Here is a 144,179-nt window from a genome sequence, read left to right on the forward strand (position 1 = left end):
CCTACTGGAGTGTCGGGAAGCCGAACCCGAAAGAAAAAAACATTTTCTCTTAGCATACAGGCACCACATCCCCCTTCATCCTGTTATGTTACTTGGTCCAGAACCACTCTTTGACACCAACGCCGTCTTAGGTTTTTTGAAAGATGCTGTGTTGCATGTTATTAGCCCCACACGTTCGTAGCGCTTCCTCTCTTCTGAGGATGTCGCTGCGATAATTATTTTGAATAAGCACATGCCTCTAGGCCCTTGTGGTTCAAGGGCTCTGGCGAGGCTGTAGTGCTGTAAGCAATTTAACGTCTCGCATATTTTAAACAATGCATCATTCTTTTACGATGGATTTTAATCTTCACAGTCTTCGTCATTAATCATCGCCATAATTTTATAGCACGTAGATTTTACGCGCTTTACAGCGACTATTTTTAGGCCACTTTACAGCCAAGTCACATCTTCCATAATACATCGTTAACACTACCATTTGTCATGGCGCTCTTTGGCCATACCTGGCCCTTGCGCCATAAAACACTACACATCATCATAAGTACATATTTGACCCGCACAAAAGAGAACTACCCGAAATACCATGTTGTACATAGTGAGAACGCTGCAAAACAGGCCAGACTCATTTCACCATTCATAGTTTCAAAATCTTGGACTGAAGCCTTAGAGTCAGGTTATAAGGTGACGAAAATGGCAAGCGGAGATCTTCTTCAGATCCCACAGAAAAATCAATACGAAAAGCTAGGCAGTCTGGTGACCTTTGGTAGCGACCAGTTTCTGTTACACCACACCGATCAGTGAACAGCTCACGCGGAGTCGTGTCAGAGGCAGACCTTCAGGATCTGACAGAAGCTGAACTCCTGGAAGGGTGGAAAATTCAAAATGTGACCGATGTAAAGCGTATTATCATTAGACGGGACAATGAGGAAATTCCAACCAAGCATCTTAACATTTGCATCCAGCGTACTACCAGAAACCATCGAAACAGGATGTATCAGGTTAACGGTGCGACCATATATCCCCAACCCGAGACGATGTTTCAAATGTCAGAGGTTTGGCCATGGCTCGCAGAGCTGCCGCGGTCAAATAACTTGTGCAAAGTGTGGAGTCCAGGGCCACCCTTCCGACAATTGCAGTGGCACACCTCACTGTGTGAACTGCAGTGGAGGCCATCCGGCCTACTCACGCTCCTGTCCGAACTGGAAAAAAGAAAAAGGACATAATTACCCTCAAATTCAAAGAAAATATTTCGTTTAAGGAAGCCCGTAAGACGTGCTCACCTTTCCACAGCACACCTTATGCTGATGCGGCGCGTCGGGGGGCAGCGTCGCAGCGGCCAATGCCAAGTACCCAGCCCGCGTGCAGCGAGCAGGTACCTTTGGCTCCTGCCCCCAGGGTGGAAGTAGGTAAGCCTACTCCATCCAACCAGCAACCAGGCCAGGCTACCCTTGGGTTGCCGGCCCCACAAGAGTTATCTGCGGCATCCTGCGCTACACGCAGCGATCCCGCAGGACCGACAGCGGCCACGAAGGTAGGCGCAGCCGAGGCTGCCTCAACCTCCCCGGCCCCTTCCAGTGCTGGCAACAGCCGGCGCAGCCAAATCCCTCAGGGAGCCCCATCGACCTCCGGGCTGGTGGGTGCAGGGGTCCTGCCCTCCGAGGCGGGACTCTCTCGGGAAACTTCCCGCTCGCAAGAGCACGTGTCCGGCGCCTCACAAGAGGCATTGAACACAACACCTATCCCCACGGCGCACCAAGCGCCTAAGGAGCGGCGAGGCTCCCTCGAACGCTCCAAAAAAGGCAAAACCCCGGTTACAGGGCCTCCCAAGAGCTCTGTAATCTAATTCAACATTTCTGTTTCCGCGTACACAGCACCCATTTACATTAAATATGGATACACAAATCATACAATGGAATGTCAGAGGTCTTCTGAGAAACCTTGATGATGTACAAGAACTGATCCACCAACACAATCCAAATGTGCTGTGTTTATAGGAAACACACCTAAAATCAAAACGCACAAACTTTCTCCGACAGTATATAACCTTCCGTAAAGATCGCGATGATGGTGTCGCATCATAGGGTGGTGTTGCCATTGTCATCCATAAAAGCATTGCGTGTCAACATTTATAGCTACAAACGCCTCTTGAAGCAGTGGCGGTTCGAGCTGTTCTAAACAAACTCATCACTATTAGCTCTCTTTACATACCCCCGCATTACAAATTAACCAAACATGAATTCCAATCCTTTATAGATCAATTGCCAGAACCTTATGTTGTTCCCCGCAGGGGCGTCTGCGCAAGCAGGCGTTTGGTGTGTTGCGACACCACGTACCCGAGCACACGAGGGTCGGACCCTCCCGCGTGTAGCCGTGCGCGGCTTAGCCGTGTCTGGGGAAAGGGGGATCCTCGGGGTTGAGCTGATGCTGGGTGTTTGAACCTTTAAGGCCCCCCTGTGGCGGCAACACACCTCTTTGGCCTCCGCTTCACGTAGACGGCACCCCTGGACTGACCCTCCCGAGGGGAAATAGGCAGTCGCCTTTTCCTGTCTTCTTCCTCCACACGCTTTTTCTTTACCCTCTTCTTCACACCTGTCCTGTCTTCTTGTATCTTCTATTCACTTCATTTTTTCGTAGGTGGCAAGGGTTAACCTTGTGGGGCTAACCTACCTTGGTTACGTCGTATTAGGTTATAGTCTCGATGTACAGCTGGCGTGTGCAGGACTTGTTCGCATGTTCCTGTCGCGTCCCCTCGTTGGGCTCCATGGTGGGCGGCTGGCACCGTGGCTGAACAATACAATTTTTTCCTATGGCTCCTCCTTTCCCCCAAAATGATCGCCCCTCTTACAAAAGAGGGCGGACCGAAGCAACTGAATTTTTCCAGAAAAGAAAAGTAGCCTTCCCAAAATACCATGTAATACACAGTGAAGTAAAAGAAAAGCCAGCAAGAATCGTGTCCCCATTCACAGTATCAAAGTCCTTGACAGAAGCCCTCGGCTCTGGCTACAAGCTGTCAAAAATGTCTAGTGGCGATTTGCTGCTCGAACTTCGAGACAACGTGCAATACACCAAACTGTCAAACCTTGCGTCTATTGGGGACATCCCTGTCTCCGTTACATCCCACCGATCCCTCAACACTGTCCGCAGTGTAATATCAGAAATCGACTTCGTACAGTTAACAGAAGAAGAAATGCTTGAAGGACTCACCGACCAAGATGTCATAGACGTTCACCGGATCAAAATCCGGAAGGACAACAAAGAAATCGACACGAAACACCTGATCCTCACCTTCAACAGCAACACACTCCCTGAACAAATAGAAGTCGGCTACTTGAAAATAGATGTAAGGCCGTACATTCCCAACCCCCGCAGATGCTTCAATTGTCAGAGGTTCGGCCATGGCCCGCAGAGTTGCCGGGGCCGCAAAATTTGCGCAAAATGTGCTTCGAAAGAATATGCTACTGAAAACTGTAACGGTGCAGCGCGCTGCATAAACTGCGAAGGAGAACATGCCGCGTACTGCAGGGCGTGTCCGTCCTGGAAATAAGAAAAAGAAATCATCACGCTGAAAACCAAAGAAAATACTTCATTCAAAGAAGCGAGAAGGCGAATCGCGCTAACAAACACATTCTTCTTCAATGGAAGAAGTAACTTCACCGGTGTGGTGCGACGGGGCGTAGCGCCACACCAACCTTCGGCGGCTGCTGAGGCAACGGTTTACCGGGCCTTCAGCACAGCCACCCACGCGCCAGGCAGAGGCAGCGCAAGCTGCCCTGCCACCTACTAATCCGGGCCCGCCGGCCCTAAAGTCGGCCGCCCAAGAGGTTTCTCTCCAACGGGAGAGGCCTGAAACACACACACCCGCGGTGTCGCGGAGCTCCAGCGTCTTAGGAGAGGCCATGGAGACAACTTCCAGTCCGCCCCCGCAACCGCGGGTCAAAACTCACTTGAAAGAAAGAAAAAAGAAAGAACCCCAATAACGGGTCCTCAAACACGAGGAACCTTATCATTTATAGCCACACCCCTACAATATAGTTAAACATGGCGTTCCTGATACATTGGAATTGTCGTGGACTTATCAAAAACAATAGCGACATAAAAGATATCCTAAACACTTTTTCTCCTGTGGCTTTATGTTTACAAGAGACGAACTTAGGACCACAACATAAGAACATTTTAAACAACTACAAAGTATTTCGTTGTGACAGAGAGCAAGCGAGTAGGCTCTCTGGAGGTGCCGCGATTATAGTCCAAAATGGTGCTGCTACTCACGAAATCAGGCTTCAAACGAAATATGAAGCTGCAGCAGTGACCGTCCTTGATTTTAAAACAATTACCATATGTACTCTGTATCTGGAACCACATATAAATGTTACACTTCATGATTTAGAAGCACTTTTTAAACAACTACCAGAGCCATATTTAGTAGTGTTGCATATGGGTCGCAAGCCCCAAGGGTAGCGTTGGCCTGGGGCACAACTGGAAGCATCCGAAGGTTCTGGCAAAGCATGAGTCGAATGCTAACAGAACAACGTGTTTATTCTAGCATCGCAAAAGAGCGGTCGGTCATGTCGACCGAAGTGGAGAGACAGGAGAGCACGTTACTCGACAGAAGAAATCGGAGCCTCTCTCTTGACGTCCGGGGGCAGCTGCTTTTATACTCTCGCAGTCGAGGGCAAGAAGGAACGCCTCGTCAGAGGCGCACGTGACGGCGGGGCACGGACACGCTGAGATACACGTTGAGGCGAGTGTAATGACGCATCCGCCGGGCCGGCGCCGGTCAGACCTCCTCGCTTCACACTTGGGGAGCTCCTCTCCCCGGCTGCCGCGCTTTGACAAGCGTGGGCACCAACGTGCACACACACGCACACACGAATACACGTGGCATTGAAACATGCCTGCACGCGCTTGGCGGGGAGGCGTTGCGGAAGCGCTGAACGGGCCAAAATGTCCGCCGCTTTGAATGAAGCCCCGGCGTCCGTTGCATCCGCGCCGGCTATACCGTGCATCGTAGGCGAAACGTAACAGACCTCCCCGCCGGGGGAAGGAAATCCCGATGGTCAGGGGACGGCATCCGCTGTCCGGAGGGATGTCGCTCGATGATGCTCATAACCGAAGTCGGTCGTCCCTCGGCGTTTCTTGAGCGCAGCGCACAGAGAAGGCCTCGTTCTCACGTTCAGGTTCACACAGGACACTGCAAAGTGACTTCGGGAGAGTTGCCATTTTTCTCTCGTTCCCAGCAAGCGTTAGAATTACGTCGAAACTCAACCGCTCAGTCAGCAAGCACGAAACAACCCTCACTAAGCCATGCCAGGCTCTTTCCCCTTTTATACTACTGCCTAGTTCCTTACAGTATTCTAGCAGCACCCAGAACACGTCCACAAATTGGAAAATTGCACTGGAAAGCACGTCATCACTTTGAAACACTAAACAAAAGCAATATGTTAAAAATCCTGCCTCAGGAAGAAAAACATCAGTAACAAACAACTGTGAGGCTGATTCCTACATTAGGGGCTTCGACTTAAGCCATCGGCGTTACCGTTGAGACTCCCCTTTTTGTAACGCACCTCAAAGGAATATTGTTGCAAAGCGAGGCTCCAGCGCAGGAGGCGGCCATTTTTGGGAGAGATGGTCTGCAGCCATTGGAGAGGGCAGTGATCCGTCTCAATAATAAACCTCGAGCCGGCTAGGTAGCATGACAATTTCTGAACGGCCCACACGAGACACGCGCATTCTTTCTCGGTGGCGCTCTACGCCTGCTCACGACTGGTCAGCTTACGACTAGCATACAGGACGGGGTGTTCCACTTCTCCATTTTCCCGTTCGCACAGTACAACGCCCATGCCTCGCTCACTAGCATCGCACTGAACAACGAACCTTTTTGTGTAGTCTGGCGATCGTAGCACAGGCTGGCTTGTTAGGGCGCTCTTTAGGGCGCTAAAAGCTCTTTCCTTTGTCTCGTCCCAGACGACTGTTTGGGGCTCTGTTTTTCTTAGAGCACCCCGCAGGGGCGTCTGCGTAAGCAGGCGTTTGGTATGTTGCGACACCACGTACTCGAGCACACGAGGGTTGGACCCTCCCGCGTGTAGCCGTGCGCGGCTTAGCCGTGTCTGGGGAAAGGGGGATCCTGGAGGTTGAGCCGATGCTGGGTGTTTGGACCTTCAAGGCCCCCCGGCGGAGGCAACACACCTCTTCGGCCTCGGCTTCACATAGACGGCACCTCCAGACTGACCCACCTGGAGGAAATCGGCAGTCGCCATTTCCTGTCCTCCTCTCCAATCTTCGTCTTTCTCTCCCACATTTACATCTTTCCTGTCTTCTCTTCACTTCTTTTACTACCGTATTTCCTGGCAGCAAGGGTTAACCGTGTGTATCTACCCAACCTTGGGTACATATATTAGGTTATAGCGGCGTTGTATAGCTGACGTATACAGGTATATTCCTAACCTCGTAGCGTCCCCTTGTTGGGCTCGGTGGTGGGTGGCTACCATCGCCGCTGAATATTCTAAGAATGACATGGCAAATGCATTCCCCCCCTTCCAAGTCCTCCTAACAAAAGAGGGCGCAGCGAAGCAATTTTTGATTTCACTTTCAAACCCAGCGTAGAAACATTCCCACGTTACCATGTGATCCACAGTGAAGGACCCCTGCCAATGAGAAAAATATCCCCTTTCCTAGCAGCAAAATGCATAGCAGAAAAAATTGGAAAGCAATACAAGGTCTCAAAGATGTCAAGTGGCGACCTCCTCCTTGAACTCAAAACCAAAGACCAAGTAGAAAAGCTCGCTGATCTCGCCAGTGTCGGTGACATCAAAGTCACAATCTCAGCACACCGTTCGCTTAACACAAGCAGGGGCGTAATATCAGAAGAATATTTCTTAAACCTGAGCGATGAAGAACTCCTGGAAGGTTTCCAAGAACAGAATGTAATAAAGGTTCAAAGAATAACTCTCCGAAGAAATAACGAACAAATACCGACCAAACACGTTATACTTACCTTTGGTACCAGTATTGTTCCTACTACACTTGAAGCAGGCTATCTGAAGATCAACGTAAGACCATATATCCCAAACCCGAGGCTGTGTTTCAAGTGCCAGAGGTTCGGACATGCATCGCAATCATGCAGAGGTAAATCAACATGTGCAAAGTGTAGCGCCAATGACCATCAGTCGGAGAACTGCAATGCTGCTCCGCACTGCACAAACTGCAAAGGAGATCATCCAGCATATTCACGATCTTGTCCTTGCTGGAAGAAAGAAAAAGAGATAATTGCACTTACGGTGAAAGAAAACATTTCCTTCCATGAACCAAGAAAGAAACTAGCACACTTACCTCAAACAACCTACGCCAGTGCGGTGCGACAGGGTTCAGCACCACAGTGGTCTCGGGAGTCTATAGGGACCGCAGACAGTGGCCCAGTAGTAACTCCATCCGTCCCCTTGGTGGCAGCAGCCAGTGCTGCTCCATCATCATCATCACAGACCGGCCTGCAGACCCAGGTTCCACAGGGCCCCAGGCTAAATCGAACACCCAGGCCTGAGACGCGCGTCTCAGCGCCTGGTTCTCGATCATCCAGCGCCTCGGAGAAGGCTATGGAGGTCGACAAAAAAACTCCGGCGTCTTCGACGCCAAAAGATCAGCGCTCTTTGGAGCGCACTAAGAAAGACAAGATCACAATAACTACGCGAACAAAGGGACCGATAACCTGAACGGTTACCGTTATTCCAATAGTACATTTCCGATAATAAATGTCACCTACAGTTGCTTAGTACACATATATAAATTAACATTCTCACTTGTGCCACTATGGCTTTTATCATACATTGGCATTGTAGAGGACTTATTCACAATTTGGGTGACATTAAAGACATAACAAATAAGTTTTCGCCAGTCGCATTTTGCTTACAAGAAACAAACTTAGGCCCTAAACACAATCAATTCCTTAGAGGCTTCACCGTTGTTCGAAGGGACCGCGAATGTTCCAGCCGTTTGTCGGGAGGAGTGGCTATAGTCGTACAGGGTGGCACTCCCACCCGAAATGTCCAATTAAATACATATTTAGAGGCCGTAGCTGTCACCATTCTATCCTACAAAACCATCACCATTTGCTCACTATATATTCCACCCCACACACATTTTACTATTAAAGACTTAGAAAAAATAACAGATCAGTTGCCGGAGCCATTTGTCCTGGTAGGAGATTTTAATGCTCATGGTACTCTTTGGGGCAGCGTCAAGACTGACCAAAGAGGACAACTCGTTGAAGATTTTATTCTATCAAATGATATCTGTCTTTTAAACTCAGGTGCGCCAACTTGTTTCTCACCGACTTCCCGCACATTTAGTTGTTTAGATTTAGCTTTTTGTTCACCCTCTCTTTTTACTGATTTTAAATGGGAAGCCCTCGACACGTCATATGGCAGCGACCACTTACCCGCACTCATCAAACTCCTACCATCACCACAAACTTTAGTAACTAGACCACGCCGATGGAAATTACAGCTCGCTGACTGGCAGGCTTTTATGGAGAACGCGAAACTGGAAAATGTCTTTTCGCCAGAGCTTAGTATTGATGAACTTAATAAAAAAATCACTGAAGTCATAATCACAGCGGCAGAAAAGGCGATACCCCTGTCATCGGGTATAGTGCACAAAAAGCTAAAGCCCTGGTGGACGAAGGAGTGTACCGACGCTAAAAAAGAACAAAATAAGGCCTGGGGAATCCTACGGAGATACCCCACCTATAGCAACCTGTTAAACTTCAAGCGAGCCAAAGCCAAAGCACGATTCATTCGAAGAAATGCTGAAAAATCTTCATGGCAAAAATACATCTCTTCAATTAATAGTACGGTAACATCGAAACGAATGTGGGACCAGGTGAGGAAATTTAGAGGACAGTATTCATCTTACACAATACCGTTACTTACAAGTCCAGGCACACAAACAACAATACAAGAACAGGCAGATATACTTGGAGAACATTTCCGCGATGTATCCAGTTCAGGGAATTATACAAAGGAGTTTTTACAATACAAACAGTCTGCTGAAAAACAGAAGCTGCCCCACTACTGGCGCATCAAACGAACCGTACAATTCCCCCCTCACACAACAAGAAATAAACAGAGTTCTTTCAGCAGGGAAACACAGCGCCAGGTCACGACCATATTCACTACGCCATGCTGGCTCATTTATCTCAAGCATCTGTAAACGCTCTCCTTAAATTTTTTAACTTAATCCGGGAATCTGGCATAATGCCGGAAGAATGGAAAAAGGCAATAGTAGTTCCATTTCTAAAAGCCGATAAACCGCCCACATCCGCAAGTAACTAGAGACCTATTGCCCTCACAAGCTGTTTGGCAAAATCATATGAAAGCATCATCAATATAAGGCTGTCATTTATTTTAGAATCAAGAAACCTTATTGACCCCCATCAGTGTGGATATAAAAAGGGTTGTTCAACCACTGACCATTTTGTCCGTCTAGAACATGAAATTCGATGTGCATTTCTACACAAACAGCACTGTCTTGCAATTTTCTTCGATCTAGAAAAAGCCTATGATATCACATGGAGATATGGAATTTTAAGAGACCTCGCTGACCTCGGCATACGGGGTAAAATGCTGAACTGCCTAGCTGATTTCATGTCTAATAGAACATTTCAGGTACGTCTGGGCTCCGTACTATCACATACATTCAAACAGGAAAATGGTGTTCCACAAGGCTGTGTTCTCAGCACGACACTCTTTATAGTAAAAATGAATTCAGTTAATAAGATTATACCGTCGTCTCTTATGCACTCCGTTTACGTAGACGATCTCCAAGTGGCTTGCCGCGCTTCAAATTTGCCAACCTGTGAAAGGCAGCTTCAAATGACAATAAATAAACTAACACAATGGGCTAACAAAAATGGTTTCCGCTTCTCCACACAGAAAACGGTTACTGTTTTGTTCTCTCAGAAACGAGGGCTACACAGCGATCCAGTCCTAAAATTGAACGACACCATACTGCCGGTGAAACAAGACCATAAGTTTTTAGGAGTAACCTTTGACACCAAACTTAATTTCCTAACTCACATACCCCGCAGGGGCGTCTGCATCAGCAGGCGTTTGGTGTGTTGCGACACCACGGACCTGAGCACACGAGGGTTGGACCCTCCCGCGTGTAGCCGTGCGCGGCTTAGCCGTGTCCGGGGAAAAGGGGATCCTGGGGGTTGAGCCAATGCCGGGTGTTTGGACCTTTACGGCCCCTCGGCGGCGGCAACACACCCCTTTGGCCTCGGCTTCACGTAGACGGCACCCCCGGACTGACCCACCCGGGGGAAATCGGTAGTTGCCTTTTCGTGTCTCTCTCTCCCTACAACCTTCGTCTTTTCCTTACTTTCCACCTTTCCTGTCTCCTTCTCACTTCTTTATTACTTCCGACCTTTCTGGCAGCAAGGGTTAACCTTGTGTGAGTAGCCAACCTTGGTTATATCATATTGGGTTATAGCGGCAACGTACAGCTGGCGTTTGCAGGCCCTGTTGTTCAGGCCCTGCAGCGTCCCCTTGTTGGACTCCATGGTGGGTGGCTAGCGTTGCTGCCGAAAACTACACTTCCACACATGGCTGTTTCCTTCCCTCCACTACCTGATCGCCCTCAGAAAAGAGGGCGCACCGATGAAGTCTTCCAGTTTTTTGGCCGCCAAAAAGAATCATTCCCACGTTTCCATGTGATTCATTCTGCAAACCCAGATAAACAAGTACGAACGATCTCACCCTTCCTTGTTTCCAAGTCATTGACTGAAGTCTTTGGTCTTGGTTATAAGGCGTCGAGGATGGCAAGTGGTGATCTCCTCTTGGAGCTCCGCGACCAAAAACAATATGAAAACTTGTCAAAACTAGTGTCATTTGGGGAAACCCAGATAATTATTACCCCGCACCGCACGATGAACACCACCCGTGGTGTTGTCTCTGACGATGACTTGATGGAGCTCACCGAGGCTGAACTCTTGGAGGGCTTCAGTGACCAGAATGTTATCAATGTTAAGCGAATTAAGATGAGGCGAGATGGAAAAGAGATCAAAACGAAACACCTGATACTCACCTTCGGCTCAAGTGTCCTTCCCGAGTCCATCGAGGCCGGTTATATCAAACTTCGTGTTAGGCCATACATTCCCAATCCTCTCAGATGCTTTAAGTGCCAACGTTTCGGCCACAGTTCACAGAACTGTCGAGGCCGGCTGACTTGTGCCAAGTGCAGTGACAACGAACATTCCTCTGAAACGTGTCGGAACACTCCACATTGTGTTAATTGTGATGGCGAGCATGCCGCATACTCGCGGTCATGCCCGTCCTGGAAGAAAGAAAAAGAAATAGTCACAATCAAGGTCAAAGAAAACATATCTTTCAAGGAGGCACGTAGGCGGGTGTCATACCTGTCTAAGAGTAGCTTTGCCGATGTGGCGCGTAAGGGGGCAGCGTCACAACGGCCTCCGGCGGCTGTCCGACCCACAGGCAGTGAGTCGGCAGTTACGCCATCTGCCCCCGCGGCGGTTGCAGCTAGCGCTGCTCCGTCTACCCAGAATGAGGGACCATCGACCCCGAAGGTGGACGCAGCCGAGGCTGCCCCAGCCTCCGAGGCCCCTTCCAGCGCTGGCAACGGCCAGCGCAGCGAAATCCCTCTGGGAGCCCCATCGACCTCCGGGCTGGTGGGCGCAGGGGTCTTGCCCTCCAAGGCGGGACTCCCTCTGAAAACCTCTCGCTCGCAAGAGCGCTTGTCCGGCGCCTCACACGAGGCAATGGACACTACACCTGTCCCCAAGGCGCACCAAACGCCTAAGGAGCGTCGAGAATCGCTCGAACGCTTCAAAAAGAACAAAACACCTATTACAGGGCCTCGAAAGGGCTCTGTAATATAAGGCATCCACTCCGTTTCCGTAAACACAGCACCAATTTACCTTAAACATGGATACACAAATCATTCAATGGAACATCGGAGGTCTCCTTAGAAACCTTGATGATTTGCAAGAACTCATCCACAAACATAATCCAAAAGTGCTGTGTTTACAGGAAACACACTTAAAATCTAAACACACAAACTTTCTCCGTACGTATGTTACGTTTCGCAAAGATCGCGATGATGCCGTCGTATCATCGGGCGGTGTTGCGATTCTTACTCATAGAAGTATTGCGTGTCAACCTCTACAGCTACAAACGCCCCTTGAAGCAGTGGCGGTTCGAGTTGTCCTACTAAACAAACTCATCACCATTTGCTCCCTTTACATACCCCCGCATTACCAACTGAACAAACATGAATTTCACTCCTTGATCGATCAATTGCCAGAACCTTATGCTCTTCTTGGCGATTTCAATGCGCACAGCTCCCTGTGGGGCGACTCCCGTATAGATGCGCGAGGTCGCCTTGTTGAACAGTTCCTTTTTTCTTCTGGAGCGTGCCTTATCAATAAGAAAGAACCCACATATTACTCTCTTGCAAACCGATCCTTTTCGTCAATAGACCTTAGTATAGTCTCCCCGTCTGTACTGCCTGAACTTGAATGGGAAGTTACCGACAACCCTTACGGTAGCGACCACTTCCCTATACTGCTAAGATCATACAAAGAAAACGAATATCCACCATACGCTCCTAGGTGGAAGATTGAGACAGCTGATTGGGAGAAATTTCGATCTCTAACTAGTATCTCATGGGCTGACCTGTCTTCGTTAGGAATTGACGCTGCAGTCGAGTTTTTTACAGCATTCATAATAGATGCCGCGTCAAAATGCATATCCGAAGTAAAAGGCTTGGCCTGCAAACGACGTGTCCCATGGTGGAACGACGATTGTAGGATCGCTCGTAATAAACAGAACAGGGCGTGGGGGTTGCTACGCGCTTCTCCCACTGCAGAGAATCTAGTCAACTTTAAAAAAGTAAAATCCGAAGGCAGGCGAACCCGCCGACAGGCCAGACGAGAAAGTTGGCAGAAGTTCCTATCGAGTATTAACTCGTTCAGAGATGAGGCGAAAGCCTGGAACAGGGTCAATAGGTTAAGAGGGCGACAAGCACATGCACTTCCTTTGGTAAACACAGAAGGCGATACCCTACAAGATCAGGCGGACTCACTTGGGGAGCACTTTGAGAGCGTGTCAAGTGCCAACCATTACTCGCAATCCTTTCTCAAATATAAACAAATAGAAGAATGTAAGCCACTCATGAGAAAATGTCAACAGAATGAACCATACAACTGTCCTTTTAGCATTGCCGAGTTGAGAGCTGCCTTGAGCGCATGCAAGAGCTCTGCTCCGGGATCTGACAGAATCATGTATGAAATGATCAAAAACCTACATAAAGACACCCAAGTTACACTAGTCACACTTTTCAACACGATTTGGGCTGCGGGATACTTCCCGACTACATGGAAAGAAGCCATTGTGATCCCGGTTTTGAAACAAGGCAAAGATCCTTCCTCAGTGGCAAGTTACCGCCCGATAGCCCTGACAAGTTGCCTTTGTAAGGTATTTGAAAAAATGATCAATCGCCGTCTCGTGCATCTCCTAGAGTCCAGTAAAATGCTTGACCCATTTCAATGTGGTTTTCGGGAAGGGCGATCTACAACCGACCATCTTGTGCGCATCGAAGCGAGCATTCGCGATGCCTTCGTGCACAAGCAATCCTTCTTATCTGTATTTCTGGATATGGAAAAAGCGTACGACACAACCTGGCGGTACGGAATCCTGCGCGATCTTTCCGCGCTAGGTATCCGCGGCAATATGCTAAATACTATAGAGAGCTACCTAGAGAACCGTACATTTCGAGTGAAAATAGGTCCTGCACTGTCGCGTACATTTAAACAGGAAACTGGGGTACCCCAGGGTGGCGTACTCAGCTGCATGCTCTTTGTCGTAAAGATGAACACGCTTCGTGCATCTTTACCACCAGCTATTTTCTATTCCGTGTACGTAGACGATATACAAATAGGTTTTAAATCCTGCAACCTCACAGTCTGCGAGAGACAGGTACAGCATGGTTTGAACAAGGTGTCACAGTGGGCAGAGAAAAATGGATTTAAAATCAATCCTCACAAGAGTTCTTGTGTTCTGTATACAAGAAAGAGAGGCCTGGTTCCGGATCCTTGCTTAGAACTGTGTGGACAACAGATACCTGTAAACAAAGAACACAAATTTCTAGGTGTTATACTTGACAATAGACTCACTTTCATCCCACACATAAAATATCTTAAAGAAAAATGTCTGAAAACAATGAACCTCTTGAAACTTCTATCGCAAACTACGTGGGGTAGTGACAGGACGTGCCTAATGAATCTCTATAAGAGCCTGATTCGGTCACGATTAGATTATGGTGCCGTGATCTACCATTCTGCCGCCCCGAGCGCGCTAAAGATGCTAGATCCGGTCCACCATCTAGGAATCCGCTTAGCCACGGGCGCTTTCAGAACGAGTCCCATACAAAGTTTATATGCAGAATCGAATGAGTGGTCACTTCATATCCAGAGAACATACATCAGCCAAACATATTTTTTGAAAGTCCACTCTAATCCTCAACATCCGTGTTATAATACCGTTAACGAGATGACATACGCTACACTCTTTCGCAATCGTCCCTCCGTAAGACAGCCTTTCTCGCTGCGTGTGAGGGAGCTTAGTGAAGAAATGCAAGTTCCACTCCTCGAGCTTCGCCTAATGCATCCAGCCAAGCTGCTACCTCCTTGGGAGTGGCAGCTGATACAATGCGACACATCTTTCGTTCAAGTTACAAAGCACGCTTCAGACATTGAAATCCAAATGCATCTCCGGGAACTCCAACACAAACACTCCTGCACGGAGTTCTACACAGACGCATCGAAGTCACACGACGGGGTGACCTACGCAGCCGTCGGGCCATCCTTCTCGGAAACCGATGTTCTGCATGCGGAAAATAGTATCTTTACGGCTGAGGCCTACGCACTATTGTCGGCTGTGAAGCATATCAGGAAATCAAAACTCCAGAAAGCAGTCATATATACGGATTCCCTTAGTGTTGTGAAGGCCTTGCTGTCACTCTCTAACCACAAAAATCCGGTAATTAATGAGCTCTATTCCGTTTTGTGTAAAGCGTATATAGGTAACCAGCATGTCATCATATGCTGGGTGCCAGGTCATAGGGGCATCGAAGGTAACGTGCTGGCGGACCAGATGGCCACGTCAGTTGCATCATTTTCTGCTAATCCCACCGCTGCAGTTCCTGTCACAGACCTGAAGCCCTTCTTGCGGAGGAAACTACGGAACCAGTGGCAACGCCTATGGGACGCGGAAACAAATAATAAGCTCCACGTGATAAAGCCACAGTTAGGATTCTGGCCTTCCGTAACAAAATCACGCCGGACAGATGTCCTATTCTGTCGTCTACGAATAGGACACACATTTGGCACACATAAATTTTTACTCACCGGAAACGAGCCTCCAACCTGTGGTAGATGCGGGGAGAGGCTGACCGTCCTCCACGTCCTTCTGGAGTGTCGGGCAGCCGAATATGAAAGAAAGAAACATTTTCCCTTAGCATACCGCCAGCACATCCCCCTTCATCCAGTAATGTTACTCGGCCCAGAACCGCTGTTTCACTCCAGCGCAGTCCTGGGCTTCCTGAAAGATGTTGTCTTGCATGTTCTTAGCCCTACATGTTCGTAGCGGGTCCTCTCTTCAGAGGATACCGCTGTGATAGCTCTTTCGTATAGCACGCGCCTCTAGGCCCTTGTGTTTCAAGGGCTCTGGCGAGGCAGCAGTGCTCCAAGTAATTTTACTATCTCATACATCTTCTATTCTGCATCATTCTTTTACGATGGATTTTAGTGTTCATAGTACTCGTCATTAGTCATCGCCATAATTTTATAGCATGTAGATTTTGCGCACTTTACAGCGACAATTTTTAGGCCAGTTTACAGCCAAGTCACATCTCCATAATACATCGTCAACATCACCACTTGTCATGGCGCTCTTTGGCCAAACCTGGCCCTTGCGCCATTAAACACCACATATCATCATCATCATCATAACTCACATAAAAGCGCTAAATATCCTTAAAATTTTGTCTCATAAGCACTGGGGTTCCGACCGAACGTGCCTTTTACGTGTTTACCGGTCTCTTGTGCGTAGCCTTTTAGACTACGGCTCCGTGGTTTACGGCTCAGCCAGACAGTCCTACATCCAACGACTTGATCCGGTACATAACCTTGGACTGCGACTGGCAAGTGGTGCGTACCGAACTTCACATATTCCAAGTTTATACGTCGACTGTAATGAACCTTCCTTACAGCAGCGCAGAGCTTTCCTCACTTTTTCCTACGTACTCAGAATTCAGTCATCACCCCAACACATATGCTACAACATCCTCACACAATGCAACACACGCTTACACTACACAAATAAACCGAAGACGATTAGGCCACTTGTCCTGCGGTATGAGCAATACTGTCGGGATTATGGCATTCCCCACGGAGTCCTCCAGGTTGCCAAGAAACCACAACGGTTGGCCCCGTGGTACGATTTCACACACTTATGTGATTGGACGTTAACACATTTAAAGAAAAAAGACATCCCACACGAACACATTAAACAAGAATTCCGTGCACTTCAGGACAAATATCAAAATAACATCCAATATTACACTGATGGCTCTAAAACAAAAGATCACGTGGGTGTGGGGGCCGTAGCGGAAAATTGGGAAACAAGTGTTCGATTGCCACAACACGCTTCTGTTTTCACGGCTGAAGTTTACGCCATCTGGGTTGTTGTGAAAAAGATTGTCACTGATAAACACAAAAATGCAGTCATATACACAGATTCTTTAAGCACACTAAAGGCTCTACATCCCAAATCTGAGTGTGAACCCCTGATAAGAGACATTTTAAATATGTTGGCGCTTAACAAATACGGGAGGTCAATTCGTTTCTGCTGGGTTCCAAGTCATGTTGGGATACCGGGTAACGAAGCAGCTGACAGATGTGCATCGATGGCAGCGTACAAAGAGATAACAAACACAATACTTCCATACAAAGATAGCATCCGTGCGATTAGAAAAGCCTTAACGGCAAAATGGCAACGCGAATGGGACCGTTGTGGCGACAACAAGCTACATCTCACTAAACCCATACTTGGCGAGTGGAAGTCATGCTGTCATCAGGAGCGGTTCATCGAAGTAGTTTTATGCCGACTACGCATTGGGCACACACACCTCACACACAATTACTTACTTACAAAAGAAGACACACCAACATGCGAGAAATGTCAAGAACCACTAACAGTTATGCACATATTACTGACATGTACGCATATTGAAACACACAGACGAGCACTTTTGCGCAAGCTATATCAACTACACATACCTTTGCACCCTGCTCTAATTTTAGGTGATAATCCACTAGTACCATTATGTGACATCCGTAAATTTCTAGATGACACTGGCTTTTTACATAAAATATAGATTAACAAAGTCTTTTCCTTTAAAAACTGGATTTTAAAACACCTCGTGTTTGGCGCAGCATAGCCTCAGCCGCTTTTGCGCCATTAAACCCCATTTAACTAACTAACTAACCGATGCACTACATCCGGAAACAAGCATCTTTACGGCCGAGGCCTACGCATTACTCTCTGCCGTGAAGCACATAAGATCAAAACTTTCAAAAGCAGCGATCTATACAGACTCTCTAAGCGTCGTGAAGGCCTTAATGTCACCCTACAAACATAAAAATCCCGTATTCAATGAACTGTATTCGGTATTATGTAAAGCGTACTCATCTAACCAGAATATCATAATATGCTGGGTCCCTGGCCATAGGGGAATCGAAGGTAACGTTCTCGCGGACGAGATGGCCACGTCCATCACATCGCAAGCTGTTAACCCTACCGCTGATGTGCCTGTCACAGACCTGAGGCCTTTCTTACGAAATAAACTGCGAAATCACTGGCAGTGCACGTGGGACGCGCAAACAAATAACAAACTGCATGTCATAAAGCCCCAGTTAGGTTTTTGGCCCTCCCCAACAAAATGTCGGCGAACAGATGTCCTATTCTGTCGCCTCAGAATAGGACACACATTTGGGACCCATCATTTTCTACTTACTGGAAGCGAACCTCCAACCTGCGGTAGATGCGGGGAGAGGCTGACCGTCCTCCACGTCCTCCTGGAGTGTCGGGCAGCCGAATCTGAGAGAAAGAAGCATTTTCCCCTAGCATACCGGCAGCAGATCTCCCTTCATCCCGCAATGTTACTCGGCCCAGAACCTTTATTTGACGCAAACGCAGTCCTAAGTTTTCTGAAAGATGTCTTCCATGTTGTTAGCCCCACATGTTCGTAGCGGGTCCTCTCTTCAGAGGATGCCGCTGTGATAGCTCTTTCCTATAGCACATGCCTCTAGGCCCTTGTGTTTCAAGGGCTCTGGCGAGGGAGCAGTGCTCCAAGTAATTTTACTATCTTATATATTTTCTATTTTGCTTCATTCTCCTACGATGGATTTTAATGTTCATAGTATTCGTCATTAATCATCGCCATAATTTTATATCACGTAGATTTTATGCACTTTACACCAACTATTTTTAGGCCACCTTACAGCCAAGTCACATCTCCATAATACATCGTCAACATCACCACTTGTCATGGCGCTCTTTGGCCACACCTGGCCCTTGCGCCATTACACACCACATATCATCATCATCATCATCATCATCATTGTGTAGTTTACCGATGTGTAACAAGTAACACTGATAGCCACCTACTACAAACTGACCTGGACGCAATAAGTGCATGGTGTTCTAATTGGTTAATGCCATTAAATATTTCCAAAACTAAACTCATGTCTTTCACCAATAGGCCACGAATTCTAACCACCCTTGATAACAACCCTGTGGAACTCGCAACTACTTACAAGTACCTTGGCATCAATCTTCAGTCAAACTTATCATGGAATAATCATATTAATTTTACCCTTGCCTCTTCGAATCGTACTCTCGGACTTATTAAACATAACTTAAAAGAAGCCCCAATGCATGTTAAAAAACTAGCATACACAACATTAATCCGTCCTAAACTAGAATACGCGTCTGCCATCTGGGATCCCGAAAAAACTTATATCATCAGTAACATCGAAGCCTTGCAGAACCGTGCTGCGCGATTTATATTTTCAGATTATTCACCTTACACCAGCGTCACCTCGTTAAAGAATAAAGCTGACTTGGACAACTTAGCACTTCGCCGTAAAATTTCTCGCCTAACACTTTTCCATAAGCTTTATCACCATACATCACTTCACGATGATTTCTTTGAGTCACCAACAGTTTTTTTTCCACGCCGTGACCATCCATACAAAGTCAAACGCATTAACTGCCAGTCATCCCATTATGCATATTCGTTCTTACCACGCACAATAACTGAATGGAACGCCTTACCATCAGTCATTGCCACGGAACCAGACTTGACTAAGTTTCAACATTTAATTCACTCATGACTTGTCGACTAATCGTATTATTATTCTTTTTTGGGACTTTTACAGTGTTTTCGATGTTTCTTGGTATTTTTCATTGCAGTTGCCTTATGTTCTAATATGTACTAATGTTTTCTCTGTAATAATTGCGACCTAATGATCTTGTATATTACCTATGTTTCACTGTATTATTACTTCTGTTACACTCTCTTGTTTTTAGTATGTACTAACTATGGACCAGTGCTTGTGATTGCCCCCCCCCATGTAATACCCTCGTAATAAAGGCCTTTGGGGGTATTTTGAATAAATAAATAAACAAGTTTTATATGCAAACTTTTTGAAAAAATGATAAACCGTCGACTTTTACACTTCCTTGCATTAAATAAATTTCTTGATCCGCATCAGCGTGGTTTTAGAGTAGGACGATCTACAACCGACCATCTAGTGCGGATGGAAGCAAACATTCGCGACGCCTTCGTGCATAAACAGTCCTTATCCGTGTTTCTCGACATGGAAAAGGCGTACGATACAACTTGGCGCTATGGCATCCTGCGTGACCTATTTACGCTGGGGATCCGCGGCACTATGTTAAACATTATAGAAAGCTACCTGCAAAACCGTACTTTCCGAGTAAAAATAGGTAATGCGCTGTCACGTGTATTCATACAGGAAACTGGGGTACCCCAGGGAGGCGTACTGAGCTGCACGCTCTTTGTAGTTAAAATGAACACGCTTCGTAAAACATTACCCCCATCTATTTTTTATTCCGTCTACGTAGACGACATACAAGTAGGTTTCAAATCCTGCAACCTAACAGTCTGTGAGAGGCAGGTACAACAGTGCTTAAACAAAGTCTCCTAGTGGGCAGACGAAAACGGGTTCAAAGTGAACCCCAACAAAAGTTCTTGCGTTCTTTTCACCAGGAAAGAAGGGCTTGCCGCAGATTCCACTGTTGAAATATATGGGCAACGAATACCCGTAAACAAGGAACACAAATTCCTAGGTGTTATACTTGACTCCAGGCTTACATTCATCCCACACATAATATATATTAAAGCAAAATGTCTTAAAACAATGAAGTTACTTAATGTCCTATCCCACACAACATGGGGTAGCGACAGAAAGCGTTTATTGAATCTTTATAGGAGCCTAGTTCGATCACGACTGGACTATGGTGCCGTGATTTATCACTCCGCCGCACCGAACGCGCTAAAGATGTTAGACCCCGTTCATCATCTGGGTATCCGCCTCGCCACTGGCGCATTTAGAACAAGCCCCGTCGAAAGTTTATATGCAGAGTCAGATGAGTGGTCACTCCATTTTCAGAGAACATACATCAGCTTCACCTACTTTCTTAAAGTGCGCTCTAACAAGGAACATCCGTGTTTCAGGACAGTAAACGACTTAACGTGCGAAACACTTTTCCGTAACAGACCCTCCATGAGACTTCCTTTGTCACTGCGTGTAAGAGAACTTAGTGAAGAAATGGATGTCCCAATACTCGAACATCGCCTAATGGCTCCTGCTAATCTATTACCGCCCTGGGAGTGGCAGCCCCGCAGGGGCGTCTGCGCAAGCAGGCGTTTGGTGTGTTGCGACACCACGTACCCGAACACACGAGGGTTGGACCCTCCCGCGTGTAGCCGTGCGCGGCTTAGCCGTGTCTGGGGAAAAGGGGATCCTGGGGGTTGAGCCGATGCTGGGTGTTTGGACCTTTAAGGCCCCCCGGCTGAGGCAACACACCCCTTTGTCCTCTGCTTCACATAGACGGCACCACCGGACTGACCCACCCGGGGGAAATCGGCAGTCGCCTTTTCCTGTCTCTTCCTCTCGAATCTTCGTCTTTATCTCTTACTTTTTGACCTTTCCTGTCCTCTCCTCTCTTCCATTTACTTCATTCTCCTCGGCGGCAAGGGTTAACCCTGTGTGGGATAGCCAACCTTGGTTATAACAGATTTGGTTATAGTAGTGTCGTACAGCTGGCGCGTGCAGGCCGTCTTTTCACGGTCCTGCAGCGTCCCCTTGTTGGGCTCCATGGTGGGTGGCTGGCGGCGCAGCCGAATTTTTACACATATCTATGGCAAGTTCTTTTCCAACCCTTCCTGATCGCCCTCATAAACGAGGGCGCACCGAAGAAGTTTTCAAGTTTTTTGGCCGAAATAATGACAATTTTCCAAGATTTCATTTAGTCCATTCAGAGAAAAAAGAAAAGGCAGCGAGAATGATCTCACCTTTTCTTGTTGCGAAGACACTTAGTGAAGCTTTTGGCCCAGGCTATAAGGTTTCTAAGTTGGCAAGTGGCGACCTCCTCTTAGAACTGCGTGATAAGACACAGTACGAGAAACTCTCTAATCTAGTATCCTTTGGGAATCTTCCAGTGACGGTCACACCGCACCGCACTATGAACACCAGCCGCGGAGTCGTTTCCGATGCCGATCTCATGGAACTGACTGAAGCCGAACTACTGGAGGGCTGGAGCGATCAAAATGTGACCAATGTCAAGAAAATAAAAATCATGCGCGATGGCAAGGGGATGGCAAGTATGCTACCTGAGACCATTGAGGCTGGCTACATAAAGATCCGAGTCAGACCGTACATCTCCAATCCTCTCCGATGCTTTAAGTGTCAAAGATTTGGCCACAGTTCGCAGAACTGCCGAGGCCGCCAGACTTGCGCAAAATGTAGTGCCCAAGAACACCCATCTGACAATTGCGAAAATGCTCCACAATGCGTGAACTGTGATGGGGAACACGCCGCGTACTCGCGGTCCTGTCCATCATGGAAAAAAGAAATAGTAACAATCAAAGTCAAAGAAAATATATCGTTCAAAGAGGCACGCAGGCGGGTAGCATACCTGCCAAAGAAAAGCTTTGCCGAAGTGGCGCGTCAGGGGGCAGCGTCACAACGGCCTCCGGCGGCTGTCCGACCCACACGCAGTGAGTCGGCAGTTACGCCATCAGCCCCCACGGTGGTTGCAGCTAGCGCTGCTCCGCCAACTGAGCAGAAGGGACCATCGACCCCGAAGGTGGGCGCAGCCGAGGCTGCCCCAACCTCCCCGGCCCCTTCCAGCGCTGGCAACAGCCGGCGCAGCCAAATCCCTCAGGGAGCCCCATCGACCTCCGGGCTGGTGGGCGCAGGGGTCTTGCCCTCCAAGGCGAGACTTTCCTGGGAACCTTCTCGCTCGCAAGAGCACGTGTCCGGCGCCTCACAAGAGGCAATGGACACAACACCTATCCTCAAGGCGCACCAAGCGCCTAAGGAGCGGCGAGGTTCCCTCGAACGCTTCAAAAAGAGTAAAACCCCGGTTACAGGGCCTCGAAAGAGCTCTGGAACCTAAGCTCTGAAATCTCTGTAATTAATACTTCTGTTTTCGTATACACAGCACTTATTTACTACCAATATGGATACACCAATAATTCAATGGAACGTCAGAGGACTTCTCAGGAACCTTGATGACGTGCAAGAGCTTATCCAAAAACACAATCCAAAAGTGCTGTGTCTACAGGAAACACACTTAAAACCACAACACACAAACTTTCTCCGACCGTATGTCACGTTTCGCAAAGATCGCGATGCTGCTGTCGTATCATCAGGCGGTGTTGCCATTTTGGTTCATAAAAGTATCTCCTGTCAGCGTTTACAGCTACAAACGCCCCTTGAAGCAGTGGCGGTTCGAGTTGTTCTTTTAAGCAAACTCGTCACCATTTGCTCGCTTTATGTACCCCCACACTTCAAATTAAACAAACATGAATTTCAGTCATTTATAGACGAATTGCCAGAACCTTATCTTGTCCTTGGCGATTTCAATGCGCACAGTTCCCTGTGGGGCGACTCTCGTACAGACGCACGAGGTCGTCTTGTTGAACAGTTCCTTTTTTCTTCAGGTGCGTGCTTGCTGAATAAGAAGGAACCCACGTATTACTCCCTAGCAAACAGAACCTTTTCCTCTATTGACCTGAGCATAGTTTCCTCGTCCATTCTGCCTGAACTCGAATGGGAAGTTATGAACAATCCTTACGGAAGCGACCACTTCCCCATACTATTAAGAACACTTAAAGAAAACGAATATCCGCCACAGGCTCCCAGGTGGAAGATTGACACAGCAGACGGGGAGAGGTTCCGAAACTTAACTAGTATATCATGGGATGACATGTCTTCTCTAGAAATCGATGCTGCTGTGGAGTACTTCACAGCCTTCGTAATAGATGCCGCATCTAAATGCATACGTGAATTAAGCGGCTCGGCATGCAAACGGCATGTCCCGTGGTGGAACAATGAATGCAGAATCGCACGTAGGAATCAGAACAAAGCGTGGGGGTTGCTACGCGCTTCGCCCACTGCAGAAAATCTTGTCAACTTTAAAAAAGTAAAATCCCAAGGTAGGAGAACCCGCCGACAGGCCAGAAGAGAAAGCTGGCAAAAGTATCTATCGAGTATTAACTCGTTTAGGGATGAGGCCAAAGCCTGCAACAGAGTAAATAGGATTAGAGGGCGGCAAACACATTCACTCCCCCTGGTAAACACACAGGGCGATACACTGCAAGACCAGGCAGACTCACTTGGGGAATACTTTGAGAGCGTGTCAAGTCCAACAAATTATACAAAGTCCTTTCTCAAATACAAAGAAACAGAAGAACGTAAGCCATTAACAAGAAAAGGTCGAGAGAATGAGCCTTACAACCGTCCTTTTTGTATTGCTGAATTGAGAGCTGCCTTGAGCGTATGCAACAGCTCCGCACCAGGATCTGATAGAATCATGTATGAAATGCTCAAAAACTTACACAATGACACGCAGGTTACACTACTCACACTTTTCAACACCATTTGGGATGCAGGGTACCTTCCAACCGCATGGAAGGAAGCCATTGTGGTCCCTGTTTTGAAACAAGGCAAGGACCTTTCCTCAGTGGCAAGTTACCGCCCGATAGCCCTCACAAGTTGCATTTGTAAGGTGTTTGAAAAAAATGATTAAGCGGCGACTCATCCATTTCCTTGAACTGAGCAAAATCCTTGATCCCTATCAGTGCGGCTTCCGAGAAGGGCGCTCCACAACTGACCATCTTGTACGTGTAGAAGCCAATATCCGGGACGCATTTGTACACAAACAATTCTTCTTATCCATATTCCTCGATATGGAGAAGGCGTACGATATGACGTGGCGTTACGGAATCTTAAGAGATTTGTCAGAAATGGGCATCCATGGTAATATGCTAAACCTAATAGAAAGCTATCTGTCCAGTCGTACCTTCCGGGTAAAAGTAGGAAATGTACTTTCGCGTCCTTTTACGCAAGAAACGGGTGTACCGCAAGGAGGCGTGCTCAGCTGCACACTCTTCATCGTGAAGATGAACACGCTTCGCGTTTCATTACCACCGGCAATCTTTTATTCTGTCTACGTGGACGACATACAAATAGCTTTCAAATCCTGTAACCTCGCAGTGTGCGAGAGACAGGTACAGCACGGCCTGAACAAAGTCTCAATGTGGGCAGAGAAGAATGGATTTAAGATCAATCCTAACAAAAGCTCTTGTGTTCTTTTTACAAGAAAGAGAGGCCTGGTTCCGGATCCTTCCTTAGAACTGTGTGGACAACGAATACCTATCAGCAAACAGCACAAATTCCTAGGTATCATACTTGACTACAGACTCACTTTCATTCCACACATTAAATATCTGAAAGAAAAATGTCTAAAAACAATGAACTTAATGAAACTTCTATCCCAGACTACATGGGGTAGTGATAGGAAGTGTTTAATGAACCTATACAAGAGCCTAATTCGGTCTCGATTGGATTATGGTGTTGTAGTATATAACTCTGCCGCCCCGAGCGCACTAAAGATCCTAGATCCTGTCCACCATCTAGGAATCCGACTGGCCACTGGCGCTTTCAGAACGAGTCCCATACAAAGTCTATATGTAGAATCAAATGAATGGTCTCTCCACCTACAGAGATCATACATTAGCTTTACATATTTCCTTAAAGTACGCTCTAATCCTGAACATCCATGTTTTGATACCGTTACTGATATGACGTGCGCTACACTTTTCAGCAATCGTCCCTCCATAAGACAGCCTTTCTCGCTGCGTGTGAAGGAGCTTAGCGATGAAATGCATGTCCCACTCCTCGAGCATCGCTTAATGCACCTAACCAGGCTCTTACCTCCTTGGGAGTGGCAGGTGATACAATGTGACATATCCTTTATAAAAGTTACAAAGCACGCTCCTGAGGCCGAAATCCGAATGCATTTCCTAGAACTCCAGCACAAGCACTCCTGCGCAGAGTTCTACACAGACGCTTCAAAGTCAAATGCCGGGGTATCCTATGCAGCCGTCGGCCCATCGTTTTCGGAATCCGATGTACTGCATCCGGAAACAAGTATTTTTACGACCGAGGCCTACGCATTACTCTCTGCTGTAAAGCACATAAGAAAATCGAAACTTCCAAAAGCAGCGATCTATACAGACTCTCTCAGCGTCGTGAAGGCCTTAATGTCACTCAGCAAACATAAAAATCCCGTATTTAATGAACTATATTCGGTCTTGTGCAAAGCGTACTCATCTAACCAGAATATCATAATATGCTGGGTCCCTGGCCATAAGGGAATCGAAGGAAACGTTCTGGCGGACGAGATGGCCACGTCAATCACATTGCAAGCTGTTAACCCTACCACTGCGGTTCCTGTCACGGATCTGAGGCCTTTCTTGCGAAGGAGGCTGCGAGATCACTGGCAACACATGTGGGATGCGGAAACGGATAATAAGCTCCACCTGATAAAGCCACAGTTAGGATTCTGGCCCTCTACTACAAAATCGCGCCGAACAGATGTCCTATTCTGTCGTCTCAGAATAGGACACACGTTTGGCACCCATAATTTTCTGCTCACCGGAAGCGAGCCTCCAATCTGTGGTAGATGCGGGGAGAGGCTGACCGTACTCCACGTCCTCCTGGAGTGTCGGGAAGCCGAATCTGAGAGAAAGAGATATTTTTCCTTAGCATACCGCCGACACATTCCTCTTCATCCTCTAATGTTTCTCGGTCCAGAACCGCTTTTTAATACAAACGGTGTCCTAGGTTTCCTCAGAGATGTCGTCTTACATGTTATTAGTCCCACGAATTCGTAGCGCCTCCTCTCTCGAGAGGATGCCACTGCGATAATTGTTTTGCGTAGCACATGCCTCCAGGCCCTTGTGCTTCAAGGGCTCTAAGGAGGCAGTAGTGCTCTGGCATTTCTTATAATCGTGATATATTTTACCTATCGTATCATTCTTTTTATATGCATCTAAATTTTCATAGTACAAGTCATACATCATCACCATAATTTTATCATACAGATTTTACGCACTTTAGAGCGTATATTTTAAGGCCTCTTTACAGCCACCTCACACCAATTCCATAGTAATCATAAGTACACTGCAGACTCATTAGCACAGACATGGCGCTCTTTGGCCATACCTGTCCCTTGCGCCACAAAACGCCATACATCATCATCATCATCCTGGGAGTGGCAGGTGATAGAATGTGACACATCCTTTGTAGAGGTCTCGAAGCACGCTCCTGAGCTTGAAATTGCTATGCATTTCCGAGAGCTACAATCGAAGTACTCCTGCTACGAATTTTACACAGACGCGTCCAAATCCCATGCTGGCATATCCTACGCTGCTGTTGATCACTCTCTTTCTGAATCTGACGTGTTGAACCCCCTAACAAGTATCTTCACTGCAGAAGCCTATGCAGTACTGTCTGCAGTAAAACATATAAAGACACTGAAACTTGACAGAGCAATAATATTTACAGACTCCTTAAGTCTTGTAAAAGCACTAATTTCTTTACAAAAGCATACAAATCCTGTCTTCAATGAACTCTACACACACTTTCATTTCATTTCATTTATTATACCCTCAAGACCACAAGGTATTACAGAGGGGAGTGGGGTAAAAAAAAAAGTTACATAACAAAGAAAGCAAAGAAGGCAGCAAGTGATGTAGTCATACACATGTGAAGCCCGAAGCGATGGTGTTGATTATGGCCGTACGAAATTGTGCTTGGTCTTCAATTGCAATCAACTCGGCGGCAAGGTGGTTCCATTCTTGACACGTCCTAGGAAGAACAGACTCGTGACAAGCTCTCGTGTGACACTGCAAAACTCCAACTTTGTGATGATGACCAATGCGAGGAGAAATGTAGGTTGGGGATGAAAGAAGATTATCGCGCAGATATGAAATATGGAAGTATATTTTATGAAACAAAGCCAGGTGAGAGCATTTGCGACGAGCAGAAAGTGGTGGAAGTTGGAGGATGTTTTTCATAGAAGTTATGCTAGCCATGCGGTTATAGTTGCTTAGGATGAAACGCGAGGCATTATTTTGAACACGTTCGAGAGAATGGATTAGTGTCTCAGCATATGGGTCCCAAATTGACGAAGCGTATTCCATTTTACTCCTAATTAGCGTCTTGTATAAAATTAACTTTAATGATGGCGGAGCGGAAGAGAAGTTTCGGCGGATATAACCTAACATGCGATTACTTTTATTGATAACGCTGTCGATGTGTAAAGACCAGGAAAGGGTAGAGGTTAAATGGACACCTAGGTATTTGTAGGATATAACTGCTTCCATGGCAGTATTACTAAGGTAATAGGTCGGAAGAGGAAGTTCACGGCGGGTTACACGCATGGTTTTGCACTTAGATGGGTTTAGTTTCATTAACCACAAGTCGCACCAGTTACAGACAGCGTTAATGTCGTTTTGCAGAATGTTAGCATCATCGGCGTCAGAAGTTTCACGAAGAATAACGCAATCGTCGGCAAAGAGATAAATGTTAGAAGAAATTTCATTGGGTAAGTCGTTAATATAAATCAAAAAAAGGAGAGGGCCTAACACTGAACCTTGAGGAACGCCAGATTCAACAGGGCTAGATGTAGAGAAGTGGTTATTAAATGCAACGAACTGGGATCGATTAAGAAGAATGTGCTCTAGCCATGCAAACAGATAAGAGTCAAGATTTAGTTTACTAAGCTTAAAAATGAGTAGTTTGTGATATACCTTGTCGAAAGCCTTTTCAAAGTCGAAAAAAACACAGTCTGCGCATGAACCTTTATCAAGAATAAGATGAAGATCGTGAGTGAACGAAAGCAGTTGTGTTTCACAGGACAAATGTTTGCGGAAACCGTGCTGTGCACGAGTGAAGAATGAGTTATCATCCAAGTGCTTAACTAAATGAGAAAACAAGATATGTTCGAGTACTTTACAAGGAATGCTAGTGAGGGAAATGGGGCGGTAGTTATGAGGTGAGCATTTGTTGCCGGACTTGTGAAGTGGAACCACCTTCCCAATTTTCCAGTCTGCAGGGAGCTGATGGGTGTCCAAAGATTGCTAGAATATTTTTGAAAGTAATAAAGATGAGTAAACAGAAGTGTTTTTCAAAAACTTTGCGGTAACCAGGTCTGGACTAGGGCTTGACATCTCTAGATTTTTAATTACATTTTCTACACCAAGTGACTCGATCCTAATAAAATCCATGGCCGGGTAACTGCAGCTATTTAGGGTGGGAAACACAGGATCAGGACATACAACGAAATTACTGCAGAATACGGAGTTTAGGGTTCGGGGACATTCAGCGTCGGGTATTTTTGATCCACTAGAATCAGCTAAGGTTATTGTATCATCTTTGGAAGGGTTTATGATGCGCCAAAACTTTTTCGGGTCTTCTGTAAGCATTGTAGGCAAAGTGTATTCTTGAAACATACGTTTAGCGAGTTTTTTAGCTGCTATGTAAGCTTCGTTGGCGTCCTTGTAAGCGTCCCACTTAGATACCACGCGACATTTTTTTGCAATGCGGTACAAGCGCTTTTTACGATTGCAAAGCCTCTTTAGGTGAGAATTAAACCAAGGCGCCTTAGAGTTCGACGATATAATACGCGACGGAATAAACTTATCAGTTAGTTCATGTACTTTGTTCCTGAATATGATCCAGTTATGGTCTACCGTGCGATCTTCGAAGTTACTTAAAATGAGGTCGAGGAAGTTTGATAATTCCAAGTTTATATCGTTAAAGTTTGCCTTGTCGTAGTCATATATTAACTTTTTTTTAACAGCCGGCTTTGACAGAGGAGACGTAACGTTAAATGAAAGAATTAGATGGTCGCTTACACCAGGTATACATGAAACATTCGTAATAAGGTCAGGATGAGAGCATAATATCAAGTCTAAGATATTGGCAGTACCCTTTGAAGTTCTTGTTGGTTCAGAGACTAGTTGAGTTAAAGAAAATAAAGAACAAAGATCAAGAAATTCATTACACTTTGAAGAATATGGATAACAAGCAGGTGGATCAGCATTCCAATTTATATTCGGGAAGTTAAAGTCCCCCATTAATATAACAGGTGCTTTTGCATGCAGCACAAAAAGTGTGTAGTGCGTCATGAAGTTCGGCAGTGAAAGAAGACGGGTAAGAGTAGATGTTACTTATGTAACATCTACTCATCAGACAGACATGTAGTAATATGCTGGGTTCCTGGCCATAGAAGAATCCAGGGAAATGTGCTTGCTGACGAGATGGCCAAATCAATGGCATCGCAGGGTGCTCGTTCTGCTGCAGTCCCTGCCACAGACATGAAGCCTTTCCTCAGAAACAAACTGCGAAGCCACTGGCAACGCTTGTGGGATGCAGAAACGAGTAATAAGCTTCACGTAATTAAGCCTAAGTTAGGTTTCTGGCACCCAACAACGAAAGCACGAAGAACAGACGTCCTGTTCACTAGACTAAGAACAGGGCACACGTTCGGCACTCATAACTTTCTGCTGACTGGTAACGAGCATCCAACCTGTGATAGATGCGGCGACAGGCTTTCTGTCCTCCACGTCTTCCTGGAGTGCCGGGAAGCCGAAAGAGACAGGCGGAAACAGTTTCCTTTTGCATACAGCCATCACGTCCCTCTGCATCCGGCCATGTTTCTTGGCGTAGAACCGCTTTTTGAGACCAAAGCAGTCCTCGCTTTCTTGAAAGATGTTGTACTACATGTTACAAGCCCATTCATTTCTTAGTGCATCCTTTTTCCAGAGGATATCGCTAGGATAGATTCTCTGTATGGCACATGCCTCTAGGCCCTTGCGTTTCAAGGGCCCCGGTGAAGCAGTAGTGCTCTAGACAATGTTATACATCTAGACAATCACACATTCTATATATTGCATCATTCTTTCTCAATACATTTTAATGTTCATAGTACACGCCAATAGTCATTCCCATAATTTTATTACTCGTACATTTTATGGAATTTGCATCAACTCTTTTAGGCCCCTTTACAGCCACGGCGCATTAAGATCATAGAACCCATCAGGCACTGCGAACTTATTAATCATTAGCATGGCGCTCTTTGGCCACATCTGGCCCTTGCGCCATTAAACATCATATATTCAATTTAACCTTCCTGCTGACTCCAATATCCTCATAGGGACGACAGTTCGTCTAGTTGGCAGGCACGCTTTTTCTAGAGCCGTCTTTGCACGTCTTCGTGTCCGCGGTAGCAAGCTGGCATTCAATTCTCAGAAAAACATAAAGCACTCGAAAACACGAGACACAAAGAGGGTGAGGAATTACCTAGAACCCTTGTGCTGTATGTCAAATTTCTTTGTGTCTCGTTGTTCCTAAAGCTCGAGGTTTTTAACAAAATTGTAATTCACGCGGGTATGGCGAACGGAGTATTTCCGCGATCCCGAGTTAGATCCAACCTTGCCGAAATTGTTTCTCTTTTATTAAACTACGGAGTCGGGAAGAGGTGCCACACTAAGCATTGGCTTGCAGGAGTATAGCTTGCAGCTGGCTGGAGTCGTTGCTTCGAAACGAAAAGACGATCACGCAGACAAGATGACGCCCTTGCTCACAAATGTTTATTAATAATTAGAGGATGGTCCGCATGTGGAGAAAATCGGATAGCGAGAGAAAGAAAAAAAATTGAGGACACCTAAGCACTTTTCATGAGTTGTAAATGCGAAAGTATTAATGTCCAATTGAACGCCATTGAGCAGTCCTTCGGGTTTTGCGCTACGAGTAATGTGCCATAGTGGCATGTGCTTCCCGGGCCTGCAAGCAGCAGCAGCTTGCGGGGCCAATGCTGTGTGCTGCCGACATCCAGTGGGACGAGAGAATCTCCCCTCACGGAACACCTTGCGCGCTAGCGTTTCAGCAAGCGTTCCCTCTCGCCCACTCTTCTCCGTCGGGTAGGGTGTTGGAACGAAATGTTTTTCATTCTGGTTGTAGTTGCGTTTCACTGAAAAAAAACGTTCCCTTCCAGTTCTGCTGCGTAACGGAAAAAATGATCCGTAACGGTTCATAACGGTTTTTGTCTGCATGCTAAAATTTTCGTTGTAGAGCAACGATAAAAACATAACATTTATTGCTCTAAGTGATTGACATGATATTCTGAGGTCACGCTCAGTGCCTTGAATTTGAGCATGATCTCAGAATTCATGATTCATAGTCAATTGCGCATTGAGCATGATCTCAGATGTGAAATGCGAAAGCACCCGTGTACTTAGATTTAGGCACACGTTAAAGAAGAATCCCGGGTGGTCCAAATTGTTCCGGATCCCTTACGACGGCGTGCCTCATCATCAGATCGGGGTTTTAGTACGTAAAACCCCATAATTTAATTTTCAGTTATGATCTCAGAAGCAGTACGTCAACGAGTGTACTCGCCGGAATGGGAGAAATAAAATAAAAGAAAATAATCAATAACATTTCGATTACGTTTTCGTTCAGGTGAGAAATATCGTTTCTTTTTTCGTTTTTGTTTTCTTTCCGACACACTGCCGTCGAAGCGCGCTCGAGACGCAACTTCGCAGCCTATGGGAATTGAGGTGCCGCTTCAATGCTCCAGAGGATAGACGGCAGCTTTCTTGCTCAATGAGCCATTTCACGCTTTCGCAGAAAAATGACAATAACCGGAGGGAGGCATCTATCCGTATTTATTAGAGTGTAGTTCCTTCAATTATGCACTGTAAGTAAATTTCTCAAGGTTACATCATTTTTATGCCGAAGTGCTGCATACTTCACTGGAAGAAAGCCGAGGTAGTAGTACGATGCTTAGCACATTTGCTATTGAGTCGTCATATACAGAATAAATAAATTTTGGTTTATTGTGCAGTCGTTCATATCGCGTTTTTTCTTTAAAATATTTGAATTATTGACACAAACCACATGATGAACCCAACTGGAGGCATTAAGAGGAAGAAAAAGGTATTTAATCCCTCGTGCTGTGGGACTCGGTTTAGCAAAGGTTTCATATGTGAATTGCGAAGAGAGCCGCTTTTTTTAGCGACCATTTGCCATTTGTCACACTGCGCTTGGAAGAAGTATTCAACGTATTAAACTGGGAAGGTTTAGGAGTAATGATCGACGGCGAATACCTCAGCAACCTACGGTTTGCCAATGACATTGTACTATTAAGCAACACTTCAGACGAGTTACAACAAATGATTGAGGACCTCAACAGGGAACAGTAAGAGTGGGGTTGAAGATTAATATGCAGAATACAAAGATAATGATGGATAACGGGGCAAGAGAGCAAGAGTTCAGGATCGCAAGTCAGCATCTAGAGTCTGTGAAGGAGTACGTTTACCTAGGTCAACTAATCAGAGGGAACCCTGACCATGTGGAGGAAATTCACAGAATAATAAAAATTGGTTGGATCGCATACGGCAGACATCGTGAGCTCCTGACTACAAGCTTACCGTTATCATTGAAAAGTAAGGTATACAATCAGTAGATTTTATCATTGCTGACATATGGGGCAGAGACCTGGAGACTGACTAAGAAGCTTGAGAACAAGTTAAGGACCGCGCAAGGAGCGATGGAACGAAGAAGGCTAGGCATAACTTTATGAGGCAGAAAGAGAGCGGTTTGGATCAGAGAGAAAACGGGTATGGACGATATTCTAATTGGCATGAAGAGAAAAAAATGGCGCTGAGCAGGTCATGTAATGCGCAGATTACACAACCGTTAGACCATTAAGGTGACAGAATGGGTACCAAGAGAAGGGAAGCGCAGTAGAGAACGGCAGAAGACTAGGTGGTGCGACAAAATTTTGAAATTTGCTGGTGATAGTTGGAATCGGTTGACGCAGAACAGGGGTACCTGGAGATCGCAGGGAGAGGCCTTCGTCCTGCAGTGGACATAAAATAGGATGATGCTGATGATGATGATGGTGAAGATGATGCCATTATAGAGGAGACTACAAAGCTGGACGTTTTTATTGGGAGCTGAAGTCACATTAGACAAGTAGAGGGACCATTTGGCCCAGGCTCAATGTCTGTTTTTCTTCTCGTCACTACTACACAAAAATGGTGAAAACAAATGACGTACAAAAATGTGTACACTGTCACTACAGCTTGGATGCTATAGGTGATTTGAACATAGGAAGGCAGTATCTTCGTATTCGTTCAATGTAGTAAAGCCCCTACTCCGAGATGGTCATATAGAAGACGTTGCATCCAACCGGTTGCCCACCATTCTGCAGAGTCAGCAGGACGGGAAGGACACTGTTCTGAAAAATGAACAGGCACAGCCACGTTTTGTCAGGTCATCTGGATGCCGCACCGTAGATTGCTGTAAACGTTTAATGTGCCTGGGTTTGCTTTGAAAACGAGGACCCCCTTGAATAAGGTCCACAGATAAACATACGGGATTGCTCCCGTGTGTTTATCTGCATGCCTTAGTCTGGTCCTTGTCTTCAAAACGCGCGGCCCCAGTGCAATATGCATTTCCAACTAGCCAAGAAGCATCACTCTTAAAATGAAAGATTAGTGCGCAACTGGACAACCACGAAGTCATTACAAGGTAGAGTTAGAAATCGCCATACCAGCAGCACTCACTTTTGAAGACATGCGAGGGGTTGTAAACAAATATGCCTGGTTTTCAAGCAACCACGAGTTTCCCTAAGGAAAAAGGTGAAGCTCAAATTAAATTATGTGGTGTAACGTCAGCTATTTGCGGATGAGGGACGTCGTTAGAGATTTATTTCGATAACCTGGTTATCGCTATATCCAAAGCAAGGCACGCGGTTACTATGTTGCATCCCACCCAAACCTCACCCTTCCAGCTCCAAAAGGCAATATTTTGTACGCATACATTTTTCTAAGGGGTTTGCCACAAAGTATTAATAATGCAAGCTTCTCGTGTAGCATATCTAGGGCAAGATATCTAAAGTTTATAGTAACAGATGAACACGAGCAAAATGGCGAAAAGCTAACTTTGAGAGTTTAAGTATATTCTAAAAAGGAACCATACGAACAGCGGACGAAGGCAGGTAGGAAAGAATAATAGTCATTATAAAGACGGCGCTCTGGATGAGGGTAGCCTGCCTGCGTCCCTTGAGAGTTGACCACTGTCCTCCAGAGTGCCACCTTCAAACTGACTCGTCCTCCTTTTCATCCTCTCTTCGTCCACTTTTTCCGTTTCGTCCTTTATAGTTCGGTCACGCTGCGGACCTGCGAAAGATACAGTTCAATTTAAAATGTCCTTCCGAAGCAACGCAGTGTAGCCGGTGGGTAATGGCAAAACAAGAACGTTTATTTGTGAGAGTTACATACCTATGTAGTTCACTGAAATGATCACATGACCGGTCATGATGCGAGGCAATGCGGCACGTGTTATCAGTACCGCGCGGTCCATAGGTCATTGTCGCGTGCTCGATTAACACTGCACGTCTCTTTAAGGCACTGCAGAATTGTTCTGTTTGCCCGCCTGTCCAAAGCTTTCCCAGGAACGCGATCTCTTACGTGCGAGGTATTTTTTTTTACTTAATCGTTTATTAGTTATAAAGGGACGTTCAAACTTCTGTTGCAACTGCGGGTATGGTAATGAGAAAATAAAGCGCGACCGCTTTTTGAACAACACAGTATTTGAAACATGAAAGAAAATAATTATTTATCAACACAGCTTCCAGGGGTGTGCAAGATTCGCTGATCCGAAACCCTTGCGATGCTGTAAGCCCCCCCCCCCCCCCCCCCTTATTTTTTTACGTGGAACGAATGAACCTTTTTTAAACTAAAATTTTCCTAGTTTGCTAGGCAGCTTTGTTTTTTTATAAGACCTTTCTTGGTAGTGCTCCGCAACTTTTGATATTGAGGCCTTCTTTAGCTTAAGCGGACGCCAGGACGCCAGGCACCCAAGACAATGAAGGGCATGGGCATGCAGGACTTATTCACACGATGAATTGTCATATTTAGCTGCACAAAACCATTTCCCACACCCCCAGCTGAATTAACAGAATACTGGTTGTGGTCTGTGCAAAGGCTATGCGACGGCAAAAAAAGTATATGAACAGGATAACTGACAATGAACACGAAGATGCACTAAATGCATTCGAGAGGGCGACCATGGTCTGCGAGATCACGCTGCTTGTACCACGCAGGAACATACAAGGCGCTGGAAGGTAGCGATAGGCGGCTCACGCAAGAGGCGAAAAAGATGGATAAAATAATGATAATGTATATCATATCGACAGAAATCACCAGGCTCATTCACAGCTGAAATGTCCATGCTTTGTTTGCTTTCTTTTTCTCCGTCGAGAATTGCGAGTGCACTGTCTTTCCAACCATCACGGCTGAAAGGATTCCTTTCGCGCAGTACTATAGGCCTCAATGCCCTGCAGCATCGAACAAGACAGCACTATCTGGTGTCTCCTTCGTCGCGACAATGACGTGATAGCTTTGCTACGCACGCATGATGTGAAGCTTACGTGTTTTCTGAAAATAAATTTGTGCTTCTAGCTTCACAAGTGGTTCATTGTGCGCAGGAGTTGGTAGAGACAGATCAAGGCCGGTATAATGTCAGACTTCCTTTCGCTCGATCCTCTTCATTTCTTATCGATCGTTCAACCGTTGTTACAACGTATACTTACAATGTAAGCTCTCAACAAATGGTTTAGGACCTTGGCCGACAAAGTATATAGGTTGAAGACTGATATGGCAGAAGACCAATGTAATGTTCAATAGCCTGGCAAGAGAATGACTATTTATGATTAGCATTCATACTCTAGAATCCATGCATGATTAAGTTTATCTGAGCCAGTTACTCACAGGGGACCCTGATCATGGTAAGAAAATAACAGATGAATAAAAACGGGTTGGATCGCATGCGGCAGACAGTAACAATTAATTACCGGAAGCTTACCGCTATCCTCGAAAAAAGTGCAATCATTCCATTACACCCATGCTAAAGTAGGGAGCAGAACTCTGAGGTTAACCAAGAAGCTTGAGGAGACATTAAGGAACCCAGAGCGAGCAATATAACCAAGAACATTAGGTGTAACATTAAGAGAGGGCAACATATTGGTGTGTGTTAGAGAGCAAGCGGGGCCATCCGATATTCTATAGTTGACATTAAGGGGATGAAATAGACTTGGACGCATCATGTAATGCGTTGGGCCGATAACCAGTGATCGATTCGAGCTACAGAATGGGTACAAGGGAAGGGAATCCCAGTCGAACATGGCAGAAAACTAGGTGGTGTGATGACGCGACGAAATTTGTAGGCATAAGATGTATTAAGCCAACCTAAGGTAGGGGTAATTGGACATCGTTGGGAGAGTCCTGAGTGCTCTCGGGAACATAACTACGCTGATCATGCTGATGACAATGTATGCAAATACGTGGATATCTGAGCGTACAAACACCATCACCACTCAAGAAGACCGGTGATTGGCGCCACTGCGGTTAAATATTACCGTGCTCGGAATGCCGCCACCGTTCCTATTCGCCACCCGCTGCCCGATATTCGAAATTTTACTTTAAATCTGCGAAAAACAACTGTGTTTTTAGAAATCAATCTGGATAAGGCACATGAAACAAGCCGGTCTAACATGCTAGCCAGCGGACTGTGTAGGGAGGGCGATATAGAGCTAAACAAAAATTAAATTATGCTTTACGTGCCAAAACCACTTTCTGATTATGAGGCACGCCGTAGTGGAGGACTCCGGAAATTTTGACCCCCTGGGGTTCTTTAACGTAGACCTAAATCTAAGTACACGGGCGTTTTCGCATTTCGCCTCCATCGAAATGCGGCCGCCGTGGCCGGGATTCGATCCCGCGACCTCGTGCTTAGCAGCCCAACACCATAGCCACTGAGCAAGCACGGCGGGTTGAGACAGAGTTAGTAAGGCGAATAAGTTGCGCTAGTTTGTTTCTGCTGAACTGCATGTTTACAATCGCAAAAACTGACACAGGTTAAAGGCGTGGGGACAAACGCTAGCCTTTTTATCTAATAAGTTCTCAAGTAAAGGAACATCGTATAAGATAGATAGGTTTGCACACTATTGTGACTCATGCTTTAAATTCTTTTTCTTCTTGCAACAAAATACACTGACTTCTAAATTTCTGGACAAGTTTCCAGCCAAACAGACCATGAAATGCTTTATATGCCGTATTTTTACTTGGAATGCAATACTGAATTATTGACGTCCCAACGTGGGAGTAGCCCGCTCTATAGGGCCTTGCGCCCCGTAGCTCGCAGGACCTTTCATTAAACTTATTCCATCCATCCAATATGAGTGAAAATTGAATGCTTGTCCAATTTATACACCATTTTTGCGTAATGTTATCCTTTTATTTGTTCTCACAGTAAAGTGCGTCAAGTTCGGCTGGTTAGTAAAGTTGCATTAGGAACTACTCAAGAAAGACTAAGACTAAGAAAAGAACTGCACTCACAGGCGCTGACTTCAAAGTTTATTGAGAAGCATACATAGATTATATATTTGCCTTATCCCAGCGCACAAAGACAAAAGCACACAAAAGAAGAAAACGACTAAAAGATGTCGCAGTTCCGCCCGAAAGGTGAAGCTGCGATGACGATAGGAAATGAGTGGACAGCTATACGAAGTAAGGATAGTAGTTTTATTAGGTACATAAACCTGTAAACATAGGCATACTATCTAAATTAACAAGCATGGTGTCATGCCCGCACAAGGAAATATGAACACGAATCCCTCGATGACCGCGGAAACTCGCTGTCAAAACGTTGGAGTGAGGAAACGCGGCAGCAGCAGCGAGCGCACTGGCCTTTGGGTTGCGTTTCGCATCAACGCGTACTAAGCAGTAAAAATAGCGTGCGGCGGACTGCGTCCCCGTCGCAGATGGCTTTCAAGTAGAGGGGCCCGGGCGCACGCGACCGCTCGCGCAGCCCGGAGTAGAACGCTTCCCCCCTACCTCGCCGACTACCTGTCCGCCACTCAGTGGAGCCCTCGACGACCATACCGTCATCGTCACCAGGCCGCTACCTGTCGCCGCATCGCCGACCATACACTGGCCCAGCCAGGGGTCGGTCTCCAAGCCCATATCCGGAAAACTAAAAGCAGCAACCAAAGGAAATTGGGTTGTATTCGTCGAACTGATCCTCCTCCGCCGACGAAGACGCCGAAATACTATCTCGCCGCCATCCCGAGGAAGCCTAGAAGCAAAGAATACGCCGACAAAAGAAGACCCCACAACGCGACGTCCTAGCCACAGGCCAACACGACGCAGTCGTGATCCAACGCTAAGACCTAACTACAACACTAGGCATAGAATCACCGACATCAACATGCTTCTCGACGGCCACGCAGTCACCGCCTTAGTGGACACAGGAGACGACTACTCCGTCATGAGTGTACCCATCGCCGCCCAGCTGAAGAAAATTAAGGCTGCATGGGAAGGCCCTCAAATTCTAAATTCGGAGCGCTGGAAGACACCAATATCACCGACCGGAATGTGCACGGGAAGTATTACCGTTCATGACCGGACCTACCCTATACCACTTTCGCTATCCTCCAACAGTGCTCGCGAGACGTCATTACAGACTTTTAGCATAGGGGCCTGAAGCGTTTGGGACCCCAAAGAAATAGCGTCGACGCCACTGCACATGCGCGAGACACAAATTGCGTTTGGGTTTTGCGTCGGGCACGCTATTTCACATGTAGCGGCAACCCCAAAAGCTGCTCCAAAAGATTTGCGTCGAGAAACATGGTGGAACCAATCGAAGCGACGGCTCTAACCTAGCACCAAACTCGGTTCGATCGTGGTAACGCGTAAAGTTCGCAAGCTAGGAGAAGTGATTGAGGTTATCGCTTTCTCTGAACTAGCGTGTCTTATGAAAATTGATTTAATAGACGCCGCTGGTTCCGAATTCGATGGTAGATTCCATGGCTCGTAGGCGTAACACGGCTTAGCTTGGCTGGTGACGGCATGTAAAGTTAGTTAATCAAAACTAAGCGCAAATAATTGCTTGCTGCTAATAGAATAACCTCTAAATTGCGAAAACACTTAAGTCAAAAGTACTCTTCTTAAGATGACATCTAACGCTTTATGTAATATTTTTAATAGCTTTTCTTTGACGCCGTAATGGCGCTGTCAGCGCAAGACCCTATCCGCAAACGTAAAGTCCTATTCTAAAGCTCTTTACTCCTGTGTGCCTCAACACTAGCACCCGCAAAGCTCTTTGGGACCCCACACTATAGGGGCCCCTATTCTAAAGCTCTCTATTATCGGCATGGACTTCCTGGACGAATACGACGGAATCGTCGACCTGAGGTCGAAGACGTAACGCTGTGCGTAGATCAAGCGATACCGCCGGAGAGCTGTCGTAGTCACTAGACCTTGAGTGTCCTCGAAGATCAAGTGAACAGCCCGCCTTACTCCAGCATTGTCATTTCCGTCGGCACCGGAAGACCGCCAGACGGAGAAGGTATCATCGAGGGCGACTTATGTCTACTGCTGGACTGCGAAATTTGCGTTGCAAGAGGGTTCGCGAGACTGCACGGAGGAAAAGCAAAAGTGATGCTGACCAATTTCAGCCAGTAATTCAAACACGTCAACAAGGGCACGACGATAGCATATCTCGAGGAAATTATGGACACCAGCAATGCGTATGTGCTCTCGGATTCTGCCATATCTACCTCAACGACCGCATTTTTCGAACCAGACTTCCACATAAATCCAAGTGTCCTCATAAGCAAGCAGCAACAGCTCGAGAGTCTTCTCCGACGATATAAAGACTGCTTTTCGACGTCATCGATGATTCGGCAAACACCAGTTGCAAAGGATCGCATAATAACAGGAGAACCCGCTCAACCACTGCGCCAGAGCCCTCGCGAGCGTCGACGCGAGAACGAGAAGCTATAAGGCAACACGTCGACGAAATACTGCGCGACGACATCATCCAGCGGCCGAAAAGCGCATGGGCGTCTCCTGTGGTCTTAGTGAAAAAGGATAGGACTCGGCGCTTCTGCGTCGATTATTGCTGCTTGAAGAAAATATCGAAGAAGGGCATATGCCCCCTCGGACACATTAGACTGACTCTGCAATGCTAAGCACTTTTCGTCAATGGATCTCAGGACTGGTTACTGGCAAATTGAAGTTGAAGAAAGTGATCGAGAGAACGCCGCTTTTATCACGCCAGAGACGGCCTTTTCTCTGCACCTGCAACTTTCCAGCGCGTGATGGACACACTATTGGTAGGACTGAGGCGGCAGACTTGGCTTGTCTACTTGGATGACGTTGTAGTCTTTGCCACGAGCTTTGACAATCACCTAAGATGATGTGTGGTGTTTTGTGGCGCAAGGGCCAGGTTTGGCCAAAGAGCGCCATGACAAGTGGTAATGTTGATGTATTATGGATGGCGTGCACAATGAATTCCTTATGGTAGATGTCACATGGCTGTAAAAGGGCCTAAAATCGGTAGCTGTAAGAGGAGTAGAATATATAGTTGCTAAAATAATGACGGTGACTAGGCAGCGATGTGGGTTATGGCAATGGGCTGTCGTAAAAACACTGTGCAATAAAACAACACTGACACCAGAGTTTTAAGAGAGCCCTTGAATGCAGGGCTGTTAGTCACGTGCTAAAAATTGCCTGGCCAAATGATTTTCAAGATGTCGGTTTCGTCTAAAAAATCTAAGACTGTTTGCAGTTTGAAAAATGGTTCGTCACTAAGCAAAATGCAGGATGGAGAGGTATATTTTCGCGATATGCAGAAGGGAAATACTTTTTCCTCTCCGTTTCTATTGCAGGGCACTGGATAAGAGGCATGGATGACTGTGAGGCCATCGCCGCACCTACTACAAGTAGGAGGATCCCCGCCAGTCAATAGGTAGGAGTGAGTACTGTAAGTGTGTCCTATTCTTAATCGGCAAAGAAGTACTTCTTTGTACCGTGCTGTTTTCTCACTTATCCAACTCCGCAATCTTGGTTTTATAATATGTAACTTATTCAATGTTTGTGTATCCCACTCTGATTGCCAATGTTTCCTCAATTTACGGCGTAAAAAGGGCTTTAGGTCTGTGGCAGGAATGGGGATATTTCCATCTGTGTCGCTAAAACTCACTGACGTAGCGTTTTCGTCAGCAGCTACGTTGCCTTTTATACCTTTATGGCCAGGTACCCAGCATATAATAATCGCTTGGTTGCAGATATATGCGGAGCACAACAAACTATACAGCGCATTCAAAACGGGATTCTTATGTTTTCGTAAGCTAATCAGGGCTCTCACGACACTTAGTGAGTCTGTAAAGACAACAGCCTTAGCGACATTTCTGCGCCTTATGTGTTTAACAGCCGAAAGTATACCGTATGCTTCTGCCGTAAAGATACTGGTGTGTGGGTTTAGTGGTCCTGATGTTGAAAATGAGGGTCCGAGAGCTGCGTAAGCAACACCAGCAGGAGACTTCGAAGCATCTGTGTAATATTCGTCACAGGAATACTTCTCTTTAAGTTCAAGAAAATGTGATTGTATGTGAGCCTCAGGTGCTTGTTTTGATATTTCTAAGAAGGAGATGTCACATTGGATAGTTTGCCACTCCCAAGGCGGTGGAAGCCGAGAGGGGGCCATTAAGACATTCTCTAAAAGAGAGACTCCTGTTTTTTCTGAGAGTGCTTCCAACCGGAGGGACAGAGGAGGCCGGACACCTGGGCGGTTACGGAATAGCCTGGCCGTGGAGGAGTCGTGAATAATTGAATGACATGGATGAGCCACAGCTGATTTTACCTTCAAGGCATACGAAAGACACAAATATGTCCTTTGGTAGTACAGCGACCATTCATTAGATTCGACGTAAAGGCTTTGCACAGGACTAGTTCTAAAGGCGCCTGTTGCAAGGCGGATGCCTAAGTGGTGGACAGGATCTAGCATTTTTAGAGTACTAGGTCCAGCAGAATTATAGACTATGGCCCCATAGTCAAGGCGTGTTAATATTAGGCTTTTGTACAACTTTATTAGGCATCTCCTGTCGCTTCCCCAAGCTGTGCGTGACAACAGCTTCAGAAGATTCATAGTCTTGAGGCACTTTGCCTTGAGATACTTCAGGTGTGGCACAAAGGTTAGCTTACTGTCTAGAAGGATCCCTAAGAATTTGTGTTCACAGCTCACAGATAACCGTTCTCCATTGAGATTGATTACTGGTTCCGCCAGTATACCTCTTTTATTAGAGAACAGGACGCACGTACTTTTTCTCGGATTTAGCCTAAAACCATTTTCGTCCGCCCACTTAGACAATTTATTTATGCAAAGCTGTACATGTCGCTCACAGATACTTAGATTACATGATTTAAAACCTATCTGGATGTCATCTACATATACAGAATAAAACATACTACGTGGTATGGCAGTCTGGATCGAGTTCATTTTGACTATAAAAAGAGTGCAGCTGAGCACACCTCCTTGTGGAACACCAGCCTCCTGCGTAAATGGACGGGACAGAACGTTACCAAGTCTTACACGGAACGTGCGATTGGAGAGGTAACTCTGAATGGTGTATAGCAAGTTGCCTCGAACTCCCATTTCAGACAGATCGCGGAGGATTCCAAAGCGCCAGGTTGTGTCGTATGCCTTCTCCATATCTAAAAATACAGACAGGAAAAACTGCTTGTGGACAAAGGCATCGCGGATATTTGTCTCGATGCGGACAAGGTGATCTGTTGTGGATCTACCATCTCTAAAACCGCACTGTAAGGGATCGAGTATCTTGCTGCTTTCAAGAAAATGGATGAGGCGACGGTTAATCATTTTCTCAAATAATTTGCATATACAACTTGTCAGAGCTATGGGCCTATAATTGTTGGGTGAGGAAGGGTCCTTGCCCTCTTTGAGAATAGGGATTACGATTGCTTCTTTCCAAATAGAAGGAAGGTAGCCTGCAGAGAACATGGAATTAAAGAGTGACAGTAGTGTTTTTTGTGTTTCGGGGTGTAAGTGTCTGATCATCTCATACATTATCCTGTCACTTCCTGGAGCGGACTTGTTGCAACAGTTCAGTGAGGCCTGGAACTCAGCCATTCCAAATGGACGGTTGTATGCTTCGTTGGATGTGCTTTTCCGATCCAAATTCATCTGCTCTGCTAGTCGCTGGTATTTTAGGAATGTATCTGTGTAATGTGATGTACTGGAAATGTGCTCGAAATGTGCTCCTAGACAATCTGCCTGATCCTCCAGGGTGTCTCCTTGTGTATTTAATAAAGGTAGGGGATGAGTTTCGCGGCCTTTTATTTTCTTAACCCTGTTCCAGGCTTTTCGTTCGTCTGTATATGAATTGATGCTGCTTATGTAGCTTTTTTAACTTTCGCGTTTAGCGCGGCGGCGCGTTCTTCTCCCTTGCGACTTGATCGCCTTGAAATTAATGAGTTTCTCTGCGGTTGGTGAGTTACGGAGGAGATTCCAAGCCTTCTTTTGCTTTTTCCTGGCTTCTCTACACTCCTCATTCCACCATAGAATACGTCGTCTTGAGGGCGACCCTTTTGTTTGGGGGATACATACTGATGCAGCATCAATAATGAACGCTGTTATGTATGCTACTGCGTCGTCTAGGCTAAGTTCACAGATATCATTCCAGGGCAGCTGCGTTAGTTCGTGAAACTTCGTCCAGTTGGCTGAATCAACTTTCCATCGAGGAACATGTGCAGGATACTCACTTTGTTTTTTAAGGTTTAGGACAATGGGGAAGTGATCACTGCCATAAGGGTTATTAATGACATCCCACTGGAGATATGGCACAATTGTACTAGACGCTATGCTTAGGTCTATCGAAGAAAATGTTTTATGTGTAGAGCTGTAAAACGTTGGCTTTTTCTTATTAAGCAAGCAGGAACTCGAAGTGAATAGGATGTTTTCTATAAGCCGTCCTCTCGCATCACAGCGTGAGTCACCCCACAGTGTGCTATGCGCATTTAGATCACCGACGACTATGTAAGGGTGACGCAGCTCATCAATAAAGCTTTGAAATGTTGTGCTAGAGAGTTGATAATTTGGGGGGATGTATACGGACGTGATAGTAACTAGTTTATTGAATAGTACTGCTTGGATAGCAACTGCCTCAAGGGGAGTTCGGAGTTGCAGTTGCCGACAAGCAACGCCTCTGTCTACTATTATTGCTACGCCGCCGGACGATGCAACAGCATCATCTCGGTCCTTCCTGAAAATAGCATATTGCCTAAGAAAGTTTGTTTGCGTAGATTTAAGATGTGTCTCCTGAACACACAGCACCTTTGGATTGTACTTGTGTAAGAGTTCTTTGATATCATCGAGGTTGTGGATCAGACCTCTCACGTTCCAGTGTAATATTTGTGTATCCATATTGTTTGTGTTTATGTGCTGTGTGTCAAGAGATATGAATTAGGTTGGCTCAAGGGTCCTTTCCAGGCCCCTTGATGCGGGGTATTTCTTTTTTCTTGGCGCGCTCCAGGGAGCAACGCCGTTCCTTCGGCGTCTGAGACGCCGGAGAAGTTTTTGTTACATCCATCGCCTCGTCAGAGGCGCTGGATGACGCCCGCTCAGCGGGCACGCGCGGGGGTTTTTCGGGCCTGTCTGCACGAGCAGTGGCCCTGGGACCAGCAGGCTCGGAGGTCTGCTGGCCGTTCGTGGTAGGGGGCGGAAGAGCCGTGGCTGCTCCCGCCAGGGGGGCTGATGGCGTAACCGCCGTCACACTCCGTGTGACTTGCGCGGCCGCCTGAAAATGTAGCGCTGCCCCCCGGCGCGCCACATCGGTGTAGGAAGGACTGGACTGATTTTGGAGTGAAAAACGCTTACGTGCCTCTGGAAAAGATAGGTTTAGTTTGACTTTCAGTTCTATTATTTGTTTCTCCTTTTTCCACGAGGGGCACGATCGCGAGTAGGCGGGGTGATCTCCTTCACAGTTGGCACAGTGGTTTGGTGAAGTACAGATGTCAGAAGCGTGTTCAGAAGAACTACACTTAGCACAAGTAGCACGTCCTCTGCAGGTTTGCGACCCATGCCCAAAACGCTGACACTTAAAGCATCGACGCGGATTTGGGATGTACGGTCTAACACGAAGCTTGCAGTAGCCGGTTTCTATTGATTCAGGGAGAATGCTGGTTCCAAATGTTATGATTATATGCCTAGTTGGTATTTCTTTGTCATCTCGTCTTATTTTAATGCTTTGCACTTTGACAACGTTCTGTTCTTGCCATCCTTCTAGTAGTTCGCTTTCACTCAGTTCGAGAAGGTCATCTTCTGAGACGACCCCGCGCACTGTGTTCATGGATCTGTGTGGGCCCACTGAGACTGGAATTTCTCCAAATGCAACAAGTTTCGAGAGTTTGTCATATTGCGCTTTGTCGCGAAGTTCGAGAAGAAGATCACCACTTCCCATCTTAGCCGAAGAGGTGTGTTGCCTCCGCCGGGGGGCCTTAAAGGTCCAAACACCCAGCATCGGCTCAACCCCCAGGATCCCCTTTTCCCCAGACACGGCTAAGCCGGGCACGGCTACACGCGGGAGGGTCCAACCCTCGTGTGCTCGGGTACGTGGTGTCGCAACGCACGACAATCACCTAAGGCGGCTTCAGACAGTACTAGAGGCGATCAAATCCCCTGGACTCACCCTGAAGCCGGAAAAGTGCCGTTTCGCTTTCGAAAAGCTTCCGTTTCTATGCCACGTCATCAGCAAGTCTGGAGTCAGTCACGGCCCACAGAAGGCAGCTGCCATCGCTAGGTTCCCGAGACCTGTCGAGAAGAAGGCAGTGCGCAGATTCCTTGCCCTGTGTGCCTATTGCATGTGCTCTGAAAGACTTTTCAAGCATTTCGGAACCATTAACCCATCTCGTGAAATCGGTTGTCGGCTTTAAATGAGAAAAATGGCAGGACGAAGCGTTTCAGCAGCTGAAGCGACGGCTGCAGTCACCGCCGGTGTTTTCACATTTCGAGGAAGACACCAAAACGGAAATCCACACCGACGCAAATAGCGTAGGCCTCGGTGCCGTGCTAGTTCAAAGGAAGGGCGGAGTTGAAAGCGCTATAGCTTAGGCTAGCCCGTCCCTGTCAAGAGCGGAAGCAAATTATTCCACTACGGAGAGAGTGCCTTGCGATCATTTGGGCTACGATGAAATTTCGACCTTACATATAAAGCAGGATCTTGAAATTGGTAGGCGATCACCACGCCCTGTGTTGGCTGGCACACTTCCCAGGAAGCAAAAGTCGGCTACAAGCGTTCCACACTCGGATTGGCCCAGCATGGCCCAGCTAGTGCTAAGCTCCAAATTAGACGTCTTCTGTGCAGATTATTTAAAATGTCTTCATGATTTCTGCTATAAGATCTGGTGGATACGTAAACGCTCTAGTAGGTTTTTAAAGTCGATCTCCAAGTCCTACAATCCAAATTTGCGCGCATGTTTTTGTTTACCACCGGCTTGCAACGATTCGTTCGACAACACCATCAGTGGAATGATTAAATCGCTATGTTATCGTCATATAACAGTCCTCCGCAAAACAAAATGGTCAACCAGTGTACTGCAAGGTTTGCGCACGACACTATTTCTCAAAGACCACTGCCAGCGTGCGTATCAATATCTGCCACATGAAATCTACCGCGCCATCTGTACCTAAAGGCGGGGCCAAGTTTTGTGTGGACTTGATCACAATACAACAAAAAATTTCAATAAAAATGTCTGAAGTTATTACTTATCCAGTAAATGTTTTAATAAAGCTATCTGAATATTGTTTCATCAGCTAATGTAACATGGCGTGGCAAAACAGTAGGTGCGCTACTGTGGCTTGGCCGCTTCCCAACGCTGGCACCCCCGTGCATTGCGTCCGCTTGACTACCGTGCTTTTTGACGTGTTCAGCGGGTTTTTTCCGTGCACGCATCGCCTGTTCTTTGTTTCGCTGGGTTGAAGGCGCGGCTTCATTCGGGTAAGTTATCAAACCTTTGAACTATTTTGAAAGCTCTGTTGCACGATTTTAGCACCATGATGAACTTGGTTAATTGTATCACATCATTTAGCGCATGTCTGTTATTGTTTCGAATTTGCTTGCTTGCATGTACATTCTCGCGGACACAACTTAATGATTTCGTCTAGCTCAGATTACATTTTGGTTGGGGTAAGATCACTCAATGTCATTAGTATCGATTCTCCGTGCTAAAATTGTTTAATCGGGAACCGGTTTTCGCTAAGACCCCGCGTAGTTTCCTCATATTTGAAGATTGCCTACATATTAAGATGGTGCTATAATTATATAAGCGTGAGCTATATCGTTTATTAACATAAATTACTTAGTTGACAGTGTGAAAACGGCATCGTGATGCGAGTAATATGCCTGCGTCCCTCCGAGTAATTGCATCGATACCTAAGCGAGTCTGTTCACGGTGTCCGCTGCGTTCATTTTGTGAAGAAGAAAAAGCAACATGGCACAACATACCAAAATGGGGCTTCGTGCGAACGCCGTTGTTGCCCGCTGCATAAAACACGCTTTGGTGCTTTTTTTGAAGCACCCCATAGCCTTGCAACCGCAAAGGTATGACACCCTGCCCAATACAAGCGCTCCTCCGGGTCACTGGTGCCCGGTGCAGTGAAAAAAGCGGTTCAGCGAAGAATACGAACCACAGTGGCACAGTCTCGAGCCAGGTTGCATCTCAGATGGGGAATGATGACAATTTTTCTCAAGAGTATGGATCACCAGGATTGAAAAAGCGTAATTATGCATACTGAAGGCGTGTCATGCGGCATGTTAGCTACCGTCCAAGGTGTCAAAATGCTTATGACTTGTGTCTTTTTCAAGTGCCTTCAAACATTTGCTTACTAATGAAAAAAATGGGAACACTATATATGAGACATCAAATTGAAAGGCTCCTAGCAGCTTTCAGTGTTCACAACGAAACTTGCACAATGGCAATGGCCGATTATAACATGCCCTTAGAGAACTAGGAAAATGTGATATTGGAATTCAGGTTGAGCTCCGATGCCGCTTTTCGATGTCACCTTGTAAAGAAAAGTTTTACGAATTTACAACATGACCACATTTTTTATAACTTGCCAAGTGTAACTACGAAGTTACACCTGGTACATGTTATAAAAATGTATTGTCACGTGGTAGTGACCGTAAGGAACACAGTAGCAATACTGTTAAAGACGGAACTTTTATTGGTCGAACCCGTGCCCACAAGAGCAGGCTACACTCACAGAACGGCGACAGCGGCGAACAAAGTCGGCCATCATCGAAATCTGATCAGCGGGTCAAGCGCGTCGGCTCGTATACATCAGTCGTCGAATGTTCCAGGGTAATCGCTGGGGCCCGCGTGCCTTCCACAAAGTTCCACACCATTTGCGTCGCGCATACATGCAATCAGATTACACAAGGTTCGGCGGCAACAGACAGCGGTTAGAAGCATCGATAACATTCTAGAAACTTCCGATACATGTAGGCGCATCCTGCGCTGAGCGATAAAACGAGCTTACGTGTCAATTTTCGCCCTCTCAAAAGGCATCGTCCCGATGCTACAAACAGAAGTGCAACACAAAAGGACACTCATTAAACAAAGTAGCAAAACAAAAAAGAAAAATTCCAAGGTGACACAGTCCAAAAGAAGTCCAAAGTTCAGCTATGCGAAGTCGGCAAAGTTCATTAGCGCTGGTGGAACGGCTTAAGCCGCACAACATGAACTACTTCAAGTCGTCAGTGATGCCGCTGTGATAGCGAAATGCCGTCTGGCACGACCTCATAGTCGAGTGCGCCAATGCGTCGGATGATCTTGTATGGTCCGAAATAGCTGCGTAAAAGCTTCTCGCTAAGTCCTCGTCGACGTATAGGGGACCAAACCCAAACACGGTCGCCGGGCTGGTACTCGAGGTAGCGTCGTCGAAGGTCGTAGTGTCGGCTGTCGGTCCTCTGCTGGTTCTTGATCCGTAGGCGGGTGAGCTGTCCAGCTTCTTCGGCGCGCTGGAGACAGGTAGCGACGTCAAGACTTTCCTCGTCAGTGACGTGCGGCAGCATGGCGTCGAGCGTCATCGTCGGGTTCCTGCCGTAAACCAGCTTAAACGGCGTGATCTGTGTTGTTCCTTGCACCGCCGTGTTGTAAGCGAATGTTACGTACGGCAGAACCGCATCCCACGTCTTGTGCTCGACTTCGACGTACATTGCTAGCATGACGGCGAGGGTCTTATTCAGGTTCTCCGTCAGACCATTCGTCTGCGGGTGGTAGGCAGTTGTCCTCCTATGGCTTGTCTGTCTGTACTGCAGAATGCTTTGGGTTAGCTCTGCTGTAAAGGCCGTTCCTCTGTCGGTGATGAGGACTTCTGGGGCACCATGTCGCAGCAGGATGTTATCAACAAAAAATTTCGCCACTTCGGCTGCGCTGCCTTTCGATAGAGCTTTAGTTTCAGCGAAGCGGGTGAGGTAGTCCGTCGTCACGATGGTCCACTTATTTCTGGATGTTTACGTCGCAAACGGTCCCAACAAATCTATCCCGATCTGCTGAAAAGGTCGGTAAGGAGGCTTGATCGGCTGTAGTAATCCCGCTGGCCTTGTCGTGACAGTCTCGGCATGTCTTGACGTAACGGGCGACGTCAGTGGTCAGGCGCGGCCAGTAATACCTTTCCTGTATCCTCGATAGCGCGCGGGAGAGTCCGAGGTGCCCAGCGGTCGGATCGTCTTGTAAGGCGTGCAGTACTTCTGGACGCAGCGCCGACGGAACGAGAAATTAGTTGGCGCGGACTGATGACATGTTCTTCACGAGTAGGTTGTTTTTAATCCTGAACGAAGACAATCCGCGCTTAGATGACCTAGGGACAACGTCGGTATTCCTATTTAAATACTTGGCGAACCCTTTCTGCTCCGGGTCTGCTCGTTGCTGTTCAAAGAAGTCTTCGGCGCTTATTATTCCAAGGAAGGCATCGTCATCCTCGTCGTCTTGCGGCAGCGAGTCAATGGGGGCGCGTGATAGGCAATCGCCATCAGAGTGTTTTCGTCCGGACTTGTAGGTTACAGTGATGTCAAATTCTTGCAGTCTGAGGCTCCACCGCGCCAGCCGTCCTGAAGGGTCCTTTAAATTAGCTAGCCAACACAACGCGTGATGGTCGCTGATGGCTTTGAATGGCCTGCCATATAGGTAAGAGCGGAATTTAGCTGTAGCCCAAATGATGGCGAGACATTCCTTTTCGGTCGTAGAATAATTGCCTTCCGCTTTTGACAGTGACCGGCTAGCGTAAGCTATCACCCGTTTAAGTGAATCTTTCCTCTGGACTAGGAAGGCACCAAGGCCTAGACTACTGGCGTCAGTGATGATTTCGGTATCGGCGTCTTCGTCGAAGTGCGCAAGTACCGGCGGCGACTGCATGCGTCTTTTGAGTTCTTCAAATGCGTCGGCTTGCGGCGTTTCCCACTTGAACACGACGTCACATTTAGTTAGATGTGTCAGCGGCTCAGCGATACGTGAAAAGTCCTACACACTGCCTTCTTGTCGATGGGGTGCGGAAATTTTGTGATGGCAGCTGTCTTTTGCGGGTCGCGGCGGACAGCACGTTTGCTGATGACGTGGCCTAGAAACGTAAGCGAAGCGGCACTTTTCCGGCTTTAGAGTAAGCCCTGATGACTTGATGGCCTCTAGCACTGTCGCAAGCCGCCTAAGGTGATCGTCGAAATTTCAGGCGAAGACGACGACGTCATCTAAGTAAACAAGACAGGTCTTCCACTTCCATCCTGCTAAAACCATGTCCATCACGCGCTGGAACGTTGCAGGCGCCGAGCACAGTCCGACTGGCATAACCTTGAACTCATCTGGCGTGATGAAGGCGGTCTTTTTGCGATCTCTTTCGTCGACTTCTATTTGCCAGTAGCCAGACTTGAGGTCCACGGACGAGAAGTATTTAGCGTTGCAGAGCCGATCCAATGCGTCATCTATCCGTGGAGGGTATTACGGCTTTGCGTTCATGTACTCAGCACCTCCACCAGATATCACGTGGTAGTGACCGTAAAGAACACAGTAGCAATACTGTGAAAGACGGAACTAACTTTTATTGGGCGAACGTTTGCCCACAAAAACAGGCTACGCTCAAAGAACGGCGACAGCGGCGAACACAGTCGGCGATCGTCGAAATCTGATCAGCGGGTCAAGCGCGTCGGCTTTTATACATCAGTCGTTGAATGTTCCAGAGTAATCGCTGGGATCCGCGTGCCTTCCACAAAGTTCTACACTATTCGTGTCGCGCAGATATGCAATGAGATAACACAAGGTTCGGCGACAATAGACAGCGGATAGAATCATCGATAACATTCAAGAAACTTCCGATACATGTAGGCGCATCCTGCGCTGAGCGATCACATTTCTTTGACGGTAAGAGCGCTCACCCGTAAAAGATAAACGAGTTCACGTGCCAATATGCAAGTTGAAGGGACTTCATTATGTTATTGACATTTTGTGGTTTCATGTTCTTGAGTTGTCTACGCAGTAGGTTCAGTTATCACTTCTTTATACTACGGCTGTTTACATGTTGCAGTTTTTGTCCTTGCATGTTGCTGCAATAATTTTTCTGCAATGGGGGGCGGGGGGCGCAATCATCCAGTGCCATATGCTGTTCTGCCTTACCTTTCCGGGATTTTATTTCTGCCTTAATGCAGCCATAGTAACAGCCACATTGTGTATGTTAGTGCTTTTAGGTTTGAAGTATTTTGCGGTCATGTTTTTTTTTTCTCACACGACTGCTCTCTCTTATAGGAGTGTGGGACATAAGATGCTTTACTGCGGGTATCCTACCCAGTACTTTCAGACAGCTTGGGTGGAAATGTTAGCCTTCAAGGCAGTGGCAGAAAAACAGCCTCGGACCTGTATGTCTCCGGTCACTTTAGAGGGCCGTTCTCTGACTTGGCATAAGCGCAGTGACTTACTCCCAAAATTCATGGTGATAAGAATGAAAAAAGAATGTCCACATTTTAAATAGAAAATTGCGATCCACCCAGTATAGCAACAGTTGGGTGGATGCCAATTTTTTTTACAACACCATCTCCCCCTTTAGTTCTATAGATATTGACACGTGTACTTATCTTTATCGGGCAACCACGTTTCGCCGCTTAACAACTGTACTCGCACAGCGAGGGACGCGCCTGCATGTATCCGACGTTTCTGGAAAGTTATCGACGCTTCTATCCGCGTGTCTGTTGTCGCCGAACCTTGTGTTATCAGATTTCATCGCGTGACACGAATGGTGTAGAACTTTGTGGAAGACACGCGGGTCCCATCAGTTAATCTGGAACATTCGACGACTGATCTATAAAAGCCGACGCGCTTGACCCGCTAATCAGTTTTCCGACGATCGCCGACCGTGTTCGCCGCTATCGTTGTGCTATAAGTGTAGCCTGTTTTTGTGGGCACAGGTTCGCCCAATAAAAGCTAGTTTTGTATTCCACCGTATTGCTTCTTTCTTCACCGTCACTACCACGTGACATCTGGTGGAGGTGCTTTTCGTCCATGTACAAGACGCCCCCGACAAGCCGTGATCCCAGCCCAGACCACAAACAGAACACCAACGTAGTCCCGGACCACCGAGCAAGCCGCCGTCTTCAACAGCTGCCCCCGGAGCACGGACTTCTACCTGAGAAGACCAAGAAGATTGTGGCCAAGGCAACCGCAATGGCAGCCCCAGCGTCCCCCATCGTGCTGCAGCAGCCCAGGGAACCACCAACGTTCCGCGGTTCCACATTTGAGGACCCGGAAACCTGGCTGGAAACGTATGAGAGGGTCGCTACGTTTAACAACTGGGCAAGCGACGACAAGCTACGACATGTCTATTTCGCATTGGAGGACGCCGCCAAGACGTGGTTCGAGAATCGAGAAGCCACCTTGACGACGTGGGACCTCTTCCGAAGCGGCTTCCTGCAAACATTTCAAAGCGTCGTGCGAAAAGAGCGAGCCCAAGCTCTACTGGAGACAAGAGCGCAGCTGCCGAATGAGACGATCGCGATTTTCACTGAGGAAATGAGCCGTCTGTTCCGCCACGCCGACCCAGAAATGTCCGAGGAGAAGAAAGTACGTCTACTGATGCGTGGTGTAAAGGAGGAACTTTTCGCCGGTATGGTAAGAAGCCCACCGAAGACCGTCGACGAGTTTCTTCGTGAGGCGACGAGCATCGAGAAGACACTGGAATTGCGGAACCGGCAATTTGACCGACGCACCAAGCCAACAAGCTACTCCGGAATTCAATCACTGGCCACGGACGATTTATGCGAGACCATCAGGGCCATCGTGCGCGAAGAACTGCGCAAGGTCTTGCCATCGTCGCAGCCTCAAGTGGCCTCGATCGCCGACATCGTGAAAGAAGAGGTGCACCGATCGCTAGGAGTTCCTGAGGTGCAACCACAATTACCGCAGCCCCAGCCAGAAGCAATGACTTACGCCGCCGTCGCACGCCGTCAAGCTCCCCCTCCGCGACAACGCCAGGGCCCTGTAACGCCACAATTCCGTCGTCCACCGCCGCCGCCGCCAGCACGCCCACCCGTCGCCCAGCGCACCTACGCGAGGAAGACGGACATTTGGCGCGCCCCCGACCACCGCCCGCTCTGCTACCACTGCGGCGAAGCCGGCCACGTGTACCGCCGATGCCCATACCGCGACCTGGGATTGCGAGGCTTCGCCGTGAACGCACAGCGCCCGAGGGAAGGTGAACGCCCTCGTGACATCGCCGACTACCTCGCCGCTACTCAGTGGAGCCCTCGACGACCGTCCCGTTCGCCGTCACCAGGCCGCTACCTGTCGCCGCAGCACCGACCATACACCGGCCCAGCCCGGGGCCGCTCTGCGAGCCCATATCCGGAAAACTAAAAGCAGCAACCGATGGAGGTGCGGTTGCTGTTCGTCGAACTGACGAAGATCCTCCGCCGCCGACGAAGACGACGAAGAAACCATCTCGACGACCTAATGACGACACGCCGCCGTCCCGACGAAGTCAGGAAGCCAAGACTACACCGACGAAAGACGACTTGACGAAGCGACGTTCCAGCTTCAGTTCAACACGATGCAGCCGTGATCCGACGCCACGACCTAACTGCAACGCCAGACAAAGAACCACCGACCTTGACGTGCTTCTCGACGGCCACGCAGTCACTGCCTTAGTCGACACAGGGGCCGATTACTCCGTAATGAGTGGACACATCGCCGCCCAGTTGAAGAAGGTTAAGACTGTATGGGAGGGCCCCCAAATTCGGACCGCTGGAGGACACCTCATTACGCCGACTGGAGTCTGCACGGCAAGAATTACCATTCATGACCGGACTTACCCTGCCACCTTCGTTATTCTGCAACAGTGTTCACGAGACGTCATTCTCGGCATGGACTTCCTGAACCAACACGGCGCAATCATAGACCTGAAGTCGCAGTCAATAACGCTGTCGGAAGATCAAGCGATACCATCGGAGAGCCCTTGTAGTCACCACGCCTTGAGTGTGCTCGAAGATCAAGTGAGCATCCCGCCTCGCTCCAGCATCGTTATTTCGGTCGGCACCGAAGCACCCGCTGACGTAGAAGGCGTCATCGAAGGCGACCAACGTCTACTGCTCGACCGTGAAATTTGCGTCGCAAGAGGGATCGCTCGACTGCATGGAGGGAAAACTGAAGTGTTGCTGACAAACTTCAGCCAGGAGTTCAAGCACATCAACAAGGGCACGACGATCGCATTCATCGAGGAAATACAGGAAACCAGCGATGCCTTTGTCCTCTCGGATTCTGTTGCATCTACCCCGACGACCGCAGTTCCCGAGCCAGACTTCAACATAAATCCAAGTCTCCCCGTGATTAAGCAGCAACAGCTCAGAAGTCTGCTTCGACGATACAAAGACTGCTTTTCGACGTCATCAAGGATTCGACAAACACCAGTCGCAAAGCATCGCATAATCACCGAAGAGAGCGCTCGACCACTACGCCAGAGCCCTTACCGAGTTTCGACGCGAGAACGCGAAGCTATAAGACAACAAGTCGACGAAATGCTGCGCGACGACATCATCCAGCCGTCGAAAAGCCCGTGGGCGTCTCCAGTTGTTTTAGTGAAGAAAAAGGACGGAACCCTACGTTTCTGCGTCGATTATCGTCGACTGAACAAAATCACGAAGAAAGACGTAAACCCCCTCCCACGGATAGACGACGCATTAGATCGGCTCTGCAATGCTAAATACTTCTCATCGATGGACCTCAAGTCTGGCTACTGGCAAATAGAAGTCGACGAAAGGGATCGCGAAAAGACCGCCTTCATCACGCCAGATGGCCTCTATGAATTCAAGGTTATGCCATTTGGACTGTGCTCGGCGCCTGCAACGTTCCAGCGCGTGATGGACACGGTTTTAGCAGGATTGAAGTGGCAGACCTGTCTTGTTTACTTGGATGACGTCGTCGTGTTCGCCGGAAATTTCGACGATCACCTTAAGCGGCTTGCGACAGTATTAGAGGCCATCAAGTCATCAGGGCTCACCCTGAAGCCGGAAAAGTGTCGCTTCGCTTACGATGAGCTTCTATTCCTAGGCCATGTCATCAGCAAATCTGGAGTGCGCCCCGACCCGCAGAAGACAGCTGCCATCACAAAGTTCCCGCAGCCAATCGACAAGAAGGCAGTGCGCAGATTCCTTGGCATGTGTGCCTACTATAGGCGCTTTGTCAAGGACTTTTCGCGCATCGCGGAGCCGCTAACACATCTAACGAAATCTGATGTCGAGTTCAATTGGGAAACGCCGCAGGCCGACGCATTTCAAGAACTCAAACGACGCATGCAGTCGCCGCCGGTACTTGCACACTTCGACGAGGACGCCGATACTGAAATCCACACTGACGCCAGTAGCCTAGGCCTCGGTGCCGTCCTAGTCCAGAGGAAACAAGGACTTGAACGGGGGATATCGTATGCTAGCCGGTCGCTGTCAAAAGCGGAAAGTAATTATTCTACGACTGAAAAGGAATGCCTCGCCATCATTTGGGCTACAGCTAAATTCCGCCCTTACCTCTATGGCAGGCCATTCAAAGTCGTCAGCTACCACCACGCGTTGTGTTGGCTAGCTAACTTAAAGGACCCTTCAGGACGGCTGGCGCGGTGGAGCCTCAGACTACAAGAATATGACGTAACGGTAATATACAAGTCCGGAAGAAAACACTCCGACGCCGACTGCTTATCACGCGCCCCAATCGATCCCCCGCCGCAAGACGACGTGGACGACGACGCCTTCCTTGGGATAATAAGCGCGGAAGACTTCACTAAACAGCAACGAGCAGACCCGGAGCTAAAAGGCCTCGTCGAGTATTTGAAAGGGAACACCGACGTTGTCCCTAGGGCATTTAAGCGCGTGTTGTCTTCGTTCACGCTACGAAACAACCTGCTCGTGAAGAAGAACTTCTCACCAGTCCACGCCAGCTACCTTCTTGTGGTGCCGGCAGCGCTCCGTCCAGAAATACTGCACGCCCTGCACGACGATCCAACCGCTGGGCACCTCGGATTCTCCCGGACGCTGTCGAGGATACAGGAAAAGTATTACTGGCCGCGTCTGACCGCCGACGTCGCCCGTTACGTCAAGACATGCAGAGACTGTCAACGACGCAAGACACCACCGACAAGGCCAGCAGGATTACTACAGCCGATCGAACCTCCTCGTCGACCATTCCAGCAGATTGGGATGGATTTGTTGGGGCCGTTTCCGATGTCAACATCCAGGAATAAGTGGATCATCGTGGCGACGGACTATCTCACCCGCTTTGCTGAAACCAAAGCTCTACCAAAAGGCAGCGCAGCCGAAGTGGCGAAATTTTTCGTCGAGAACATCCTGCTGCGACATGGTGCCCCAGAAGTCCTCATCACCGACAGAGGAACGGCTTTTACAGCAGAGCTCACCGAAGCCATTCTGCAGTACAGCCAGACGAGCCACAGGAGGACAACTGCCTACCATCCGCAGACGAATGGTCTCACGGAGCGCCTGAACAAGACCCTCGCCGACATGCTAGCAATGTACGTCGACGTCGAGCACAAGACGTGGGACGCGGTCCTGCCGTATGTCACCTTCGCCTACAACACGGCGGTGCAAGAAACAACACAGATCACGCCATTCAAGTTGGTTTACGGCAGGAACCCGACGACGACGCTCGACGCCATGCTGCCGCACGTCACTGACGAGGAGAATCTTGACGTCGCTACCTATCTCCAGCGCGCCGAAGAAGCCCGACAGCTCGCCCGCCTACGGATCAAGACCCAGCAGCGTACCGACAGCCGACACTACAACCTCCGACGACGCTTCGTCGAGTACCAGCCCGGCGACCGTGTTTGGGTATGGACCCCGATACGCCGGCGAGGACTCAGTGAGAAGCTGCTGCGACGCTATTTCGGACCCTACAAGGTCATCCGACGTATTGGCGCACTAGACTATGAGGTCGTGCCAGACTGCATTTCGCACTCACAGCGGCGCCGCGCACGATCTGAAGTGGTCCACGTGGTGCGCCTTAAACCATTTTACGGACGCTGATGAACTTCCTTAGTTTGTTGTTTTCTTTGCTACGAGTGCTTTTCTTTGTTACTTTCGTTTGTTAGCAGCATCGGGTCGATGCTTTTTAAGAGGGGGGTAATGACACGTGTACTTATCTTTATCGGGCAACCACGTTTCGCCGCTTAACAACTGTACTCGCACAGCGAGGGACGCGCCTGTATGTATCCGACGTTTCTGGAAAGTTATCGACGCTTCTATCCGCGTGTCTGTTGTCGCCGAACCTTGTGTTATCAGATTTCATGGCGTGACACGAATGGTGTAGAACTTTGTGGAAGACACGCGGGTCCCATCAGTTAATCTGGAACATTCGACGACTGATCTATAAAAGCCGACGCGCTTGACCCGCTAATCAGTTTTCCGACGATCGCCGACCGTGTTCGCCGCTATCGTTGTGCTATAAGTGTAGCCTGTTTTTGTGGGCACAGGTTCGCCCAATAAAAGCTAGTTTTGTATTCCACCGTATTGCTTCTTTCTTCACCGTCACTACCACGTGACAATATGATTTTCCGCAAATGTTACGCATTGCCTGTTCGTATGTGACAATGAATGGGATATCAGCCAAAACTACTGATACTGCTTGTTATTTGCGTTGTTTGAATTGGTATTCCAGAAACCATTCGAAGTCATTCCACGTGGGAAAATGCGAGAACCCATGCCATTTGCCAAGCACCAGTCGCCTGGTTGACAAATTGCAGTTTGGAAGCGGGTAAGAATTCGGCATGTTACGTTAAGCTTATTTTTCAATTGGTTTTATTCAGAAATTTTAACTACGCTAATGTTATTGACTGAGTCAGCATTGTGGTGCATGTTTACATCTCAATAAAATTATTGGTTCTACATAAGAATAAGTGCATGGTATATGATTGATCTGTCGTCTTTGGGTTCTAAACTCTCCTTGCCTCAACTGACACATGTGAACTTCAAATAACTATTCATAATGGCCAGATACCTTTTGGTAACACCAAGTAGAGTAATACATGCAGTTATTGCAGTTGTAATTGGTGTTAGGGTCACTTGCTAACAAAATGCGAAGAGAAAGCTATAACTGTTAACTTCCAAGCAGCAAAAGGACATGGGAGATCCTTTAGGCGAGCCTGAATAGGCTTTTCACATTATAGAGTGAATTATGCCGGTCTTCTGGCATTATGCTCGTGCCTGCACTTTTATATATTTGGTCGCTGAATTATGGTGCTTGTTAGTATTGTATTTGTTTGTATGCCATTCAGTCTTGCGAGGACAACCACTGAAAAGCGAGGCTTAAAACAAGCGACTATGCATCTTGAGTGCTCATTGAGGTCCTAAAATGTCGTAATTTCATAACTAGCACGGAATCAGTCCTATATTGCCTGAAAATGGTGCGTGCATTAGAGAAACTATAGAGCTATACACACCTTACAGCTGTCATTTTGGAAGAGTATCTTTTTTTTAGATATTTTTTTAGATTTGTGTCATCGCTATTTCTTTAATGTGTAGAGATTATTTCTTAATCAGTTACGCTAAGCGTTCAACTCTTATTTGCTCGTTTTGGTCTAAATGGGTCTCCTTTCACAGTGAAGCTGCCTATGGCTAGGATCTGGAAATAAATGTGCCCCCCCCCCCCCCCGAGATGCTGACCAAAAACAAATCATCATGTCCGCCGATACGGGTGATAGCGCAGAAAGTGTCCAAGCTCAATGGCACATACCCCTGTGGGCTCGGGGACCTGTAACGCGCCCTTGATCTACCTTTGTCACATGTGGGACCCAAAGAGGTCCCAGGCACAAGGGCAAGAGCAGATGTTCTTGAAAAAAAATGTTTTGTACAACTTCTTCAAAAAGAATTCTTAAAAACTTTTCGGTGCTAGCCGCGCAAACGCGTTAGTGCCACTGCTGGCAGGTTCGTCGTTGTCGTTATCTTCCACAGCTGGCTCTGTTGTGCAAAAAACTACCATCAGCAGAAATGACTCGAGAGTCGTCGTCTTCCACAGCTGGCTCCGTTGCCGCTGCCCGTTGCCGAAGTGTAAAATTTCACTTCTGTTGTTGTAACGGGGAGGCCGCGTTTACGGGGGTAGGCGCCATTGCTTAAGGGAGTATGATCCATTCATTGTCTTAGATGACTGACACATTTAATAAGAGAGGTGACATGCGGATGTGTGTCCGTACCTATACCGCCACGACGACCACAGATTAGGACATTAAATATGTTCGTACCTTTGTTCAGTACTCTGGATCACCTATGTGTCGTTCGCTAAACAGCTTGGCTGGTCACCCACCTTCACGGAGTGGAACGGCACTGAATTGTTTTCCCTTTTTTTGACTGGCGCAGATTATTCAAAAGCCATTGGACCTGCGACCATCTGACATGCCTTTCTTCATCCTCCTTCGTCATGTACCATAGTCTTGTTAGGATGCGGCGTCAGTTTTTCTAGACATGTCATTCATAACTATGCGTAATAGTTAATCAATGTAAAACGTGACAGGTATTTTATAACCTATATTTAAAGTTAGTCAAAATCAATACAAGGCAAGCAGATGTACATAATTTCCAAAAATGAAATTTTGTATTTTGCAGATTTTTTGCCTTCTAAACATTGTTATGAAATGCTAGCTATGGAAAGTCATTTTCCAGTATCTTTACATGTCTTTTCAATGTGCCTTATTCAACACCTGTGTGTGCTGCATGTATTTTTCTTGTGTTAGCGCTATGCCCAGATTTTTAAAGTGCTGTTCACTTGCAAAGTGCTATGATGTCGCAATACTATTCCTTCGTGAAGAATTTCATTTTGATGCAGAAGTGACACGGCTGCCATATGTGCACATGTCTGCGTGTCATACAAAGGCTCTCTTATACCTTCACATATTTTATTTCAGACTGTGAAGTAGGGGTTTTTAATGGTGTATGCCTTTAATGCATTTGCAAAAGTATACATTTAGCTCACAATACTGAATTTTTTCGGATTAGTAGATTCTGGCGTGCTTTAATTTTTAACTTAAAACAAGTCGTATTCAATAGATGTACATTTACTAGAAATCCTGAATAATTACACTGCTTCCAAAAAAAGCATACCAGTACCAATGATCTGCAATAGCGTACGATTAACACATACATCAGCTAACCTTTTCTTTTACATGTGCAAATTGCATATTTTCTCGGGCAAGCGAATAAGCCTTCATACGGGAGTTCTACACATAGTCTAACCACCAACTTGTCAAAACTTCCCCAAGACGAATACGGAGGGAACATTAGCTTGGCTTCAGGAGCGCTTGCGGAGTACTAGGGCTATTGCTCAGCTTGTACAAACCGGATTGCAGACAAACTTTTCGCTTGAGCAAGCCCAACTGTAGACGTCTTCTAGATGGGTCGAATCGTCGCTTACTTTTATTGATTCATATCGCTTCAAAACAGGCACCACCGCAGGGGCGTACTCGCTGCTCGTTACCGGTTTCAATATGCCCATCTAGACAACTTTTGCTAAGCAGAGCTTAAATTTTTAGGGAAAATGGAGTGCTTCGAGCTTTGAAAAATTTTGATGTCTTCCCATCTTTGAAAACAAGTGTTGCCTTCTCATCTCGGATGGTGCCTAACTCGTTCTTGAAGAGGCCCTTGTGGCGGCCAAGCAAGGGTTTTAGCTCGGGCACTCGTTCAACGCTGAGTGATGGCGCACACTGTAGCTGTTGCAGGCCGCAAACTTGCTTCCCATCAATGTGCACTTGCTGAAGCCAGTTGCACCCGAACAGAGCTGGACCATCCTGAGGACGCACCTACAGCGGGAAGCGCTGGCCCTGGTCGTTGTGCTCAACTCTAAGAAATACCACATAGCTTCACAGGTTCGCTCGTATAAGTCCTGAGCGTCCACTTAGTTTCCTTCAGAGGTGCTGTATAAAATTTGGGCGGAACTGACCCTGTGACATTACCTAAATGGCGGCACCCGTATCAAGCTCCAGTTGCACGGGAATACCCTCGATGGTTAAGTCGAGCATGACGGCGTCTCCTGTCTCTACCTCTTTAGTTGCAACACTTTGCAGGGGTGATTCTGATAGTTGTAACACCTAAACGTTCTGTACTGTTCGCTTCCGCTTCGGCTGCAATTTTCTTTGCCTCCTTAGGCAGGCTTTCTGAATACGCCATTTGTTTTTGAAGAAAAAAGAAGTCGCACTGACGTGCAGACACGCATTGGCATTGTGAGCATAGTTACAGCGGAAGCAATTCGTGGTTCCCCTCGTAGGAAACTGCTGCACCCCGAACCCTCTTTGAGGCTTCGAATGAACAGCTATAGGGTTAGCCAGTGCAGCTTCTAATGTTGTTGAGCGGTCACTGGCTCCCCTAAACGTTAGATTCTTGTCTTCCAAAAACAAGTACCTTGTCGACTCGCAGCAAACCACACACAAATCTGTCGTGAAGTGACTCGTCAGAAGACGCACCAAACTTTCATCTTTGCGCCAATGCCTATAGCTCCGCCACGTGCTGTGGTATCGCTTCATGTTCCTTCTGCCCTCGGCGATGAAACTTCACTCGCTCGCCTATGACGGACTGTTCAAGGGCCAAAGGTTTACGAAGCAGTTCGTACAAGCTTTATAGTGACTTCGAGGACGGCTAATCTTGAGCGGAAAACCACTTGAGAAGCGAATATGTCTGCGGACCCAATATGCAAATGAACGCATCTACCTTCCTCTCCTCCGGAACATCATTGGCTCGAAGGTACGCCTGCACACGCACTTCGTAGCCAGCCCAGTCGCTCGCATAATTTTCGAAACGTTCTACTTGCCCCAGCTGCAGACTCGTGGTCGCCTTCGTCATACTGTCCGACGCGGCTGCTATACTCTCCGAGCGTAATCCATCAGAAGGTGAATTCCATTACTGTCAGGCAGGAGGTTGTTCCTTGCTGGCAGCATCCTATCCTCGTCGCCAGTCTACGTCATGTCTGACGAAAGGGCAGCGCAACGGTGGGGCGAAAACAATCCATCAACTTTACAGCGGCGAGCGAACTGCCGGGTCCTATGTTACAGAAATGAAATTCCGCGCCAGCTTAGATGTGGGCGCTTTTGGGTACAACCAAAGGGTGATAACGCTTGCGCCGCTGCCAAGGCGCATGCCTAGCTGTGACGCCTCATGTCCTAGGTGCGCGGCATATCACAACCCTCACCTATAGTTATCAAGTTTATTGGACATGATCCGACCCTTATCAGACTTGATCCCACCCTTATAAACTGTTATCAGTATTTACTAACATTATCAGATTTGACCCGATCGTTATAAGCCCTTAGCGCTCTTTAGCACCTTATCCATCCGCGTAGAACCATCAACCGTGATGAGACCCATATACCCTCCCATCTCTCCTTATCATCCTTATCATGTAACTGACTGCTTATCGGTCTACGTTGCGCGACGTGAAGCGCGTGAACCGTCATAGATCGGTGACATTACGGTCGGTGAAGGAACGCCCCAATGGCACGCGCATCATGTGACCACCGAAACGTAAAGGGGATGTGGCGTGTTTGTAATTAAATTTTCACAAAATCGGATTTTCCTGATGTCTACAATGCACCAACTCGGCTCTGCATGTAGTTCTGGAGATGGATTTTATTCCACCATCACCAAACATTTCACCATAGCCTTCATAGAAACACGACCCGCCGTGGTTGCTCAGTGGCTATGGTGTTAGGCTGCTGAGCAAGAGGTCGCGGGATCGGATCCCGGCCACGGCGGCCGCATTTCGATGGGGGCGAAATGCGAAAACACCCGTGTGCTTAGATTTAGGTGCACGTTAAAGAACCCCAGGTGGTCGAAATTTCCGGAGTCCCCCACTACGGCGTGCCTCATAATCAGAAAGAGGTTTTGGCACGTAAAACCCCATAATTAATTTTTTTGTCACAGAAACAATGATTTATACATTCTTTTCTTTATAGTGATTCGTCATACATGTCGGACAGGTTTCTTCGTTGGGTAGGCATATAAATGCTTACGCATTGAATATAGCGAAAACTGGTGCCATTCTGGGAATTCGTTCCAAGCGGTTACACTTTGGGGACTTACCATTTAAAATACGTAAATTTATTTGTCTTGTAAAATACTTTCAAAATACGTAATTACAAAGCTTTTAATAAGTTCGTTATATACTTATATTTTCCTTGCAAATGATGTCAGCCTATTTCTATAATAAAACTCAAGAACTAGAATTTTGCTATCTGTGATAGGAGATATTAAAAATGTTACAAAAAATCATCCGGTGTGCATGCGTGTGCGTGCGCACTGAGAATTAAGTTAGAACTCATTGTGCCAGCGTACGGTAAATAAGGGCTACTTATTCGTTATTAAATTCGATTTGTTATAAAATTCGCCATTGGCTAAACAGTTCCAACTTGTATTGACGCACTAACGTTGAGGTAACTAGCGAATGTTAGTTCACGCTGCTGCTAAATGATCTTGCCGAAAGTTTCTCGTTTCTTCTTGTTTTGCTTTTTTTGTAAGCGCAGTGTTGCAAATCTTGCCCTGCGAAAAGCGTCATTGTCCTTAGGTTCTCCTATATTTATTAACTAGAGACAGCCGTCATTGGAACGCTTATGGCATATGTACAGTGCATGCGACACAGCCTCCCATATACGTGATTCTACAAAATTTCCACCCAAGCACACAATATGAAGCAGCATTAACGGGGAGATAATTTTTAAGTTCTATGGAATTTTTAAAAATCGTCTGTGGCATATAGCGTAATTTTTGCCTTTGAGCTGCAATGTGCAAAGAGGCGGACATTACTGTCACGAGAAACCGAAACACATCTTCAACTAATTCACAAAAATTCACTATATAACTTAATAATTAATTACTTTACGGCACACATTGTAATTTTGGGATTGTAGCCAGTGCGTTTGCCAGACGTATACACTTGAAATTAAATTTCAGGATATCACCATTTTCGGCGTATTATTCGAGATATTAGATTTTACATGGGCTTTGCAGTTCTTTTTGAGCTTCAATGCATAGCTTTTTGTTAAAAACTAAGTGGAAGAACAGTGCATCTTTACAGTGAGTTTGATGGCGCACATTTGAAAACTGGTGTCATTCTGGAAATTCCTTCCAAGTGGATACGCCTCGCTAACTGACCGGCTAGAATTCGTAATTTGCAACATGTGGCGTAAATTGATTAAGTTAATTTGTAAATTTTTGTACATTACTTAGATATGTTTCGATTTCTCGTGCAAGTAATGTCGGCCGCTTTTAAAAATGCAGCTAAGGACCAGAATGAGGTAATTTGCAACAGTCTATGTTTAAAAATTTCGGAGAGCTTAGAAATGGTCGCCCCGTATATGCATTCACTATAGGAGATGCTCTGGTTTGCAGCTACCCAAAGCCGAGAGCCGCGGCGTGAAATGTGCTGTTGAGCGGTGGTTTCGAAGTGCTGCCCTAGCGGCACAACAGGCCTGTGCTCTAAATCGAGCACCACAGAAAAGAGAGAAATGAGAGTTCCAAATACCGGCGCCATCAGTCCACGAACCAACGGATCTGTTGCCCTCTGCGCCGTGCTCTGAAAATCCGTCTGCTACAGCCACGTGCCCCCATTAGTTAAAACTTTCGCAACATTATTATCAAACAGTACGTGTAAAAGCGTCGACATGTTTATAACACTAAAGCAGAAGGTAGCGCCAAAATAGACACAATTCCAAGGGAGGGCAAGAAGACTCGTGCGGTTGTGTCTGTTTGTGCGCTTTCTGTTACAAGTATGACTCGCACATTACCCCACGAAAATGTTAGAAGTTCATAATACTTGCCCTTAGCTGTTGTACCCTGCGCAATCTTTCGGCATTATGCTCTGTGGCTTTAGCCAAACAGACAGCCTCATCTCCTTTCTCGTCGCCTCTGCAAGTCTTTAAAAAAAAAGCAGCAAATAAATGAACTCATCTTTGACTTTTAGCTTCTTTTTTATTTCTTTTCGCACTCACCTTGAAGCGTTTTCTAAGGTCCACCGCACTTGGCACGGTCGCTGTGATTGTCACTGTGTACACGCCAGGGGGAATCGGACATTCTGTGTCCATGGAATCCATCAAGTCATTAGATTCCCTGTTTCCAGACAGGTCACACATAGGATATTCACTGGAAGAAAACCACGATGCTTACTTGCGCTTTTTTATAGAATCTGCAGGATATATATATGCAGTTTACGACATTTGATCTGGTGCAAGAACGTGCACACTGCTCAGTTATATTTGACAACGCACAAAAACGTGCAGTGAACGCTACGAAAACCAGCTTGAAAATGACAAGTGAAAGAGACTGCGAAGGCGCTTACTAGCAACTGCTGCTATACTGAAGCCTTGATACACATTTGCTGATCCGACAAGACGCATAACAGTTCAATAATGCAAATCGTCACGTGGTAGGTACACAGTAAAAAATTTCGTGCCCTTAATGGTGCAAAAGTTTAGTGTCATGGCTAACACTCCTGACAGACGGGCGAACTAAAGCTTTTTGGAGCAGACCCCTTTCTTTCACGCTGATGAATCCCTTACCATACGGAGTTTGGCCGCTGATACTAGGCACGATGCCTTCTCCTTTAGTTGTTTTCAGAGCAGCGTAGCAGAGCTACGGCGCTCCTTCTTTGAACTGGAACTGACAGAACATTTAAAAATGTAGTTTATCATGCTCAAATTGGGTTAATAGCTGCTAAGTATAATATCGCTTTCGCAAGCACTAAAAATTATAAATAAGGGTTCGTTGTGTTTCGTCAAGATTTGTGCTGTTGAAGAGCTAGGGAGTTCGAATACATTTCCTTTTGGAAGGGACATCTGTCAAAAAAAGTGGGGGAGGCACGCCTTTGCTGTGTCACCCCGCGTGAACTCCTTTCGGGTAGATACCCCTACTCTAAATGCCTTCGGAAAGCCCGTGTGGCAAAAGTATAACAACCTTACCCTTAAGGAGTTACACATAAAAGGTAAAATCGAATCGTTAATGAGGACAAATATGTTTGATTTGTTGGCCAGGCAAGTAAACAAGATGGCAGCTGCGACAGACGACATTAAAGCTGCATGAGATAACCGTTAATAGCCGTCGCTTCAAGCTCATGGTCGGATATATTGGTGTGCACCAGGTGCTCATAATTAATAAGTAGCTTTCTACAAGTTTGAGCTCGCTCTCGTCTACAGTGAAATATTTTACCGCCTTAAGGCGCACTGACATGGCATTTTCGTCTCTTTATCTTGTGTGAAATGAAGGTCCGGGACATCTTAGTAACAGAAATGTATGCTCGCAAGCCTCAAAGCGCCCTAAACAATTTAATACACTAGCTTCTCAACAGCCAATTTTTGTTGTTGAGAGCAATCACTTTGGTTTGTTCGGTCGCCCGCTATGCTGATACATATAGCCTCACATGAGTAGCAGTATAGTAGGCGACCCAGCGGGCACTAGTGGGCGTCAAAACATCGTATTGTGCCGGTCTCACGTGACCACCTTCTGCATCATGACGTCACGGCGCTGTAATTTCCTGGCAGCTGAATCTGAAAGTGACTGCAGAAAAGCTATTATATTAAATTATTTAAGGTCAGCTGAAGCTAGCTAATATTTTTGCTGAGGTTCGAGAGCTAGAAGATAAATTCAACGCATATATATATATATATATATATATATATATTGCGGTAGAACCCATCTCACGATGACTGTCGACGGTAATGCTTTAGAATTGCATCAATATGGCGACATAACCTACTGCTACCGTTTAAACGAGTTATGTATGAGGCGTCTACTGCATCGGGACTCCTCCTTCGCGCTTCTCTAAGAACAATCGGTGCCGTTTAGCGCCGTCGCCGTGAAGACTTCGCTTGGCCTTTGAAACGTATGGTGCGCAGGCATGTGCTAGCGCTGTTAAACGCGTCATGCGGCAACCAGACACCTCTTTAGCGCCTCTGTCGTAGGGTGCCTCCATGACCTCCTCGGCGAGGAGGACGTCGAGGCACCCTACTCTGTCGGGGCACCCTGCGCCATCTGGTGGCACTGTCGAGAAGTGCGCGCGTGATCTCCGACACGAGAACAGTGGTGCGCCTGCGCCTGCGAGTGCTGAGAATTAGTTGTTCCCTCGCTTGCCACACACTCAGTGACACATACTCAGTGACTCAAGTTAGCGAGAGGTTCATTGAAGAGTGGTACATACCCAGTGCATTCATTGCACAGCTCGCTAAACCTTTGCATGAAAGTCGTTCTTTGAAATGCAGCACATACCAGTGGATTTGTGGCGCAGCCTGCTTATGCGTCGGATTGCTGTCCTTGAGGAATCCTTGTGACGTGTGTTCGATTACGTTCAGCTTCGGAGAAGTTTAAATAATCATTTTCGTCATGGTAGAGCGACACATTCCAGGGGCGCATACCTAGAGCTACACAAGCTGGAATCAAAGACGTTTGTTACGAAGTGGTTCGGGAAGCAAGCTTAACTCTGAGACTCAGAGACACCTCCGGAGGGCAGCGAGGAAGGGATGGAATCAATGACAGCACACGAACATACATTCAAACATAAAAAGTCGCAGTTTCGCCCGAAAGGCGTAGCACCGATTGCGATAGCAAATTAGTGGATAGCTGTGCGAAATAACAGTAGTGGTTTTGGCGGCCGTATAAACTTGTAAACATTCGCTTACTAACGAAATTATACATGATAGAACATGTAAGCATGACTGAACGAGGACGTAGGAAGAAACAGACGCACAGAGACAGCGCTTTCTTTGTGTGTCTCCTTCTTTCTACGTCCTTGTTCAGTCCCGCTTGCACATTATATCACAGATTCAAACCAGCTAGCCCGCCAATGTGTTTTAACTAAATTGACAAGCGCAGTGTCACGCGCTCACACGAAAACATGAACACATCTCGCTCGATGAGCTCAGAAACTCGCTGTCAAAATCCTGGAGGGAGTAATTGCGGCAGCAGCAAGCCGTTTGTGCGTCTCTCGCATGAACGCGAACGAAGCGACGAAAGCACAGCGCATACGAAGCTACTTGCACTACGCGCACTCTGCAAACATCGCATATTGCATTGAGGATGAGGCCCGCGTGGACGCGCAGTTTGGCCACATCGCATATCGCCGTCAAGGCATACGAGCGCGGGCAACGCGTGCCTACGGCGTACGCCAAAGGCGTGTACTACGACATGTACAACGGCTTCCACCAATCGAGTGTCAACGCCGTAGAAGACGCTGCGGTTGTCTCCACTCTGTACGGAGCGGTGCGCGAGGAGGACATCGAGGCACCTTATAGTATCCGCCGGAGAAGAACGCCACTCTCCCTCGCCTGACCCCCTCGTGCGCGACAGGAGAGGGTGCGCTTCCGGCCTGCATTCCTCGCTCGCGAACGCGACATTGGCTCGCGAACGCGACATTGGCTCGCGCTCGCACGCGTTCACTCGCACATACAGCATACGATGCGCGACGACGACGAATTGCTATCGCAATAAAAGTGCAAACACGTGGACAGAGGGCATAGGGACAAGCGATACCAAGTGTCCCTACAAAACGTTCAGACCGACTACTACAGCGGACTCACATGCAGTTTGATGTCCCAAGAACCTGGCGTGGTGCGTCGCTCGATGATCTGTGCGAGTATGCACGAGCGCAGACGGCAGGCGAGCTCTCGCAGACTCTTCTGCGTCGGCTGGTTGACGGGAGCGGAAGACGTATCCTCGTGCTTTGGCGCTCGACCGGGTCCCTCCGACAGCGGTTGGCCTCCTGAACGCCAAGTTGAGGTCCGACCCGAGCCAACGCGTCTTCCGTGCTCCGATTCTCAGCTCCGTCTGTCTGCCGACGTGGTCTCACCCAGTTCTGTAGGCTTCTCGAGCCACGCGTTATTTTCCGATTTGCTGAGCGCTCTTTTGTGGCGCTTGTTTATTCGTAGGTGTTTGTCTTTATTTTTCTTCACTGCACGAGCGCACGCGCTTGCATATATTTAACGTGCTTTGCCGTCGTTTTCGATGCGTCGCCAGGAACTTCAACACAACCTTCATTGAAGGGCCGCAAAGGCCGACTGGCATATACCCAATTACTCAACTTTGGTAACGAAGAGGTTCATGAACACCAGCACGGACCGAGTGGCATATACCCAGTGGTTCACATGAAAGAGTTTTTTCGAACAATGGTACCTACCCAGTTCTGCATCTTGCAGTGATCCATGTAGGCGTGAAAGAAGAGATCCGTTTTAGAGTGGCACGTATGTACAAATTGCCGAATATACTCAGTGACCCAAGTTAGTTCCATGGCTGGTTTCGAACCCTTTTTACCTCAGCACAGCAGGACGATGCGCCAGCCATTCGCAGACGGACGGGTATGCCCAAGGACTCAGGTACGCGGGAAAACGGATACAAACATAGATATATATACAAACACACAGACAGATAGATAGCCTCCTGGAAAGTGCGTGGCGTACCCTAAGAATGCGAACGCATTAAAAGAAATGAACGTTCAAAAATATCATGCAAGCACTCATTTAGAGTTAAGGTGTTCTTTATGGGACAAACTAGCGCGTTTTAGGGGTAAAACATTTTAAACGCGAGGCTTTTCCTTGCGGACCTCGCTGGGTTTTGTGACCGTGGGCGCTGCGGTCCGGCTGTTGCTAAAAAGCTGCTCCTTTACCGAATGGGCCAACCAACCACAGCGCCGCTGGTTTCCTTGCAGCACCAGCAGATGACTCTCGCCTCCACACAACCGCATTGGCTCCGGCCGTGCGGGGGTAAATAAAACAAAAGAACCAGAAAGCGCGCCATCGCGATTCCGGGGCTGCAGAGTAATAAAGAAGTAAGCGCGCCTTGCGGATAGAAAAGATTCAAATTGCGCTACGTAGGTATGCTCACGCTGCCTCTGAAACCATGATGCATTCAAGGCGACCGTCGTGCTCGCTAGCAGCCAGTAACTCCGCTTAAGAAAAGGCTCGGTATAATTTGTATGGCCCGCACTTGTGTGTGTGTTTGTGCGCGCGTGTGTGGGTGTATCTCTACTTGTGTTTTGACTCTTTCTGCATGGACACAAAGCTTCGCTGTATATAGATTCCAACTCGTTGGATCTTCTGCATTTTATTACAATGCGTAGTAACGATAATGAATCAACGTTCTAGTCGGGTTTTACCTTAATGACAACTAAGCATTGTGAAATAAACGAATAAAAATGAGGAAGATGTGTGGCTTTCCGTTCTCTTTCAATTCGTTAGCATTTTAGGGTACTTCAGGCACTTACTAGGCTAGCTATCTCTAAAGCCTGGTTCACATGCAAGCGAGTGCGCGAATGGAGCGAACAGCGGCGCGGCGCTGCGAAGCTTTTCGCCAGGTTTCGTTTCATATGTATTGCCGCTGCGAATATCAATGCTGCTGGCAAAAACGCGGGACTTTCAGCCAGTTTCAGTAGTTGCGACTACCAACATAAGAATTGTTTTGTCCCTACTTCTCAAATTCTTATTTTATAGATACATATCCTGCGTTCTAAGTATCTAAACAATGCTTACTTTTCATCTTTTGCGTTGTTCTTGTAAAAAAAAAAAAGATGCGCATATGTGGCACCCTTTGACCTTCCCCACGGTACCTTTCAAAAGTGCACCGCTCTAAAAGAACGAGATGGCGCTTGCGGGGGCTCGCCGCATGTTGCCCCAGTGAAAGCGCACTAATACGAAACAATTACCACTTCTGCCCTGCTACTGATTGATCCGCTGTTGAAAATGCAGCTGGGTGTTCGCCAACGGGCTGTGCTACATTCATGCTGCTACTAAATGCTGAGCGGCAGAGGGAAGATGCGTGCAATAGTTGGCTGGAAAAATAGTGGCTGGCATACTAAGGAACAGAATGAACCTATGTGACAAATTGCACGCACCGCTGGTATATAAGTACTGCCTGTATTGCCGGCCAGCCTTCGTGATGCACGGCTTTCCTCGAGGATCAAAAAGTCGCAGTTCCGCCCCAAAAGGCGAAGCATCGATCGCGATAGAAAATTAGTGGACATCTGTACGAAGTAAGGATAGTAGTTTTATCGGCCGTATACACTTGTAAACATAGGCAACTAACTGAATTAGCAAGCACGGTGTCACGCACGCACAAGCAAACACGAACACATCTCACTCGATGACCGTGGAAACTCGCTGTCAAAACGCTGGAGTGAGGAAGCGCAGCAGCAGCGGCGAGCGAATTTACCTTCGTGCTGCGTCTCGCATCAACTCGAATTTAGCCGCGAAAACCCCGTCGCAGATGGCTTTTAAGATACAACAGCCCCCCGGGCGCGACCGGCCTCCCGCGCAGCCGGAGTAGAACACGCCCTCCTCCCTGCCCTCCCCCCGGAGCGTTGCGCGCGATTGAAGACGGCGTGCTTCCTCCCCTTTCCCTCCCTCACATAAATCGTCGACTCACCCTCGCACACATTCACCCGCACATACATCATACGGCGCGCGGCGACTATTTTACACACGGAGGAAGGAAACTCGGGAAAGGCCCTGACGTCACTCTTTGTGAAGCTAAAGTGAAGCTGGAAGTTGGCGTTGCTCATGGCGTTACTCCGCCTATCAAGCCAGCTCTCCTCTCTTGTTTACATTTCACGCGAAACCACGCCGCGCTGCGCGCAACCGGGCTTCTCGGATGCGCGCGCTCCGCAGCAATACTAAACAATCGTTAGCACGTTAGCACGATTCCGCCAAACAGGGCAAAATTTCCCGCGGATATTCCTTCGTCCGTTCCCACTGCCGTGGCGTGGTACATTGCGTACAGCGTTGCATGCGCGTTCATTTCACGAACTTTAGTTCCTCCTGTCCCACCTGGACACAGCAACATCCGGTAAAGCACGGTCCAGATAACGCAACGCAACAAAACACGGAGACCAACGCGAACCTGTCCGCACGGCGCCTTTGCCACGGTACGAAACCTACGGAGCAACACGTGTGAGCGCACAGAACAATAACAAAGCCGCCATTGTGGCCCGAAACGCGTGGCCGCTACAGCAAAGAAATAAAAAAACAGCAAAAAAAGGAGAACCTACTACGTCATTTTCTCTACACTTTTCTCCTAGCGCGCGGAGGGCCTCTCCTTAGTTCCCTTCCTCCATGATTTTACAGGTGTTCTGTGCTTTGACATCATTGGCTCTTTTCGGGGAGAATCTTGTTCTAGAGAAACGAGAAGCCGCTTTCGGCGGCGCGCCGCACCATATAAAAGGTGAAAGTGAACGTTGGTTGTCAGAAATACGTGAGAAAGGAAGGCCGCACCTAGAATATTTTGGAACCACCAAAAACTACCGTATTTACTCGCATAATGCTCGCACTCGCGTAATGCTCGCACCCCCCACATTGGCTATCAAAAATTGGAAAAAATTTTTTCCCCGCACAATCATCGCACCTCCAAAATTACTGCCGCGAGCCGTCTGCTTGTCGTAGCGATCGCCATGGTTGGGCGCGCGTGCTACTAGGCGGCGGTACTGGGCTATCATCCGCTGCCACCGCCGCTACCGCTCATCCACTCACCACCACTACACCATTTTGCGAAGGTGTCTCCAGCTCTCCGGTGTCTCGTAGGCCTCGTTTGCCTTGTTCGCGTGTTGCACCGTGCTCTTTGTGCCACTTCGCCATGGGACGCTACGCAAGCTACACAGCTGCTTTTAAGCTAAAAGGTATTGAGTATGCGTTGGAACATGGCAACCGCGCCGCCAGCAGACACTTCGGCGTCAACGAGTTTTGCGTCCGGTATTGGAGACGGCAGCACGACGAACTCAAGACGACTGGTAAAACGCAGAAACCATCGGAAGATGAAGAAACCATCGATTCCAGTGTCGACACGGACTCTGATGAAGAGTACAATTGCCTGCAGGACGTACGCAACGCGAGTAGTGACGGGGAGGTTGCGCGCGGCAAATAAAGTGCTTTAGCAGCTTGAGCTTACGTTCACCTTGTACTTTCATAACGAAGGTAAGTTACGCTTGAAAGTAATGTTTTCGTTATATTTACAATTGCGGACCTGACAATCCTGATCTTGTACCCATTCATCTTTGCATTTAACACTCCGAAACATTTGCTTGAAAATTTTCCCCGCATAATTATCGCACCCCCAAACTTCGCGTTGATTTTCAGGGAAGAAAAGTGCGAGGATTACGCGAGTAAATACGGTATTAGGCAGGAAGTCAACAACAACACAACAACATATCCTACACGAAGATGAAAACAGACTGGAAGGAGAAGCGGCAATAAATTACATCCGAAAAATAACAGCCGAATTCTTCCAATCCAATGACGAGGTTGTATTTGAAGAAAAAAAGAGCATGAAAGAGACCCAAGTGGAAAAGGAGCTGGTGCTGACAAATTTCAACTGGAAGAAAGCGGAAGAGAAAATTCCCAAGCGCACAGCCACGGGGCTAGACGAGGTTGCCGTTACGCTGATTAATGAACTAGGACCAAAAAGTAAGGAAGCTCTGGTGAAAGCAGTGGAAAAAAAACTTTAACACATAGACAAATACCAGACACTTGGCGACAAAGTAGTATGAATTTAATTTATAAAGGTAAGGGGGAGCAAGATAGAATTCACTCGTATAGTTGACAATTACATCGGTAATATACAGGGTAGCAATGCAGGCAATCAAATTAAAGCTTCAGACATGGGCAGATAATAATGGCATTTTGGGAGAGCTTCAGAATGGCTTCAGAATAGGTAGGCGTTTGGATGATAACTTGTTTGTTCTTACTGAGTGTATTGAAATATCAAAAGCAGAAAGCAGACCGTTGTATGTGGCCTTTTTAGACATTACAGGAGCCTATGACAATGCAGACCGCAACATTTTATGGGATATTCTGAAAGGGGAAGGCTTAGCTGATGATTGTCTACAGCTTTTGAGAGAGATTTACCTAGAAAATACCGTTTGCGTTGAATGGGAAGGGATGAGGAGCGAGAAGAAAGTTCATATCAGCAAGGGACTAAGAGGTGCCTTTTATCCCCGCTGCTGCTTATGATGTACATGGTGAGGATAGAGAGGGCGCATGAAGAAAGTAATATCGACTGAAGGCGGCGCACTTCCTCCCCCTTTGCCTCCCTCACATAAATCGTCGGCTCACCCTCGCACACCTTCACCCGCACACACAGCATACGGCGAGCGGCGACGATTTTACAGGTGCTCTGTGCTTTGACATCATTGGCATCTTTGACATCTCTCATACAAACAGGCGGGTAAAATAATAGAGCAGCAGCTCCCAGGTTTATTTTATGTGGACGACATTGTGTTGCTAGCTAACAAGCAAAGTGATTTGCAACGTCTGGCTAATGTCTGTGGGCAGGAAGGCAACAATTTAGGTTTGAAATTTAGTGTTAGAAAATCAGGTGTTATGGTATTCAATGAAAACAGCGAACAGACAGTGGAGAGACAGGGCCAGGAAATACCTCGGGTAACAGAATATAAATATCTTGGTATATGGATTAATGAAGGCAAGAGGTATATGGAAACACAGGAAAAAACAATAACAGTGAAGGGGAAGAAAAATGCAGCCATAATGAAGCACAGAGCGCTATGGGGATACAATAGGTGCGAGGTCCTCCGAGGTATGTGGAAAGGTGTAATGGTTCCAGGACTTACATTTGGAAATGCGTTTGTTTGCTTTAAATCAGGGGTACAATCAGGACTCGACGGAAACCTGAGGTCAGTGGGTCGCCTCGCATTGGGCGCTCACGGGAATACTACAAATGAAGCTGTGCAGGGTGATATGGGCTGGACTAGTTTTGAAGTGAGGGAAGCACACAGTAAAATTGAGTATGAAGAACGGCTGAGAAATATGGAAGAAAGTAAATGGGCTGGGAGAGTGTTCAGGTATCTGTACAGGAAAAACATTGATTCACAGGGGAGGAAAAGAACTAGGAAGCTTACCAGCAAGTATGCGGCTTGTAGGGTAGGCAATACAGCAACAAAGAACGTCAAGCGGAAAGTCACAGAGGCTGAAATAATCTCATGGGTGACGGAAATGGAAAAGAAACCTGCCATGAGTAACTACTTAATAGCGATATCAGGAAAGAAACAATTTATGATAACTCAAAGGGAAGCTTATCACTTTTCGAAGCGAGATCGGGATGCCTTAGAACACGCCCTATAAAGCGAGATATAAGATGGGAAAAGAAGCATGTGCTTGCTGCGGTAAACCTAGGGAGACTATGGAGCATGTTTTATTACAATGTGAAGACGTCTACCCAGCGGTCGATTTAGGCGCCACTGGCCTCCTTGAAGCACTTGGGTTCAGCGAGAGCAGTGGAAAAGTAAACATGTCCGCAATAGGCATTAGTAAGAGGTGATTAGAGGATTGTTGGAAGAAAAGGAGGGAAACGACAAAAAGCGGAGACGTACAAAAGCACAGTTCGCAATAGGGGATCAGAAAATCTGGGTGTGGTAGTTCATATCGTTTTTTTTTTTTTTTCTTTTTTATTGTTCAACGTAGGTAGGACATTAGGCAGTGTAATAGCAAGAGCTTCGTGGCGCAACCCACCGCCCCGTCCCAAAGGGGACGCTCATAACATCCATCCATCCATCCGTACGTGGTCTCAGCGACAGCGCACGAATACGGAACCATTACCACTGGCTTCTACATTGCTTTTGTGCGATCAGCTATAGGAAATGCAACTGAGTTTTCCTTAAGGTACTGTGCTTCAATCATGCGCTGGACTGAATCATGTGGATTGAAGACGTGTATAGTAGTTGGCTGCGAAAATAGTGACTGATATATTAAGGAATGAAATGAATTTGTGCAACCAAGCTCACGGACCGCTGCAACATAAGGACAGCTTGTGTTGCAGGCCCTTCGCGATGCACGACTTTCTCCGCGAATAAAATACTTCACACATCCGCCAGCGTTGTATCGCTAAACTCCAAAGTACTCCAACCGCAGAACGTCGGCAAGGGTAAGTAACGCTCGTTAAGCAATGACAAAAGGAGTAGCGCCGCTTCCTGTCATAGTAAGTTTCGCGCACGTTATTTCCACACATCTACCCAAATTGGCATGCAAATTTACGCCCGCTTGAATATATGCACACATTATGCATGCAATAAATGACGGATTACAGCGACAGCACACGAATGATCGAAGCTGAATGTTTCGTCACGGTCCACAAGAGTAGCGAGTTACTAACGAGATGTTTTCTACAAGGTATTAAAGTGCACAGAAAAGCTACGTTTCAAGCCTTTCGCGCAGTAAGGCCAACTCTATCGGAACTAAGCACACCCGAGAGCGATTAGCTAGAAACTAATCAGATAGTGACCGCGCTGAAGAACTGAGTTACTGAGTCAGAAACATGACAAGCCGCTGCTACAAAGTATTTACCAAATAGAGAAAGAAGAGCAAAACGCGCTGATCCTCATTCAATTCATACGCGTACAGTTTGGATAGCTTGAAACACAAGGAGTTCAGATAAGAAGATAGAATGTCCAGAGGTTAATTAATGGTGCACACAATGTTTCTCGCTCAAAGCGGATGAGCTCGAGGTCATGGGCTCGATCCTGGCAGTGGTGGCCGCATTTCGGTGGAGGCGAAATGGAAAAAATAACACTCGCGTGCTTAGATTTGAGTGGATGTATAGAGGAACCCATGGTGTCAAAATTATTGCCGACTCTGCCACTACTGTCTGCCTCATATTCAGATTGTGGTTTTGGCACGTAATATACAAGATATTTTTGTCTGTGCGGCAAAGCGAGCACTTGTCACATCTATTTATAATATTATATTTTACGTTCCTTTTTTCTTCATACATGCACACGCACATAAAACACGCAAGCACACACATCGACACAATGTTTTGCATGGTGAACGCAATGAGGAAATTATTGCGAGATCTATTTCCTTAGGCGCGTGCATACAGGCGCCGTATTCTGCACCGGGTCGCTTTGGAACCGGTTCGCTCTCACGAACGCCATTGGTCGGCGCTTCGTTGTCGTCATCCCTAGCGGGTGTGGCAACAAATTTTGTTGTCGTCACACAGGTTGTCAATCATCTGAAAAGGAACCCGTCGTCTGCTACGAGAGGAACCGCAGAGAAGTGGTTCCCTCGAGGGTCGCGCGCGGTGGCGAGCATGATTTTGAGGGTTGCTAGGGCAACCGTGGCGGTCTGCTAGTCTCGCCAAGGCGGATTTAAAGTGGTGGCGAAGGCTGGGCCGAAAAGTGGTTTAGCGCGACTGCAGCACAACCAGAGGATGGGGGGCAAAACACTCATATAAAGAAATGATAAAGCTACAAAATTGGAATGTAATCTGCCAATAGAAAAGAAAAAATATATTAGCACCTTGTTTTATGAAAGAGGTAAGTCATTTTATTAAAACCTGGCAAATTTTGTATTTTTGCAACACTCTTGACCTGCCCCCTATTCATGAGTGTGCGGTGCATTACAGCGCGTCTTTGCAGGCCTTGTTTCGATACCCGGCTAACCCGGCCACAGTGGCGGGAGCTTACGAAGCGATTTCTTATCGCCAGCTGTCTGCGATGGCGCGCCTGGTAAAGCGTATAAATTTAGCTCGCCGGTCTCAAAATGCTCCTTTTGCGAAGTTTTCGTCGTCCTTGCACGTCGCTTCTTTGTCACCGTTCGGTAAGATTTGCAGCCCGCTGCACCGCTGCGGCAGTTTTCTCGGTTTTGTCGTTTCCTTCGGCGTGCGGCCAGTGCGAAGTCTTTTTCCGTCTTTGCACGCTTCGCGCTCTTCTTTTGAAGCGCTTAGCGCTTCATTTCAAGATCAGCTTGCGGCATGTGAAGAAACGATGCTCCGTGGTACACTGCGACAGCGTGGATAGTACCATTGGTGTCGCGCTACACCGATTCCCGCTGGACTTTTATCTGGCTATATTGTAGCGTACAGTACACTGATTACATGCTTTACTGCCCCGCGAATGTCCTTGCACTTCACTGTACGCTGTACTTCATGTGTACTTTTGTTGACGTAAAATTACTTCAAATTGATCCGGCTAACGACTAGAAGTACTCTGGAGATGGTACGCCGGCTCAATGTATGGTATTTGCTCCTACGTTGAGCACGTTTGAGGGTGCTAAAGCTGGCTTTAACATTGCCTTGCAGATGTAAACGCACCTGCTATATTCTTTCAGCTGAAGAAATTAAATGTGAAGAATAATCCCAGTGTGCTCTATGGTCTGTGTTGATGCGCCTACTTATGTCATGTTATGTTTGCTTCAATTGAAGCTGTCGTAGCATTGTTTTCTATACTTTTCAATTTCCTAACTGACAACGTTCGTGGCACTTCAGGGCTTTTTCCTATCTGCACTGTGACTATTCAGATGATTAGCCAACTTAAACAATACTGCTTGTGCTGCCTGTGACATGTATTTTTTGTTTGTGTGCCAAGGGTGTGCTTTGTGACTGTATTTGTTTGGTTGCTGCAATAAACAATGAATATGAAACTATGAAAACCATACTTGCCGTACACTCTATTGCGAACTGTGCACTTGAGCCAGTGCTTTGTGCATCATACCTTGCTGTACTCAAAAGCTCTCAAAAGTACTAGCACCAGTATTTGCACTACGAATCATGCATGCTTCGCCAGTGTCTGGAAGTGTTGCTGCCTTTCTATGCTGCCCCTCCTTTACCAGTCACTTTCATTGCGTTCCCAATTGCACATTAACAAGGCCATAACTAGCAGGAACTCGAGCACATTTGACTGGCAAAGGTTGGGGCGCGCTGAAAGGCAGCAACCTTCGAGAGGTACGGGCTCGAAAACTCGGATTCTACAGAAAGACCGCTTTATAATTCGCGCCAAAAGCATACGTATGCGTGACGTCATTCTACGTCACGTTTGCGTAGTTTGCCCCCCAAAATCCAGGGGGTGCTGGAGTGCCCACGAGCCGCCATTTTTTGGACCAATGGGCGTCTATGGAGCCTTCGCTACCAGTACATCTACCTTGGTCTCGCGCTGGCCGGCGCAACGAGAGGGATGCCGATAGCGGCTTCTTTGCTTGTTTCGCTGGCGAGCGTTGGCCAAAAACAGCGATGTGAGTAGAGGCAACGGTGCGACGCGTACGACATGAACGAAGACGAGTTCGGAAGGCATTTTAGACGCCCCAAAAATAGAATGCGATTAATTTTGCGACGATCGCGGACCACCAGAGTTAGTAGCGTTGAAACTGCCATGTAAGTGCTGTGCGCGCTACGCTTTTTTTTTTTTGTTACGGGTTGTTTTCAGCATTGCGTCTGGAATGTAGAAGCTATTGGGTTGTCGCAACCGTCAGTCAGTCGCATCATTACCACCGTCGCAATAGTCATTGCGGCTGAGGGAAAAGAAAAAGGGGTCTCAGATTTCTCTACACGCTGCGGGATAACGCCGCAGTCAAGAACGCTTCCTTGACCGCGGCAAGATTCTCGATGTTGTGGGATGTGTGGACGGAACTCTCGTCGCAATCGTGCACCCTAAGAAGCATAACGTAACCGCGCAAACGACAACGGACAAAGAAGGAAACATACCGGACAAGCGCGCTTGTCCAGTGTGTTTCCTTCTTCGTCCGTTGTCGTTTGCGCGGTTACATTGTGCATTCTATTATCGACCACCAATTAGCCCGCCTTTTTTTGTTACACCCTAACAAGCTCAGCCGCGGCTAAACGAAATCCTATTACAGCCGCGGCCTACACACAGAGAACCGTTTTGATTGATTAACGTATGGCGCATCACCTAGCGACAAAAAATAAATAAATCAACGCAGAGAAAATTAAACCGCTAGCTGTCTGCGTCGAAAGCTCAGTTAATACTGGAAATTAAATTTGCAAGGGTTGTATATAAACCAATATTTGTTTTTACCGAACTAGCAGCATCCTTCAATTACTATAGCTTCCCCAAAGTACAAACAAAATTGATGACGTGAACTTGCGACATAATGTCGTTCGTTCATTGGTGTCCCTCGCGCCGCGACATTCCACTCTTTCTCCGAGTGTCGTCACCTCGACGTAGCAGCCAGACCGAACCGGTTCCAAAGCGAACCGTTACAGAATGCAGCCCCTGCAGGTGGGAAACTCGTTTACTTGCGGCATGACGCAGATGCGTTTTCCACGAACGGAAATTCGAGGGCACGACCGTCTGGCGAAGCGGGCTGCTGGTATGATTGGTCGAAATGAGGCTAGAGTGTGGGCTTCATCTTTGCCTTCAAATCGACCATGGGAATGAGATTCGTGAACCACTTGCTGACCTGACGTTGACAGGCTGGTTGCACGGTGCGACACGAATGCGCATATATTTACACGGCGCGTACGAACAATGTGCGAATTCTCCTGCCCTGTGTTCGTCCATTGTTCTTATGCGCCCTGGATAACATACGTTACCCACGCTGGCGATTCGGCGGCGCAAAATCAATCGCCCATTTGGCGCACTCAACCGGCCGTGTTGGCTCAGTGGCTATGGCATCATAAGCTGCTAAGCACGAGGTCGCGGGTTCTAAGAGAAACCATAGCGACCACTCGTGTATATCGAGACTTAAGTTCACGAGACAGAACCACACGTTCTCAAAATTAATCCAGAGCCCCCCCCCCCCCCCCCCCCCCCCCCCCGTCTATCTCACAGCCCTAGTATATATCTTTGGGACGTTATATACACCCCATGAAAAAATTACGCAAAGGATTCGACGCCAGAAGTTGCGTTCGGGTGCAGTGAAGCAACAAGCCATAACAGTGCTGGCTACAGACATGCGTTGTTCTGTAGCTTGGTGCCGACAGCGCAACGGAAGCGTGACAAAAAACACAGCTTGGTCTGGGCAGTGAGACGACCTGTCTCACCTAAATGGGAAAGTTCGGTGAATTCACAGTAGTAGCAGCAATAATAGAACAAACCGAATACGTACACCGCATTCTTACGATCGCTCTTTGCGGGGCCAAAAGAGAAGACAACCGTGAATAGCTTTAGTTCGGAGCATCCTGAAGTTCTCATCTGCTTACCATGAACCGAAGTTTTTCTGGCAGGACCTATCGTAGGTGGAGGGCTTGAGCACGTCTATCGTCGCCGTTGGCTGGTCGCCGAGCTCGTCGTCGCTTGTTATTGTGAACGTCATAGTCATTTCCTGACCATAAATGGCATTCGATACCCTCACTGCACTGAACCGAACCGGATAAGTGCCTGGAAAGCCAGAACACGTGTGGTCGATAAAATGCGTGCAGGCGGAGTTCTTTTAAACAAACACTTCTTGCTTTCTTACACCCTGACAATGGCCTCGTTGGTTACTAATGGTTTCCCATTTATGGCAAAGCACCTGTCCCTGCAACTGTACGGAGCTCGAGCTTAGTTGTCACAAATGGTTATCTATTTCAAGAATTCTCAATGTTTGGCTTTACTATTTTAGGCACGGACTACTAAAGAATTGCAAAGCTCGGCCAAGCGTTGCTTATCAACTTCGTTAGGATTCTGAACAGCTCATGACCAGTGTAAAATGATAAAAGGAATCCCTGTGTAAAAAGCTGATACCCATTTTCCGTGAAAACAAGTCAAGGAGGAACATTTGCAACGCTCGCAGACTAAACATATATCTTTAACTTCCATGTGAAGCAGGCGCCGGATATTTGAATAACTATTATCTTTAAAGAAATATTCCACCAAGGGAAAACCCAAGTAATCATTATCTGCCGATTATTTAGTAATGCATAAGGAACTATTAATAAAGGGAAAATGTAGACATCCACTCAAAAGTAGCTAAGTGCTACAAAGGAAACCCATACAGGTTCCTCGAAAGAAAAACTTCGCAGTTGAAGAAAAGTTCGTCCTGGTCCGGGACGTCCTAGTCCGGGACGTCCTAGTCCGGGACGTCCTAGTCCCGGACCAGGAAGAATTTTTCTTCAACTGCAAAGCTTTTCTTCCGAGGAACCCGTATAGGTTTCCTTTGTAGCACTTAGCTACTTTTGGGTGGATGTCTCCATTTTCCCTTTATTAATTACTTCTCTCCACCTTGAGGGTTTCCGCAGAACTATTACGTCATAAGGAACTATACTATCGGAGGGCATTTCGAGCCAGTGATTTCGTGGCCACACAAAGATAGTTGACAAGCAGGAAAATATCGAGGGAAGTATAGGAAGGGGAGCTATACCAAAACACAAGCCGCGGTATATCGCTGCGATATCATGTCGAACGTTTTGAAAAAATTTCGCACGTAACTGTACTTGTCGTAGGTCAGTGCAATAAATCCCGTAGAGATTCGTTGCCATGAATCTCTGGGGCGAAATTAACCAAGCCTTTGTTTCATATAATGGCCGTTTGTTACTGGCCGCTAGACTTCGCTAACAGCATGTCCAACAGCGCGATTGGCTGTCAGGTACTCTTACGGACTGTTCTACCTTGAGAAAAGCTGTATGAATTCAAGTTCAGATTGGACAGGTGGTGTCGGAGTATTATTTTTTAAACCGAATCGATTAGGGATCGAATAGTGGCAGAAACAAACTGAATCGAATAGCAAACACATTCCGAATAGTTTTGCTACTGCCCGTGCCTGCGCCCTTTATTCATTTGAGTTTTGGAACACCAGGTGTGCTAAAAGATTTCCCACGACAGAGCCATGCGGCCCATCTTGTCACTCGCGGTGTCGGCTCTCAATTCCAACTCTGTAACATACAACGACATGGATGATTTGCTTAATCACAATTCCCCGATTGCGTTGGTACCTGGCAAAACTGTAATTCCTGTACAAGTGATGACATCTTTAGGTATTTTTGTCAAGATTGTGACTTTGGGAATTTAAGGTTGTTTCTATTTAGTTGTATTTTTTTATTACTTTTTTAGGGGGGGGGGAGGGGGGAGATAATCGAATTGTAAGCGATCTGGGAAGCGGTTTGCGATAAGCATGTAGTACAGCTCGCTTTTGAGTCTGAATACAAATAGCGCTGCGTGTGTGTGTTCCACCTGCTTTCTCGTGTCCGTATGCATATATTAGAGCGCAGCTCCTAGGCGCCCGTTCTTGCAGCGAGCGTCGGCGTAACCGAGCGAACGAGCACAGCGAAGATGAAGGCGAATGCGGAGCACGGCGGGGAGATGAAAGGCGCGAACAGGTAAGCGGTGAGGGGGGGGGGGGGAGCAGCGGAACCATGAGGCGCAAAGCAGCGGAGGGTATGGCGAAAGCATGCAAAGAAAAGCGTCTTGCGGCGACAATAGCTACGCGATGGCGCCAGAGTAGCGCGCCTCGTCTGGGAGGTCTGTCGGCGGCGGCTGCTGTAAATCGCTCCCGCGTGTCACCCACGCGCTGTCTCTCGCGATCTCCCGACTAGCGAGGCAGTCGCGCCGCACTTCGCTCCATTTGCAATGTGCTGCACGGGACAGATTGCCCGCGCCAGCCCATACATCGCGAACTGAAAACACACGTGTGGAGCTGCGCTCAAATTTCTCATTAAGGCCGATCCACACGACGGACCAAGTCCGCGGGCCGCTCGTTCACGTGATGCGACGTCACGGCCCGGCGCGGTCCGGTCCGGCGCTAAGCACATCCACACGGCGGACCGCCATAGCAGACGGCAGAGCAGACCAACCAGTTACACTCTCGGCCAGAGTGTTATCATTGTTATCATTCCGGCTCGAGTCCCACAAAGCCGGGAACTGCTCAACGAGGCATACAAAATGAAAAAAACCTCCTCGTCACTCCAAGAGGACACGGTGCTTAAAAAATATATCTGCTGCACGCACGTGTAGGCGGAACGGCGGACATGAAACGACTGGCTTGACTGGCTTTTGCTGAGCCGAAAACTAGATTTTGGCTGAAGACACTCTGTTGCCGGACAACATTCGTTGGCTAAGCCAAAATCGCTGCGGTTTGCATGCAGTCCGCCGCCAAAACGGAAGCGGGAAAAGCCTCGGCGATTTGTTGGACCGCGAGGGCCGCGGTCTTACGCGGGCCAACGGCGGTACGCACGAACTGGTGACGTCCTATCACGTGATGCGCGGACCGCGGTCCAAAAGAGCAGTTTGGTCCGTCGTGTGGATTGGCCTTTAGGGAGCGTTGCAATCGTCGGAGAATCTTTTTATTGCGAAGCAATACTACTTTAGGTCGCACTTCAGCCCGTTCCGTGGCGAGGCGGCGGTAGGCACCATTGACCTTTAGCGTGACGTCACACCACGTGACCTAGAGTGACGTCACAGCAGCTGTGTAAAAACGGGGCCCCATCTCACGCCGTCGCGAGGCGAGGCGGTAGCCACCAACGGCGGCCTAACTCCCGCTCCTCTCAGGCATTACTGAGTATATTTACTCAATTACTACCAGCTGATCCGAGAATAACACACTATTGCTTCGCAATCACCAGGCTTAACCAAGCTAAGCCACGGCCGTTTTTTTTCTGTATTTATTATCTATACAATTCGCACGTCCGAAAATAGGCTGCCTGCTATTTCCTTCAAATTTTAACTAGACATGAGATTTCTGTTAACGAGGACAACGTGAGAATGGGCGTATATTGTGCTTGCGTAAAGCTTTCAAGCTGTAAATTTCTCAGTTTACTGAAAATCCCGCAAGTACCCCACAAAGCTTAAGATTTGCCATAAATGAGCCATAACATTTCCTCCATTTTCATCAAAAATGGTAACGGTGCCACGTTTACATATCCCACAACACTGCCGCATAACGGCTGCATTAAAGGGAAACTGAAGAGTATGTCGAATTCAATAAGACGCTCATATACGGATGCGGGAACCTTATAAACCATGTAGCTAAAATTTGGGTCTTTTTTTTCAATTAGGAGCGACGTAATCGTCGGTTGAAATTGCGCTGTAGCTCCACCCCCCGTCGAATGGCGCGCGCTGCTGCTGACGCTGACGATGCGAGCGGAGACCGGAAGCCGCGGTGTTGCGACGTCAACTCTAGTGTTTCGTTCCTTCGAAGCGTCCGCGACCGTGCCTGACCGCGCTTCTTTCTGTGTGCATGCCATCGTAATCTGCTTCAATCGACCCTGCATTCCTTTGTTGGTGCGTCTGCGTGTATGTAGAGTGGTAGTCAACGTGCGTGGTAGTCAACGTGAGTGGTAATCAACGTGAGTGGTAGTCAACGTGGTAGTCAACAGATGAAGGTCACTAAACGTACTGCATGAACCGGGAAGCTTTTCACGCGTTTAAACCGTCTTTGTAGATTGCCGACAGCTTTGGACAGCGCACAAATGCCGACGATCGCATCCCCGCTTACGTTCCACGAGGAGGCATGCAGGAACACAACACTACAGCTGTTTGACCGGAAACGAGCTCACTAGATCGGCGAAAGATCGGCGAGATCACTAGATCGCTTTGCAAAAAACATACTCACCAAAGAGCATTTCCAACACGAGGAGATCCCAAGACTTTGCTTTCGTTCGCGTCGAAAGCACTGCTCGCACCAGCATCGTTTGCTTCTTCGAGAGGCCGGCTCTTCGCAATCGGCTCGTACATGTAGGGAGTAACGCCGAACTCCTCAGAAAAACGCAGTCTCTCTAAATTTTCCATTACCGTCTCAGAAAAACAGCACCAAGCTACCTGGCACCGAGCTTCATGTGTAGCGGCAGCGGTCGGTTACTAGTGTTGACGTCACGAGGCGCCCGACCAATCACAGGCGGAAACGAGACGCGCAAGCTGGGCGTGTCCGCTGCTGCACTTTTCGTCGAAATAAAATATATTTGCGCTTTCTTTCGCTCAATTTCGATACAATGTTCGAACTCGGAGGGTTGAAAACCATTATGTACAGATGTTCACTCATTTTTTCTGGAAAACCATTCAGCTTCCCTTTAACGCTTTTGAAAAGCTACGCAAGGGCGATCTGGCTGCACGTCTCACCCATAACCCATCCATATTTGTGGCGCAAAGGTTATTAATGGTAAAAACCGGACAGAAAGAGCGCCCATTTGGTGCCTTTTCACAAACATCGACAGGTATTCGCCAAATAGCCCAAGATTGTACTTTTCTAAACACCCATAACCTATCTTGCACTTCCACATAATGTGAACTAGCTGACAGGTTTGTTCTCTGAGGACATCAGGGAAATCTTCTACGTGCCTCGCATAACGCCTGAAATATAGGGGGAAAGCGGGTATTCAGTAATTACCTGTAAAGCCCGTAATTAATACAGGCATTAAACTTTATACCTTGATCACCCCAACCTGCCTCTCCCTCCCCCCCCCCCCCCCCCCCCGCCTCCGCCACCCTGTTTCCGCAGAGCAAACTGGGTGCCTGCTTTAGTTGACCCAAAACACTGGGACCCAACACGCATAAGCGCGGCGAGCATAACGCTTTCGAGCACTTGCACAGGTAATTCACGATAAACGCCGTCATTTTGCACACACGTCGGTCATAACGTGCACCCGATTTCACCAACTTTAAACTCGGGGCTGTGTTTACTTCTCTCGGCATACCGGGCAAAGAAGAATGCACTTCGTATAACGCCTCTTAAGGAGCATGAAATAAGTATTCATTAATTATTCACAAAACCATTTATTAACCTGAATGCTTTAAAGTTTCGTTGCACATCACCAATAATGTGTCCCCCTCCCCTGTGTCTTGTGTATATAAAGTCTTTGCTACATTTGGTTATCGCAGGACATCGAGGGAGCTTTCTAGCGTTTCTTATAAGGCCTCCTAACAAATAGAAAACGAGTGTTAAGAAGTTTTCACTTAGCGATTTGTATTCGTCCCCTAATAAAATTTCATCACCTTCCCGCACATGACGCCGAGCATTTCACCCATTTTCTCCACATTTTATCTCGGTGCATCGCCTATTTCTGCGAGGTCGCCAGGAGAACACGCATCTATGACGTTTTCGAATACTTCAAGTCGCACTAACATTCTCGCTGTAAACCGTAGGGATATCTGTATGGCGCAAACGGAACGAAACACAAGGTGTATGACGCTCCCAGAGCGTTGTCTTAAAATTCACATACATTATTACAATTTGCTGAGTTAAATACGAATATCGAGCTTAGTTCATGACGCCTCTACTGGTGGGGAGACCATTTTAGTAGGAATAGTTTACCCTAACGACCGCGCTTCGCGTGGTTCTTCTGTTATTTCTCTGCATGGCTTTAGCTCTCGGCTCACTTCCATGCATTCCAAACGGCAGTGACGATCAGGTGAAAGCAGTGCTCAAGAGTCATTGTAAAGCAAAGCTAACAACCGTTTCAATCGCAAATTGGAGGACATGCTCTGCTGCCAGAAAACGCAACCAAGAAGAATTGTTGCCCGGAAAGTTGGTTGATACTTGTGCAAGCAATTGTGGCGCCAATAAAACAGACATAAAGAACAGAAGACCGGGCACTATAGAGGCCGTAGTGTCCCGTAGTTTGTGACTGTATTATTTGCACTACAATGGATTCATCAAAACTCAATCAAATATACTTACTGCCGTCAGCTCCAAAGCAACTCGACACAACCGGCGTCTGCCATGATCCCAATGCCGTCACCGGCAGGAGCAATAAACAAAGAGGTGACCGCACTGCGCGGATCATCTTCGCTTCACGACGGCTGCTCGTCTGGACACAGCGGCAGCCAAATAGCTGCGGACGATAGGCGGCTTGCAATGAGCACCTTGCTCCGTGGAGAACTATTATTAACGAGAAGCATTACACAGTCGCCCGCCGATGCGTCGTGTCTGTGTGTGTACTACACGACTGTTGCCGCGTTTTCTCTGCATGCCTGCTCGGAGAGTCGTGAGTCGACAAGGCCACCCGCGGTGAACAGCTGCGCATTCGGCGGGAAGGAAGCTCTTGACGTTTCTCTATGCCGTATTTTCGACACAGCTTGTGCGGCGCCGACACACCGGGAGCGAATCTCGGACACGCAAGAAAAAAATTTAAAAAAACCTGCTGGTGCATTGTTTCCCTGGAGTGACGCGGGTCCTCGTTACGGATGAACTCGTTGTAGACAGCTTGATCCGTACACGTGTGTACAGTCGAGACGCAGGCAACACCTGCGCTTTTGCCACGTTTTAAAAGGCGTTTGTGTATTGCAGATTTAGAAGATAAAGAAAAACCACACATAGCGGTACAAGAAAGAAAGAGGGACAAAACATGGAACTTGTCATTGCTTTGACGCTTTTCTTTTCATGCATGGAGTGGCTTCCTTCTGCCCGTTCACATCGCTCTACGCAAAGCTATGCTCTGCATATATGTTACGGGAAATGTGCCCCTTGTAAATTGGTAAAGGAGGAATTGAAATAGCGATAAGGCAGGTGATGCGAGCAAGCAATCACATTGCAGTGTCGTTTAGGCGCAGTTGAATACAATGGCTCACTGTCGGCTAACAAAAGTGCCAAGGCGCCGCGTATGCTAATCGCATATTCCTACAACCAACGTCTTTAAACTTATGTGAGCCAACAGTGGTGCATTGTATTCCACGGCGCCTAAACGACCTTTTTCAGAATCGTCACATCGTAAATCAGCGCACAAGTCTTACACGCCAGGACGTCGCAGGCCAAGCTGGAACTTATCCTCAAGGCGAAACCACCGCTGAGCTATAGTTCCAAACGTGCACATTGAGGCTTCTTTCCCATGTGATCCTCAACACCACGTCCGTCGAATCGCCATCGTAGAGCAGCATCCGTTGCATATATTCTACAGGGTAGAATACCCGCTGGGAAGCATGCACAAGGGCCTAGACGGCGGCGTGCCATACCACCGACTTTAGCCGTGGCGGAACAGCGTCAATCCACAGTTCCCCTACATGGTTGCGCCGTATTCGCGAACGCACATTTCTAGCATGGCCGGGAGGAACCGGTGTCGCTTCTGGACAGTTCCGCAAGGGCCTCTGCGTGAGCAAGCGTTTGGTGTGCTGGGATACCACTCACCCGAGCGCGTGAGGGTTGGACCCTCCCGCGTGTAGCCATGCATGGCTTAGCCGTGTCTGGTGAAAGGGGGATCCTGGAGTATAGCAAATGCCGGGTGTTCGGACCTTCAAGGCCCCCCGGCGGAGAGAGAGAGAGCAAGTACAGGAAAGGCAGGAAGGTCAGCCAGACGAACACCCGGTGTTCTATCCTACACTGGGGGTGATGTAAAGGTGAATAGAAAGAGGAAAATAGGGAGAAAGTGAGCACTGAGTGCTTAAGACAACGCTATAAGCGGTCTCTCAAGCCGGTGCACTTCAAACAGTGTACTAGTGCACGAATTGCTTTTCGTGCCAGTGACGGGTGTGGCCACGGTCCGAGTATCTTTGACTCGGAGAACGGTCTCGAGTCCAGTCGGTTTAAAGTTGTCTGCAGAGAGAGGCGTTGTATGTTGTAGCGAGGGCAGGTACATAATAGGTGCGCGATGGTTTCCTCGCACCTACAGGAGTCGCACATAGGGCTCTCGTCCATTCCCATACGATAGGAGTAAGCGTTCGTGAACGCCACTCCCAGCCACAAGCGGCACAGCAAGGTTGTTTCGCCGCGGGAAAGGCTCAATGGCAGTTGTAGCCGTAGCATGGGGTTCAGCTTATCCAATCAGCAATTGATGGCACTTGAACTCCAGAAATCTTGTGACATTTTCGTGCAAGCAGGTGAAGTTCTCCGGCAGCCTCCGACCCCGCCAATGGTATGGGACGCGTCTGGGTGTCTTCGTGGACAAACCGGGCAGCCTTGTCAGCAAAGTCGTTGCGGACGATGCCGCAGTGAGCAGGAATCCACTGAATGATTATGTTGTGCCCTGTTTCCAGTGCGTGGTGGTTCACTTCCCTGATATCGCATATCACATGCTCTTAAGTTCTGTGATGTTATTCAGACTTGATACTTAGAGTGACAAAATACAACCCATTTCTTTGTCGGCTCTTCGGTGGCGTACGTCATAGCAGCATAGAGAGCTGCATGTTCTGCTGACGTAGATGTAGTCATGTGTGACAATTCGAATTTAACTGTAACCTGCTTAGTTAGAACGACGAATGCGGCTGTTGAGCTGGTAGGTGAAGTCTAACTGTTGGTTTATATATATATATATATATATATATATATATATATATATATATATATATATATATATATATATTGATACACGGCAGAAGCATACTTAAACAACGCGCGCAGGTTCGTGCGCCCCCTCAAGAGGACAACGGCGTATTAGAGGAAAAAACGACGAAATAATGGCACGTGTTTTCGCCACACGCACTCGCATCGCAGGTGGCCGTTGCCAGCGCCTACAAGAAGAAGACGAGGTGAAGCGACGCTCGAGAAAGAAGAATGCATTCCTGAACTCCTTTTTAGAACGCGGCAGTGCTTTTTATTTACCCCGAGGGCACAAGTTAGCCCACAATAAATAGTTGTATCTGGACTTCCTTAACTGTCCGTTACAATATATACAGGGCGTTTCAGCGAACACTTTCAAAAATCTTTAAAAGCTGCCTGTGGCAGATGTCACAATTCCAGTTTATTAGCTGATCTACTAGAAGCGGCAGACAATGCTTGCACAAAAAATTGAGATGCTAAATCGACAAATAAAAAAAAAATATGTAATTAAGTTTCTTAATAATTACATAATGGCCCATACTGCAATTTCCAAATTCTAGCCGTTGAGTTCGCAAGGCGGATCCACTTGGAACGAATTCTCAGGACGACATCAGTTTTTAGATATAAATTCCCTAGCTTTGCGGAGAAATGCACTGGCGCTCCAGTTAATTTGTTAACAAAACGTCGTTTCATGCACTGAAGCTCACAACTGGAACGCCAATGCATTTCTCCGCAAAGTTAGGGAATTTATATCTAAAAACTGGTGTCGTCCTGAGAATTCGTTCCAAGTGGATCCGCCTTGCGAAGTCCACTGCTGGAATTTGTAAATTGCAATATGGGTCATAAGATAATTAACTAAACAGTTAATTAGTGGATTCTTGTTAATCAGTCCACTTTGGATTTCAATTTTTGTGCAAATAGAGTTTCCGCCGCTTCGAGTAGACCGACTCATAAACTAGAACTGAGCTATCTGTCACAGGCAACCCTTAAACCATTTTGAAAGTGTGCACTGAAACACCCTGTATGTATGTATGTATGTATGTATGTATGTATGTATGTATGTATGTATGTATGTACCCGCCGTGGTTGCTCAGTGGCTATGGTGTTAGGCTGCTGAGCACAAGGTCGCGGGATCGAATCCCGGCCACGGCGGCTGCATTTCGATGGGGGCAAAATGCGAAAACACCCGTGTACTTAGATTTGGGTGCACGTTAAAGAACCCCAGGTGGTCGAAATTTTTGGAGTCCTCCACTACGGCGTGCCTCATAATCAGAAAGTGGTTTTCGCACGTAAAACCCCATAATTTATTTATGTATGTATGTATGTATATATATATATATATATATGTATATATATATATAGAAGTAGACGCGCCCATGAAGTGATTTATTGACGTTTCGGCCGAGGTTCATCACGACTCAGATGAAGATGTAATCTTCCGAAGTTGGGCCGTCTTCGATCTGTAAGAAAAATCTCCTCTGACTCACATAGTCCCGAATCCATTGATACATCCGGCACCAACTCCCACAGCCTCAAGTGAGTTCAGTATGGCCTCATGGGCGACGTTGTCATATGCTCCTTTGACATCTAGAAAAAGTGTCACTGATACTCACTTGAGGTTTTCTTGTCCTTGAACCCAGGTAACCATGTAAATGACGTCGATGGACGAAGGACCTCGAGGAAAGCCCTCCATGGCTATTGGCTCCATGGCTCCACAGCTATTGAATCGCTCGAGGTGCCATTCCAAGCGAGGAAGGTTGATTCTTTCCATCACTTTGCCGACGCAGCTGGAAAGCGCAATCGGACGATATGATGATAGATCAAGCAGAGGCTTTCCAGGTTTCCGAATTGGGATCAAGTGGCTCAATTTCCGTTGTTTAGGAAGACGTCGTTGTGGCAAGGCTCATTGTGGTAGTTGAGTAGCTCACCACGTAGGTCATGTCCAAGGTGGCATGGGGCACTTTACGTGATGCCATCTGGTCCTGGTGACGAAAAACGCTTGTAGGTCGCCAACGCAGCATCGAGCTCTTCAAGTGAAAATAGCACGTTCATTTCTGGTATATGTGCCTCAGGGATGTCATTCAGTGCTACGTCAGTACCGATGACCACAGGCCCAGCAACCCGTGCTCAGAACTCTTCAGCCACTTCTAGCTGCGAGCGGTGTTGGTAGAGGGCCAAAACATCAAAGGGCTTTCTTTGATGCCGACATTAGCTAAGACCCCGTTCTTCATTATGTGGTAGCGATCTTCGGGGATAAAGCGACTGACAGAAAGTTTTCCATCGCTTGTGTTCCAATTTATTCATTCGACGCTGGACTTTCTTTTGTATGCGTCGCGAAGCACTCAGATCCAAAACTGACTTCGTGCGCTGATACCTCCTCTCCGCCTGTCGGCGTGCCGCACGCATCCTCTCCAGTTCTATATCCAAGTCTGTTCGCCTTGCTGACCTTTTAAGTGAGCCGATGAATGCTTTGGTTGCTACTGTGATTGCATCTTCGATATTGTGCGAAAGGCCTTCTCGCATGCGTCATCCATTAAACCTTGACCAATCAACTGTACGCAAGACAGTAGAGGAGCATTGCTCAACTCCACTAATATTTATGTATGTGGGAATATTGTCGCTTCCATGTGTTTCTATGTCCGTGAACCGTTGGACGCGCAAGGCAAAGCGCCGCGACACCAAAGTTAATTCGCAGAAATCTAGGGCTGCCGTCATTCACACTGCGCATATCATGGTCGGCAGCAAAGGAGGCAAAACTCCTGCCTCTGGAGCCAATTTTAGTGCCTCCCCATAGCAGGTGGTGCGCGTTAACGTCACCTGTGATGAGCCACACACCATTGCTCATTAGTAATATTTTCTTAAGTCTTTTGTCGTCAAAGTAACCCGCTGGGGATATGTAGGCTCCAATTAGTGCAAATGAGACGTCAGCCTTCTTTTCGACATGCAGGCAGACATATTGGTTGTCGTCATGAGGCTCTAACGCGTTAGCGACATATGTAAGCTCCGTCCGTGTGTAAATGATTACTTTAGTGCGCGCACCGCATGTGGACGAGACGAAAGATTCGTAACCAGAAAGTCAGAGTGAAGTTGATGTTGATGTATTTGGTTCGCAAATGACCATTATGGTAAAACGATTAGTAAAAATGAATTGGCGAAAGTCTGCTATACGAGCCTTGAGACCTCCGGCATTCCATTGAAAAATCGACGCGCACCTTTTAAGTTCGTGCGGAAGGGGACAACTGGTCGAGGCATGCTGCTTAAACGATGCTAGCAAGCACGTGATTCAGTACATTCAAAATTTGCAGAGCACTTCCAGCTGCTGGTGTTTGCAGCCTTTTCAGTATCATGTGGATTGTATTAATTAGCGAGTGCAACACTTAGCCACCTGCGTGTCCTGATCGCACAAATCACCGACAGTAGACGCCGGCGGTGGTCCATGAAAAGTTTGCTGTGATTTTGTTGGTGATTGCTCTCGTTTTTGTAAGGCCGGCCAAGATTCGGAAGATGTGGTCTTCTCAGTGGCCTTGTTCTTCGTGGTCCTTTCCACAGTGCCTGGCCTAGGCAGCAGAGGAGGAGGTGGTGTAGGAAGTGTCATGCGCGTCGCCGAGGCAACAGCCTTCCTTGAGGAACGTCGGCTACGGGAAAGTCGCTTCCTGATTTTATCGGTAGCTTCGCGATAAGATGAATGATCTGTCACCATCTCTTTCAAGACGGCCATTTCCTTCTTAATATGTGGGCAATTCTTCGATGAAGCTTCTTGTGACACACCACAGTTCGAACACTTCATTACAGTCACGCCACATGCATCTGCAGCGAGGGGCTCGACGCAGCGGGGGCATGCCGCCTGATTTTCGCAGACACTGCTAACGTGTCCCAGTTTTATTGATTTGCGGCAATGAAGAGGTTTCCGAATGAAAGACCACGCAGCATGTTTGAAGTGTCCCACCTTAACATGCGAGGGTATATATTTAACCTTGAATGCAAACTTCACCGAGCTTCAACTGCCTAGCCGAGTAACATCAACAATGGCCTCATCAATTGCTGGCTTGACAAGCATCGGCAAGTCTTTATTAAGGATGGCCGCGTCTACGTCGTAGGTAACGCCAGTGACTACATCAGATCCCAGAGGGATGTAAGAGCGCACCTGAATTCCATCGAGGTCTGTTATGATGCATAGAGCGGACATCAACCCCCAGTAGATTTTTTTCAGGTGTTCAGCCGAATGTCCGATATTTCGTTTGGCACCAGGGCTTCCAGTGACATCGACACAGACTGTTAAGTAGCTTCATGTTGACGGTAGGAAGCACGGGCACAAATATGATGGTATTGGCGTCCGGCCTCTGCGTGTGTCTTCCTGTTTGCGTCCTTCATGATGAAGACGTACTGGTGTTCCTTCTCTTCGCTCTGCGGCTCTGCACAAGCTGAAAGTCGTCAGCGGAAGTGTCCTCACTGCTGAGGGTGTAAACATATGTGTCCTCGCTGTCGCTCTCGCTTTGTTGACCCATCAGCTTCCTGGAGGCAGCCGCCGCTGACGCCGCCGTCGTGGGCAGACGTGCGGGGTTGTCCACTTCCATCACGACCGAGCAGGGAGCGAGGGCCAGCGGATGCACTTAGATTTTCACAGAAATAAATCGGAGCTAGAAACAACAGCACTGTGTTAAAAATTACCTTTGGCATCTGATTCAAATAGACGGAGCCTACAGGCTGACCCATCTGGAGGAAATCGGTAGTCGCCTTTTCCTGTCCTCCTTTCCAATATTCGTCTTTTTCTGTAGCCTTTTCATCTTTCCTGTCTTCATTTCACTTCTTCTTACCTGCGAAGTTCCTGGCGCCAAGGGTCAACCATCTGTTGTTTATCCAGTGCTGGGTATATACTTTAATTTATAGTGGCGGTGCATAGCTGGCGTCTGCAGGTTTCTCGGAACTTGCAGCGTCACCTTGTTGGGCTCGGTGGATGGTGGCTACCAACGTCGCCAAATTTCGAAAGCGTGTTATGGCAAAAGCGTCCCCCCGACTTCAGGATGGGCCTCTGGAAGAGACCGCGCCTATGTACTTTTTTAAATTCACCCTGCGAACCGACCTAGACATCTTCCCACAATACCACGTCCTGCATAGTGAAGAAACAACAAGTATGCATAAGCTATCCCCTTTCTTTGTGACGAAATGCCTCGTAGAAAAAAATTGGCGAAGAATACAAAGCCTCGAAATTGACCAGTGGAGACCTTGTAATAGAAATAAGATACAGAGAACAAGTGCAAAAGCTGTCAGATCTCGCAGTATTGCTGAAATTAAAGTCACGATTTTCCCCCATCGCTCTGTAAACACCTGCAGGGGCGTTATCTCAGAGGAATATTTTGTCAGCTTGAGTGACGAGGATCTCCAGGAGGGGTTCAAAAAAATGTGATCCAAGTTCAAAGAATTACAATTCAAAGAAACGATGAAGTCGCCACCAAACATGTGATTCTTACTTTTTGTACTAGCATTCTCCCCACCTCTCTCGACGCAGGATATCTAAAGACCCCCACGTAAGACCATAATTAGCGAACCCAAGGCGGTGCTTCAAGTGCCAGAAGTTCGACCATGCATCACAATCATGCAGAGGCAAAGAAACACGCGCGAAGTGCAGTGCCGACGACCATCCGTCTGCAAACTGTAACGGTCCCCTACGCTGTGTAAACTCCAAAGGGGATCATCCATTCTATGCACGATCATGTCCCTGTTGAAAGAAAGTGTTGATTGCCCTCACAGTAAAATATTTAATTTTTGGAAGCGAGAAAAAGGCTTTCGCTCGTACCAGAAATAAGTTATGCCAATGTGGCGCGGCAGGTGGCAGTACCACATCGGTCACCGGAGTCTACAGGGGTCACATTCAGTGGCCCAGTAGCAACTTGATCCGCCCCATTGCTGGCAGCAGCCAGTGCTGCTCCACCATCACCGAAGACGGCCCTGAAGGCAGATCTTCTGCAGGTCCCAAGGCTAAACCGAATGCCAAGGTCCGAGATACGGGTCCCGGCGCCTGTCTCTCGATCATCCAGCGCCTCAGAGAAGGCAATGGAGGTCGATACCAAAACCCCGGTATCATCGACGCCAAAGGAACACCGTTCTTTTGGGCGTTCTGAGAAGAACAAGCTCTTTGTAACTGCGCCGAAAAAGGGATACGTAACCCTAATGCTTACCACTCGTCAAACGAGTATTGTTCCCTAACGCATGTCAGCTTTAATTCTTAGTTTCACGAACATCAGCACATTTTTCATTTTATAACCATGCCTTCATTGTACACTAGAATTGTAGATGTCTGATACAAAACATAAGTGACATCGAAGACATCATCAACATCTATTTGCTAGTTGCATTCATAGTAACTTGTGCATAGCATTCTGGACTACGGCAGTGTAGTTTATGGTGAAACTAGACAATCCTGCATTAAGCAATTTCATCCAATTCATAATCTCGGCTTACGACTGGCGAACGTTGCCTATAGTGTATCACCTGTCCAACGTTTATAGGTTGACTGCAATGAGCCTTTCTTACAGCAACGCAGAGCACTACTTGCACTTTCTTGTGTACTGAGAATTCGGTCATCACCACAACATACATGCTATAACATCGTAACACAATGCAAATCATGGGCACACTACACAAATAAACCGAACCTGATTTGGCAACTTACGACGTCAGGAATATTGTCCGACTTATGCTATTCCTCATGAGGTCGTGCAGGTTGCTGAGAGGCCACGAAGACTGGCTCCATGGTGCGATATTACGTAGTTGTGACTGGACGCTAATAATTGCCTTCCGCTTTTGACAACGACCGGCTAGCGTAAGCTATCACGCGCTGAAGTCCGTCTTTTCTCTGGACTAGGGCGGCACCGAGGCCTAGGCTACTGGCGTCTGTGTGAATTTCGGTATCGGCGTCCTCGGCGAAGTTCGAAAGTACTGGGGGCGACTCCATGCGTCGTTTGAGTTCTTGAAATGTGTCGGCCTGTGGCGTTTCCCACTTGAACTCGACATCACATTTAGTTAGATGTGTCAACGGCTCAGCGATGCGTGAAAAGTCCTTGACAAAGCGCCTGTAGTAGGCACACATGCCAAGGAATCGACGCACTGCCATCTTGTGGGGACATTGCGATGGCAGCAGTCTTCTGTGGGTCGGGGTGGGCTCCAGGCTTGCTGATGACGTGGCCTAGGAACAGAAGCTCATCGTAAGCGAAGCGGCACTTTTCCGGCTTCAGAGTCAGCCCTGATGATTTGATGGCCTCTAAGTACTGTTGCAAGCCGCCTAAGGTGATCGTCAAAATTTCCGGCGAAGACGACGAATTCATCCAAATAAACAAGACAGGTCTGCCACTTCAATCCTGCTAACACCGTATACATGACGCGGTGGAACAATGCAGATGCCGAGCACAGTCCTAATGGCATGACCTTGAACTCGTAGAGGCAGTCTGGCGTGATGAAGGCGGTCTTTTGGCGATCTCTCTCGTCGACTTCTATTCGTCAGAAGGCAGACTTGAGATCCATCGACGAGAAGTATTTAGCGTTGCAGAGCCGATCTAATGCGTTGTCTATCCGTGGTATGGGGTATACATCTTTCTTTGTGATCTTGTTCAGTCGACGATAATCAACGCAGAAATGTAAGCTTCCGTCCTTTTTCTTCACCAAGACAACAGGGGATGCCCATGGGCTTATCGATGGCGGGATGATGTCGCGCAGCATTTCGTCGACTTGTTCTCTTATAGCTTATATTCTTATGTTCTCGCGTCGAAACTCGGTAAGGGTTCTGGCGGAATGGACGAGCGCACTCTTCGGTGATTATGCGATGCTTTGCGACTGGTATTTGTCGAATCCTCGATGACGTCGAAAACCAGTCTTTGTATCGTCGGGGCAGACTTCTGAGCTGTTGCTGCTTAATCATGGGAAGACTTGGATTTATGTCGAAGCCTGTTTCGGGAACTATGGTCGTCGGGGTAGATGCGGGAGAATCCGAGAGAACAAACGCATTGCTGGTTTCCAGAATTTCCTCGATTTACGCGATCGACGTGCCCATGTTGATGTACTTGAACTCCTGGCTGAAATTCGTCACCAACACTTTCGTTGTTACTCCGTGCAGTCGAGCGATCCCTCTTGCGCCGCAAATGTCATGGTCTAGCAGTAGACGTTGGTCACCTCGATTACGCGTTCTACGTCGGCAGGTGTTTTGGTGCCGACGGAAATGACAATGCTGTAGTGAGGCGGGCAGTTCACTTGATCTTCGAGCACACTCAAGTTATAGTGACTACGAGAGCTCTCCGGCGGTGTCCAGCGCATCTTCCGACAGCGTAATCAACTTCGACTTCAGGTCGACGATTGCGCCGTGTTGGTTCAAGAAGTCCATGCCGAGAATGACGTCTAGTAAACACTGTTGGGGGATAACGAAGGTGGCAGGGTAAGTCCGTTCATGAACGGTAATTCTTGCCGTGCAGATTCCAGTCGACGTGATGAGGTGTCCTCCAGCGGTCCGAATTTGAGGGTCTTCCCATGCAGTCAACTTTCTTCGACTGGGCGGCGATGGGTCTGCTCATGACGGAGTAATCGGCTCCTGTGTCTACTAAGGCGGTGACGACGTGGCCGTCGACAAGCACGTCGAGGTCGGTGGTTCTTTGTTTTGCGTTACAGTTAGGTCTTGGCGTCGGATCACGGCTGCATCGCGTTGACCTGTGGCTGGTATGTGGCGTCGTCAGCTCGTCTTTCGTCGGCGTATTCTTTGCTTCCAGACTTCGTCAGGATGGCGACGTGTCGTTGTTATGTCGTCGAGATGGCCTCTTCGGCGTCTTCGTCGGCGGCGGAGCAACTTCGTCAGTTCGACGAAGAGCAACCGCGCCTCCATCGGTTGCTGCTTTTAGTTTTCCGGATATGTGCTCGCAGACCGGCCCCGGGCTGGGCCAGTGTATGGTCAGTGCCGTAGGTCATCGCTTCCGGCTGGGGTTGCAGTGATTTTGGTTGCACCAAGGAACTTCAAGGGATCGCTGAACCTCTTTTTCGACGATTTCAGCGATTGAGGCCACTTGAGACTGCGACATCGGGTACAACTTCTGCAGCTCTTCCCGTACGACCGCTCTGATAGTCTCGCGCAGATCGTCGGTGGCCAGTGATTGAATTCCGGTATAGTTTGTAGAGTTCGTGCAGTGGTTCAATTGCCGCTTCCGCATTTCGAGTGTCTTCTCGATGCTGGTGGCCTCGCGAAGAAACTCTTCTACGGTCTTCGGTGGACTTCGTATCATTGCGCCGAAAGGTTCTTCCTTCACACCACGCATGAGTAGGACTTGCTTCTCCTCGGGCATATGTGGGTCGGCATGGCGGAAGAGACGGCTCATTTCTTCGGTAAAGATGGCAACGTTCTCGTTAGGTAGCTGCATTAGGGCATCCAGCATAGCTTCGGCCCTTTCCTTGCGCACGACGCTCGTAAAGGTGCGCAGGAAGCCGCTACGGAACTGGTCCTATGTTGTAAAGATCGACTCCCGGTTCTCAAACCACTTTCTGGCGGCGTCTTCTAAGGCGAAATATTGACACGTGTACTTATATTTATCGGGCGACCACGTTTCGCCGCCTAACAAATGTTATCGCACAGCGCTTGACCCGCCTGCATGTATCCGAAGTTTCTGGAAAGTTATCGATGCTTCTATCCGCTGTCTGTTGTCGCCGTAGCTTGTGTTATCTGATTTCATCGCGTGACTCGAATGGTGTAGAACTTTGTGGAAGGCATACGGGTCCCAACGATTAGTCTCCAACATTCGATGACTGCTGTATAAAAGCCGACGCGCTTGACCCGCTGATCAGATTTTCGACGATCGCCGACCATGTTCGCCGCTGTCGTTGTGCTATAAGTGTAGCCTGTTTTGTGGGCACAGGTTCACCCAATAAAAGTTCGTTTTGTCTTTCACAGTATTGCTACAGTGTTCTTCAACGTCACCACCACGTGACAATATACATGCCGCAGCTTGTCGTCCGAGTCCCAGTTGTTGAAAGTCGCGATTCGTTCGTAGATCTCCAGTTAGGATCCCGGGTCTTCAGTCGCTGCTCCATGGAAGATCTGTGGGTCCCAAGGTTGTTGCAGGATAACGGGGACGCTGGGGCAGCCATTGGGATTGTCTAGGTCACGATCTTCTTGGTCGTCTCAGGTAGAAGTTCGTGTTCCGGGGGTAGCTGTTGCAGTCGGCGACTTGCTTGATGATCCGAGACGACGTATGTTTTGTCTTCGCGGTCCGGGCTTGGATAGCGGGTTGTCAGGGGCGTCCGGTACATGAGCGAACCAGCACCTCCACCAGATGTCACGTGGTATTGACGGTTGAGGACACAGCAACAAAACTGTTAATGGAAAAATTAACTTTGTTGGGCGCACCTTTGCCCAGAAAAAACTGGCTACACTCAATGCTCAACGAAATCGGCGAACACAGTCGGCGATTGTCGAAAATCTGATCAGCGGGTCAAGCGCGTCGGCTTTTATACATCAGTCGTCGAATGTTCCGACTTCGGTCATCACCACAACATACATGCTACAACATCGTAACGCAATGGAAATCATGGGTACACTACGCAATCATGGGTTCCTGGGACCCGCGTGTCTTCCAGAAAGTTGGACACTATTCGCATAGTGCACACATGCAATCAGATCACACAAGGTTAGGTGACAGACATCGAATGGAATCATCGATAACATTCCATAAACTTCCGATACATGCAGGCGCGTCCTGCGCTGTGCGATAACATTTGTATGTCGGTGAAACGCGGTCGCCCGTAAAGATAAACAAGTACACATGTCAATATTCATAGGAAGGAAAAGCTACAATTTGTCACAGTTCTGTACAAGATTGCAAATGCTGTAACTTTTTACAATAAACGTTTATGTCCAATACATATTATTAACGTTTACTGTGTTATAAAAAAATTGCCTGAACAAAGCGAATCGGGGCTTAGACATACTCCAGTTTCCAACATGGACGTCTCTCCTGCGGAAGCATTTCTCGTTGAGAGCGATTATGCATCTGTCGTTCCTGCTTCATCGAGCTCGCCTTCATCCACTGCACCGTCATCAGGGAGGCCTCAAACGTACCAAGATACTCGGACGATATTGAGCCAGTTAAAAAAAAACAGCAGTTGGATTGCCCTCAGCAGTGGCATTCAGCAAATCTTGCTGAATGTGTGTATGAAGCTGCAAAAAGAGCAACCCAATGTTGCGATCCCGTAGATCTGCGAGAGAATGAGCAAACTAACCGATGTGAGCTTACACGAAGTTTTTTTATATCAGATGCACTGCAAAAACATGGAAGGAGAACTACGGACGCCTCCACGGAAGTGGCCTAGAGGTGAAGGCTATAAGAGGCGCCTAAATACTTACGACAGCTTCACACTGACCGCACTAAGAAACTTCATTCACGGCTCTTTCCGCCGCAACGAGATCCCAACAGTGCAGAAGATCGCTGCGAAATTAGCATCCGCGAACCCAGATGACCTGCCTACCCTTCAGCCGTGGTCCATCCGCCGCCTTCTCCTGGACATCGGGTTTAAAAGCGAGAAAGAGGGGAGGACCTCTTTGCTCATTGAGCGCGAAGACTTGTTGCAGTGGGACCACAAGTATCTTTACGATATTGCTCGGTACAGGCAAGAAGGGCGCAAGATATTCTGTTTTGATGGAATATGCGTCACTGCTGACCACACAGTGAGTGAGGTCTGAGCTGATAAGACAGTCAAGTCGTCACGCGACGCGTACTTGCACAGCTTAAAATGGGGCTCCAGCAGCCGTCAGGAAAAGGACAGCGGCTGATTGCGACTCATGTTGGTAATGAGGACGGATTTGTTGATGGTTGCCTGGATGTGTTCCTGGGAACGAAAACAGGTGACTACTGCGAGGAAATCGATAGCAACCGTTTCCAGACGTGGTTCAGCTTAGTCGTCGATAGGCTGACTCCGCGAAGCGTCATTTTCAGGGACAAAGCGTCCTACCACTCCAGACACGTGGATAAAATCGCGTCGTTGTCATGGCATCCAAGACTGGGTGGCCTCGAAGGTGTTCTCGTGTCATGCCGCCGTGATCAAGAAGCAGCTGCTTGACACTATTGCCACCGTCAAGACTAAATTTATCAAGTAACAGGTTGATGCGGCAGCTGAAAGTGCTGGCTTTCTTCAGGCTTTCTTCAAGTCACTGTGTTTTTAACCGCGCAGCACTCGTTTGGCCATAAATTAAATATGTAATTGAGGCAATGAACATCACATTCAAGGACAAGGATGTGCGCAACCTTCTCCTTGCTGAAGTGTAAAAAATCACACCAGAGAACTGGGCCAAGGCTGTGCAGCATGTGAGGGAGTTGAAACACTTCTGGCAGATGCGTGGTTATACTGACAAGATGGAGCCAATCATGATCAACCGGGGAAGTGAGAACAGCGCGTCTGAATCGGAACTCTCTGGCATTGAGCCATTGCAGTAAGCTGGCATACTACACGATGACTGAGGCATGCTCCACAGGTGTCCTCACTGCTGCTAATTGACTGTGCCTGCTGCCACGTCTCAGCTAGACTACACGATGGCTGACGCACGCTCCCCAGATTTCCTCACAGCTGCTGCTTGACTGTAGGCGCTGCCACGTCTCACCTTCACTACACGACTGACGCACAGTCACCAGATGTCCTCACTGCTGCTGCTGCTTGGCTGTGCCCGCTGCCACGTCTCACCTAGACTGCACAACGGCTGACGCGCGCTCCTCAGATGTCCTCACAGCTGCTGCTTGAATGTAGGCGCTGTCACGTCTCACCTTGACTACACGATGACTGACGCACACTCCCCTGATGTCCTGACTGCTGCTGCTTGGCTGTGGCCGCTGCCACGCTTTACCTCGACAACACGATGGCTGCCGCACGCTCCCCAGACGTCTGCACTGCTGCAGCATGACAGTGCCACTGGCACGTTTCATTTCGACTACACGATGGCTGACACAGACTTCCCAGGTGTCCTCACTGCTTCTTCTTGTGTGTGCCCGCTGCCACGTTCTACCTCGTCAATACGACGGCTTTCGCACGCTCGCCAGACGTCCGCACTGCTGCCGCAGGACAGTGCCACTTGGCACGTCTCACTTCGCCTACACGATGGCTAACGCACGCTTCCCAGGTGTCCTGCATGCCGCTGCTTGACTGCACCCGCTGTCACGTTTTATCTCGACAACACGACGGCTCCCCGCAGGGGCGTCTGCGTCAGCAGGCGTTTGGTGTGTTGCGACACCACGTACCCGAGCACACGAGGGTTGGCCCCTCCCGCGTGTAGCCGTGCGCGGCTTAGCCGTGTCTGGGGAAAGGGGGATCCTGGGGGTTGAGCCGATGCTGGGTGTCTGGACCTTTAAGGCCCCCCAGCGGAGGCAACACACCTCTTTGGCCTCTGCTTCACATAGACGGCACCCCCGGACTGACCCATCCGGGGGAAATCGGTAGTTGCCTTTTCCTGTCTCTCTCTCCCTACAACCTTCGTCTTTTCCTTACTTTCCACCTTTCCTGTCTCCTTCTCATTTCTTTATTACTTCCGACCTTTCTGGCAGCAAAGGTTAACCTTGTGTGAGTAGCCAACCTTGGTTATATCATATTGGGTTATAGCGGCAACGTACAGCTGGCGTTTGCAGGCCCTGTTGTTCAGGCCCTGCAGCGTCCCCTTGTTGGACTCCATGGTGAGTGGCTAGCGTTGCTGCCGAAAACTACACTTCCACACATGGCTGTTTCCTTCCCTCCACTACCTGATCGCCCTCAGAAAAGAGGGCGCACCGATGAAGTCTTCCAGTTTTTTGGCCGCCAAAAAGAATCATTCCCACGTTTCCATGTGATTCATTCTGCAAACCCAGATAAACAAGTACGAACGATCTCACCCTTCCTTGTTTCCAAGTCATTGACTGAAGTCTTTGGTCTTGGTTATAAGGCGTCGAGGATGGCAAGTGGTGATCTCCTCTTGGAGCTCCGCGACCAAAAACAATATGAAAACTTGTCAAAACTAGTGTCATTTGGGGAAACCCAGATAATTATTACCCCGCACCGCACGATGAACACCACCCGTGGTGCTGTCTCTGACGATGACTTGATGGAGCTCACTGAGGCTGAACTCTTGGAGGGCTTCAGTGACCAGAATGTTATCAATGTTAAACGAATTAAGATGAGGCGAGATGGAAAAGAGATAAAGACGAAACACCTGATACTCACCTTCGGCTCAAGTGTCCTTCCCGAGTCCATCGAGGCCGGTTATATCAAACTTCGTGTTCGGCCATACATTCCCAATCCTCTCAGATGCTTTAAGTGCCAACGTTTCGGCCACAGTTCACAGAACTGTCGAGGCCGGCTGACTTGTGCCAAGTGCAGTGACAACGAACATTCCTCTGAAACGTGTCGGAACACTCCACATTGTGTTAATTGTGATGGCGAGCATGCCGCATACTCGCGGTCATGCCCGTCCTGGAAGAAAGAAAAAGAAATAGTCACAATCAAGGTAAAAGAAAACATATCTTTCAAGGAGGCACGTAGGCGGGTGTCATACCTGTCTAAGAGTAGCTTTGCCGATGTGGCGCGTAAGGGGGCAGCGTCACAACGGCCTCCGGCGGCTGTCCGACCCACAGGCAGTGAGTCGGCAGTTACGCCATCTGCCCCCGCGGCGGTTGCAGCTAGCGCTGCTCCGTCTACCCAGAATGAAGGACCATCGACCCCGAAGGTGGACGCAGCCGAGGCTGCCCCAGCCTCCGAGGCCCCTTCCAGCGCTGGCAACGGCCAGCGCAGCGAAATCCCTCTGGGAGCCCCATCGACCTCCGGGCTGGTGGGCGCAGGGGTCTTGCCCTCCAAGGCGGGACTCCCTCTGAAAACCTCTCGCTCGCAAGAGCGCTTGTCCGGCGCCTCACACGAGGCAATGGACATTACACCTGTCCCCAAGGCGCACCAAACGCCTAAGGAGCGTCGAGAATCGCTCGAACGCTTCAAAAAGAACAAAACACCTATTACAGGGCCTCGAAAGGGCTCTGTAATCTAAGGCATCTTTCCGTTTCCGTACACACAGCACCAATTTACTCTAAATATGGATACACAAATTATTCAATGGAACGTCAGAGGTCTTCTTAGAAACCTGGATGACGTACAAGAACTCATACACAAACACAATCGAAAAGTGCTGTGTTTACAGGAAACACACCTAAAATCAAAACACACAAACTTTCTCCGACAGTATATAACTTTTCGCAAAGATCGCGATGATGCTATCGCATCATCGGGAGGTGTAGCTATAGTTATCCACAAAAGCATTGCGTGTCAACATTTACAGCTCCAAACGCCTCTTGAAGCAGTGGCAGTTCGAGCTGTCCTCCTAAACAAACTCATCACCATTAGCTCGCTTTACGTACCCCCACATTACAAGTTAAACAGACATGAATTCCAGTCATTTATAGAAGAATTGCCAGAACCTTATTTTGTTCTTGGCGATCTCAATGCGCACAGCTCCCTGTGGGGTGACTGTCGTATAGATGCGCGAGGTCGTCTTGTTGAACAGTTCCTTTTTTCTTCTGGTGCGTGCCTTTTGAATAAGAAGAAACCCACTTATTACTGTCTTGCAAATAATACCTTTTCTTCAATTGATCTCAGCATAGTTTCCTCGTCTATACTGCCTGAACTGGAGTGGGAAGTTGCGAACAATCCTTACGGAAGCGACCACTTCCCCATACTATTAACAACACTTAAAGAAAACGAATATCTACCACAGGCTCCTAGGTGGCAGCTTGACACAGCCGACTGGGAGAAATTCCGAACCATAACTAGCATATCATGGGATGACATGTCCTCGTTACAAATTGATCCTGCTGTGGATTACCTTACAGCTTTTATTATAGATGCCGCATCTAAATGCATACGTGAAGTAAGTGGCTCGGCATGCAAACGGCATGTCCCGTGGTGGAACGATGAATGTAGAGTCGCACGTAGGAATCAAAACAAAGCGTGGGGGTTGCTACGCGCTTCGCCCACTGCAGAGAATCTTGTTAACTTTAAGAAAGTTAAGTCTCAAGGCAGGAGAACCCGCCGACAGGCCAGAAGAGAGAGCTGGCAAAAGTTTTTATCGAACATCAACTCGTTTACAGATGAGGCGAAAGTCAGGAACCGCGTAAATAGAATTAGAGGGAGACAAACATATTCACTCCTTCTGGTAAACACACAGGGTGATACGCTGCAACATCAGGCAGACTCACTTGGGGAGCACTTTGAGAGTGTGTCAAGTTCAAAACATTATTCGAAACCCTTCCTGAAATATAAGCAAATAGAAGAATGTAAGCCACTCAAAAGAAAATGTCCACAGAGTGAGTCCTACAACTGCCCATTCAGTATTGCTGAGTTGAAAGCTGCCTTGAGCTCATGCAAGAGCTCTGCACCCGGATCTGACAGAATCATGTATGAAATGCTCAAAAACTTACCCGATGACACGCAAGTTACACTACTCACACTTTTCAACACCATCTGGGATGCAGGGTACCTTCCAACCGCATGGAAGGAAGCTATTGTGGTCCCTGTTTTGAAACAAGGCAAAGACCCTTCCTCAGTGGCAAGTTACCGCCCGATAGCCCTCACAAGTTGCCTTTGTAAGGTATTTGAAAAAATGATTAATCGGCGACTGATCCATTTCCTTGAAATGAGCAAAATGCTTGATCCTTATCAATGCGGCTTTCGAGAACGGCGGTCCACGACCGATCATCTCGTACGTGTTGAAGCAAATATTCGGGAGGCATTCATACATAAACAGTTCTTCCTATCGATATTTCTCGATATGGAAAAGGCGTATGACACAACGTGGCGTTACGGAATCTTAAGAGACCTGTCAGAAATGGGCATCCACGGTAATATGCTTAACACAATGGAAAGCTATCTGTCAAATCGTACGTTCCGGGTAAAAGTAGGCAATGCACTTTCACGTCCTTTTACGCAAGAAACGGGTGTACCCCAAGGAGGTGTGCTCAGCTGCACGCTCTTCATCGTGAAGATGAACACGCTTCGCGCTTCATTACCTCAGGCCATCTTTTACTCTGTCTACGTGGACGACATTCAGATAGCTTTCAAATCCTGTAACCTCGCAGTGTGCGAGAGACAGGTACAGCATGGCCTGAACAAAGTCTCAATGTGGGCAGACAGGAATGGATTTAAGATCAATCCTAACAAAAGCACTTGCGTTCTTTTTACAAGAAAAAGAGGAATGATCCCAGACCCTTGCTTAGAACTGGGTGGACAACAAATACCTGTAAACAAAGAACACAAATTTCTAGGTGTCATACTTGACTACAGACTCACTTTCGTCCCCCACATTAAACATCTTAAAGAAAAATGTCTAAAAACGATGAACATAATGAAACTCCTATCCCAGAGTACATGGGGTAGTGACAGGATGTCTTTATTGAAACTCTATAAAAGCCTCATTCGTTCACGCCTAGACTATGGTGCCGTGATTTATCACTCTGCCGCCCCGAGTGCGCTAAAAATGCTAGACCCTATTCACCATCTAGGTATCCGTTTAGCCACGGGCGCTTTCAGGACAAGTCCTGTTGAAAGTTTATACGCCGAATCGAACGAGTGGTCACTTCATCTCCAGAGAACATACATCAGCCAAACATATTTTCTGAAAGTTCACTCTAATCCTCAGCATCCGTGTTATACTACCGTTAATGATTTGACATATGCTACACTGTTTCGTAATCGTCCTTCCGTAAGACAGCCTTTCTCGCTGCGTGTGAGGGAGCTTAGTCATGAAATGCATGTTCCACTTCTCGAACTTCGCCTAATGCATCCAGCCAAGCTGCTACCTCCTTGGGAGTGGCAGTTGATACAATGCGATACATCTTTCATGGAAGTTACAAAAAACGCTCCAGAGATTGCAATCCAAATGCATTTCCGGGAACTCCAGCACAAATACTCCTGTGCGGAGTTCTACACAGACGCATCGAAGTCACACGACGGGGTGTCCTATGCAGCCGTCGGTCCATCTTTCTCGGAATCCGATTTACTGCATCCGGAAACTAGTATCTTCACGGCTGAAGCCTACGCAATATTATCGACCGTGAAGCATATAAGGAAATCAAAACTCAAAAAATCAGTTATATATACGGACTCCCTTAGTGTTGTGAAGTCTTTGATGTCATTTTGTAAGCACAAAAATCCAGTAATCAATGAACTATATTCCGTCTTATGTAAAGCGTATATATGTAACCAGCATGTCATCATATGCTGGGTGCCGGGTCATAGGGGCATCGAAGGTAACGTTCTAGTGGACCAGATGGCCACATCAATTTCATTACATGCAGTTAGTCCTACTGCTTCGGTCCCTGTCAAAGACCTGAAGCCTTTCTTAAGAAGGAAACTACGAAACCACTGGCAACGCATGTGGGACGAAGAAATAAATAATAAACTGCATGTAATAAAGCCACAATTAGGTTTCTGGCCTCCTGTAACAAAATCCCGCAGGACAGATATCCTATTCTGCCGTCTAAGAATAGGACACACTTTTGGCACACATAACTTTTTACTCACGGGAAACGAGCCTCCAAACTGTGGTAGATGCGGGGAGAGGCTGACCGTCCTCCACGTCCTACTGGAGTGTCGGGAAGCCGAATCCGAAAGAAAGAAACATTTTCTCTTAGCATACCGGCACCACATCCCCCTTCATCCCGTTATGTTACTTGGTCCAGAACCACTCTTTGACACCAACGCCGTCCTAGGTTTTTTGAAAGATGTTGTATTGCATGTTATTAGCCCCACACGTTCGTAGCGCCTCCTCTCTATAGAGGATAGCGCTGCGATAGTTCTTTTGTATAGCACGTGCCTCTAGGCTCTTGTGTTTCAAGGGCTTTGGTGAGGCAACAGTGCTCCAGGTATTTTTTATTATCTCATATATGTTCTATTCTGTGTCATTCTTTTACGATGGATTTTATTGTTCATAGTATTCGTCATTAATCATCGCCATAATTTTATATCACGCAGATTTTATGCACTTTACAGCAACTATTTTTAGGCCACTTTACAGCCAAGTCACATCTCCATAATACATCGTCAACATCACCACTTGTCATGGCGCTCTTTGGCCACACCTGGCCCTTGCGCCATTAAACACCACATATCATCATCAACACGACGGCTGCCGCACTCTCCCCAGACGTCCGCACTGCTGCTGCATGACAGTGCCGCTTGCCACGTCTCACCTCGACTACGCGATGGCTAACGCACGCTTCCCAGGTGTCCTTCATGCCGCTGCTTCAGTGTGCCCGCTGCCACGTCTCACCTCGAGAACACGGCGGTGAAAGATTAATGGCGATGAAAATGGATGAAGAAACTTGCCGCAGGTGGGGAACTGTCCGACGTCTTCGCATTACGTGTGCGATGCTCTAATGCGTGCATCTAATGCGTCTAACACGCGTGCTTCTAATGCGCCTTGTGTCGTAAAGCCCATTGTGGCCCTTTTTCTTTACACAAGGAGGGGGGTCAAAAACTCAATTTCCAGTCATTTCACTCCAGAGAAACCCAGCACCAGGCCAAGGGTAACTTGCAACCATTGTATTACTAATGGTTGGCCGTCAGTATTGGGGGTCAAACCCCGCACCTCCTTTAGCTTGCCCTAGTTGAGACGCCGTACCTGCTGGTGTCAACATGCTCGCAAGCTTAACAAGCATCTTCGCATACACAAGGTCCTACTTCATCTCCTCCTCCACCTGCAAGGCAATATGGGACAAGGCCATGAGGGCTCCACTGATGCCAGCTCTTGAGCCTACTTCTGAAACACGAACCACATCAGCGGGAGCAAGGGGAAAGTAAGCATGTCCGCAATAAAGATTAGTAAGAGGTGATTGCAAGATTGGTGGACGAAAAGGAGGAAAACGGCAAACAACGGAGGCGTACAAAAACAAAGTTCCCTATAGGGGTTCAGAAAGTTTAGTGATGGAAATTCTTCGCGTGTTTTTTTTTTCCTTTCCTTTTTTTCTCTCTTTAACAGAGATATGATGATGGTGTTTGTGGTTTAATGGCGCAAGGGCCAGGTGTGGCCAAAGAGCGCCATGCTAGTGGTATTGAATATATCGTGGTCTGATGGGTTTTGTGAATTTAATGAGACGTGGCTGTAAAGGGGCCTAAAAGAGTTGGTGCAAATTGCATAAAAATTACACGTAATAAAATTATGGCAATGATTAATGACGTGTACTATGATCACTAAAATGCATTAAGAAATAATGATGCATTATATAAAATATGCGAGATGCTAAAATTGTCTAAAAGCACTACTGCCTCGCCAGAGCCCTTGAAACGCAAGGGCCGAGAGGCATGTGCTATACAGAAAATATATCCTAGCGATATCCTACGGAAAGAGGACGCGCTACGAAATGAATGGGCTTATAACATGTAGTACAACATCTTTTAAGAAAGCGAGGACTGCTGTGGTCTTAAAAAGCGGTTCTTCACCAAGAAACATAGCCGGATGCAGGGGAATACAATGGCGGTATGCAAACGAGAAATGTTTCCTCCTGTCTCTTTCGGCTTCCCGGCACTCCAGCAAGACATGGAGGACGGTCAGCCGATCGCCACATCTTCCGCAGGTTGGAGGCTCATTAGCGGACAAGAGAAAGTTGTGAGTGCCAAATGTGTGTCCTATTCTCAGTCTAGTGAATAGGACATCTGTTTTTCGTATTTTCGTAGTTGGGTGCCAGGGACCTAGCTTCGGCTTAATTAGGTGAAGCTTATTACTTGTTTCTGTATCCCACAAGCGTTGCCAGTGGCTTCGGAGTTTGTGTCTTAGAAAAGGCTTCATGTCTGTGGCAGGGACAGCAGCAGAACGAATACCTTGCGATGCTATTGATTTGGCGATCTCGTCGGCAAGCACATTTCCCTCGATTCCTCTATGGCCAGGAACCCAGCATATTACTACATGCCTATGTGATAAGTAGATGTTACATAAGAGTGAGTAGAGTTCATTGAAGACAGGATTAGTATGCTTTTGAGAAGAAATGAGTGCTTTTACAAGGCTTAACGAGTCTGTGAATATGATGGCTTTGTCCAGTTTCAGTTTCTTTATATGTTTTACTGCACACAGTACTGCGTAGACTTCTGCAGTGAAGATACTTGTTATGGGGTTCAACACGTCAGATTCAGTAAAAGAGGGCCCAACAGCAGCGTAGGATACGCCAGCATGTGATTTTGATGCGTCTGTGTAAAACTCGGAGCAGGAGTACTTCAATTGAAGCTCCCGGAAATGCATGATAATTTCAAGCTCAGGAGCGTGCTTTGTGACCTTTAGAAACGATACGTCACATTCTATCACCTGCCACTGCCAGGGCGGTATTAGCTTAACAGCAGGCATTAGGCGATGTTCGAGAAATGGGACGTCCATTTCTTCGCCAAGTTCTCTTACACGTATTGAGAAAGGTAATCTCAAAGAGGGTCTATTACGAAAAAGTGTTTCACACGACAATTCGTTAACGGTTGTGAAACACGGATGTTCCTTATTAGAGCGCACTTTCAGGAAGTAGTTAAAGCTGATGTATGTTCTCCGAAAATGGAGTGACCACTCATCGGACTCGACATACAGACTTTCAACAGGGCTTGTTCTAAATGCGCCAGTGGCCAGGCGGATTCCCAGATGGTGAACGGGGTCTAACATCTTTAGTGCACTCGGGGCGGCAGAGTGATATACTACGGCACCATAGTCTATTCGTGATCGAACTAGGCTCCTGTAAAGATTCAACAGGCATTTCCTGTCGCTACCCCATGTTGTGTGGGATAGGATTTTAAGTAGGTTCATTGTTTTTAGACATTTTGTTTTTAGACATTTTAGGTGTGGAATGAAGGTAAGCTTGGAGTCAAGTATAACACCTAGAAATTTGTGCTCTTTGTTAAAAGGAATTTGTTGTCCGCCCAGCTCTAGAAAAGGATCTGGGACTAGGCCTCTCTTTCTTGTGAAGAGAACGCAGGAACTTTTCTGGGGGTTGATTTTAAATCCATTTTGGTCTGCCCACATGGACACCTTGTTTAGGGCCTGCTGTACCTGTCTCTCGCAGACTGTGAGGTTGCAGGATTTGAAGCCTATTTGTATATCGTCTACATAGACGGAGTAAAAAATAGCTGGTGGTAATGATGCCTGAAGCGTGTTCATCTTTACGACAAAGAGCGTGCAGCTGAGTACGCCACCCTGGGGTACCCCAGTTTCCTGTATGAATGTACGCGACAGTGCAGGACCTATTTTCACCCGAAATGTACGGTTCTCTAGGTAGCTCTCTATGATAGTTAACATATTGCCGCGGATGCCCAGCACCGAAAGGTCGCGCAGGATTCCTTACCGCCAGGTTGTGTCGAATGCTTTTTCCATATCCAGAAATACAGATAAGAAAGATTGTTTGTGTACGAAGGCATCGCGAATGCTCGCTTCGATGCGCACGAGATGGTCGGTTGTAGATCGCCCTTCCCTAAAACCGCATTGAAATGGGTCAAGCATTTTACTAGACTCTAGGAGATGTATCAGACGGCGATTGATCATTTTTTCGAAAAGCTTACAGAGGCAGCTTGTAAGCGCTATGGGACGGTAGCTAGTGAGCAATGAAGTGTCTTTACCATGCTTCAAAACAGGGATCACAATAGCCTCCTTCCACTTCGATGGGAGATAACCAGCAGCCCAGATAGCATTGAGAAGTGTAAGTAGCGTGATTTTTGTGTCGGAGTGCAGGTGTTTAAGCATATCATACAAGATTCTATCGGGGCCCGGTGCAGAGCTCCGACATAATGACAAGGAGGCTTTAAGTTCAGCAATGGTAAAAGGGCGATTATAAGGATCGTTTGGCGTGCATCTCCGATTCAGAGGCTTGAGTTCTTCTATTTCTTTATATTTAAGGAAGTTCTCTGAATAGTGAGTGGAGCTAGACACGCGCTCGAAGTGTTCACCCAGAGCATCAGCCTGGTCTTGCAGGGTACCGCCTTGTGTGTTTACCAAAGGGAGGGAGTATGTTTGTCGCCCTCTTATGCTATTTACCCTGTTCCAGACTTTGGCCTCATCTGTATACGTGTTTATACCCGATAAAAACTTCTGCCAACTATCTCTTCTGGCCTGTCGGCGGGTTCGCCTGCCTTGTGATTTTACTTTATTAAAATTGATGAGATTCTCCGCAGTGGGGGAGGCGCGTAGCAGCCCCCACGCTTTGTTTTGTTTCTTTCGAGCGATGCTACAATCGTCGTTCCACCACGGGACACGCCGTTTACATGCCAAGCCATTTACTTGTGATATGCATTTATATGCGGCATCTATTATGAAGGCTGTGAAAAACTCCACTGCAGCATCAATTTCTAACGAAGACATGTCAGCCCATGAGATACTAGTAAGAGATCGAAATTTCTCCCAATCAGCTGTCTCAATCTTCCACCTAGGAGCGTGTGGTGGATATTCGTTTTCTTTAGGCGATCTTAGCAGTATAGGGAAGTGGTCGCTGCCGTAAGGGTTGTTGGCAACTTCCCATTCAAGTTCAAGCAGTAGAGACGGGGAGGCTATACTAAGATCTATTGACGAAAAGGATCGGTTTGCAAGAGAGTAATATGTGGGTTCTTTCTTATTGAGAAGGCACGCTCCAGAAGAAAGAAGGAACTGTTCAACAAGGCGACCTCGCGCATCTATACGAGAGTCGCCCCACAAGACCTGTGCGCATTGAAATCGCCAAGAACAGCATAAGGTTCTGGCAATTGATCGGTCAAGGAGTGAAATTCATGTTTGTGCAGTTGGTAATGCGGGGGTATGTAAAGGGAGCAAATGGTGATGAGTTTGTTTAGTAGGACAACTCGAACCGCCACTGCTTCAAGGGGCGTTTGTAGCTGTAAAGGTTGACATGCTATACCTTTATGAGTGAGAATCGCAACACCACCCGATGATGCGACGGCATCATCGCGATCTTTGCGAACCGTAACATACGTACGGAGAAAGGTTGTGTGTTTAGATTTTAAGTGTGTTTCCTGTAAACACAGCACTTTTGGATTATGTTTGTGGATGAGTTCTTGCAAATCATCAAGGTTTCTAAGGAGACCTCTGATGTTCCATTGAATGATTTGTGTATCCATGTTTAAGGTAAATTGGTGCTGTGTTTACGGAAACGGAGTGGATGCCTTATATTACAGAGCCCTTTCGAGGCCCTGTAATAGGGGTTTTGTTCTTTCTGAAGCGTTCGAGCGAGTCTCGACGCTCCTTAGGCGTTTGGTGCGCCTTGGGGACAGGTGTAGTGTCCATTGCCTCCTGTTAGACGCCGGACAAGCGCTCTTGCGAGCGAGAGGTTTTCAGAGCGAGTCCCGCCTTGGAGGGCAAGACCCCTGCGCCCACCAGCCCGGAGGTCGATGGGGCTCCCTGAGGGATTTGGCTGCGCTGGCCGTTGCCAGCGCTGGAGGGGGCCTCGGAGGTTGTGGCAGCCTCGGCTGCGCCCACCTTCGGGGTCGATGGCTCCGTCTGCTCGGTTGGCGGAGCAGCGCTAGCTGCAACCACCGTGGGGGCAGATGGCGTGACTGCCGACTCACTGACTGTGGGTCGGACAGCGGCCGGAGGCCGTTGTGACGCTGCCCCCTGACGCGCCACATCGGCAAAGGTTTTCCTGGGCAGGTACGATACCCGCTTACGTGCCTCCTTGAAACTTATATTTTCCTTTACTTTTATTGTTACAATTTCCTTTTCTTTTTTCCACGATGGGCACGACCGCGAGTACGCGGCGTGCTCCCCATCACAGAGGTAGGACATTAGGCAAGTTAATAACAAGAGCTTGGTGGTGCAAACCACTGCCCCGTTCCAAAGGGGACGCTCATAGCATTCATCCATCATCATGGTTGGCGGGTGGTCTGGGGTGGTGCCGAACGTGGAGGAAGGAAAAAGAAGGTGCCGATGGTTCGTGACGGCTCGCGAAGAAGGCGTCGCTAGCTGCGTTCGAACGTTCCTATAGGACGCGTCTACGGCTCCTGTGTTTTGGGTGGTATTAGGCTTGTCTAGGCTTGTTGGTTGGTTCCTAATTTATTCTTGGGCCTGCTTCATTTTAGGCTGATGTCCAAAAACTCCCCCGGAAGGATTCTTCCCCTTGTACCGCCTCCATTCCGACAGACGAATTACCTCTGGATTTGTTTATCCGCAGCGGCGTGAGTAGCATCCCGGTGCCTCTGGTTCCTTCCAGTGGAGGCTCTATACGGCTGAACAAACCCCAGGCTATCCAGAAATATCTACGTGCTGCTACCTCTTCATGCCAGAACATCACAAAAGTGAGACAGTTCGGTTCATACGTCATCGCCATAATGTTATTCTACAGATTTTAAGCACTTTAGCGCGACTATTTTTAAGGCCCCTTTACAGCCACCTCCCACCAATTTCATAGAACTCATAATTACACTGCAAACTCATCACAAAGGACATGGCGCTCTTTGGCCATACCTGGCCCTTGCGCCATTAAACATCAATCATCAATCACGAGGATGGGGACGTCTTTCACTACATGCAGGCTGGCTTCCTGGTACTCCGGCAGACGAACGCCCAGTGCATGAATCCAGTTTCAGCCCAGCAGCGTCGCTGACGACCCCTTGGTTAAGTAAAGGGGAAGGGTTGCCTCCCTGTCGCCAAAGCGAACGCTGACCTGTGCCTGACCCTGGACCTAGAAGAGCTGCCCGGAGTAGCTGCGCAGCATCACGCCCGCCTCGACGGACACGCCGGGGAAAGTACGCCTGAAGAGTTTCCCGGCCATGACCGACACGCTGGCCCCTATGTCCAGCTCCATGGAAATGGGCTGCCCGCATATTTCGACGGTCAGCATGTACGGCGGCACAGGTGATGGTACAAGGCCTGTGTGCCACAGGTCGAAAATAGGCGGGTCCTCGGCCACGACGTGGAGCCTGGCCGCGGAAGAACTTAAGCCTGCTGCCGCACGCCCGCGCCGCGTACCCTTGCGACGGCTACCCTGGCCGCGGGCTTGTGTGGCTGCTGCTGCTGTTTGCTGTTCGTGCTCCCCCTTCGGTATACCTTGCAGGTGCCCAGTATTCCCGCACGTGAAGCATTGTGCTTGAGAGAACTGGCACTGTGATGGCGAGTGGGCACTACCATAGCGACCGCAGGTATTGCCCTTTGTCGCCAACTTGTTGACCGCCGCTTCCGCCGATGGTGAGCCAGTCGCACGGGCAATCTCGCCGGCGCTTTGGCGGCAGCTTCCATTGCCAGCGCTGCCTTCACGGCGTCGTCCAGCGAGAGGTCGGGAAGTTCCAGGTGTCGCGTCTGCATGGCGGGGTTGTTGATGCCGCAGACGAAACGGTCCCGGAGCAGCGAGTCCAGCTGGTCCCCGAAAACGCAGACACTCGCTAACCCTGGTAGCGCAGCAACGAACTGCCCGAGGGTCTCTCCTTCCCAGCGTCTCCGGTTGTTGAAGCGGAAACTCTCCATTAGTGTGGACGGTTCCGGGTGGAAATGCGAGCGTAGTATGGCGAGCAGCTCACCCAGCGTCTTACCATGCGGCGTGGCTGGCTCGAGAAAGCCGAGCAGGAGACTGAATACGCGGGTCCCGCTGTTTGGCCTCGGGTGCGTCGTTTGCCCGGAAGAACACGTGGACTTGTTCCTCGTAAATTGGCCAGGCGGGCCCATCGCCCTCGAACGGCTCGAGTCTTCGGTGCAGCGGCATGGCGGCAGGAACGGGGGGCGGTGTTTTGCCGCTTGCGGCGGCGTGGGACGATCCGTGGGTACTCGTGGCCAGTGTCACGATCCGCCCGGGTTCGTGAACAAGGGAGGGCTCGAGGCACTCTCCGTTAGACAGACGCTTCGCAGCGTGATGGTGATGAACGATGGCTGACCGCCGAGCAGCTATGCTCGTCGGTGTTTATTGCAGTGCGGTGACCAATGTTGGTCACTGAGCCTGGTAGGCCCTGGTAAGGCCAACGAAGATTATGCGCGAGGGGGCGTCCATGCTTATTACAGTTTATTATGAGCATATGTACAACAGGAATCTTCTGACACACCCGCAGTCAAGGTGGCTGTTCGAGGTGTGCTGGCTGCCTCAACATAAGAAAAAGAAAGAAATTGGATGTATGTCAATACCAGTGCTAGTGCTTCTTGCATCTTACCTGCATTAGCCTCTACGGCGTCTTGGCTAACAGAGTCTGCACGAGGGAGCTGCTGTGGCTAGGCGTAGGCATTGTCTGAGCAAAAAGAAAAGACCATTCAAATGAGGAATTAATCAAGTAAATGCAGTTCTTATGTCTGCTTCTTGCATTGTTCTTGCCTAAAAGTTTTCAAGGTGTCCAAAATGTACCAGCACTTTGACTGCTTTTGCTTTTTACCTGCAGGTGTTGCTGTGAGATCCTTAGTGTCGCTGCGTGCAGCATTGTAACACTTGGAGGCATTTGAAGTGGTAGCCAAAAATATAAAGAATCATCCTTGTCTGCATGAATGCTTTCAATTTATAAATGCAGTGGTAACTATCATTTCTCATGATTGGTGCAAGGCCCCCCACATCTATGCGGCAAGTGTCATAGCTCGAAATTGAATTTTTCCTTTAATGTTTCACAAGGTCTCTGATATGTCCTGTTAGATGTGATCCGTTTCTTTTTATTTATCCCAGTGTGGAGAGAGCATCACTAATTTTTTTTATTTTTGCGTGGCTTGTTTTTTTTTTGTTTCTGAATTTATCAAGCAGCTGTCTCATGTTGCTAAAGTGACTCATGTAATGACAATCATCAGCTTTTGTCTTGCAGAAAAACAACGCATTTCCTGACCCATTGTTTGTTATCCCATTACTCGCATAATTTTGCAGAGTATTTGACCTATATTGACTTACCTGACCTCCTCTAAAGAATCTCGCATTTTCAAATACCATTCTGTCCGGATCGGACGACACACTACCCTATTATAGTACACCATGCTAATGCCGTTACGTTATCGCTACCATCTTTGGACGTCAGTCCAGCGCTAAGCCATCTTCTTTTATTTAGGTTTCGGCGCCACCTACTGCCGGTTTACGTGTGGTTCTGTAAGAAAAACGGTGGGGCTGTCAGCTGTAGAGTACATGTTCCGTGCCGGCTGCTCTACAGCAACCTGTTATGTGGACTTAACACAACAGCTCAAGTATTTGCACGCATGTCGTAGCGAGTCATTTTCTACCGTAGTCCTTTATTGCTTATCAGGGGTTCCTCAAAGCCTCTTGCTTGTTTTCCCCCGCAAATCACTGCGTTATTTATTTACGCAGTAAGTTTAGGAAAAAATACGCAAGTCGCTTTAAACGAGAAACGCGATGGTTTGTCTTTATGTACATGCTCAGCGAAGCACAGTAGTCTCGACTGTCGATCAAAACTTAATATTCTAACAAGCATCAGGAATGCAAAAAAAAAAAAAAACATTGCCGGATATTCAATGTGTCCCCTGCTGTCTGAGCTCGTTTTGTGCCTACTTGCGCAGCCTCTTTCGAACGCACCATTCCAACGCGTGTTCAGCCAGGTTTCGTTGACACAGAATGATTTGAGAAACCGCAAGTCGGAGGAGTCACTACCTGTCGTAAGTAGGTAAGGGAATACATCTACTTAGGACAGGTAGTGACTGCAGATCCGGATCATGAGACTGAAATAATCAGAAGAATAAGAATGGGCTGGGGTGCGTTTGGCAGGCATTCTCAGATCATGAACAGCAGGTTGCCATTATCCCTCAAGAGGAAAGTTTATAACAGCTGTGTCTTACCAGTACTCACGTATGGGGCAGAAACCTGGAGGCTAACGAAAAGGGTTCTACTTAAATTGAGGACGACGCAACGAGCTATGGAAAGAAGAATGATAGGTGTAACGTTAAGGGATAAGAAAAGAGCAGATTGGGTGAGGGAACAAACGCGAGTTAATGATATCTTAGTTGAAATCAAGAAAAAGAAATGGGCATGGGCAGGACACGTAATGAGGCGGGAAGATAACCGATGGTCATTAAGAGTTCCGGAATGAATTCCAAGGGAAGGAAAGCGGGCGGCAGAAAGTTAGGTGGGCGGATGAGATTAAGAAGTTTGCAGGGACAACATGGCCACAATTAGTACATGACCGGGGTTGTTGGAGAAGTATGGGAGAGGCCTTTGCCCTGCAGTGGGCGTAACCAGGCTGATGATGATGATGATGATGATGAAGTCGGAGGAGACACTGCAAGCTCTCCTTCACGTTAAGTGTGGTCTGGCGGAGTGTGGACTGCTGCAGAGATTTTCAGCCAGGTGAGCAGTTTCTGTCGTGCTTCAACTGTGCAGTTCTATATGGTCCAAGTGGTAGTGGAAGTTAATTCTAATGGAACTAGAGTGTATATTTAATCCATTGCCGTAAATCACCAGTGTGAGAAGTAACAATTGAGACTCTACTCAATGTTTTTTTTTTCGTTCTTTGTTTTAGTCAAGCAGCTATATACGCATTACGTTTAATCTGCGATTCTTTCATGGTACTTCTTGAACGTTGCATATTATTAGAATAGTAAGCTGTGTAAATATGTGAAAAACAATGTTCGTTCACAGTGAGGCAATTGCTCAGCAAGTCAATCAGTGATTTCCTTGCCAAAGTCAGCATGATATGATAACTCGCCGGTTTTCGTACGTACTCCTGCGCCAATTTTTTTTCCTTTAAATTTTGTGTGTACAAGTAATTGCGCTTATGGCTTACTTTTACATGCACGTACTTTATCATCATTGTAATTCCTCTTTGTTCGTCTTAAGTCATTACATTGTGCTTTGCTCAAGTGTATTTTCCAGCTCTGATGGAAAAAGAAAAACAACTGCGTTCGATATACATAATAGGTGTTTGTGGTACTGTTATGCCCATATTTTATTATTTTTGTATGAATCGCAGCGGTGGTTTGCCAAAGAGTTCTTGCCAGTTTGTAAAGATATATATAGTGTTCTACTGACTTCCTATTCTGATGTATAGAGCTTGAATTTGTTAGACAAAGGGGTTTACCTTGTATTAACTATATATAGATGGATTTTGTGTGTTCCGTAATGGAATTACCTTTCTTTATTTTTTCCCAAGTCGCATTAAAGTAAGGTACACAGCCCCCCTCTGAAATAGGGCAACACGCATTCTGGCGTGTATTCACAGAAACTTACGTACACGTTTTTATAATAAACGAATCTTACCAGCGAATTCCTGTTTAAATATTGCGCAGTCCAACTATTCGATTCTAGCGCCGTAATCCAGGTGGCAATTAAATACATAAACTTTAAAGGGCTGGAGAAAATAAAATTTTCGTTCATGCGTTCTTCTATTCAAGCGTTGCCTACCGCTTCAGAAAGCACGATACATATCGCGGGATTCACGTATACCCGATAAATAATTTAATAGCATTATTATACCGAGCGATTTCGGATTCGGTTTCTGGGATCCAGGGGCCGAATCTTATAACGGTGCGGTTGGGGAACCGTTCCTTTGGCCTCACCTGATTGGTCAAAGTTTTGGTTACGTCACAGGTCGTCAGAGGCAGCGGGGCGGTACCGCAATTTATGAATACGTCACGCATCTGTCAATCATCTTCAAAGCGAACCGGTCGTAGGAACCGGCGAAGGGATAGTCCGCTTTCGGTTCCGTTAGTGTGGCTTGGCTGTTGGCTTGTGACTCTGGCCGCGCGCGCCGGCCATGCCGCCTCGGGGACTCGCGGGCGGTGCGCGCGCGCGCGTTGGTTATCTCTAACGTACGTCAAACATGGCGGCGCCTCTCGTCCTTTGCCTTGGGTTGCTCTCCCGGTCCCGCCAACGACTGGAGGTGCGAGACGCGTTTTCAGAGCTCACAGAAGAGGAGTTTGGGCGTCACTATCGTCTTTCGAAGCGAACCGTCCGATGGCTGTGCGGCCAAATGGAGGAGACTGTAGGGTGCCACCGATCTGGTGGCTTCTCCACAGAGAGGAAAGTCCTCTGTGCGCTCCGTTTTCTTGCTACCGGCAGCTTCCAGAAGTGTGTGGGTGCCGAAGTTTTCATCGGAATGGCCCAGTCCTCTGTAAGCGACACGATTCACGAAGTTGCTCTTGCTATCACTGTCGTTGGCCAGCAGAAAGGCTGGGCCAGCTTTCCTACGACCTCGGCTGCCAAATCCAGCGCCAAGGCGACGTTCGCAAGCAGAGGGCGAATTCCGGGTGTTGTCGCCTGCGTGGATGGCACGCTGATCGCCATCCAACAACCGAAAGGGCCCAGAGCTTCATGACCCGGAAAGGGTACTATGCGCTCAACACCATGGTCGTAAGTACTCATTGTATTTACCATTTCTTACTCGTTTAATTTCTCAAACCGGCCAGCCTTTGCATTTAGCACAGCTATTTATGTATGTAGACAGCTACGAACATGTCAGTGTGAAGTCTAGCAAACTGTGTTGTTTTTTGCAAGTGTCCATTTGTGTTCTCAGTACAATTTTTATTGAACGCGTCACGTGATGTGCGCTACGTTTCAAAATGCATGTTTCCTGTTGTTTATTTTTTGGTAAGGCTAAGTTCAAGTTTTCCTTCTTTTTCCGTTGTGAGTAGCTTTGATTGAGGCTGCTGATTGCATACTCTAGATGGGCAAGTTATATTATAACGAACTGCCGCAACAATTTATTTCACTTGGGTTTTTCAGTTAGGATCGCGGCGCAGGTAGATTCATGTAGTTTTGCGTGATTTGCTATACTTACTCAGAGTTCTTTCTTTTTCACCACTTTGCTTCACATATGGCACTGAAGGTGTGTGATGGCGACATGAAGATCTTAGACATCGACCCCCGTTTCCCGGGGTCATGCCACGACTCCTTTGTCTGGCGGCACACACCGCTGCGCAGCCGCCTTGAAACTGTCCTGAGACCTGGGGAAATCGTGCTTGGTGAGTACTGCCAATCCAGAGACTCAGATATTTGGACATCAACAACAACGCAACATGCAACTGTAGTCGATCTTGCAGGCTTGTCTTGCATTGCATATGTATGAGAGAGATATTGTTACGTGTAGAAAGACAGACGGAAAATGCTATTTACAAGCTATTTACACTGGACTGGAGCCAGAGCGCCAGGCCGACATTTTCTCGCGCCAAGGGCACAGACTCACTTCGTCGTCATTCTCGCGGCGGCTCGTCTCTCAGGTATCTACCAATAATATCGTAATACTACCCCCCGGCGGCAAAAGCGCCGTCACGGTGCTGTTAAATATCCAAGGCACGTGGAGAGTTGTAGGGCTTGAGTCGGGTGACGTGGACAATGTCATTGGTTGTCACACCGGAGGACGTAGTGGGCGTGGCTAGAACAATTTCATAGGTGACATCGGTCACTTGGCGGAGCTTGCGATATGGGCCGGTATAACAGGAAAGCAGTTTCTCACAAAGGCCAACTTTACGCGATGGCGACCAAAGCAACACGAGGGTGCCGTGCGCAAAATGGACATCACGGTGACGGAGGTCATAGCGTCGCTTCTGTTTATCTTGAGAGACTTGTAGGCGAACGCGCGCAAGTTGACGAGCATGGTCAGCACGGGCGATTGCATCACGGGCATAAGCGCTAGTTGAAGTTGTGGTGGACGGAAGCACGGTGTCTAGTAGTAGCGTCGGGGCGCGGCCATACAAGAGGTAAAACGGGGAAAAGCCGGCAGTTTCGAAACGGGAAGAGTTGTATGCAAAGGTAATGTAAGGTAGAGCCAGGTCCCAGTCACGGTGGTCGTCTGAAACGTATTTGGATAGCATGTCTGTAAGGGTGCGGTTCAAACGCTCAGTGAGGCCGTTCGTTTGGGGGTGGTAGGGAGCGGTAAACTTATGCTGTATTGAGCAGGCCCGCATGACGTCGTCAATGACTTTCGCCAAAAACGTACGGCCACGGTCTGTTAGCAATTGACTCGGAGCACCATGCATCAAAATGATATCATGTAGAAGGAAGTCCGCAACGTCAGTTGCGCAACTAGTCGGAAGAGCGCGGGTTACGGCGTAGCGGGTCGCGTAGTCAGCCGCGACTGCTAGCCACTTGTTTCCTGGTGTAGATTCCGGAAATGGGCCTAGAAGGTCTAAGCCAACACGATGGAAGGGCTCGGCAGGGATGTCGAGCGGCTGCAGGTAACCAGAGGGGAGCTGGGAAGGCTTCTTGCGTCGTTGGCAAACTTCACAAGCGGCGGCGTAACGTCACACGAAACGGGCAAGGCCCGGCCAGAAAAAAACGGCGACGTACACGGTCATAGGTTCGAGATACGCCGAGGTGTCCTGCCGTTGGTGCGTCGTGGAGCTCTTCTAGAACGGTTGAGCGGAGGTGTTTAGGTATGACAAGTAGGAACTCAGAGCCGTCCGGATGAAGGTTGCGACGGTACAGAGTACCGTCGTGGAGGACAAAGAGGCGTAGAGTGGCATCGGTCAGAGAGTGTTCAAAACGGTCGATGAGTGCTCTGATGTAGGCGTCACGACGTTGCTCATCGGCGAAATGAAGTAGCTGTGATACAGAGAGTACGCAAGCAGCAGTGGTAATATCGGAGGAGTCAGCATCGTCAACAGGGTAACGTGACAAGCTGCCAGCGTCTTGGTGCAGGCGGCCAGACTTGTAGACCACGGAATATGAAAATTCTTGTAGCCTCAAAGCCCATCGACCAAGCCGGCCTGTAGGATCTTTTAGCGATGAGAGCCAGCAGAGGGCGTGATGGTGAGTGACTACGGAAAAGGGGCGACCGTAAAAGTAAGGACGGAACTTCGCAACCGTCCAGACAACAGCAAGGCACTCTCGTTCCGTAATGGAATAGTGGCGCTCCGATGGTGCTAGGAGGCGGCTCGCATAAGCAATAACGCGATCCTGGCCCCGCTGACGCTGGGCTAAGACGGCACCTACGCCATGACCGCTGGCATCTGTACGCAATTCTGTAGGGGCATCAGGGTCGAAGTGGGCGAGAATGGGTGGTGAGGTTAGAAGAGTGACGAGACGAGAGAAGGCGGTGGCTTCTGAAGTGCCCCACGAGAATTGTACGCCTTTCTTCAAAAGATTAGTGAGGGGTCTAGCAATAGTCTCAAAATCTGGAACAAAACGACGAAAGTACGAGCATAGTCCTACAAAACTTCGGACGTCTGCGGCTGTCTTCAGAACCGGAAAATCTCGGACAGCGCGAGTTTTGTCGGGGTCAGGCTGTACTCCGGAAGCTTCAACGAGATGGCTCAGAAGAGTAAGTTGACGGTGGCCAAAACGACATTTGGAGGAGTTAAGTTGCAGCTTCGCCTTGCGAAATATATCAAGTATAGTTGTTAGACGCTCAAGGTGAGTGTCGAACGTTGGCGAGAAGACGATGACGTCGTCGAGGTAGCAGAGGCATGTGGACCATTTGAAACCTTGGAGGAAGGAGTCCATCATACGCTCAAAGGTGGCAGGGGCGTTGCATAATCCAAACGGCATTACTTTAAGTTGATATAGGCCATCAGGTGTGATGAACGCGGTTTTTTGTCTGTCCATATCGTCAACAGCAATCTGCCAGTATCCAGAACGAAGATCAATAGACGAGAAATAGCTGGAACCGTGCAGGCAGTCAAGCGCATCGTCTATACGTGGGAGCGGGTAGACATCCTTCTTAGTAATGTTGTTCAGATGACGGTAGTCTACACAGGAGCGCCATGTGCCGTCCTTCTTCTTTGCCAACACCACAGGTGACGCCCAGGGACTTGAAGAAGGCTCAATGATGTTTTTCTCTAGCATTTTGTTCACTTCACTTTGAATTACTCGGCGTTCCGACGCAGAAACTCGATACGGTCGTCAGTGAATAGGCGTTGCATCGCCATGGAGTAAGAATCCGATGCTTGACCGCGAGCGTCCGGCCTAAAGGGCGATCGTCGAAGTCGAAAATATCTCGCTAGGACGATAATACTTGGCAAAGGTCTTCAGCCTGCGCAGAGGACAGGTCCGTCGCAACCATTTTCTTTATGTTGGGATCGGCGCCCGAGGCTGGCGCGAGGGGCCTGCGAAGCTCGCAAGAACCATCGGTTGATAACGCTGCCACATGATGGTCGCCGATGCAATCGACGTTGGCAAGGCAAATACCTTGCGGTAGAATTTGCTTTGCCAATCCAAAGTTAAAGATAGGTATGCGAGTGCGGTTCGCAGTAATAGTAAGTATAGTGTGAGGCACGGTAACGTCATAATGTAGTGGAATGTTGGGCAGAGGAGTGACGGGGTACTCGTCATCAGGAACTGGTGGGGAAGACGACAGTTAAATAAAGGCTATTGGTTTTGGCGGCAGGCGAAGAAAGCTGGTGGGGCGTAAGCGGCACTGGGGTGCGTCAAAAGGTTCTGCGAGAACCGGCAACTCAAGGCGAAGGGTACTGGCAGAGCAGTCAATAAGGGCAGAATGCGCGGAGAGAAAGTCGAGGCTGAGAATTAGGTCGTGGGGGCAATGAGCAATCACGGTGAAGAAGACAGGGGTGTTGAAGACAGGGGCCGGCAATGCTGACTCGTGCCGTACACATGCCGATGATAGGCACAGTACCGCCATCCGCAAAGCGGAGGACGCGTGCCGACGCTGGGGTGAGGAACTTTTTGAGTCGCCGTCGGAAGGCAGCACTCTTAATAGAAGGATGTGCGCCTGTATCGATGAGTGCAGTGACAGGATAGCCGTCAACGTCAACGTCAAGACACACGACTAACAGCCCTGCATTCAAGGGCTCTCTTGAAACTCTGGTGTCAGTGTTATGTTTTATTGCATCATCTTTTAACGAAAGCCCATTGCCATAGCCCACATCACATCCTAGTCACCGCCATTCTTTTAGCCCCTATATATTCCACTCCACTTGCAGCGTTTTTTTAGGCCCCTTTACAGCCATATCACATCTACCATGATGAGTTCATTGTGCATGTCATCCACAATACATCGTCAACATTACCACCTGTCATGGCGCTCTTTGGTCAAACCTGGCCCTTGCGCCATAAAACACCACACATCATCATCATCATCAACGTCAAGAAGGTTTTGGTTCGTTGGTAACGTGAGCGGATGATTTGAGGGCAGTGTCGACAACGCAGCTTCACCTCCAGAAGCTGCAGTGCCTAGTTTTCCGGCTGGGTCCGGGAGGCGATAGGCGGCGAAGAGAAGCGGCGGGGTTGGGGCGAACGAGACTGATGGCGTCAAGGTGAGGGCGAGCGGCTGTAGCGAAGGTTCGGAGCAGGGACATCAGGAACAGTGGGTTCATGACGGGTGGCATAGGGAACAGAAGGTCCAAAAGTGCGGGAATAAGTGGCGGCGTATGTCCGAGGAGGTGGTGGCCATCGGTTGCGGCAGTGACGAGCGACGTGGCCGATGCGACAGCAGTGGAAGCAGATCGGCCTGTAATCAGGGGTACGCCATTCGGACGGGTTGCGGCGAGATGTGGCAGAAAAGGACTGCCGGGGACGAGGAGGGCTGGTAGAGAACTGGGGAACCGTGGGTGTAGACGATGAACACACGGAGTTGAGACCCATGTTCTCAAATTCCTGTCTGACTACGGCCTGAATCATCGCAATCGTGGTTGCTGGCGGATCGGGAGGCGTCGCGGCGAAACCTGGCGAATAGGCGGCCTCGAGCTCTCGGTGAACAATACGGGTGACGTCGTCACAGGTGGTAGCCTGACGTGGTCGACCTTCACATGTCGACGTAGCAGCAGTGTTGGGTAGCCGCGTGATGTGATGTGTGATACGGCGGCTCTTAGCCTGTTCAAGACGACGGCATTCTTTAATGATGGCGTCGATATTCTAGACGTTGCCGAAAACAAGCAAATTGAAAGCGTCGTCGGCGATGCCTTTTAGGACGTGGCACATTATGAGCTTCAGACATAGCGTCGTCTGCTTTTCGGCATAGAGCCAAGACGTCGAGGATGTATGAAACGTACGGCTCTGTAGATGTCTAAACACGAGACACAAGAGCCTTTCTCGCGACAACCTTGCGGCCAATGGGGTCGCAAGGTTCGCAGTTCTCTGAGATTTTCTTTGAAATTGTCCCAACTGGTTATCTTGTCGTCATGCGTCTGGTTCCACACGCGTGGGGTGCCGCCGAGATAAAACATGACATTGGCGAGCATAATGGTTGGGTCCCACCTGTTATTAGCGCTGGCATGTTCATATAGCTTGATGCATTCGTCAACGTTCTGTCCCTCCAGGCCAGAGAACGCACCAGGGTCGCGTTGTTGGGCAACCGTGACGACGGAAGCAGTCTGACAAGCCGAAACCGTTGCAGAGGTGGTCTCGTCACCGGGAGGCATGGTGACAAGCTCGATGTACCGACCACTCCGGAGTTCCGTGACGAGGACGGGGATCGCTCACCTCCACCAGAATGTTACGTGTAGAAAGACACAGATGAAAGAGGCTATTTACAGGCTATTTACACTGGACTGGAGCCAGAGCGCTAGGCCGATTTGGTGTGGTTTGGAGCCTGCAGATATAGCACAACCCACTACGGGGGATTGGCCATGAATCGGGCGGCAGTGGGTTCAAAAAGAATAAATGCCTAAATAGGATCTTTTTTTTACTGAAAATGTGATATTAAGTTAATTCTAATCGTTAATAATAATTTTCATGCTATAGTTTCTTAAAATTAGAAGTAAATATTTTTTTTAGGTTTCTTGTTTTGGAAAATAAAACAGTAAAATTAGCATGGAAGTCTCCGTGTTTCCATTATAAAATTATATATGGCATCACATACGTTCCTATTACAGTGTCCTAGTGCCGACGACCCCAGAGACAGAATGATAGGTAGCGTGATGGCTAATCCAAGTTGGCGGAAGGGACCTTCTAGAAGTTGTTTTCTATGCACTTTGAACCTACGACACTCAATAAAATAATGATCCATAGTTTCGGGTTCATTGCAGTAAAACATTTAGGAGAAGGTGCCAAACCAGACCTATGGGAATAGAAATTAAGCCGTGGTATTCGGCAACGCAGACGCGTAAATGAAACTTCAAATTTTCTTGTTGCACACCATACACTGTGCTAAGGAAATCTAAGGTGCTGAAAATCGGCGTTATCTAATACACATGATTTGGCATGTTCTTCTTGAATGGAAAATTTTTTAAATCTTGCAGAAGTGACGTATGCCGAAGGTTTTAAGATCCTCAGTACCGGGCCTTTAAGAGATGCCGCTGCTAGTGCGTCTGCTGACTCGTTTAAAGTGAGCCCCACGTGCCCTGGCACCCATACCAGGTGGATGAGGCGTAGATGTTGGGGAACCAGTGAATGAAATTCTCGGAGAATGGTACTTGGATTGGGCACAGATAAAGCGGAGCAAACAGACAAGGAGTCGGTTAAGATTACGGCTGAAGAAATAGATGTGGGAAGTTTGCGTAGAGCTATGGATGATTGCCAATAACTCTGCTTGAAATATTGGCGTAAAGTCGGGTAGTCGAAGAGAGAAAGACCAATTTAATGATGTCGAAAAAATGCCCACTCCGGCCTTCTCCTCACTGACAGAAGCATCTGTGGCTATTACTGCATTTATTTGGAGGGTGTCAAGGTGGTCATCTAATAAAGCTTTTAGGTATCCAATAGGTCGAAGCTTAGCCTTATTGCCCCGCAGGGGCGTCTGCGCAAGCAGGCGTTTGGTGTGTTGCGACACCACGTACCCGAGCACACGAGGGTCGGACCCTCCCGCGTGTAGCCGTGCGCGGCTTAGCCGTGTCCGGGGAAAAGGGGATCCTGGGGGTTGAGCCAATGCCGGGTGTTTGGACCTTTACGGCCCCTCGGCGGCGGCAACACACCCCTTTGGCCTCGGCTTCACGTAGACGGCACCCCCGGACTGACCCACCCGGGGGAAATCGGCAGTCGCTTTTTCCTGTCCTCCTCTCCAATCTTCGTCTTTCTCTCTCCCCCTTTTACATCTTTCCTGTCTTCTCATCACTTCTCCTCACTTCCTAGTTTCCCGGCGGCAAGGGTTAACCTTGTGTAGCTAGCCAGCCTTGGTTATGCTGTATTTGGTTATAGCAGCGATGTACGGCTGGCGTTGGCAGGGTTTCCCTTGCAGGAACTTCTGTCACGTCCCCTTGTAGGGCTCCGTGGTGGGTGGCCGGCATCGCGGCCGAAAACCCAACATTACTTATGGAACATGCTTTCCCTAAACTACCTGATCGCCCTCAGAAGCGAGGGCGCACCGAAGAGGTATTTCAGTTTTTCGGACGCCAAGTACACAATTTTCCTCGTTTTCATGTGATCCACACAGAAAAACCACCGAAACAAGTCCGAACAATCTCCCCGTTCCTGATATCTAAGACCCTTACCGAAGTTTTTGGCCCAGGTTATAAGGCGTCGAGGATGGCCAGCGGTGACCTCCTCTTGGAGCTCCGCGATCAGAAACAATTTGAGAACCTGCCTAAACTTGTATCATTTGGAGAGACCCAACTAGTAGTAACCCCGCACCGCACGATGAATACCACCCGCGGCGTTGTCTCGGACGATGATTTGCTGGAGCTCACTGAGGCTGAACTCCTGGAGGGCTTCAGTGAACAAAATGTCATAAATGTCAAAAGAATCAAGATTAGGCGAGATGGAAAAGAAATCCAAACAAAACACCTGATACTCACTTTCGGTTCAAGTGTCCTCCCCGAGTCCGTCGAGGCCGGTTACATCAAACTTCGTGTTAGGCCATACGTGCCCAATCCTCTCAGATGCTTTAAGTGCCAAAGGTTCGGCCACAGTTCACAGAACTGTCGAGGCCGACTGACATGTGCCAAGTGTAGTGACACTGAACATTCCTCCGAAACATGCCAGAAGACTCCACACTGTGTCAACTGTGATGGCGAGCACGCCGCATACTCGCGTGCCTGCCCGTCCTGGAAAAGAGAAAAAGAGATTGTGACAATTAAAGTCAAAGAAAACATATCTTTCAAGGAGGCACGTAGGCGGGTGTCATACCTGTCTAAGAGTAGCTTTGCCGATGTGGCGCGTAAGGGGGCAGCGTCACAACGGCCTCCAGCGGCTGTCCGACCCACAGGCAGTGAGTCGGCAGTTACGCCATCTGCCCCCGCGGCGGTTGCAGCTAGCGCTGCTCCGTCTACCCAGCAGACGGGGCCATCGACCCCGAAGGTGGACGCAGTCGAGGCTGCCCCAGCCTCCGAGGCCCCTTCAAGCGCTGGCAACGGCCAGCGCAGCCAAATCCCTCTGAGAACCCCATCGACCTCCGGGCTGGTGGGCGCAGGGGTCTTGCCCTCCAAGGCGGGACTCCCTCTGAAAACTTCCCGCTCGCAAGAGCACGTGTCCGGCGCCTCACAAGAGGCAATGGACACCACACCTATCCTCAAGGCGCACCAGGCGCCTAAGGAGCGTCGAGAATCACTCGAACGCTTCAAAAAGAACAACACACCTATTACAGGGCCTCGAAAGGGCTCTGTAATCTAAGGCATCTTTCCGTTTCCGTACACACAGCACTAATTTACATTAAATATGGATACACAAATCATACAATGGAACGTCAGAGGTCTCCTTAGAAACCTTGATGATGTACAAGAACTGATCCACCAACACAATCCAAGAGTGCTGTGTTTACAGGAAACGCATTTAAAATCCAAACACACAAGCTTTCTCCGACAGTACATAACTTTTCGCAAAGATCGCGATGATGCTGTCGCATCATCGGGCGGTGTCGCCATTGTTATCCATAAGAGCATTGCGTGTCAACTTTTACAGCTACAAACGCCTCTCGAAGCAGTGGCGGTCCGAGCCGTTCTCCTAAACAAACTCATCACCATTAGCTCTCTTTATATACCCCCACATTACAAATTAACGAAACATGAATTCCAATCCTTTATAGATCAATTGCCAGAATCTTATGTTGTTCTTGGCGATTTCAATGCACACAACTCCCTATGGGGCGACTCTCGTATCGATGCGCGAGGTCGTCTCGTTGAACAGCTACTTTTTTCTTCCGGTGCGTGTCTGCTTAATAAGAAGGCACCCACATATTACTGTCTTGCCAACAAAACCTTTTCTTCAATTGATCTCAGCATAGTTTCTCCTTCTATTTTTCCTGAACTCGCATGGGAAGTTAGAAACAATCCTTACGGAAGCGACCACTTCCCCATACTATTAAGAACACCTAAAGAAAACGAATATCCACCACAGGCTCCCAAGTGGAAGATTGATACAGCTGAATGGGAGAAATTCCGAACCCTCAGTAATATTTCATGGGATGAGATGTCCTCGTTAGGAATTGATGCTGCCGTGGAATACTTTACAGCCTTCTTAATAGATGCCGCAACTAAATGTATATCACAAGTAAATGGCTTGGCATGCAAACAGCGTGTCCCGTGGTGGAACGAGGACTGTAGGATCGCTCGTAAGAAACAGAACAAAGCGTGGGGATTGCTACGCGCCTCTCCCACTGCGGAGAATCTGTTTAACTTTAAGAAAGTGAAATCGCAAGGCAGGCGAACACGCCGACAGGCTAGAAGAGAGAGTTGGCAGACGTTTTTATCCGGTATCAACTCGTATACAGATGAGGCCAAAGTCTGGAACCGGGTTAATAGGATAAAAGGGCGACAAACAAATTCACTTCCTTTGGTAAACACACAAGGTGAAACACTAAAAGATCAGGCAAATTCACTTGGGGAACACTTCGAGAGCGTGTCGAGTTCAAACCATTATTCGCAATCATTTTTGAAATACAAACAAATAGAAGAATGTAAGCCCATTGTACGAAAATCCAGGCAGAATGAACCTTATAACCGGCCTTTCAATATTGCTGAGTTGAGAGCTGCCTTGACCACATGCAGGGGCTCTGCGCCGGGACCTGATAGGGTCATGTACGAAATGATCAGAAACTTACACGCTGACACCAAACTTACACTACTCACGCTTTTCATCGCTATTTGGGCTGCGGGAAACCTCCCATCCACATGGAAAGAAGCGATTGTGGTCCCTCTTCTTAAACAGGGCAAGGACCCTTCCTTGGCGGCAAGTTACCGTCCGATAGCTCTTACAAATTGTCTTTGTAAGCTTTTTGAAAAAATGGTTAACCGCAGACTTGTACATTACCTTGAACTCAACAATATCCTCGATCCCTTTCAGTGTGGCTTCAGAAAAGGGCGGTCCACAACCGATCACCTTGTGCGCATTGAGGGAAACATTCGCGACGCCTTTCTACATAAACAATATTTCCTATCCGTATTCCTCGATATGGAGAAGGCGTATGACACTACGTGGCGCTATGGAATATTGAGAGACTTGTCGGGAATTGGCATCCGTGGCAATATGCTCGTCTTAATAGAAAGCTATTTGTCCAACCGTACATTTCGCGTGAAAGTCGGCAATGTATTGTCGCGACCTTTTATACAGGAAACTGGTGTACCTCAAGGAGGTGTACTTAGCTGCACGCTCTTCATCGTGAAAATGAACACCCTTCGTGCCTCGTTACCGCCAGCCATTTTTTATTCTGTTTACGTAGACGACATACAGATAGGATTCAAATCCTGCAACCTTACAGTATGTGAGAGGCAAGTTCAACAGGGCTTGAACAAAGTGTCCAAATGGGCAGAAGAAAACGGATTTAAAGTCAACCCCAACAAAAGTTCTTGTGTGCTTTTCACAAAAAAGAGAGGACTCATTGCAGAACCCAGTATTGAAATGTATGGTCAGCGAATTCCTGTGAACAAAGAACACAAGTTCTTAGGCATCATACTTGATTCGAAATTAACTTTCATTCCACACATAAAGTACCTCAAGGTCAAATGCTTAAGAACAATGAACTTACTTAAAGTGTTATCCCACACAGCATGGGGCAGCGACAGGAAATGTTTAATGAATCTTTACAAGAGCCTCATCCGAACGCGGTTGGACTACGGTGCCGCGATCTATCATTCTGCAGCCCCGAGCGCGCTAAAGATGCTAGATCCGGTCCACCATCTAGGAATTCGACTGGCCACTGGAGCTTTCAGAACAAGTCCCGTAGAAAGTTTATATGCAGAATCAAATGAGTGGTCACTACATCTGCAGAGAACATACATCAGCCAAACATATTTCCTGAAAGTCCACTCTAATCCTCAACATCCCTGTTTTATTACCATTAACGATATGACATATGCTACGCTCTTTCATAATCGTCCTTCCATAAGACGGCCTTTTTCGATGCGTGTGAGGGAGCTTAGTGATGAAATGCATGTCCCACTCCTCGAGCTCCGCCTAATGCAGCCAGCCAAGCTGCTACCTCCTTGGGAGTGGCAGCACATAGAATGCGATATATCTTTCATGCAGGTTACAAAACACGCTCCAGAGATTGAAATACAAATGCATTTCCGGGAACTCCAATACAAACACTCCTGCACGGAGTTCTACACAGACGCATCGAAGTCACGCGAGGGGGTGTCCTATGCAGCCGTCGGCCCATCCTTCTCGGAATCCGATGTACTGCATCCGGAAACAAGCATCTTTACGGCTGAGGCCTACGCACTGTTGTCGGCTGTAAAGTATATAAAGAAATCAAAACTCGAGAAATCAGTTATATATACGGACTCACTGAGTGCTGTGAAGGCCCTAATGTCATTTTCTAAGCACAAGAACCCAGTAATCAATGAACTCTATTCCGTCCTATGTAAAACGTATATATGTAACCAGCATGTCATCATATGCTGGGTGCCGGGTCATAGGGGCATCGAAGGCAATGCTCTGGCGGACCGGATGGCCACATCAATTGCATCGTATTCTGTAAATCCTACCGCAGCAGTCCCTGTCACAGATCTGAGGCCCTACTTGCGCAGAAAACTGCGGAACTACTGGCAACGCTCGTGGGACATGGAAACAAATAATAAACTGCACGTAATAAAGCCACAATTAGGGTTCTGGCCTTCTGCAACAAAATCACGCCGGACAGATGTCCTACTCTGCCGGCTAAGAATAGGACACACTTTTGGCACACATAACTTTTTGCTCACGGGAAACGAGCCTCCAACCTGTGGTAGATGCGGGGAGAGGCTGACCGTCCTCCATGTCCTCCTGGAGTGTCGGGAAGCCGAACATGACAGAAAGAAACATTTTCCCTTAGCATACCGGCAGCATATCCCCCTTCATCCTGTTATGTTACTCGGAGCAGAACCGCTCTTTGACACTAACGCAGTCCTAGGTTTCCTGAAAGATGTTGTATTACATGTAATTAGCCCATACGTTCGTAGCGCCTCCTCTCTATAGAGGATAGCGCTGTGATAGTTTTTCCGTATAGCACATGCCTCTCGTCCCTTGCGTGTCAAGGGCTCTGGCGAGGCAGCAGTGCTACAAGTGATTTTACCAGCTTATATATTTTCTATTTTGCATCGCTCTTTCACGATGGATTTTATTGCACATAGAACACGTCATTGTCATCGACATATTCTTATTACAGATAGATTTTACGCACTCTAGAGCGACTATTTTTAAGGCCCCTATACAGCCACTTTACATTAACCCCATCGATGTCATAACTACATTGCAAACTTATCACCACTGCCTTGGCGCTCTTTGGCCACACTTGGCCCTTGCGCCAATAAACACGACATGTCATCATCATCATCATCTTAGCGTTATTGGGAAATATATCGCCAAATTCAACACTTGCTGTCGAAGTAGGTAAATTTTGAAAAGCCACATCACGGATTGATATTTGTAATGGCTGTAATAGCTTCTGCACAAAAACAACCTGGGGACAATGCAGTCTGGGCCATTGATTCTCAAAGAATGCAGTTGGTTCTCGAGTAAAAATATAGTAGGAACGTCTCTGGGGAGAAGCATAGATGTTTAGAAATGTTTGGACTGTCAGTATACGAAATCGAGTTTAAAGAGAAGGCAGGTGAGTTTCATGATATGAAATATTATTTGCTACAAATTTGGAAGGCCGAGACACAGACGTAGTGATTCGCGTTCTAAAAGAACCAGAGGACGTAACTTATACGTAGGACCTCCTGAAAATAACACGCGTCCAAACTCTAGAATGGGGCGGACATACATACAATAAATCATCAGCAAGGTCTCCCTGCGCATTCCAAAACGACTGCTGCAGACTCTTCGTAATAAACCAACAGCGCGTGCTCCCTTAGATGCGATGTACTCTATGTGTGTCTGCCAATTTAGCTTTTCGGTGTAAATCATTCCCAGATATTTTAAAGAATATACCTGCGGAATAATCTCCTGGCCATATGACAGTGTTATTCGGATAGGAAAAGTCAAGGGAAAGACAATGATCGCACTTTTGTTGACATTTAGCGACATTTGTATTCCTTTTAGCCAAGTTTCAATCTGATTCAGATACGACTGCAAAGTTTTATATAGGCTATGTATATCATTCGATACCGTGAAAAATGCGATATCATCAGCGTATACGTATACCTGTACGTCAGGATGTGTCGGGATGTGATTTAGTAGAATATTGAATAATACTGGGGAAAGTACTGCACCTTGAGGGACGCCCCTTGTCTGTTTGTAACTTTTAGAAGAAACACCGTTTTGATAACAATAAAATGTTCGTCCGCTTAGAAAATTTTGAATCCATGCAATTATATACTGTGGAAGATTCACACTATTGAGTCTGTTGATTAAAGTACTGTGGTCGACACTGTCATACGCCTTCGCAATGTCTATTGTCACTAGGGCCGCGTACTGGTTGTTGCGGCGAGCGAGTTGGATTCTACTCTCCAAGTCAACATGAGCACACCAAATTGAGCAGCCGGGCCTGAATCCTATTTGAGAATCATTTAATATTTGGTTCTAGCCTATCCACCTATCAACGTGACCATACAGAACTCTCTCGATTAACTTTACAAGATTTGAGGTTAGAGAAATAGGTCTAATGTTGTCTATTGAATATCCATCGCCTGGCTTTTTGAGTAGTGGAATTATTTTGGCAACCTTCCAATCTGGATGAATCCATGCATTCTTAATCGAGTAATTTATAAAATTAAGCAAATCCTGGGGAGACAATTCGAATAATACTTTTATCATTGCTGTAGTTATGCCATCAGGGCCTGGGGCTGAAGCTGGCAGCATCTTTACCTCTCTCATTAATTCTTCTAATGTGACCGTTACGTACTCATTAGGTGGTTCAGGTGCCGGTATATGATAGGGGCGAAGTGATGTGAATCGACGCTCTAAGCCTTTTGCAATATCCTCCAGTGACTGCACTAATTCAGTGGAAGTTAAGCTAACTGACTCTACATTAACTGGGGCTGAAACAATCTTTTTAGACCGTAGAAATCGAAATAGGGCTTTTTTATTACTAGACTGCGATAGGTAACTGTAATGTTTGGTGTTATAATTTTCTTTCGCTTTGTCAACTGTTTGCCTGAATGTAGCTGCAGCAAACTTATAGTCATTCCAATTACGTGGACATTGATTATACAGTAACTTTCTCCAGGCTGCCTTTCTTCTTCTATATTCGCGTGCACAGTCCGGATTCCACCATGGAGAATAAGTACCACCTTTAGTTGACTGCATACTGAACTTGCATTTTTTATAACTGTCACTTAGCACTTGACACAAATTAACTGCCTTAACTTCATCATTTAGGCCAACCTGTTTTTCTAAAGCTGATCGCAGCGAAACTTGAAATTTAGTATAGTTAACATAGGTGTGGACATGCTTTTCAACCAAATTAATTGGGCGCGTTATTTCAAAAGTTATTGGAAGATGGTCGCTATTTGTGGCCGAGGTAATAGCAGACCAGGAGGAGATTACACAGCCCGAACTGGAAAAAGTTAGGTCTAACACCGAACGCGATGTGCCGGATACATAAGTTGGGGTTCTCGAATTTACACAATGAAGGTTATTTGACGAAACCCAGTCTAACAATCGTTTACCACAAGAGTCGGACCGATAACCCCATGATACGTGGTGAGAATTAAAATCACCAGCTATGATTATATCCTTTCTGCATGCTGCAACCGCGGCATCAAGAGAGCCTGTATTGCGGACTCCTGTAGGGAAATAAGCATTGATTATCGAAAACGGGGCGCATCCAGGAAGCGTTACATCCAATGCTAGAATCTCACTTTCAGTGGAGAATGACTGGTGACTAATTTTAGCTCTATGACAAATTTTTGTTGAGATGAAAAATGCTAATCCCCCTCTACAAGAAGGACGATCTAGACGAAAACTGCGATAATTCTTTAAATGATAATTCTTTTCTGTGGATAACCAAGTTTCTTGCAGAATAATCAAATGAGGAGAAAGATCTTCACAGAGATATAAGAGATCAGCGGCTGCAGCAAAAATGGAACGACAGTTCCACTGCAGCACTTTCAAGCTTCCTATGTTGACGATATTCCGGCAGTATTAACTGCCGTCTCTAGAATGTTATCCTTTAGGAAATCATCCTTTGATAAGCTCTTATTTTCACTCTTTTTAGCTTTTAGTTTGTGGAGGGTAGTAGCTCTCGGGGAGTATGGGGAAGCACGACGTTTATAAGTTCTAGCATCCAAATCCATGTTCTCCATGGTATCTGAACCGGATTCGTGACTCTGAAAGCCCTCATGTTCTACATGAGTTGCGTGAGCTTCGGAGGCATCAGTACTGCGAGGCGAGATCTCTGCTGATACGTGTTTCTCTATGTTCTCATCGGAGACTGTGATTTCAGAGGCAACACTTGGACGAGCAGTAACATGTAAAAGTTGCGACAACTGAGAGGTGAGAACTTGTCCAACGGTCTCTGAAAGGTTTGTAAATAAAGTGTCAAGGGCTTTTGCCATAGCTTTCTCAACGGCAGCAGCTACAATATCACCAAGAGATGCATCCATTGCTTTTGAGTGACGAGCAGCAGCTGCAGCATAGCCACATGATTTCTCTAATGAGAGTGCACGAGCCTCACGACGCGAACACCGTTTCCGTTCTATAATTTGTAGAATTTCGAGCTCTTGGTTTCTCGCAGGGCATTGCGCACAGTCCGCAGGGTGGGAATCTTCACACAAACAGCATCGTTCGCTCTGAGAGGAACACGTTTTTTCATCGTGGCCTTCTCCGCAAATGCGGCACCGAGGCTCTGATCGACATCCCTTAAAACTGTGGCCGTATCGCCAGCATTGAACGCATTGCAATGGGCGGGGAGAAATTGCTTCCACCCTGTATATTAATGGCCACGCCTTGATCTCTGACGGCCTATTTGTGCCTGCAAAGGTGACTATAACCGACTCTGTGGGGGTTCTTTGATTCTCAAAAACGCGTGAACATCGGTAGACGGAGACGGCACCTGCCGGGGAGAACATCTGCAGGACCTCTGAAGCACACAGGCTCGCGTCGACTCCACGTACTAGACCCTTAACGAAAGCTAGATGAGCAGGAATAAAAGGCCTCACCGGGTGGTTCGCGAACATTTCGCACTTCAGAAGGTCGGAGACGCAGGTCTGGTCAGGCGAACAGCAAAGAATGCCCCCTCTGCCAAATTGTCGGACATCGGTTATGCTTTGGAAATGCGGGGTTGCTTTCCGCAGCTCTTCTTGAATCACCTTGGGATTCTTCACGCGGATGAATCCCCCATTGGTCGGCACTAGGGCCACTGGAACGCTGTTAATGCCACTGCGCAAGAAAGCCTCTATAGGCATGTCATTAGTGGGAAGCGAAGCCGTCCAGAGGAAAGATCTCTGGCCGGGAGAAGAAAGGGACATTAGGAATTTTCAATAAGAGGAAAGTACAAAATAAAACTAAAGAAAATTAAACCGCCCGATACTTGACCAAATCCCCACAGAGAACAGGACAGTCCAGGGACAGGGACAACAGGCCGACATTCACTCGCGCCAAGGGCACAGACCCACTTCGTCGTCGTTTTCGCGGCGGCTCGTCTCTCGGGTATCTACCGATAATATCGTAATAATATGTTCGTTTTCTCCTGCTGCAGTGCACAGGGGAAAAAGGAAAGGGGACAGAAAACAGTGCTGAAAGATGATGATGAGTGCAGGAAGAAGGAGTGCATACATGCACTAACACAGTGTCTCTCTTAACGCCTTGCTTATAGCCCAGTGATCTTCAAACAGTCCAGAGCAGCCCTTGCAGCTATTGATGCTTCTGTATGATCACACATGGCGGACAAAGTATTACTTTCAGATAATGTTTGCCTGCCAGTGTCTGCTGCTGTGATGCATAGAGCACACAGTCGCAAGACAGATGTCGTCTGAGACGCTTGGCAGCGTTCAGTTTGGGCTTTCCACACCGCCGATCAACTGTGCGCTGCATTGAGTGAAGGCGACGCCCAAACGAAAAGTCCTGCCAGAGTCTATTTCCCGCAGGTGCCTGTACCGACCGATAATCTGGTCGAGCCTATTTCATTTCATTTCATTTTTATTTAGGCCCATTTACAAGCATTAATTGACAGCATTAATGTGCTGTACACTCTCACAGGAGCACAGCCAACGATGACTTGCATTGTTTTGACAGTATGGAATCTTTATGTCGACAGCTTTAGAGTTCTTGCTTGCACATCATATAGCTCATTGCCGGCCAAGCCAAAGTGACAAGGTACTCATTTGAAGGTACTTGAGTGACGTTTCCTTTGAACAAGATCAAATATTTGTAGGATGTCTAGTGCTAGCATGTAAATGTAATAGTGGCGTCTTGAGAATGTATGGCTTGCAGCGCTGATTTTGTCTCAGAAAGTGTAGTCTATGTACATGGTGTCAGGTAGGAGACAAAACGGACATCTTTCATGTGTGTGTGGACATTAAGGGCACATGTTGGATGCATTCCTCATATGCACGTATCAGTGCATTTTGCAGTTTCCAAAAATGAATATTACGTTCCCAGTAGACGCTGCATGGTAGATGCAATGTCTCGCATATATCATGTACATTGTGTGCACACTTAGTGTACACGTGGAAGTGCAGTGTGTTTCTCCTTTCCCTATGCCCTCTGCCAGGCACAAGTGACACATTGAAGTAAGTTGAAGTTTTGAGGCAGGTTGTGCCAGTATGTATACAATGCATGCTGTACATAGCTGTGCACATGATAGGTTCACAATATAATTTAAACATACTGGGACAGTTACTTCTCTCAAAAAGAAACTGGAAACTGAACTCTCTTGGAGGACCAGTGATGTGTCGGCACTACAAATTCTACATGAAATATTCTTTTATGACCATGGCATGATGTCCAAACATTTGTGCCCGACGACTCTTTTTGTCCCACACACAGTATTCTTATAAGGAATTAGTTTCTGGTACTAAATGACATTAGCACCTGTCACATTTTCATCTTGCAGGAGACTCGGGCTATCCCCTGGAGCCCTGGATTCTAGCGCCTGTCCCGGGACACCCAGCTGCAAACACACCAGAGGGGCGGTACAACAGGGCGCATGCCTCCATGCGGAATGTTGTATTGGGCTTCTCAAGACCAGGTTTCGATGCCTTCTACGGTACCGGACCCTACTCTACAGCCCTGAGAAAGCAGCTGTGATAGTGGCAGCCTGTGCAGCTCTGCACAACATTGCGTTGGAGGCAGGCGAGCCATGTGTTGATGATGATGATGATGACGACGACGATGACGATGTTGTACAAGTCGTACTGCAGCCCCACCAGGGCACGAGTGGAGAGTTGCCACCGGAATCAAAGCGCCCACCACCACCACACGACTTGCTCTTGAGAGGAAGACTACAACGGAACCTTGTGGTCAACCTTTTCAGAGGACGACAGGCACCACACACTGCCTACCTGCAAATGGCACGGCGGCGCATGCGCCAATCCAGTGGCCCCCACTAGGAGCTGGAGACACATACTCTTCCATGAGGCACACCTCCCATGCGCTTGCCAGGTGAACTGTCTTGCTCAATTTATTCATTGTAACAAGTGTGAAAACAGCCCCTCCATAAAGTTTTGCCTGGTTGGTGACAAGACTACACTAAAAATGCATAAGGCCCACATCGCGGTGATCATGTCCATTAGTAGATTTCATGTGGTCATAACGGCTGATTTGCACAACAGAATCATTGATACCCTGAAAAAGTGTATTGATATTTTGACGGCCTTTGTAACATTAACATTCTTGCACAGTAAGCAGACAATGAAAAGCAAATTTGGCAGGACCAATGCAGCCAAAAGTGATTTAAGTAATAATTTTACTGATACTGTTAAAATCATAATGGCCCCAAGTGCATAATGTTTAGCAAATAGACTGTCATTTATAAAGCGGGCAATGTGCAATACAGACAATCACTACAGTTTTAAACGCTAGCATTAAAGGAAAAACAGAGAAGGGCATGATGAATGCTAAGTGATGTTTATTTTCAAATAACAAGTTTGCAGCCCAGCCATGAATAACTTGTGGCAAAGTTACATCCTATGTACATGGCTTTGGAAGCTCAAACAGGAAATACACCTTTATTTGATAGCGGAGTGCGATTGGAGTGTTGTGTATCCTTTGAAATTGTTATGCACGCTACCTCTATGTCATTTGCACCATTTCATCTTGACTCTTAGCAACTGCTGTCTAGTGAAGTACTACGTATGCTCGCTGGTGCATCACAACTTAGTGGCGCCAACAAGCTAGGTGAGACAACCTCACTAGTAAAATATGACAAAACCAAAGCCAATGAGGCTAATGTTTTAACAATATGTTAAGCAGCAAGTGGTCTTCCTTTCCCAAACAGAAGATATTGAAATGAGTTGATAGAAAAATAAAACATGGCGCATTGCAAAGCTGCACTTAGTGATAGCTGGTTATTCCTTCCTGTTATTTCATGCAGTTATTCCTTCCTGCACAAGCGAAGCCAGCAAGTGCACTCGTGCTGCAGAGCTCCCGCAGCACCTCAACAGCCCGGCCTAGCACTCTGTGAATCTGTGACACTTGTACATAGTTGCAATCAAATTTCACGCGCAATGCTGCGTAAGGCGCGTGCACAGTTGCCTATTCATAACATAACATACGCATTCATAAAAGAACCACACATCATGATGAGTGTTACGAATTTGCATAACATTGGTGCGTGTGACAACATACGTTACATTAAGCCACAAATATCAGGCTCACACAAGAAGTTAAAAACAAACTTTCAAAATAACCATTCATCACATGACTAGAGCAACCAACAGGTGCTAAGATCAAACCAAATTACAAAGAATAAGTAAACATTCAAAGTACCTATAACATAAATAATGCACTGTTCATAAAACAACATATCATACCACATTCATAATTCAACATATCACATCACAATTCATATCACATGAAATATGACTGTTTGATGCAGCATTTCAAGGCAAATTCACCTATCAAAATGAGCATACTCTGGGAGTCTAAAAATATAAAATTTTTCATCATCTGACTAGTAATGACCGCCAGGTGGTCAGATGGCAACAAAGTACACAAAATAATTGAGCTGTCATAGTAGTGAGAGGTATTGTTATGGCTTTCCATGGCATAAAATAAAAACGTGCATTGCAACATTTTGCGTCACGTTCATCCATCAGGACAGCTTTTCTGTTGTAGAACCACTGAACATCTCTGGATTACATTGGCAGCATGCACACCGAGTAGACGCCCTCTAGAAAAAGAACTTTGGCAAAACATTGATGGCCTGTTCATTTTACTGCGATAGCAACTATATGGATACTCCAGGTGCATCTAGTTTGTCATATATTCATACAAAGCAGTTTTGTTAGGTGAACTAACTACACTCGAACATGTTTATAATAAAATGTTTGGGGCCTCCAAAATAATTGATTATACAGTCACTTCGTTGTAAAAGTCGCACACCACACAGCTCACAATAGCAGTGGGACAGATTAATTCTTTCGTTACAAAGGTCATTTTATCGTACAGTTGCTCGACTTTACAAAATATAAAAGAACAACTCCACGCTTTAGCAGTTCTTTGCGAAAGGGACTTTGCACAACAGTCAAGGGCAAAATGGACGCCGACCAGAAACATTAAAAGAAAAAAAACCTGCACTACACTTGATGGCAAACTGAAACATAAATGGTAAATAAATTAGTTGAACTGAATTTTGTCGTCTTTGCTGCTCGGTAGCTGCAGCAGTCCGTTCAGCAGCTGCAGCATTTCTTTCCATAACAGCGGCCATCTGCTGCACTGCTGGGACTAGCTGACGTAACATCTGCAGATACATACGTAACTTGCCAGATCACAATTTGCTATGCTGTGTTGTCAAATTTAGGTATCCACTTGTGATGAATCGATTGCAACATTTATAAAACTAATGTGAAACCTACACCTGGTAAGCGCTGCACAGAAATGAAGCATAAACATTCCTATGAGTAATGCTATTTCCTGGATCTTGCCACCAACAAGGTTTTCATTGTCTTGACTTTGACGAAAATATTACACTCATT

General features: G+C 47.6%; 2 protein-coding genes and 2 long non-coding RNA genes across 6 annotated transcripts; 2 read left to right on the forward strand and 2 right to left on the reverse strand.

The window, feature by feature from the left end:
* Positions 1–12,957: 12,957 nt before the first annotated feature.
* Positions 12,958–105,585, reverse strand: LOC140216465 (uncharacterized). The gene is made up of 3 exons (XR_011893151.1): positions 105,525–105,585; positions 105,194–105,442; positions 12,958–14,133 (listed from the first exon to the last, which is right to left on the reverse strand). It is a non-coding gene; the product is annotated as an uncharacterized lncRNA (long non-coding RNA).
* LOC126524490 (uncharacterized) lies at positions 32,553–89,171 on the reverse strand. 3 transcript variants are annotated; one of them, XM_050172798.3, is made up of 6 exons: positions 88,418–89,165; positions 82,032–82,209; positions 66,107–66,257; positions 65,936–66,031; positions 34,312–34,374; positions 32,553–33,983 (listed from the first exon to the last, which is right to left on the reverse strand). In XM_050172798.3, the coding sequence occupies exons 1-6, from the start codon at positions 88,521–88,523 to the stop codon at positions 33,897–33,899; spliced, it is 681 nt and encodes a 226-aa protein (XP_050028755.1). In that variant the 5' UTR covers positions 88,524–89,165; the 3' UTR covers positions 32,553–33,896. The 3 variants fall into 3 exon arrangements, with proteins under 3 accessions (XP_050028755.1, XP_054923310.1, XP_054923311.1); XM_055067335.2 differs by lacking the exons at positions 82,032–82,209; positions 88,418–89,165 and adding an exon at positions 86,357–86,518; XM_055067336.2 differs by lacking the exons at positions 32,553–33,983; positions 34,312–34,374 and adding an exon at positions 34,817–34,926 and having other exon boundaries at positions 88,418–89,171.
* Positions 47,465–60,742, forward strand: LOC129383082 (uncharacterized). The gene is made up of 3 exons (XR_008611019.2): positions 47,465–47,606; positions 58,801–58,896; positions 60,495–60,742. It is a non-coding gene; the product is annotated as an uncharacterized lncRNA (long non-coding RNA).
* Positions 105,586–121,678: 16,093 nt separating the features above from the next.
* On the forward strand, positions 121,679–122,173 carry LOC140216583 (putative nuclease HARBI1). Its single transcript, XM_072286952.1, has one exon. The coding sequence runs from the start codon at positions 121,679–121,681 to the stop codon at positions 122,171–122,173; it is 495 nt and encodes a 164-aa protein (XP_072143053.1).
* The last annotated feature ends 22,006 nt before the right edge of the window (positions 122,174–144,179 follow it).

This window comes from Dermacentor andersoni, chromosome 3 (assembly GCF_023375885.2).
Source record: "Dermacentor andersoni chromosome 3, qqDerAnde1_hic_scaffold, whole genome shotgun sequence".
NCBI lineage: Eukaryota > Metazoa > Arthropoda > Arachnida > Ixodida > Ixodidae > Dermacentor > Dermacentor andersoni.

Excerpts from the sequence above, each read along its gene's own strand:
- LOC126524490 (XM_050172798.3), bottom strand. The coding sequence starts at position 88,523 with ATGATCCGCGCAGTGCGGTCACCTCTTTGTTTATTGCTCCTGCCGGTG. Across the intron at positions 34,375-65,935 it reads GCAGGGTACAACAGCTAAGG|GGAAACTCGTGGTTGCTTGA; the intron begins GCAAGTATTATG and ends CTTTTTCCTTAG. Across the intron at positions 33,984-34,311 it reads CCCCTCGCATGTCTTCAAAA|AACAGTGTCCTTCCCGTCCT; the intron begins GTGAGTGCTGCT and ends TTCATTTTTCAG.
- LOC140216583 (XM_072286952.1), top strand. The coding sequence starts at position 121,679 with ATGGCGGCGCCTCTCGTCCTTTGCCTTGGGTTGCTCTCCCGGTCCCGC.